Source organism: Molothrus ater, chromosome 4 (genome assembly GCF_012460135.2).
Source record: "Molothrus ater isolate BHLD 08-10-18 breed brown headed cowbird chromosome 4, BPBGC_Mater_1.1, whole genome shotgun sequence".
Taxonomy (NCBI): domain Eukaryota; kingdom Metazoa; phylum Chordata; class Aves; order Passeriformes; family Icteridae; genus Molothrus; species Molothrus ater.
Window position 1 is genome coordinate 37,979,297 of NC_050481.2, and position 144,179 is coordinate 38,123,475.

Sequence of the window (144,179 nt, forward strand, 5' to 3'; positions counted from 1 at the left end):
GCTGATTAAAAATGGATGCTATGGCAACTTGGTATTGTGTTTAATAGCAACATTAAATGAACAGTCAAGCTGTGATTTAGTTGAGTTACATTTAATAGAAAAGCATCTTCTGTTGCTGACAAGCTCTATGAACCACACTTGAGAAGAAAGAGCCCTATCCCAGTTAAATTTTGTTTCTCTTTCAAGGAGTTTATTTCAGCTACATCTCTGCAACAGTGCAAACTCCAACTTTTTTAGGATTACCTTAAGAGTCAGAGATATCCTTACACTTCAAAGGCCTTCCAGCTTTTAACTATGTCCAAGATCATTTGCTACTTATGTAAAATGGAAACTAAGACAAATGACCAGCTTGCTCTGACCCTGTCACCCTCTCCTGAGACAGAAAACCCCCTAGGCAATTGTTGCTTTATAAAATAACCTATGTGCTAATTTATAGTTAAATGCAATAAAAAGTATTCACCTTTTCTATCAAAAAGTGAGAGGTCCTGCTACATAACAGAGGTAATAAAATGTGAAAAACTGGAACATGCAAAAGATTTCTAACAATAAGGTAACACAAACCTGTAATTTCTGTTGATTGAACTGTAAAAACTGAGCACTAAATATTGATATTTTTCCAGCTAATTAAATTGGATGAATATAGGTTTCACTATTGAAGCCAGGTATTTAAATTAAATTTTAGAAGATTTCAATTATAAAGGTTGAAAGGATTTACAAAGGACGTGGTAAGAGGTCTGTTATCTAGGACTCACAATTTTCATAATAAAGACTATATCCTCAAAATAAGTTTATCTTATTTCAATGGTTACATATGTAAATATTACCAATTCAGTTTACTTACATATCATTAATAAATATTCTTGTGTCTTCTCAGAGAGCTAAAAGATCTAACCTAGATGAAGGCATCAACTGAAAAACACATAATGACCTTGGGAAAACCCCATATAATTAGTAGCTTACTAGCACCCATTTTTTTTTCCCCACTTCCTGGCTTATTTTCAGTCTGACCCTGAGCAAAATACATGAAGGCAATGCCATCAAGCTTTTTCTTTTTTTGTTATAAAGTTGCTGTTAAGGTTAAATTTTCTTGAGCTGTGCACAGCATTTCGTATTGTTAACCATTGCTAGCTTTGTATAGGTAATTTCCCTGTAAGCATAATCTTAAAGAAGCAGAAATGAATTTAACTCCCTTTGTAAGCTACCAGACAAGTTATCTTTCTGTCCTTTGGGAACCTCTGCACCATGAACATTAAATTGATACTTGCCTTCACCTATTTTCCTTCTGAAACTTGGTTCCTTTCTCTTTTTTCAGAGCTTGACTGGAAACCAAGGTGTTCCTGCAACAGCTCACACACTTTGTGGGTTTGGAGGCAGAGAAAGTGGTTGGGAAGTCTCCGAAGAGATTCTTTTAAAGCTAATTGACTGTACAAGAGAGAATAAACAGATCCTGAGAAGAGAATGAAGTGTCCACAGAAAATATTTTACATCCCCAAAAATGTACTTAATATACATGTCTCTTTCTCAGCCTTAGTCTCTACTAACAGAGACAAATGAAACTACAGCTATCAACAAGATATGAAGGAATACATACAGTCATTATCTCATTCAGTTATGCTCCAAACCCTAATTTTCATACCAGCTGCAGACTTTGATTTACAAAGACCTTTATGGTTACTATCTTGGTTTCCTTAGAAACCACCTTAGACTCACACTCCATTTTTTATCAGAAAAGGCCAAATCACCTGAGGTTTTTTGGAGCCTGGATGTTGTCTCTGAAGATACTGGTGGCAGATCTGTTTTGACAGACAGCCCTTACAGCAGGTAATTTTATTTTTTTTTCTTTCCTAGATTGATTCATTTTAATGATGGTTCAAGCATGCTTTGCCATAAGCCTGTCTCTATAATTAGGTTTTACGTAATCAGGCTATCCATAGAACTTATGAAGTTCAATTTGTTTGACAATGGCTGGGACATTGTATATATTTATATTGGTCCATTTGCCCCAGAGTAACTAATGCATATAGCAATGAAGCTTTTTTCATTTATATCTTGATGAGTCTTTATATTTTATTTCAGAATTGTTGATTCTTTTCATTAAAAAAAAAAAAAGATATTTGATAAGGCAGGGTTCAAGTGTCAAGGCCTACAATGTTTGGCATATTTGTAAATAATCTGGGGAAAAAGAAAAGTGACCAACTGTGCCAATCTAATAAACTGCAACATAAGACTCTGTGGAACTGCTGATATACTCATGATACTGAGACAACAAAATGACAGATGACATTCAGTGTCCAGAGACAAAAATGAAATCTGTGGAAATACTGTTTTAGAGAAAGGCTGTGCACCTAGAAAAGATTTTTTTTGGTTTCATTTTTCTATTCTATAGCAAGATCAATTTGTTGCTGGGTGATATTTAACAAAGCAAAAGGTAGCATTTACAAGGAGTGGGATAGAAAATGTTTTTATGGTCAAAATACTGTGCATTACTTTGCAATTACTGCCCATCTTGGACCTATAGGCATTCTGTTCCTGGAATGATAGAACTGGAAAAGATATGGAGGGAGATGATGGAGGTGAATGAAGATGCAGAGGTGTTTCATACTGTGGAGAAATATTCAAGGATCTTCAGCCTGGAAAATAAGTTACTAAATTAGGTATGATAGGAATCTATACATCATGAGCAATAGAGATATTAGAAACTATTGTTGTTTTTTTTTCTAATTTGAGAAAGAAGGGTATAAACGGAAATTATTAGACAGCAGAATCAAAGCAACATAAGGAAGTATTCAGCTCCGTGCACAGATAAGCTGCAGTGATAACCAGCTGCAAAGTGTTGCGACTCTGACACGAGACACTGCAGATGCCAAATAAATGTGTGTTTAAAACTCCAGTAAGGCCAAGTTGTTTAAGGAAAATCATTTAAGACCCTAAAAACACAAGACAGCCACATTCACCCGCAGAAATAAAGACTGCTCAAAGCTGGGAGGACATAGTGGGAAGTATCTCTGAATGTGTTCCTTGTTTCGATATTTTCTTTAGGTGTCTCTATTAGCATCAAAGAAAGGATGTATAATCTCCTGAACCTTTCATCTAAACAAAACATCCAATCTGATTGTTATACACTCATATTAATCTTATGCTCTGTTGTGTGTGACTTCAAGGCTATTTACTGTTCTTTCCTTCCCTCTTTAAAAAGCAAGTAATCTGTATGAAATTCCATAACACATTTTTAAAGAAAATGGGGTAGGTTCAATTTGTTTTGTCTAGTGTGTTTTTCTTTCTTACAACAAAGATTTTGTTTTTAAAAATTACATTTTTCTCTATGATTACTATTCAGACAGATGCTCATTTACTCTGGCAGGAAAAAAAAAGGACACATTAATGTGTCATCTATTTTGTCTAAAACCTGCTAAATTAATTGAGAACTACCACCACTGAAGCAGAAAATAAGGTTGAATTCGAGTAATGAATGATGCCTGGCTAATGATACTAAACACCATTAGAGCAAGATACTTTTTTCTCGACATAGGCTGATTGGGGAGGGGGTTGGAGTTGGCAGGAGGATGCAAGACTAAGTGAGAAGAATGTGTTATTCATTGCAGAGAGCAAACACTGAAATTTGAGAAAGAAGTTAGAAAGCAAGAGAATCAAAGGAGGTCAGAGGTAGAAAGTAAAGAAGAACAAAACTAGGTGAAAATTGAGTATTTGACACAAATCTTTGGCATTTTGTGCCAAAAACAGCATTATGCCAGCTATATTTTCTGTCTCTCAATTTTCATACTTTTAGGCGGTATGTTGACCACAAGTTCCTGGTCAAAATCCCAGTCTACAGATTGGGACAACATCAGAAACTCAATGCTAAGCATCCTTTTTTCCCCTTATCATTCACTGGATGGTGGGAAAATCTTGCATATAGTTCTCACTGAAAGTTTTGGAATAAATATAAAATAACAGGACTGACTTTTCAAGTGTCTTGTTTACCTACAGTAGGTTTTTCAGTTAGACAGAATTATTCTTTGCTGTGATGAGATACAACCTTTTTCAGATGTGGTATGACTGACATTACAAAAATGAAGTATTCTAGTTTGATTAACTTCTGTACACCATCCTTTCAATTTTTAAACTTTTAAGTCACTCATTTCAATGCTTTTCTGAATCCAAAAGGCTGATGAAAAGATGAACTGCATGTTTGACAAATTAACTCCCTTTATGGCATTATTTTTCTTCCTTTTTTGTCTGAAGAGTCTTATGTCTTTAAAAGCAGACTTGAACTGCCATATCCAGAATGAAGTGACCAAGAAGCTGATGTGAAATAAAAGAGTTTTCTTCCTAATTAGTGTCAAAAAAATGACCCAAACTTTAAAAAGTAGTCTCTGCTACTGTATTCCTCCCGACCTCTTCCCCTCAAAGAGGCACTGAAAACTCTGTGGGCTTTTATCATGTAGGACCAGTATTGTTTCCAGTACCTTGTGCATATAATGAGCTAGCCCCACAGATGTCTCTCATTTCAAACCTGATGCAGTCACAGCCTAGAAATATTTGAATATTTGCTCCCTCTTTGGCTTAAAATTAGGTGGTTATTTTTCAGTCTCATTAGTTAGCTTAGCTCTACAGAGACTGACAAGACTGCAAATTGCTACTTGGGTGACTGTAACTGAGCTGACCTTTCCCTCACTCGTGCATAGCACTGCATGTTCTGCAGTCAGAATGGTCTTTCACACTGCAGAGGAGACTCACAAGTCTCTTTCCCTGTCTTTCCCTGTGATCTCTTGATTAACTTGTCTGTTCCTTTGGGTGCAAGATGGAGATTGTGAAATGGGATAAGTAGGCTGCAGATTTATTAAGACAGCAGTCCACGACTTGTGTTGATTTGATTGAAATCCTGCTCACACTAATGGGCTAGGGAGCTGCAGCAATATTACATTAAAACTCATGTAATATTTGTGCATAGGACCTGACCAAATATAATAATTCTTCTTAGATTCTGATTGTTCTTGCTTTCAGTTAGCTAAATATTTTAAATATTGAAAACATCCAAAAATGTAAATTATTGTTTTAATATTAGAGATGTTTCTTCCATGGATTTTACTGTAGAGTTATTAAGGAAACAACTATAGAAATTACTTCTATTTTATATCTGTAAGAATAAGGAGATTAAGACAACTACCACAACTTTGACTGACATAATGTCTAAGTGCTTGACCTGCACTTCACATACTTTTCCTCCCTCATTTATAGAACAAAAATAGACCATGTAAGTGCCTAATATACTCCTTTATAAACCTCCTACAAAACAAATAAAAGGATAGCACATTTGGCATTTTGCTGAAGTAAACAGCACTAATGTGAAAATGATGTAAAGTTTGGGAACTACTTGGCTCATACATAAGGATTGATAGGAATTAAACTACCCAAAACCATTGAAACATGGCTTCACATGTATAACCTACCTTGCGTTTCCAGGGTAACAAATCTAATTATTTTTTCCTGGGGATGTTTTCACTTTAGGACAACCTTGTAGCTTTTTTGCCTTTCCTTGCTAGACAGTATCACAACAATTTTAGTTATGCTTTTGTCTCATAGTACCTTGCTAATTTCATTCAGCATAAGAGAATGGGAGAGCATTCTTGTGTATTTCTCACTTTAGTTGTTCATATTTTATTGTGAGCAGGAAAGGAGGTGTTGAAAAACACTGTTATGACGCTCAGTTATCATTCAAAACAGGAGTGTATTATTGGCTTGGGAAAGCAATCTTGGATGACAGGATGTCTGTTCTCTTTAGGTCCAAAATTAAGCTGTTGTCAAAAAGTTAATAAAGCCCATAAGAATTCAGGAAGCAGAATTGTTTATACTTTGTAAGGTCCTTTATATGCCAAATGCTCATTAAGATAAAATTATAGCACCTGCAACTCACTGAACATAATTTACATTTTTACTTCATATATTTCTTGTTTGGTTTCAGTTTTATCCTAATTAAAACATGGGCCAATATCCATGAGTATGGGCAAGAAGAGCAGTGATGCAGAGCAATGAGCCCAAGGCCACTGATGCGTGGCATGAAGCTGGGGACACCGATGTGAGACAGTTTTATGGAGTAGCCTAGAGAGGCTCCAGGGAGAAATGATATGCTAGAAAATGTTACTGAAGTCCTGTAGTCTGAAAATTACTAGAGGAAGACAGATGGATGGGATGACCGATAAAGGACAGAAATCTGTAAAATGGCTGATTTGAGGGAACTGGTAGGCTGAGTGTATCAGAAAAAAAAAAAAAAAAGCCAAAACATGGAAGCCCAGTGGAGCAAAAGGCAAGGGCTAGGAATCACTGAAGTATGGAACCAACAAGCTTTCCGAAAGCTTGATTAGCAGAGCACGGTTATGCCTTTGACTGAGAGGGTCAGCCAAAGCAAACTTTGAAACTTAAATATCACTCACGGTAGCCAAGAGGTTGAAATACGTCTCCTGTGTCAGGTCAGAAATGATAGACCATAGAGAAAGGATTGCACCCTTATTTCCATAAACAGCTATAGTGTGCTCAGCCATGGTTCTGGTGGTACAAGTGGCAGACCTCACTATGTTGCACTCAAGTGAAGGTGAACTGTGTGGCCTCACAAAGCACTCAGTGGCTGCAGAGGGAGGGTCACAGCCCGAGCAGGTCTGTGTGTGGTGTGGTGATGTCCTACCCTCTGGAGGTCCCTGTGCTGCAGAGCCCTCTGTGCCAAGTGCCCTTTGCAGTCAGCTCAGCATTGTGCCAAGAAATGGAATAAATTAGCCTGTAAGGAGCTGCATGCTGCTGCAGCTACTCTGCAGTGAGTGCCTGAACTACTTCATTTGAGCATTGGTTCACTTCCATGTAGTTCAGGCTACCTTGCACTGAAAGCTATTGCATATATTTAATTATAAAAGAATAATAGTGGCATTTTAGTTACATCCTGGTTTTTTTTTGTATGAGCCAAAACTGTATTCAGAACTCAGAAAACCGATAAGAAGTTAATATTCATTTCAGCATATTGGTACAGGCAGATTCTTAACTGAGTAACCACATGAGCTTTTTCTATTATCCTACCAATTTTCCTGTGCTTGTCACGTTATTGGAGTTTATGCTTGAAATTAGATTGTTATGCCTTAGGAAAATAGTCCTCTGTGTATTTAAAGTATTTATCAGTTTTGAGGATATTTCCCTGATGCTAATTTTTAACTCTTGTAACTACATAAAATAATCATGGGAAAAACCCCCACAAAACCCAGACTAAATAATTTGGAAAATATACTGTAAATTACTATTTGTCTTTCATTTACTGATTCTGTTCTCATAACCATATCCATTAAAATATTTTATAAAATTTACTTCATGTCAAATTTTCAATTTTGCCTTTAGATTATGATCTATATTAAAAATTTCTAGTTAGGCACATAAAATTTCTAAAAGCCAAAGGTTCCTTGTCTGTAAAAGAATGAATCAAAATTAGTGAGGAGCTTACTATTTTATATTATATGTGACTTCTCTTTCCCTCTAATGTGCGTATGCATGTTTTCTCTAATACTTGTATTTATGGTATGCTGGGAAATAAACCAGAGACCAAAGCTTTCCCCTGATTAACAGTGTTCTGGAAAGGGCTTTGAGAGAGGCTGAAATTGAATTAGGATTCAATACTATGATAATCCATAAAATAAGAAACACTATTAAATCAACAGGAAATGAAAAAGGCTGCAGTTAGCCAAGCAACCATCACTCAGAAGAGAAGCTAAGTGATCCTTGAACTGGATGAATCAATCCACACTGCCAAGGTCAGTGGTTGCCATACTCGAGGAAATATGAACACATGTAGTAGGAGCCTTGCAATAAAATGAGCCATGCTGCCATCCTTTGTTAATAGCAGCTTTATCTGATTAAAGGGCTGAAGGCAGCCCTTGTATCAGCAAATTTTCACTAACATTTGGAGAAAATTGACTGACAAGAGATGATCCAAGGAAGAATTATGAAGTAGCCATGCTGCAGTACAGTCATACACTATTAAGCTGAGCAGAGGTACTGTAGATAGTAGATTTTAGAATCTCCCTACAGCTGAAAGGGGTTTAAATAGCTGTCTTTAGTATAAAAGGGTTTTGTATGCTACATTATTTTCTAATGAGTAAGGCACAAAGCTGAGAAACAAAAACATGAACTTGGACTTTTAAATACTTTTCCAGGAGTACCTGAATAGAAATATTCTTCTTTTCACTCTAGTGCATTATCTCTCATAACTTATAGCCTCTTTTGCCTTTCAGCCTCAATCAGTTCTGTCACTCTCACATCTATTTCACAAAATAGGATTTGCATAATGAACAATTTCGCAGAGATTCAAAACATAAATTAGGTTTTTCTGACACTGCAGTGAAAGAAATTTGAAAAGATTTGATCTTTGTGACTGTCAGAGTCAGCAGGGGTGAAAGTTAAGTTGTGTAGAAAGCATAGCAATCATACTTTTCATTAAGACCTGCATATTTTCTCATTGATCATTCTCCGTACATCATGCAGATGGAAAACCTATCTCAAACATGACCCTTTATAATAATTCCCTTACATGAACATAATAATTCACTGTCTTTTCAGTTACAGTATAAGATCTTAACACTGACTTCACTCATTTCTGTAATCAAAGAAACTTAGTTACTGAAACACCTAGAAGTGATAATAAGCACTGACAGGAATGACATTAGTGCCTTTAGCCGTTAAGAACTCTCCTTCTTGATTGAAATTTTGGATTCTGGCATGGTTAAATGAAAAAGGATGGAAGAGAAGAAGAGACTGCTTGAAGGATAGTGATAAGAAATTACAAGGTTTGCTGTAATGCAGAGAAGCAGATGAAATGGAAATGGTTCCATCCTGAATGCCAGCACCTGCCATTGGTAAAAACAAAAGCACTTGCAGCACACTTCTGAGTGCTCTTTCAGAAGTGTTCTCAGACCTGAATGTGTGCATCTCTGAGGGCTAGGACAAGGAGACAAGACTTGCTAGAGATTCCAGTCAGTTAGTGAAGATTGCAGTGTGGTTCTGAGAAGAGAAAGAACTTTTGATTTTAATGCTGGATAAAAGGGAGTTGAAGTTGAGAAGAAAAATTCCTTTCTTATTGGATTCCTTTTACATTTAGGAAACTGTTTCAGGTTCTCTACAAGTAAATAGGAATGTGAAATAAATATATTGAATATTATTTTTTGCTTTGCAAAGATACAGCTTGCAAGGACTTCAGATAATAGGTGAAAAAGAGACATGTTAATTGAGGAACTTTATATTGATGAGCACTGATGAGCAAGTTCTCCTAATAAAACCAAGAGAATGTGAAACAGTACTATCTTTTTGAAGGATTTATAGTGATCCTAAACATCATGAGATCTGTTGTCCAGAGAAGTTTGTACAACATCTGAAATACTACTTTATATAGTATGGTAATACTGCTTTGTAGGCAGGGTAAACATCCCCATGGGACTTAGTTACCAGCACCAGGTAGGTAGTAGGTTAGCCTTGATAAGTTAGTAACTAAGTTAGGTGATTTCCTTGTCCAACTAGTAGGCATATTTCCATTCTTTCAAATGGAAACTCATGGCTGCATGTGCAAAAAAATTGGCAAACTTGGTGGTTCTTTTCAGGTTTCTTTTGAGATTATTAGAAATATGTAAGCTTTAGATGCCATGAGAGATTAAACACTACCTGTTTAGCAATGACCAAGAGAATCTGGGAAACCACTTATCCCAGGAGAAAAATTCGTCACCACCAGATATTTCACCAGCCCTAAATAAGTCAAGGAGAAAATCTGTACTTCAACCAAAGGTGAAACTACATTATAATTGGAGCCAAGCATTAATCTACTTTGCATGAGCAGCAATATAAATGAAGATATGATAAATGGAAAACCCTGGATGGGACTGCTGCAGAACTTTGTCAGCCGGTCAGGTTGGTGGTGGCTGTCAATGCCAGTGTGCAGATGCTAGGTGTCACCTGCATAAGCCAAGTGACTGCAGTGAAGGCATGCACAGGATGTGTTTTCCAAGTGTTTTAGCGTATGTTGGGATTAGGAGGCCTTAGTGAAAAAAGCTGTGTCTCCTTACCACTTATGCAAACAGAAAAGTGGTTCCTAAGGTATCATTTTAGCTGCATTAATAGCTTTGACAGAGGGGGTTATGTTTGTTTGGCTGAAATCTTTCTAGCTGTTTACTGATTTCTGGGCAAAATAAATTACTGTTTATTCTTTTAACTACCCTGTCTCTTTATGTTTTAAGATCTTTTTCTAACCTATGGTCTTCAGTGAGGCATTTTTAAATATTTCTTCAGACTGATACCCGTGTAGCTGCTTTGAATCTACAGGACTTAACAACATGCAGATGGTTCTAAGAATGATTAACAAATCTGTGTTGCCTCTGTAGCCCAAGTAGCAGGCAGCAACATTTGCTGAGAATATTGGCTCCAAAGGTTGGTGGTGGCCTTTTTCTGGGGCAGTTTCCTTTGTAATGAGAATGCAAAAATGAACAAAATCAACGTACTCTCTTTACATTTACAATTGAATAATGGTGGCTTTATTATTGTCAAAGAATTGTCCTTTTATCTGAAAATGGGTAGCAGCCATGTTTCTGCTTCAGTGAAAACCTTTGCATTTAATCTATTTCACCACAAACATAAAGGGATCACCTTTTGAAGATTTTGTGAAACAAGAAGCTAACTCACTCAGTCAGTTACCTTCATGTTTCTGATAGTCCTGGAGTGTCTGTCACCCCATCTGTCAAGCCCCCAGTAGCCAGCAAATAGCACAAGTTTTAGACATAGCTTTTCTACAGTGAGTTACTTGAGAAAAAATAATCTTAACCTAAAAACAATCTTAAATTTAACTTGCATAAAAGAACTAAGAAAACTCAGCAAAAGAGAGAAAGGTGCTGAATTAGACACAAAATATCCCCCAAAACAGGCTGTGTACATCACACAGAGAATTTTGTTTAGGACTGTAGACACTAAAGAAGATGTGGATAGGTAAACGGAAATATATTTATCAAGAAATTATATCTATTGTGCACAGTTAATATTTTTCTCTTGCTAACAATTTCAGAGCTGAAATCGTAATTGTATGTGCAACAAAGTGGTTTATTTGTGCTAGTCAAGCTCTTCTCCCATCTTTCTGCCAGTATCTTGAGTTTTTTGCACATCCTTAGTTCTTAAAAGCAATGTGAAAGTGGAAGAAAAATATTTACGTACTAAATTTATGGATTGTGCTTAAAATTGTAGTTTGTTTCAAATAGTCTTATCATAAAGTTCTTTGAAAGTGATCAGCATTGAGAGATTTTAGGGACAATGACTGAAAATTTAATCGAAGAAGGAAATAAAATGCTGGAAAAACAATTAAGGAGAGGATAGAAGTCACTGTTACTTTGATTGAAAAGTGAAATTTGTAGATGTTTCATGTGAATAAGACTCAGTTACCACTTTAAAATGTACAAGTCTTCACTGTCCCTGGAAAGTATTGAGCCGGCCTACTGACCATTTTCTGTTATTTAAATAAATGCCAGATATATTATATGCAAATAAAAAGGTCTGTCTGCAGACAGAAGAAATTGCCTTTTCACCATGAAAAGATGAATATGTTTGATTATGCATGGGTATGGTTAATTAATGTAGCTGTACCATCCAAAGTAGTAGTATTTTAAATACTTTTTTAAAGTCTGAAATTTGAAATATTACACAAAGTTGTCTGGAATGAAAATAGCTTTACAACACGTTTAACAGCTGATGTTTAAGATAAAGTTATTAAAATGACATGTAAATGCTAATTAATCATAACAGACCAACATAACACATTGGAATTCTTTATGCTCTCCTGGAAGATATATACGTTCATCATTGCTCTTTTTAATAATAGAAACAGGGACAAAAATAGAAAGTTACACCAACAATATTTTTGACTGCAGGCCAAGAAAATTTAAAATTACCCTAGAGATAACATGGCTGAACACAAATAAAATAGTTAAGCATGCTCATTACTGATGGAGGGCCCATAATCAAGCTTATTTATATCTGACTTAAGGCTTGTAGCTAAGCATACCCATAGCTGGCTTTTATGCCAGTGGAAATTGGATCAGGCTCTTAGACAACATTAATAGTTCTGTCCCACCAGGGTGCTTAAGGGCTGGCTCCTAATTTAAAGTTTCCTGTTTTTTTAAGAGAGGTGGAGCTGTCTTATGCCCTACTCACCTGCAAGCGCAGGGTTGTGAGGAAGCTCTCTGTGCGTGGCTGGGGATTGCTGGGCTGGGACAGACCCCACTGCAGGACAGCCCAGGCACAGGAGATGCCATCCTGACTTCTCTCTGCATCCTCCCTCCTACCCAGCCTCAGGTTTCTCATGCCCCTTCAGACAAAACCTGGAAAGCTGGAGCAAGCCACAGATTCAGGCATGAATCTGGCCCTGAAAATAAACCACTAAGACCAAAACCTTCCAAAGAAACTGGTCAAGAGAGCTACACAGATGGCCTAATTCCTCAAAAGACTAAACATTCAGCCTTCAGGTATTTGGCTGAATACACAAACTGCTTGAAAATGGGCTATATACTCTTTGAATATCAGCATTACACACTGTCATCTCAGTTTCATAAAGATTGCTTTTCAAATATCTGGCACTCAGATGCCCGTAGCTATCACAGCAGTGAGTGTTCTGTAAGCATAGTTACAAAAAAAGCTATCAATTGTATGTCTGCCTCTACCTCCTGTATTCTCAGTTCTTCTACTTTTCCTCTACAGGACGCTTTCTAATGACATTTTTACATTAATTTTTATAGCTGTTTTAATGAATATAGAAAAAAGCCTCCTATAACTGTCACTACTTTTGTCTTATACATAGAATAATAGTTATTCATCTAGCAAAAAAGCACTGCCATATTTTAAAGAGCCCTCCTGAGCATATTTGTGCCAAATATTAATTTCTAAAAAATGTAAATGTGTCATCCATGCTGTATACTCTTGTAACTTTACAGCTTGTTTCAATTTGTGTATATCCCCACTGATCACTCCTACTACATCTGCTTTAGTGAACTAATATAATAAAAAATATTATCCAAACTACTCATCTGGTCTTCTTTTCTTTGCTCCTTCCGTCTTCAGCTGGACTGATAGCTCTAACCAGTAAATTCAAATGTACATTTTATAAATTATTGCTGTGAGAGCAGGGATTCTATTGAAAATACTCCAAAGTGTTTCAAATGCATTTTGGAATTAAGATTGCAATCACTGAAGGAGTGTACAAGGAGAACGGATTTATGAAATGTTAGAGGCCTAATTAGATGGAGGGGTATTGTGAAACTCTCCTTTTCAGATGCATTAAAGCATTAGGTGATTTTCCCTGATATTTGACAGAGTGACTTTTATATTGCATCTTTCGTGAAATGCCAAATCCCATTCTCCATGGCTATGAACAGAAACTTCAAATATTCCTGGGGGTAAGACATTCCTTGGTGTGAGAAATAAGTGTAAATTCTGCAGTGCAAGTGTTAACAGCTAGGATCACCCAGGATTGCACTGGGGAGGGCCTTTTCATCACCACACACCAACCTTGCCTTTCTGCTTTATATCCTCAGTGTAAATGTGAAATCCTGCTCTTTTCCCCCTCCACCCTTTTTCAGGAGGATACTACTTTGAAATCTCTTTATGAACAGCAGAGCAAAATAGGCCTTATCTTAGAGGGGAGAAAAATTGTATTGACTTTGAAAATGGAGAGGAGCATAGTCCAGAGGAGCAAACAGCAGACTTGAGAAAATTGCAAATGCTTTCTCCCCTAATGCATATACAGATACAAAGCAATCAAACAGAAATGAGATTGTGCAGCTAATAAAATCAATCAGGCCAGGCTGGCTAGAGCCGTTTCCAGATGGCCGTGGAGAGTTCCTTATCACTGCTGAATGGTTATTGACGAATATGTACCAACACTTGATCTCTCTTGGGAAGCTATTTAATTTATCTCCAAATCATCTGGCTAACTCCCGGGTGGCTGTTTATCTTGTATCAGTATGTTTTTCCAATTGTTACAGGATTCCTTCCTTGTTTGCCTAGATTTTCCTATGTTTCCTCTTTCTTTGCAGATTGTTTATCTCCAGATTTCTCACTCTAGGGGAGCATACGTATAATTTGTTTGTCAATAATAAATAATGAACACATTTTATTACGTGTTACTAATGTTTTGGTGCAGAACAGAAGTAAAAAACCTTATAAAACTGCAAATTCACAGAATGTGTATAAATACCAGTGGGCACCTGGCCTGCATATTTCTATTTGCCTTTTTTTTTTCATTTTGTACATCAGAATTTATATTTTTATCTTCCTTTAGTTATAAGTAAATAGCATATATCTAGATAGTATGTGTGTGTGTATATATATCTATATATCTATATATACATAGTTCAGTATGTAAATTGCATGTTGAATATGTTTGAGCTGTTTCTGGGTAGAGACAAGACATATCTGGTTATTTCACAAAATCAATGAATGGCTAAAACTTTTGCCCTTAACATCAGATGCCAGTCATTTGATACACTCTAAAATTTTACTGTGTCCCTGACTCTCAGCCTGAAAAAAATAATCTTAGTCCTCTATTCATAGGTGCACTGAATACCTTCTGATTTCTTCCTTTTAAAGTCTGTCTTCAGTGATGGCTTGAACTTACCTATCTGTCTCTATTAAGTGTCTCATGGGATCAACCCCTTTTGTTCACATACTTTTGTTCACTTGTGATAGTGCCTTGCTTTCACTATGATTTCCTTGAGGTAGTTGTATGGAGTATACTGTAACCCTGGGAGTAAGTTGCAGCTCTCTTTCTGCCCAGGTCCTGTGACACAAACAGATCGAACAGGAGGATTCGGGGCTTTTTCAGTCAGACAGGGAACAGTGCAGCAAAATTTGTAACAGAAGAAAGACTGATCAATTGTCAAACACAAGAAAAGATACCAGAAACTGTCCCATGAGGTTTAGCATGAAGGTTGGAATGGTGCAAAATACCAGCGTCATCAATTATGTGATTCTGTATTAGGGACAGGAGAATCCTTCTGAAAACATGCCAAGCGCTTTCTTTTGATGTCTTACTCTTTGATCCCCCAGTTGCTTTGTAGGCTAAAAACTTTTTTCTGAGTTATGATATATGTATGCACAGGATTTTATCTCCATTTGTCCTTGTTTCAGCACTGTCCTTGTCTTTAATGTTAGTGCTTGACATTCTCTTCTTGATGCATAAAGACAAATCAGTCTTCTCCCTTTTGTTGTACATTTTGGGCTGCTGGACAAACCCAGTCTCCTAGCGTGCCTTAGTAAGACAGGCCATACAGTCCCTTAATCATTCTTATGTGTCTGTACCAATTCCAATCTGAATCCCTCTTTTGTGGTATTGGCTCTGCACAGTGTTCGCTGAACTCTTACTGGCTTTCTGCACAATAGGCTGAAGATTTCCTGAGCTTACTTGAAAACAGCTTGATGGCTGCATTTTAAACTTTCACTTTTTACAGGCACTGCATTGATGAATTATACACATAATGAGATCAAGAACAAGGACCAATTTATTTTATTCAGTCATCACAGTCCATTATCTCCAGGCTCATTGCAGAAATCAACATTATTTTATTCTCCCAGTGTGAGGCCTTGCATTCTGACTCTTTCTGTACTACTCTATTCTCATATTCTGTACCTTTCACCCCATTTTTATTTCAGCTTTAAGGTGATGCTTATGTTCTTTCTGTTCAGTCTATCCTCTGTTCATAATACCTCTCTGCTTCATTCTGTCAACAGATTTTGTTAGGACACATCTATATTTTTCAGGAAAAATTTTCTCCCAACCCTGTGATTTCAGTAGGGTCTTTCAGATTACTTCCTTACATATTTTGTCTCACCTCTGAATATAAATTCATTTCTTGTCAAAAACCTGTCTGGCAGAAAATGGTAGCTCTACTCAAAGGGAACATTGCATTGAAGGACTGCCTTAATGACACACCACAGGCAATTACAACCCAAGTCTTCCATATCAGGTTTGGTTGGGAACCTCCTCAGGACCCAGTTAGATGGGAGGTGTTTGCTTCGTCCAGCACCTACCTTCCAAGTCACTCCTTACATGAGTCAGTGCCAATATAGCAGCTTGGTCTGGCTGGTTTTTAAGCACCTCTCAAAGGGACAGCTCTCCATGACATGCCAGCAGCCATTCCATCATGTGACCTCGGCATTTAAACCAGCCGCTAGGGTTCATCTGTGTGAGTGGAGAATTAAGATCTGATTCAGTCATTTCCTTCTATCACATGGAAAGTTCTGGCTGAAAGTTCTGCCTCTCCAGGTCTCACATTTATCTGAGAGCCTGCTTGTGTTTCTCCATATCAGTGTTAGAGAGTGGAAAAAAGTTTTTTTGGATCAACTCTTTGATGATCTTAGGCAGACTTTCAATGAAATAAAATCATTTTAATTTATGCATCAGAGACAGTGTAATAACCCCACTCCTGTACTTGTGCAGAAGTAGGAAAGCATAAACTGTCACATATTCTATCATTTTTAATCTTCAGTGTTTGTGCAGTCAGAGAGTGTATAAATACACTTGTATTTTGATTGGTTGTTCCAAGTCCGAATTCTGTAGGGGTCCAAGAGTTCTGGGCTGGGCAGAAGCCTGGATTAGTTGGGTATGGATGTTGTCAGGACTTATAACCAAAGAATGACATAAAGAGGCTGCAGTAAAGCATTTTTAAAGTAGAACAGTATGTCCAAATTCTGTCCTTCTGTATTCTTTAGGGAAGGACTATATTTAGTGAAAGATACCTTGGGCAGGTGCTGGCACTTGACTCCTCATGACATGTGATACAAAAAAGCTAATCTCATTAATTAATTTTCATTCCTTTGGAATCTTTCTAAACTAGGGCTGCTTGTGGCTGTAAGAAGAATGTCTAATGGGGTTAGCTGCCTTTAACGGCATTGGTATTTGGAAAACAAACTCTTATTTCCATGATGCTCTGTTTCTGTTTGCATCTTTATCATATTTTTTCCTAACAACAACAGCAGAAAGAAATTAATCCTAAAAATCAATCCATATATTGGCCCAAAAGCAGTATTAAAAGCCAAACTAAGGGCTTAACTATGGACACCATAGAGCCTTAACAAGACGCATAACAAGGTGTGACAGCTAATCAGATTAGTAACAAACAACAGATATGCAATAGAAGTAACAGAAATGCAACAGTCTTTCAAAAATTAAAGTCTTGCTCCTCCTTAAGTGTTTTTGAAGGCCTACTTTAGATATTCCTGTTTTCTGGTACACTAAGTTTACCCCAAGCTAATTCACAGGTATTAGTACCTAATCTATCAAATTGTTTCACTCGTTAGAGACAAGAAGTGCATTGCAATATCACTTGACATCATGCACAATAGCAGCTACGTCATGGCCACAAACTTCTACATTTGTTAAACATTGCATATCCAGCTGCAGGACCAAAAACGCATCTTCGGGCATGAATTGTTCTTTGCTCAAAATCCAGCACATTACAGTTTCTCAGCAGTGGTTTGTTTTCCTGCTCTGACAGCACAAGCTCTATTAATAATCTGTGTTCATACAGCTACTGGCAAACCAGGAAAGTAAGTGATGTTGTGGCACAGTAGAAACAAGAGCTTTTAATCACACCAGCAGTGTTGTCTGGAGGGAAAAAGAGTAAGCCAGTGCTAGATGTGCAGAGGAAGTAGAGAGAAACTGGAACAAGATCATGGAGAGTTTTATAATCAAGAAGTTCCTTTTGCACTGTGTTCTGAAATTAATGAGCAGCCACTGGAGTTGCCTGACAATGGGGGTGATATGACTTAGTTTCCAGGGAAGTTATTCTGAGCCAGACACATCGAATCGTTCATTGTTTTCTCCCACTGAACAGTCTTATAATTCAAGTACTTAATCATAAAGAACAATCAAATTCTTTCTCACTGGCTTCAGCTTTTCTACCTTTCTCAGCTGGCTGATCACGCCTTAGATAATCAGACCCATCTCATCTCTGACATACACACCTGATGGTTCCCCTGTCCCTCTGTGCCTGCCTTCTCCTTCATACTATAGCTCTATCTCCTTAGTCCATAGCTGTTATTTGCTGACTTCTTTCACAGTTTTCTTGCAGTGATGGCATTGCTTAAAGAAATAAAGGCAGGAAAGCCTTATTTCTGCCCTCTCCCATGCTATTGCTGCCTTACTTGCACTGTTGGGTCCTGGCTCCTCTTTTGAACCTTGGCATACTTTTTCATTTGTGACTCATTAGCTAGAGATGACCATTTGAAGCTCAACTATCAGGACATTGCAGATTTCACTAATCACATTTCTGTTCATGGTCTTGGGTGCTTTTCAGATTGCATTTCCCTGCCACATCCCTCATCATGGCTGCACTATTGATTTGACTGAAATTCTGCCTTATGCACTCAAATGAGATTTCCTTGAAGGATAATAATAAGAGTTTTGGTCTCAAATTAGTCTGATTTGCAGCATTAACCACTGAGTATGTAACAATTACAGAATTGTACTTATCAGCTGGTAGTGCTGCCCAATTGCTAGACTCAGATATGTAAAATCATTTAAAATGGAGTGATGTAAAGTGAGGTGATAGTCATGATGGAGAACTAAAAATATCTTGGAAAAACAAACTTCAAATTTCCCTTTTTCAAGGCTAATTATTTTTCACAGTAACCAATCAAGTGCAAGGTATCGAGATATTAAAATACTTTTTTGTTTTCCTAAAGATGAAAGAAAAATAAGATTAAAAAAATTCAGAAGGCTTAGTAAGATACAAGTCACCTCAACTTATCAACAAAAACAAAAGTGCATCTCTTTAGGGTTAAGGGAAAAAAAAACCTATTCTGGCCCTACTGGGCATTAAAAATGATAAATCTTTGGCACAAGGAAAGATTTTTTAAATTAAATTAAATTTTCTTTACAACTTAAGGCTTTTTTGATTTATACTATCTAGCCCCAAGCAAGGTCTTAATTATTTTTAATTTATTTCCTTCATTCCTGGGAAAGGTCTTTCAGCTTTTCTTTATTATTTCAGTTCTTCTTCTGTAGGCATATCTATGTCTTCTAGCTCTTATTTTTGCTGCTAAGTTTTCATGTTTTATTTCCCTCTTAGGTGAAATACTCTGGTGAAAGCCTCCAGGTCTTAAACAAAACTCAGCTTGCTTTTAGAAACATAATGTAAGATTGGTGTCTTTTGATTTTAATTTCAATTTATTAATTTGTTTCCCCATGACTTCTGCTATGTTACTATAAGTCAGATATCCTGTCCCACCCTATAAAGTTATAAGTTTCCTGAGCATCCATATGACCTCTTTTTACTCTCAGATGATATTTTTAGGTAAAACATTCTATGAGAGCTTATGGACTTTTTACCCTACTGATAAAATGGGGTTTAGTAATATGTTTTCTCCTCTTTATGAGAATTTTTTTTTCACTTCCTATGTGTATAAATGGAAAAACATGTCCTGGCACACTTTCAGGATAATGATAGGAAAATGTCCATGCCCAGCAATGCTCAGTAATTAGAGCATTCTCCAGGACTGCAAAATCCTCAGTCAGATAAAGCAGTTGAACCTTTGTCTATTCAGACTCATTAAGCTGTGGCTGTTGCTGTATAACAGGGAAAAGCTGGTTTTTTCCTAGAAGGTCTGTAGGTGCTTTCTGAGTCCTGCCAGTGTGGAGATTCTCTGCCTGGCAAGAGGACTCTCTCAGGCTGAGGTGGGAGCAGTGCCTGGGGCTGCTCTACCCAAGCCTGACCAGGCAGCCCTGCCAAAATGGAGAATTGTGATGCTGAGTGCCTTACTAGGAAAAAGAAAGCACTGAGAGATTTTAGGGATTTCTCAGAGTTTGCTGAGTGTGAGTTTTCTCTTTGATATAAAATCAGGAATTTGACTTGCTGCAGTGCCCTCCATGCTAACTGCAGCTCATGTTCAAATACTCAGCAGTTGCTTTCCATCCAAATCATCAGAAGCATGAGTTTGCCTGCAATGGAGTTTGAGAAAGTCAGATTTTATATGACAGGGGCTTAGAGTGCATTAAGTCCACAGGCCAAAACCAACCACAGAATTCAATGCAGCAGTAACAGTGCACATTTAATGATTTTTTTACTTTCAACAAAAGGAAGGACTAAATTCAGAATTCAGGGCTTCCAGGCCAAGAACCCTCATGCTTCTGCCTGGAGAAAAAAAAGTGTGGATAGGCAAGGGTTGCAATATATGTGTACGAAAATAAAGGAACAGAAGGCACTGAAGTTTAGTAGGGAAAGACACTGCTTTTACATAACTAAAAGCCTTTATGTTGATATGACACACATCTACAGCCATTCTAAATTCCCTACCCGTCCAACCACCAGTGCAGAGTTGGTTCAGTTTGCTCTTAGGATCCAGTTACAAAAAGGCTATAAGAAATGCTGCTATTTGTCAAAACCAGACATAAAAACGGAAGGTAATAAATCAGAGAAGAGGGCTTTGAGTGGTCTAAATGCTGTTGTCCCCATTTCATCCCAGAACACCCTGGTGTAAACCTAGCATCCAGAACTGTTTTGTAACAGGCAAGAAATAACATAGTAAAACTGCTCCAATAATGAGATTCAAAGAGGAAGGGAATTATACACAGAATCTGAACCTTACATCCTTCCAGATGCTGTAACAAGACTTTTGTGCAGCACTGGGTGTATTTCCAAGCAGACAGCTGGAGCGTGGCTGTGGAAAGGCTCACCCTCCCTCCCATACCTCTGCTCTTTAATGTAGCAAACACAGCTATATATCAGCTATATGTCTGGAGACAGAGGGAGTTTATCTCTTTATGCCCACCAGAGCATATCTATCTATGTGCATCTAGCATCTGTACCTAGGAATGGCATGAATCCAGGGTATTCCAGCACATTCCACCACATTTTTTATGCTTATATACATATGGGATTTTACTGTGGTCACTCATGCTAACATATAGGCTTGTCAAGTGCTAAGTACAGGGCCTAGTAAAGCAGACATGGCCTGCTCAAGACCACAGATTCCTAGAATTTGATGTCTTCTGCCAGACTTCCCTTACAGAAGATCATATCTATGAAATGGAAAAATTCATAGGCAAATCAAATACAGCTGACAGGTGGGTAAGCTCTTGTTATGACAGCTGGGTACTGATCAACATGGCGTGGGAAAAGCTGGTCAGAAGTCAGGAAAATAGCAGGGTAATCAAAAGGTAGATATTGAGAGGACTCTGAGCTCACTTTAAGGTTATGCAGCCAAGAATACATAATTCATCCCATATTCTTAAAGTAATAATCCATCAGAGTGAGACATTTAGGCTAGTGGCTAAAGAAGATAAAAAGTAGCTACAGGTGAGCAAGCTCATGTTTTTTAGTAAAATGCATAAACAGAACCCCTTACACATTTCAGCATTTTTACCACAACCGAATACACAGTTCTATTGACCATGGTGAGCTATCTGTGTTGGATTACCTTTGGCTTCATCTGATTACAATTCAAAATGCCAAATCTTGCCTTAATATAACTGGCAGTGGGAATATGAAAATAATTTTTACTCAAACCAAATTTGTAGTAATGGTTACTGAGGATGTTTCATAAGCCTTGAACTTATCAAGGTTGTCAAAATGATACTTTTTTAATTCAGGAGAACTAAATGGACCCAGAAAGTCAAAAGTAATAACAGGTTTTTTGCTATGTAAAATTAAGCAGTTAAAATTGGTTCAAGATTTTAGTTTGGGGCTTCTTTACTTACTGCTATGGAAAATATAAGCAAAAGAAGTCCAAAATTGAAAAAAAATAATGTGCAGCACAAAAAAAGAGGTAAAAAAGGAAATGTAGAATTATGCAAAGCAAATTCAAGCCTGTTTGCCTCAGAGAGGTTACTTGATAAAGTTCTGTCTTTCCTAAGCAACCCATATGAGCAGGAAAGAGGTTAATTTTAACCCTGAAACAACTGCGAGCACAGCAGTTACTTTTATGTCATTCTGGTTGTCTAATTTTGATAAAATAGACAACCAGAAAGAGAAGTGTAGGTAGTATAATAAATCATAAGAAAAATTATCTCTGAATATCAGATTTTAAGATAGTTTATCAGTTACAGGTAGATACTTAGAACTAACAAGTTGCCTCTCACAGGTATTCCCCTAGGACTTGGTGCACTTCTTTTGTCTAAGGCATTTTTTGGCTGGTCTGGTTGCCCCTTCTTTGACTCATCATTCTCAGGCATTACAGAGGTAGACAGTTTGCCTGCTCATAGACAGGAATAATTTTGAAGACAAGAGTAAAAAATGGAAGAAGAAGGGAAATATGTACAGAGGAAAGTCACAGAAAAGGGGATCAAGGTGGAGGGAATCCTTGATGGTTTGGTAACAAAGGTCTAAAGCATTCTGTTGCTCTGTGCATCCTAAAGATCACCAAAACAGGGCAGCCTTTGCAAACAAACAGTAAACTAACTTCCTCCATGAGATTGCCCAGGAGTGATTTCACTTGGTTTGGCCTCAAAAGGGTAGATAGGTAGAATGGACAGTTTTCTCACTCTCTGCTCACTAAGCTAACATTTTAAAACAGAGTTCTTATCTATCCCTTTCTACTGTACCTGAGATGATCTCAGTCGATGTGGTAAGAATAAGTCACTCAGTTTGAATCCAATGGTCTTCTATTTTTTATATTTTTGGCGGCATTCATTTCTTTGCAAACTACTGTAGCGCTTATAAAAGTTTCAGCTGCTTCCTACAGAAAGGTTCAGCATCAGTAACTTTTTAAAAAAGTAGTAGGATGTTACAGTATAATTACTTGAATAGGTATGTTTGACTGGGCAGGTTGGGATCTGACTGTACCAAAGCTTCATGAGTGAAATGAGGTCACACTTGCCCTAATGACTTGCATTCAGAAATCTGAATTACACATCTTCAGGTAGAGAAGAAGAAAAAAGGTAGAAAACAATTCTGCCAATTGATTTTTTGCTATCTTGTCATCTTTCCTTATATCCACATTGGAAATCAACCTAAGAATCTCTAGAGAGCCAAGAAAAATGTTATTCACCCTCTTGCTCAAGCTCAGAAATTGCTTGGCCTAGTGAGTGACATATTATCCAAGTTAAAATTAGCATAATGTATAAATAATAGATTTTTCTCCATTAATTACTGCATTTTCTGAAAAGAAAAAAAAATTATATCTGCTTCAGGTGCTACAGTGTCTCTTTGTCCTTTCTGAAGCCTTTTTGGTGGCCTAGCAGACTTTTTTCTCCTGAAAACATAATTTTTTTCCTAAATTATTGTTTTGTGTGGTCTTCAGTGAAAAGTCATTTGAAACCTATTGAATACTTTATGTATTAAAGCAAGAGGATATATTTTGTCTTATGAAAAGGATAAAAAATAGTTCTAGAGTAATTACTTAATATTCACTTTGGAGATATTAATTCTGCCTCTATGAAACAAAGGAAGGAATGCAAAAGTTTTATGTTTTGTTCTTTCTTCTAACCTTTAAATATTGCATGATTTGTGTCAATATTTATCTCTTTTTGCTTAAAGCAGATTGAAAATCTAATTTCTTTATCTCTCTTTTTATTCTGTTTAAAATCTGCAAGGCAAAACCCTTCTGGCCATAGCTCTTACCAAGAGAAATCCTCCAGGAGCCAAAAGTTAATTGCGCTAAACGTTTTAGATGAAGAAAAGAAGGGGAAAAGAAGAACAAAAAACCAACAAGCTTATTCTGAAAAGTTTAATTTTTTATTGTATTGTATTCTTTGACATTTGTATGAATGTGTGAGGGCAGATTTCAGAAAGTCTGAAAGTGTGAGGGCAGATTTCTGAAACTGCTGAAAAATCCCAGCACCTGAAATTTGAAGTAGGCATAGCTTTGAGGACCATCTCCTTACATACCAGATAGGGAGCTATGAGGATATTGGGAGCATGGTAGATTCTAAAATGACATAAATGTTTACCTGAGAATAAATATCTATATGTAAAAGGAGCATAATATTTTCTCAGTAATAACAATAGGTTTTAACAATGTTAAAGGCAGAATAACCTCTGAGGTTGCAAAAAATGGTAATTTTATGTATTACTCCAAAAATCTTACAAGAATTCATCCTTGTTTACACAAAACAATAAACAATTCATAAAAAAACAAAAAAAAAAAACAAAAAAAAACCAAACCAAAACCCAAGAATTCATGGTTGCAAAACCAAGAATTCTTTATTCCCCAAATAACTTAATGCTGACCTCAACTCAATATGTTTCTTTTAATTATTGATCAACTAGCCTTTTACACTCAGCTGGCATAATGCTTCTCACTGTCTGCTGTCTCTACAAAATCCCAATTCTCTGAAAATCCATATACATTATCTGCTAGGCACTAATTTGATGTGAATAGCAGCAGAAGAGCTCTCTTAACTCCAAATCCATCCACCATATATTAATCACTGGAAAATTACTGACACCTCTTTTGTTTTTCTTTCTCTCACCTTCCAGACCCAGCCCCGTCTCTGTTCCACCATTTAGCCTATTTTCTCATTAATTCTTCAGTGCAAACAGTATTTACAATGGCCAGCAATTCTAACCTGATTCATCTGAACCATTTGACACAGCTCAGACAACTTACCAAAGAATTCAGCCTATGGCTGCATGAACTCTTGAAGGAATCAGAAACTATACGATATAGATAAGCATTATATACAAGTACTTGTTGTCATGGTTACACAGATAGGCTAGCTTCTGACTTTTCCCTCTGAATAGGAAATAGAGATCCAGGGAGACTCTCTAGCCCCACTCAACAGACATTCGTGCAATTTTAAATGTGTAGGTGTCTGAGAAAAAGGAAAAAAAAGAGTGGATGGGCTGTAATCCATCTACTTCATCTTTTAAAATATTTATAGATAGCACAGTGTAAGTCAACAAAAATAAAAGGAGCCTGTACAGGTTTCACTGCATTTTTCAGAGCCAAAATACTGTTTTGCTGTCAGGGAAATCAAAATAAAGTAGTTAAACAAAGTATTGCAAAGAGTAAATAGACCTGAGAACCTGTCAATGCATTATTTCAGTAGACATTTTAAGTAACCAGATCTTTTTTGAGAAATCCATGAGAAAAAATTGTATCTATGGCTCTAAGCAGAAAATAATAAAGGATAAACAAAATATATATGTTGTTGTCCTTGACAAACATGAACCCTGCACAAGTCCATAACTCAACATAACTATTGCGTGCTTTAAGCCTTAAGCTTAAGTTGTGTGATAGCAATTTCAAAACAGATAATGCAACTTCTGAGTGAGAAATTACACTCTATTGACTGAGATGTGAAGCAGGCATTTAATGCATAGTTATCTCCTTAGCTGAGATTAAATTGTTTGCTTGACTTCCTAGCTGCTGACATAAATATTTAAATTATTCACTGTTTACATATTTGCAGGTTATTGACCTTTAGCCTCCAACCACATCTGAGAGTATGGGCCAATAATCTTTATAAAATCTGGTATTTAGTCAGCAGAAAAATCACTATTTATGGGGTGGATTCAGGTATTCTCTTACAACAGGCTAATTGTTGTATCCCCTCTGTTGACCAGATGTTCTCACAGGGACTCACTGGTTTACACATGCACTGCTTTTTTCTTAAGGATGAGTAGCTGAAGGTAAAGATAATAACTGAGGAACTGAGACCTGCTCCAGCAAAACACCTAAGCACGCAATGAAGTGTGAGTAAATAAGGAGTCCTCTTATTTCCTCTTAATCACAAAGGTCTCTATTATGCAGAAGTACACAATCAAAATCAAAATTATCTGGTGACCTGTTGCATTAATTGACATATATAATACCTTCATGTTTTATCAAGCGTTATGGTAATATGTGTTCCTGTTGCCTAGTGAATGATACTTTTTTTTTAAATGCTTTTCAATGAAACCAATATGCAAATTAATTTTTTATATTAATATTAATATAATCTGAATTTGCTGATTTAATTTTGTTTCCAAGGAAACTGCCTGGGAATTTTTCCCATAGTTTTACATTTTTTAAAATTAATTTTCTTGTCCCTTATTTGGGGCAAAGGTTTATACATATTTTTTGACAGAAAAGTTTTTTCCCCAAATGAAGTTGATAGAAAGTTTCAGCTGCCTGGTTATCACTCCATAACATTATTTCTTTGGGTTTGTTTCTCTACTCTTCATACTAGTTTGATATTTGTTGGTTTTACTCTTTTTTTTAGCTTTCTTGCTTTGTGATAAGTTAACCAGCTCTTTCTGGTCTCATTCCTTTTAGCTGTGAATAAGGTAGGTCTGCAAATACTGAGGTAACTTTTGTTGTTACAGTCTGTTAAAAATTTAAAACCAAGGGAAAACAGCTAGTATGTAAACTCTAAAAAGTCAGCCAAATAGATTTTTTGAGAGTGAGGCAACAAGAAATCACTTAGCTATCCATACCAGCACAGACCAAGTAATGGCATTAAGTAATTTGAACACTACACAGGTTCACTGTGAGGATGCTCTGGGTTAAAACATTAGTAGGAATGTGATGCTGTCTGGTGAACAGAAGTGGGAGTGTTTTGCTTTCACTCACATCCTCCACGCTTTGGGCAGCAGATTATTATGGGTATGACAGCTGAGGAAAAAGCTGAACATTGGATAATAGAAAGTCACAGTGGTACAGGGAACTCCAGAGCCTGTGCTTTCAAACTCGACTTCTTTTTGTGAAATATGCCTTTTAGTTTGTTTTGAATGCTTATAGTGCCTTTTATACACTGTCTGCAGGCTATTTTAAGATATATTATTGTGACCTAGGTGACCCTCTAGGTGATTATTCTGCTTTGGTTTGCACACTTTTTCCTCTGCCTTTTTTAACTCTTCCCTTGCCTATTCTTTTATATTTTTTATCTATTTCCTGAAATACTTCTCTCATTTTATAAATAAAAGGTTTCCATTTGATGCCTCTTGCTTCACCATGCACTCAAAAAACTCTTAAATTGTAATCTCTTGCCTGTAGTCTGGGAGATGAGATTTATTCTAAATTTTGTTAGATATTTGTAATATTTTTTTTTACTGAAGATATGCTTTCTTCATAATGAAAAATAAAATGCAGACTAAATCCTCAGCTAAGCACACTCCAAAATCATATAATTTGCGGGATTTATCTTATTTTTGTGACTAGATCTAGAATAACCAAGAAGGTTAGAAGAATCAGGAATCAGAGGTCTTTTGGGTTTTTTTGTTTTTTTCTTTTTAATTCAAAAGAAAAAAAAAAGTCAGGAGGAAAATGTGGGAAAGTTCTCTTTTTTGCTCTTCAGGAATGGTGTCCTGTTGGTAAAGCAGTGTGGTAGGTTACCATGGCTGGATGCCGGGTGCCCACCAAGCTGTTCTATCTCTCCCCATCCCTTCTGGACAGGGGAGAGAAAATAAGATGGAGAAGCAATTTACAGGTTGAGATAATGCTGTTAACTACAGTGGAAGCAAATTTTGGGTGCAAACACAAAAACAATTAGGTTTACTCTCTACTTCCCATCAGCAAGCAATGTTCAGCTTTTTCCTGGGAAGCAGAGCTACAGCACACATAGACATTGCTCTGGAATGTCTTAGATTCTCAGTCAAAGTGTGGAATTGCCTTTCTGATTCATGCAAGTCTGGCCCACCTGCTTATCTCCATACCTCCAGGACACGTCAGTGCGGTGCTCCAATAAGAGACCACTCCAAAGCACTGTGGTTTTTCAGCACCATGCTTCTCACACACTAATCCAGACCACTTTTGAGCAAGGTTAGGAAAAAGGAAAGGGGTATTTAGGATGGGTCTCAGTACCCACTTAGAGTCAGCTCCCATACCCCTCTGTTGAATTCAGTTGGTGTAGGCAGATCACCGTGTTATGTCCACAACATTGAGCTCATTTGTGCGTATCATTTTGTGACAAAGCTGTTGACAAATTAGAGGAAAGGACAAAATTAGAGAAAAGGACAGTTGCATTAATTGAGGTTGCTCAAATTGAAAGAAAGTAATTATTTATGGTAGCAAATCGTGTAATAATTATGAAAAATTGAATGAAATTAAGATAAAAAATATTTAAACAGAATATTAGAAAATGTTGTCTGACAGTGAGATATATGAAGCTGCAGTTTCTAAAGAGAGGTGGTTATACTCTCATTGCCTGAAGCACTTGAAACTATACAGGAAGAGAAATGTTGAAAATCCTGGGAAGTGTCTGTGCCTGAACTGGCATGAGAACTGAGTGACCTTTTCCTTCTTTTATTCTGTGAATATTAAAAATGGGACTTTTAAAAGACTTAAATATCCATGTCAAAAATTATACCTACCTTTTCTGGTATTTTCAGGTATTTTCTTTCTTTCTTTTTTTTCCTTAATTAGTATGGAAATGTCACTGAATACATTAACTGACACACTCTTTATCTCACTATATTCCTTCTTCTCCTTGTTAATATTACATCTAGCTTATAGTGGCCATTAATTGATTTTTCTTTATCTTTCATAATTTTCCTTTCATATGCATTGCCAATAGCTCTTCCATCCCAGAATATTTTCAGTTTTGATGGTTTTCCATCTAATGAAAATTACTCTGAGAACTTCGCTACTGTGGATAACACTGTTGAGGTAACTGGTCTGGTAAATAATTTATATCACAAGGATTTAATTGTTTAGTTCTAGACCTACACCTGATTCTAAATTTTTTCAAAGTTTTTGTTTATTCTCTTGTTTTGGTTTGTTTCCTTCAGATGAAAATGTAGCCTATATATTCTGCAATATATACGATAAGAAAACAAATTTTTATCAAGTATATCTTTTATGCTGCTCAAAATTTAAATTTCCTGTAGAAACGGCATTTCCAATGCAGACTTGGAAACAATACCTGCAGATATGTTACTGCTTATCAGAACCTCAATGATCCTTTGGATCTGCAGGTACAGTTTTCCTGTTCTAAATCACTCCATTTCAGTTCTGGGCTTTTAAATGAGCAGTAAGCATCCCTCCTGTTTCCTCTGATGACTCTACCAAAGCACATGTACTTTCAGCTCCTCCTCAGTCTCTGCAGGCTGGATTTTTTTTCCCCCCCTGGGAGATGTCTGAAGCAGTTGTCCTGTGCTTGTAAATTCCATGTCAGGTTTCCCATAATTTTTCATGGTTTCTGTCCTTTAACAAGTTCAGTGACTTTTTAACTAAAAAAAAGAATAGTTAATTTTTTTTCCTTCCACTGTTACGAACTTTATCTTTTCCAAAACTAATTTTTTCTACACCTTTGTATTTAACTGGCATACTTGGTGAGATGGACTAACCCATCTCTGCAAAACATCAGTTTCACCTTAGCCACCCACCTGCTGCTGACTTACCTAGTAGTGACAGCATCCTCAGGACTCTCCTGTCTTTAAAAGGTGTGTGAGATGTTGAAAATAAAAGCTGTCCCATTTGCAGCTTGATAGTCTTGTATTGGCAAACACTGTTCTTTTGAATATTTCCCTGAGCAAGCAGCACTGGACATTTTGTCCTTTCTAAACGCCTTTCTTTGTCTCTTGCCATGGATACAGTCCAGTATAGCCCTTTCTGTCTCAGAGTCCCTCCCAAATTCTGGCTTTTACCACAAAATATGCAGACTTTTTTGGAAATAAATACTGAAATAATTGTCTTTTTAACACAAATATCCTTTTTTGAATCAGTTTAGTTTCTTCTGTGTTGGCCCTGGTGAGTCTTCATATTGTGCTATCTTTGTGATAGTTCGTGCAGGACTTCTAAGGACTCGTCCTGAGTCTTTCATAGCACCATTCCTCCAGACTTTTTCTTTTTAAAAAAAAAATATGATTTCCTAATGAAGCATCTATAACTCCTTCATTACTCCTTTGTGCCGCTTCATCATTATCATTAATGTTCTTCTGTGGTCATTTTTTTCCAAAATATCACTGAAAAAGAAATCAAATCACCTTTATACTTCATTTTCACAGGAAGCACAGCATTTTCCAGACCATTAACACGGAAGTCCATTGTTAATTTCCTCTGCCTGATTTAACTGAAAACTACTAAAACATTAAGTTGCTTCAGAAACAGCTTCTTTCAGAAATATATAGTTGTTTTTGACACTCAATTCATTGCAATTGCAGGATAAAGCAAAATTAAACCCTTTTTTCCAGTTGTACTCAACATTCCCCTGCTGCTCAGAGTAAAACACAACTGATCAGCCCTTTCTTCTGTATTGTCTCCTTAACTTCTCTGTGTGGTAGTTGTCCCTTATCTACATTCCTTCTCCTTTGGCCCTGTATTGTTTAACACAGTTTGGATTGATGTGCTATGGATGAGACAGTTTTTTCTGACATCACTGCCACACTCATAATGATGGAATGAATGATTTGCACCTCCTCAGACAATCAGTTAATAAAAATAGTGAGGTTGCCACTTCAGACTGGTGTCTAGTGAGACAGAAGACCAAAGAAGCTGTTTCCAGGAATAACTATAGTCATGAATTTGTCTGCAGTTGCCAAAGTCAGTGAGAGAAGGAAGGTTCTGAAATTAAGATATTTATTAGACAGATCCAAAAGTCCTAGGAAAGGACCAAGGTGGTGTTGTTTAAGGAATGTGACAGAACCCTATGGATGGGAATCCTAAGTGAAGCCCATCCCATCCTATCACTTACTGTCTACTGCTCCTAAAATGAATCACAGAATCATAGAATGACTTGGGATGGAAGGGACCTTAAAGGTTGTTGAGTCCAATCCCCCAAGGACCAGCCTGACCTTGAACATTTCCTGGAATGGGGCATCTACAGTCTCTGGGCCTCTTGTTCTAGTGTTTCACCAGCACTTACAGAGTTGCATTTCTCCAATTGAATCTGATTGTTTCTATTGATTTTCATCATTTTGGAAATGAAATTTATACTGATGCTTAAGCAGAAATAATTTGAGTCATAACATAATATTTGAGTTGTGATTTCTGCAAAATATTGAGCATTACCCAGCAACAATTATATAGTGTCATTGATCTTGTAAGAAAATCCTTTCAGACTTTCTGGGGGATGGGAGTTTTGTATCTTGTGAAATTCTATAAAATTTCAGTTGATTGCATTGTGTTGACAAATATATCTTTACAGTAAAGGGAAATACTTCTTAAGTTCACCTCATTTCAACTCATCTTTCCAGAACAAAGGTTTAATTCAACCCCTGTTTAGCCAACTATATATAAATGTGTTTTGGCTGGGGACTTTTTATGTGCCTCAGACATCCTTTGCTGTATAAGGAAAACATGCATGATACCTTTGGTGGCAGTACTCATTATACCTTTTATCAGATACATAAGATTAGGCAAAGAAAGGAGGTCACAGTTTTTCTGGCTGTTTTTCATATTAGCTGCAGTCATTTCCTAACAAATTAAGTGTATGTAGATTCTAAAATCCTTCTATACAGCTACAGCAGGTACTGTCAAGCTGCAATCCAGAAAAAAATATTGCGGCACTTAAAGCCATGTCACTGTTCCAGCTGACCAGTTTAACCTGAAATTCATGCTATAGCACAGAGCAAAGTAAAATATCTGCACTGGCTCTGAAGTAAAAGGAATCTGACTCCACCAGTTTGGGTTCCCAAATACTTTTTCTTTGAAACATAATGAAATCTGATTTGAAAAAAAAAAAAGAGTTTTATCCTTCTGAGGAGCTAAATGTGAACTTTTTTTTTTTTTTTTTTTGGCTCTGACTGCAATAAAAGAAACTTGCTATGTATGCTACAAGGCATTTACCTTGTACGTAATCCAAAACCCATCAGAATCAGTACAGGCAAAACTTTCCTCCTTTTCAGAAGTTAATGATTTTGTTTTCAGGCTTTTGGATTCCAGAGGAAGCCTTCTTTCAGAGACATAATCCTGTAAGTCCCAGGAAAATAATCTGGGAATTCTCAGGGTATAGCAGGGATAAGGGGAGAGTTATTTTTCAGTGAAAAGTTGAGAAAAGCATGGGTTGAAAAAAGCACCAAGATCTGAAGCAGCACCACTTGTCCAATTCTGTAGTGCAGTAAATAGTACACTGTCGCCTTTGTCTTTCCTGTTCTTTGTTATGACATTATACTTCCTAGAATAGCATTAGATCATTTTTTTAAGACATAGTAACATTTTCATCAGGCAGCTACATGATTCTTAGGTGACCTAAGATATAATACTACCTTTCAACCTGAAGAGGTAGAGCTATTTTCCTCTGTTGAGGGAAAAACTGGTACAAAGCGCATTTAACATGATGGGTGAGAAGTATGTGTAGCAATGGCTCACTTATAAAAGGTACAGCAAGAAATCTGTATTAAAAATGATGCAAAAAATGAACAAGTATTGAAAAGAAATGCAGAATGAATACTGTTTCCCATAAACTTGCTGATTGTACATATTGATTATTCAGTATTGCTTTTTTATATTAAGCAGGAATTTGTTGTTGCTGTTGTTTGACATCTGTTGTATTTCATCCTGAGCTAATTATTGCAAAAGTTTCATCAGAGTGAAAAAAAGTCCACTATCTCTCTCTTTGGAACAGCACTTCCAGCAGTCAGTCAGGTATAAGGTATACAGGAAACTAGGCTCAAATATATTGTTACCTAAGCTAGCTATGGAAGAAATGACAAGAAAAGGACATTTGTACACAACCACATTCTAAATGTTTTGATTTACAAGCATCTGCTATTCTTGTTTGTGAGTGCTTTACCATGCATCTGGACCTTGACATCTAGGAGCTTATTGAATAACTTGAATTTTCATCTCTTATCACCTTTATTGTGGAGAACTACACAGGGTAACTCTTCTAATTCTTAAAATGAAACCCTCCCAACAGAAGAAATGCCTGGTGTTTTGGAAGCCAGAAATCATCAACGTAGAAAAGAGTCCTTTAGAATGTTCAGCATAGGAGAATGTTCTACTTAAAGTGTGCTGCTGATAAAAGAACTCTCTATCTCTAGAGATACAAAGCAGAAAAAATGATGTTGTACATCAGAGAGATAAAAGATCACTGTGCTGAAAGTAATCATCAAACTATGACTTTTAAAGCTTGAAACTGCATTTTTCTAAAGTTTCCACTGTTTCTTCATTCTTTCCACATTTTCACAAAATAATACTGTTTCTTTAGAAACTATTGAAAATATCTGGAGAATATAAAAATATAAGTTTTTAAGAGACAATAAAGAAACTCTATCTGAAAGGTTTTTTTCATTTAAAGTAAAATTCTCTAAACAATCAGTCCATTAAACCAGCAATATTTTCCACTTTCCAGAGATAAAAAGAGATTTGTTTTAATATGCTGACTGTATGAAAAGACAAACTTAAAGACTGCAGAACAGTCTCCCAGGCATACAATTAATCGGAATGAAAATTTTAGTTGGTATCTTGATATAAATAAAAGATACCGTTAATTTGTTGTTGAAATTACTGAAAACGTCCCTGCCAGGAGCAGTCTGAATAAATCCAGGTTTGACTGATAGGGCATTAATGGCAAGCACTCAGACACTTAAATCAACGGCTTATTATTCTTTGTAATACTTTTCCTGTACCCAGCTTATTTTCACATTCAAGTCCTGACAGAGATTTTCCTTTTACTGGCCAACTTTCTATTGATAGACTTATATTTAGCATAATCATACCTTTTTGGCTTAAATTATTTATATAATAGCCTCTTTCAAGGCAGAACAGTAGACAAAGATACTACTCCTAAAAGATAACACTGCTAATTGTGTCAATATTTATTAAAATACTAACATTCATTCTGTAAAGACCATTAGTGGTCAGCGTGGCCCTGTTTTCACTGAAGGATCTGGTCACAAACATTTCAAGGTATTGGGTAACTCTCATGGTTCTACTGTTCCAGCAGGACATGCTCAAAAAGACTTCACTGTGAAACATCCTTCTCCTCTTCCTATGGTGTGCAAGGAAATACACCTTACACCCATTTTTTGCTGAGTGGAGTGTCTCAGGGCCACACAGCCCCCTGCAAGATTTCACAAGGTAGAAGATTGCACCAGCAAGCACCTTGGTAAAACCTATCAGTATTGGCTCTGCTACGTCCACGTGGATAGAGGCTGGGTAGTCATGTATTCTGTGCACAAGTGTCTTGGTTTGTAATGAGTTCATCAGTGGCAAATCTTAGTCTTGGAATCTGAAACTCCTTAAAAAAGAGCCTTGAGTCATTTCCCTAGGTTTTGCAACAAATCCTATTTTGTTTTCAATGGGGATGAATAATACAAACAGTGAAATCAGACTGTAAGGTACTCAATCTGAATTTACTGTATAGTACAGAAGTAATATAAACCACTATTACCTTGAGAAATACAGTGACTGCCTTCTGCAAATTGTGCTGCAAAAATAGAAGTTTCTGTGCTGAGTACTGAAGTGTGAAAGCAGCAATAGAATTCAGAAGGTATATGATTTATTTTTCAAGAGTTTATTATGGCATTATATCATACTTGTTATTTTTTGGCACAGACAGCATTGTACTGCTGTACAGTTTGTCTGGGATTGAGTTGCATCCCTTTCTGTCTGTTTAGCTCAGCATCTTAGTAATATGAGTAATAAGTGCAAAAGATTTTCTGTAGAAACTGCATCGCTCTTTCCTATCTATACTTGGTAGAACACTTTACTCTTATTCCTTGTTTCTCACAAACTCATTCCAAGCACATCAGTGAAGCATAGTGGCAGCACTTGAGTTTACAAGAAACCATTTACCTGGTAGAAGGGAACAAAATTCCCATCCAAGAATTACTGCTCAGCCCAGAATATTGAACCAGTTCTTAATGCAAAGTCAAACTAGGCACGTCCTTAGCATCAATGGTGCATTAACAAGAATCTCTTCATCCCTGCAACCAAGCCTGGAAAAATCACTGAAAAATAGTAAGCAGGCATTGAATTTTCAGTACAATTAACACTTTGAAAAATGCTGAGACTGCTAAGGAGATAAAGAAGACTCTTAATATTAGATAGAGCTACTTAAATAATGTGTTGGGAAATGTTAAATTTCAGCTTTCTTTTTGTTTACAAATTATCAGTAAATAGATGCAAATTTTAGAGAGTTAGTCTTGCTGAGTATTTTAAGAGAACATTTTTTACCCTACAGATTCTTTTGATCAAGAGCTGAGATACTTCAAAGAGAGATGTATTATGGAATCATGGAGAAAGTAAGTAGCTGCCTGCCTGACTATTTTTTATAGCCAGTAGTGTCTAGAATTCATTATGTGTTTTGTGCAATTAGTCACACAATATTGGTTCTGCGCCTAAACATTATGCAAATACATGTGAGGACTGCAGGAAAGAGTCTTTCATACCTGTACACCATAATAGCCAGGAGCAGTTCAGTGTTTCAGAGAGAGAGCAGAAGTGAATTCCACTGTACACTTTTTAACCTTTCCTTATTTTCTTTATTTTGGTTTGTTTGCTTATTTTTCTCCCTAAGGAAAACATAGTATAAATTTATATATGATGACATGGGATGTAAAAGCCTAATTCCCTTTCCATTCTAGGAATAAAAATATATAAACTATCTTGTCTCAGCTGAATATTTACAAAATATACATTCCTTTTTCTCTTGTCACAATCACCTAGAATAATTGTATTTATATGAACAGAGCACTAATTGCCAAGGATTTGCTCACTGGCCTTTGTCTCTCTTATCATATTAATTGCCTGAACGCCAGGGTTCCTGTTGGAGTGTTTAGAGTGCTGCTGTGTCTATATACTGAACACTGTTTCATCTGCTCCCCTAACATACAAACTGGAGCTGTTGCTGTCCTTAATATCATTCTGATTAGGTTATTTTACCATTCATTCCCTTGATAGGTGTGGGGCAGTGAATATTCTGATATATTACAATATAGCATTCAGAATTATTTTTGCTCATGTGCCATTTGCATTATTAAATTTCTCAGTGGAAGTGGTAAGAGAAGTATTTTTGAAAACACAGTGCAACTTTTGGACCTTCCTACAATTTATTGCAGATAATCAATGGGTGATAAATTTGGGGAAAACCTAAGTTCTTGATGAAGGATTTTGACATCTGGTAAAAAAAACATCTAAAACTGAAATTGTCTCTGGAGGAAATAGAATTCTAGAAAATAGGAGTCTTTAAACTCAAAGGGAGCTTTAACTAGAACTACCAATCAATAAAGGTAGACTGGTATTCCTAGGTGTGCTCTGTAGCTCTTCCTATTGGAACAAAACTCCAACTTCACATGGCTTCACCTGTCTTTACATTCAATGAGCATTGCAAGAGTATTTTCTCAGCCTGTATTAGTAATGATTATTTCAAGTGTAACTGAAACAGGAAATGCTGGACATGATTTTCCTTCTTAGAGGGACCATGATAGATCAGCACCAAGTTGTTCACATAACAGAAATTTAGTAATGGATTCTTTGGCTTTGAAACTATATTTTAGATCAGAGCATTCTCCAAAATTGAACGGTCTGGGTGACTTGCCAGTATGTTTTCTGTGCTTCTCGCATTGCAGAGATTGCCTGGAACTAAAGCCTGTAGGTAGGTCTGACAGGAGAAAACCTGATTATGAAATAGAGTACGCCAAATAAACCCCTGGTCCAATCAGGGTGGTTGCTGCCCAACATGATGTACCATACCCTGTTACCTAGAGCACCGGAGGCACGCAGCAGCAAGGAATACTTAACCTGCATACAGTTCCAGACCTCCTCTTCCTCAGTTCTCCATCCAAAATAAATACTTTCCTTAAGTCTTTCTGTTAATACTGCTATTATATATCAATAGAGATATTCTGTAAATTGATATATATGTCATTCTAAACTCAGGCATTTTTATCTATCTTAGCATGATTAAAAAAAACCACCGAAACACTGGGTATCTATCTTCTCTTTACTTAATGACAATTTGTGTCTGAAAAATCTCGGAAAACTGGGCTTTTAAAACTTCTGAAAATCATTATCATGTCCCACTAAGTCAGTTCTTAGAAGTACTATCAATCATTTCTGTGAATGTTGTTATGGAAATTTATGACAAACGCTCCCTCCCACTGATTGGGACTGAATCACACACTCACCAAATGTACTGTGCTCCTAACATCTGTCTCTGTATGATAAGGTCTGCACTATTCTTTTTAATTTTATGACTTTTCTTTGAACATTTTCTATTTGTCAACATTCTCCTAGAAGTACAAACTTACAAAGAAATGGCCAGAGTGTTCCAGTGGTCACAACCTGCTGAAGCAAGAGGTACTCTACTGAGGATTAGTCCTAATGAAGATGCTCCTTTTTGATTTAAAATTTGTGTGAAGCTGGCAATTCAGTAGCATCCTTAAGTCTTTGGCAAAATCAGCTGTCCGAACATGGAAACCCCTTCTATTTTCATTCTTTGTTCATTCATGAAGAACTGTATTGTTGATCATATCAAAATGTAAATTATTTTCTTGACTTTTGAGTAATATGTATTTCATAATCATAATATGATACATATGCATTATACATACTGACTATCTTTCCCAAATGCATAACAAGTATTTAAGGAAAATTTGTTTTCTTCTCCATTACCATTGAAATAAATGACATATTTATCTAGCTGCTGATCAATTTCATTGCTAGGTTCCTTTTTGATCCATATTTCCTTGAAGAAAAGCCCTTATTTTCAGTCTGATAATGATAGATTTTTCCATATCTAGTATTTTTCTTTCCACATTCCTTGTGAATTTTCCATGATTTCTAACATCATGGGTGTATTTATTGTTATTAGCTTAGCTATTGTCTAAAAACCTACCTTTTTTTCTATTCTCTAGTTAATAGCTACTTTTAAAAATCAGACATCACCCTTCTTTATGATTTCACTGCTATTTTTTATTAATCAATTTTTTTCTTCAAAGTTGTCTTAGACAAATTTCCAGTGTTGAAATTTTCACTAATTTAATATTTTTGTGTTTAAGTTTTTCTCCTCCCTGATGAACATAAGTATTTGGGAGATTTTATAGTATGCACGTAGCAGTTTGTAATATAGTAATGCATTCATTTAGTCCTGTTTATAGAACAGACATAATCAAATCATCATCATGTATCCCTGTAGAGGTCATAACCAGGTAGTATTTAGTTTGGTAAATGAAATATATTTATCTTTGTGTCATAAGGTTCCTGGTGTGTGTTAAATCTAATTTCTGCATTTCAGTGTTTTCCTCCCCTTCTACTCATACTTTATCTACAAGCACTAATATATACAGGCAGAAGCCAGTCTTTTGGATTTACAAGACCTATGTCTGTGAGTCAGTAAATGATGCAAGTTATCGATCTAAGCAGAAGCACAAGATGGGGAAATAATCTATACAGATTCAAAATCAATGGCACCAACCTATCAATGATTCAAAAATTCAAAAAAGGACCATTTTGGACAAGGACTATCTCCTATGTCTTCCCTACACTATTTTTGTAATGGCATATAACCGCTGATTTTAATATTTCCGTCATTAATCCTCCAGGTTTCTCAAATTCTGATTGAGACAAATGAGCAATTCCAAGTCTTCTTATTTGCTATTTATTCTCAGCAGTGGCATATGAATAGTTAATAAGTATCATTCCCTTGTGTTCCCTTAGTGCCTTGGCTAATTTTGTAATCAATATCTTGCTTTGGAGTTAATTGCTTGATTTGTATTCCTCTGTGCCCATCCAGCCTGTTAGTGCTCTGCAGACTGCTGTCCCACCACAACGCTTCCTTTTTTTTATCACATAAAGGCAACTCAAAAAATTGGTCTCTCACCTCAACAAAGATTCCACAAGTTTCCAAATTCCTACATAACTTATTAATCAGTGGTTCATTTCTACATTTTTACCATGTTTCCTTGTGTTTTGGACAATCCTGTTTAATGTTTTTATGGAAAAATTGCTCATCAAACTCTGAGTAATGGCATGTGTATAAAATATGATAAATATGTTTTTAATATGTGCCATCCTTTTTAGAAACGTGTCTTGTCCTCTGGTTAAAGAAAATGAATTGCAGTTGCACAGGAAAGAAAAGATATTAAATGTTTGTGTTAGTTAAGCTGGGGAAAAACGTAATTTTTAATTCTTTTTTCTTAAAGTTGTTTCATGGTCTAACATTTACTCTTTTTCTGTTCATAAATATAGTGAAATCTGGGGCCAGGTTCTGTGTATCTGTCTTTCAGGGTTTCATATATAGAAGAGTCACCTTTCTGAACTAGAAAAATGAAAAAGGAAAGAGCAAGGTGAAAGAGAAAAACTCAAAGCATTTAAAGAATATTTTTTCTTTTCTCTACAACTGATGTCCCAGTCCAACTTTCAGTATCTTGTGGTTGTATAATTTTCATGTATCATTTTCAAAGCTTTATGCTCCATGATTGTTGTATTTTCTCTCATAAAGGACCATGAACATGACATTCAGGATAAAGCAATTCTGTTTACAAATAAATGTGAGTATGTTTACAAAGATTCACTTTAGACTTAGTCAATACCAGATAAAGGACTGGAGCTGTTAGTTCATTTCTTATGACCTGTTACGATGAAGCATTTCTGCTAAGCTGTGGAGTGGAGAGATCTATAAAATTAATTGCATCTCATCAGGTATCAATGACTTTATTTCAGTGCAGCCTTCATGAAGACAGGAATACTGTCATTTCACAGGTGGCTTGATGTTTTGCCTCATTCAGGAGGTAAACCAGACTGTCTTCACGGTTCATTAATTTACAGCCTAACATGTAACACCATCCAAGAGTTCTCCAGTCCAACAGCAGAGCCAGGCACTGCTGTACTCTCTTTGATGACAGCGTGCTAATCCCGCAGAGCCTCATATTTGACTGACACTTTGAATGGCTGCTGTGGCCTCCTGTCAAATTACGATAGGTTACAGACCCAAAAATTGCCTTCCCATCAAGGGTTAAACTATATCATGTAATTGAGGCTTATTCTAAAAAATCTGCTTGCCCTGAGGTCAGGCAGAGCACTGAGCTGCAATCATTAATAAGCCATTTTGTGTTTGCCTCTGTGATCAAAGAGTCCTTGTCCAGAGCGCAGTAGCTTGTTTCCTTTGCATTTCAGCTTCAAATTTAGTTTCCAGAGAGAAGAGAGAATAAATCCTGACAATAACAATGGTGAATCTTTAATGGCACTTATTAAAGTCAATGTTTGATTTTTCAACTGTGCTACCTGAAATTCAATTTTTAGACCAAAAATGCATTTAAAAGCTTTGGGGCCTTTTGTAACAAACACCCTTTCACAAGTTATACTGATCTACTATGTTCGATGGAAGACTATTTTATGTTATTTGTTCCATTAGTTCCTTTAATTTCCTTTATAATAGCTGAACCTTTACAGCAGTTAAAAAAAAAATCTAATAGCAGCTTTGATCTTCAGATATCAGCTAGAGGGTACTCCACACTTAGATTTTAAATAATGTACTGTAGAAAGCTACCATCCAATGAAAAATCCTCAATTACTTTAAAAGCTACCCTTCACCATGCTTTTATATTTACAGGCCTTTCTCCTTTTTTTTTTTTTTTTGACATTTCTGCCTCCATATTACTGAGGTGCTTTAAGAAATTATTTATGATAACATTACCTCATACTAATTTTCTGCTCAGTGCATAAACCAGAGTTGCATCTGCTTTTTTAGAACAGGGAACATGACCTAGCTGATACATATTCTTCCTCTTCTCTGGCGTAATCGATGGAAAACTCCCCGCGGAGCCAGCAGTGCCTTTCTCTCCTCGCAAAGAATGCAGTGTTGATTTAAATATTGTTTGGTAAATACATTAAAACAAGTGACAAAAAAAAAATCCCAAAGCTGAACTCTGTACTATAAAATGCTACAATACATCTATTTTTGCACCTCTAGGACCAAAAAGTCTGGCAGATAAAGCTCTAAGCTTCATATGCTGTATGAGTTAATGTGCCTCGCTGTCTGTAACTAAATCGGCGCTATTCCATGTGCGTGTGTTTGGCTATGGATATGGATATGAGTGCCTGGCTTCATCTGCATCTGCTGTGGGCATGGCTGAACAGGGACTGCTCCACACAATACACTGCATATAAGCAAAGATGCTTTTGCCCTCTAGAGGGGAACTAGTTGGGAAAAACTCATTCATCTTTCTGGAGGAAATTTTGGTTTTGCAGGAAAAGAAAAGTGATTTGCTTGCAAACAAATCAGATGGAAGTCTTGCAGGCTGCAAAGCCTGCCAGTTTCACCTGATTACAGGTTATTAAAGGTTGGAGGTCCTAAAATGGGCATCTACACATGATGCAAGTGCAGCCACCTGTTGTGCATAAAGTGCACAGGGAATTGGATTAGATTCAGAATGGGAGTCTCAATAATCCGCTCAGCACCAGTGAAATGCAAAGGAGAGGTCTCAGTGATGACTAAACGAATGCTATTCCTTTGTATTATGAAATTCCTTCTGTCATTCAGTATCTACACCTCCTTCCAGACAGAGAAATAGCTTTTGGAATAAATATTTTTATTAATGTTCTGGTATAGGAGATACAGATTGGAATTCATGTCCTGTGTGATCAAAAATGAGGCTGGTATATTGAAACCACCAAACTGCTGGGTGGTTTCTCACTCTCTTGCTGAAACCTTTCTGCCTTGTATTAATAATTGAATAGGCTTGAAACTGTCTTGCCACAGCTCTGCTATTAACAGTGTCAACTAATCCAGTTCTTAATTCCTCCATCCCTCAAAATATTTAATTCCTGGCATGGAGTGCTGCACTCAGTCTCCCCCACCTGAGGTGACTGCTGAACACCCTTGACTGTTGGATACATGCACACATAACTTGTGCTGTCCTCAAAGTACCACCTCCCTTTACATTTCAGCTCTGCTACCAGTGTGCTAGGGTGCTTCTTATCTTGATTCCTGAGATCAGAGTATTTCTGAACCTGCCAGTCCTGCTGATCCCTGTTAGGCAATTAAGTTAGAGGCATGCCATAGCTGAGAGATGTAATAAAAGGCATTTGCTGACATTACTTATCAGATTCTGAAGCCTGCTTCCAAGAAATGGAAGACAGATGATCTCAGCCAGATCTGAAGTTGCCCTTCTCCACTCAATTGCTTGGGTGGGATTCAGGTTCAGCTGAAAGGTGAGCCAGGTGAATGGTGACAGGACTGTCACTCTTTTGTTTTAATTCTGAATGACATTTTTTAACTTTCATGAAATAGGATTTTTTGAATACTCAATATTAAAAAGCATAACAGCACTTAGGTAGTTAAATAACAATTGAAAGAAGAAAAATATTAACTCTAATTTTTCTGCCAGTTATAACAATGAGGGCAAAGCTTTTTAAGTCTGCACTGTAAATCTTCAAAATATTTTAAGGAATTATTTCTAAGAACTACATAAATGTAAATGTAACTAAAGCAAGAGACAGAGGTAACTTTCATCTTATAATTTAGTGAACATAGGTTTATCCTTTAAGATTGTCTGGAAGACAGAACTGGGGCAGACACAGCTGTTTCTGTAAAGAAATATCTTCGTACATTTCAATGTGAAATTGGCTGTAAAGCTTACATATCCTGAACTGGGGAGGAGGAGAAATCAGATAACTTACTCTTTCTTCATGGAAATATTACAAAACTCTTAAAGATCTCCTAAGCTCCAACTCACAACAAATCTAATGAAACATATAACAAATATAAAATGCACCCATGAAGTCCTTCCCTCAAGTCATTGAAGTACTTTCTGCAAATTGTTCCTCAAATCCTTGGACTGAAGAAAACAGAGATTTGTACAATGAGATTTACAATGTAGTCATATGAGATTTGCAGTTCCTTCATCAAGCTTTGTGGAACTGACAGTGCTCAACAGATTTGTGCCTTTTTTTCCCTTCCCTTCAATTTCAACTAAACAGTAAACAAAATTACCAAAAGTAGATTGATACAATAAGTTTCAATTTCTTCTCTAGAGAATCATGCTCCTTTATGTTTGGTAATTCCATTCAGAGACCTAGATTTTCCCCTTCTCTGCTTCCTCTGACACATAGTGAGTAATGGATGCCCCACACTGAAAAAAGTATGGGGAAAAATGTGTTTTCTCCTGACACTGTAATTGTTTACAGTGATATTTTGGGGCCACCTTTGGGATCAAGGTCTCTTTTACTAGTTTAGATTATAATGTAAAAAATACTCCTTACTTCAGAACAGTTATAATCTTACTGGAAATGAATGACAGATGGAAGGTAGAGGGCAGATATGTGACTTGTAGGCGCTAGCTCTTGTAAGTCAGGGTCATTCAGGTATGTCCTAATGAAAGGGTGTGAGTATTTTAGTATTGGAAGATTAGCAGTCGAGAGAAAAAACCTGAAAGACAGAAATCAAGTCCAGACTAGTGGTGGACAGGGATGGATTGGCTTCCTTTTATAGTTAACCTGGTGCACACTGAATATGTGAACAGGATTTTTCTCCCTGTTCACACACATGCTACCAAGCTTGGAGCCCTCCTCCAGGAAGTGAGTCGAGGAGGGGGGACTGAACATGAGTCGCGAGGTGGAGCAAGAAGCTGGCTCAACAAACAGCTCTGCCCCACCTTCAGAGGACCTTATTTTCCAATCACATCTTTCCTGTCATAACAGTCACAATGTTGAGACAAAAAATGCTTAGTTCTTGTCCTCCACACTTGACCTATACGTTTACAAGGTAGAGTCCCTTAGGAAGTAAGAAATGCATCATTTGAAAGGTCACATTTCATCTATTTACCTGTTATTACTGGTCTCCTTCAAGTATTAGTATTACCAATTTGGGTGTCTTGGTAGCTGGTGTAGCAGCATGACATTAATTAATGTTAATTCATGGGTTTTGTATCATACTCCTTGACTGACATGATATTTTAGCAGTGCTCACCAGTCCTGCTATGAAGAATTCCATTAGGTTGACGATATTCCATTTTTATGCAATATGTGAATCATCTCTTGGTTTTAGCGGCACAATCCATTATAGTTCTTTCCCATTTCTGCAAATTAGGTGCAGTCTTGAATTACCTAGTTTGTCACAAGTTTCTAATTCACATTAACCAATAAAGCAGATGTGGTACTCAACTTCTCGCAAAATTTTCAATTTTCATAGAAATTTTAAGAGAAATTATTGTGTTGCTGGACATTGTGTGCTCTTGTTTTTAATCTGATTTATTAATACAGAGGTCTGAAGGGTTTGGTTCTTTTTCTGACAGTAGCATCTACTTCATTCCATGCTTCATGGTTCAAGACTTCTGGAAAAGTATGAGATCAGTCTCTGCTCAATAGTTCATATGCTGGCTGTGATACCTTTCACTGCCTTCAGCTTTTCTGTCCACCAATTTTGGAGGCGCTCTGCCTGCAGAAGGCTTGCTACTCCTTCTTGTAGAGGACCCGCATACATGTTGCTCTGCTGGGGATATTTTGAGCTCTCTAGTACATCTCCAGGTATGAAACTAACCACTCTGCTCAGCTTCATCTACTGACTTCTATGCTTGGCTAACAGTAATTAGCACTGTATGAAAAATCACACTATGGAAGCCAGTGTCCAAAAAGAAGACAGAGAAGTCCTGCAAATTTATTAGAATAAAGGGAGAGAGTCCATTGGGGCACACGCCTATGGGGTTTTCTCAAGGTTTTGGAGGGTGCAGCCTCCTTTGATGCTAAACTCCTGGCTGCAAGTTGTCCTCTTCTTTCCCCACTGGCTGACATACTGGGAAGGTCCAGCCTTCCCAAACAGCCTTCCATGTGTCCCCCCTTGAACTTGTCATTTTACTCCAAAGCTTAGGAACTCAGGCTGGTGCAGATACAATTGTCCATTTCAGGAGCTAAGCTGTCTGGGCTTTGTAACAAACTTGCTGCTTGGAGTTAGAGCCATTAAGACCCATTCCCATGGAATTGCTTGTAAAGACTTTAGCACACATCTTCCCTATCAGCGCAATAATTATGGCAACAATTTCATGCTCTTTTGAAATTGCTTTATTGAAACTTAGGTAGACTTGCAAACTCCCCAAGTTCTTGTTTAATCTTCAAAGCCTCTGATCAAAAAAAAAAAAAAAAAAAAAAAAGAAGAGAAAGAAGGGAAAGAAGAGAAAGAAGAAAAAGAAGAGAAAGAAAGAAGGGAAAAAGAAAAAGAAAAATGAAAGAGAAAAAGAAAGAAGAGAAAGAGAGAAAAAGAACAAAGAGAGAAAGAAAAAGAAATAAAAAGAAAGAAAGAAACCTAAAGTTTAATTTTTATTTGGAGGAGGACTCCTCAAATTTCAGTGATAGAATTTCATAGTTAACCTCCTCAGCCCTGAATTAACTGAATATTGTTGAAACATCAAAGCTTCAAAGCCAGACACCTATTGTTCGGAATAGCTCCCTGTCTTCCTTTTCTCTAGCACCTATTGCTAAATTACCTTCCTTTTATTACCTTTTCAGCTGTTGTGAGGCTTTTAATGGCTTCATTTTTCAAGGTCTTTGCCTAATTTGCTGCAGTTCTGACTCAATTATAACTCAGAGCCAAGAGGTCTTCGTCTCAGAGTACACAAATTTTGGCTGGCATATCAGCAGTCTGGGTCTCTGCCCAGCCACCAAATCCCACTGCCTCTGGAGTCAGATATGGATCAGAGGAATACCTCTTGATAAAGTCATTGTACTGGTAGGCAGCACGTTTGCAAAGGGCAGATTACCAAGACCAAATGTTACCTTTGTTGCTGGAAGGACATTTAAGTAAATGTTAATCCTTGGTGTCTCCAGAGAACCTTTTGTTTTTGGAATGAAGATCAAGCAACCAATCACACGTAACAGAAAACCACTATGCATTTCCATTACTCAGAAAACATTCTCAGAAGGCAAATTCTCTCCAATGACTATATACATGAACGAAATCAGAGACTAATCATGGTATGGGACCTGAATGGGGGAGAGAGACATATCAAGGAAGTACAGAGAAAAATCAGAAACTGGAATTTCAGGGTGTTTGCGCCAGTCTGTTTTCTGGGAAGTTTTGTGAGTTTAAATTTCAGACTTAGCCTTTTCTCAAGATTGATTTGGATGACAGTTCCAATGTAAAATATATTTTCACCAATTCCCATTGAAAGCCCAATTTCAGACTCATTTACACTGAAATCTATGCAACTAAAGCTGGTGCTTTTGGAGTTCTTTGTATTACTCTTGTTTGCAATCAAGTCCACTATTGTAGTTCTGTAAAAGGAAAAAAAAATTGCAGCAGCCACAGTATAGGCAAACATAGGGAAAAAAACTATAAACAAATGAAATATATACATATAAAAGTGCTTTGAATTCCAAACAGGGGAAATAAAAATGATTTGTATTAAAGGTTAAATGTATCCTAAACTACAATGTTACAATTTTCATAGTAATGATCTCTCTACATCCTTGTGCAATATATCATCAATCCACAGCCAAATACCACTGACACTGTACATATTTTATTTTTACAGAAAAATATTTGGATATGACTTACCTCTGAGGCAGTTCTGGAAATTTTAAATATACTTCTTGGGAAAAAAGGAAAGAACATCAAAATGAATGGTGAAACCTACAAAATGAATTTTCAGCTGTTTTATGTAAACTGGTAGAAAGAGTAAAATTTCTTGGTCTGATTCACTGTACCCAGAGTTCTGATGATAGCAATCAGGAAAAGTTACATTACCTGACTGTGAGAATTATCTAGTTGTTACTTAGGACTGTAAATAATCACAAATAGTCTTCCTGGTGTGAGGAGGAACTATGGTAATACAAGCTTAAAGTAGCCCCATGCAAATCCATGGAACAAATTCCAGCTGGACTGGTGAAACATAGCATTTTAAAAATAACATTACTAATGCAAGAGTTCCTATTTACTTGCAAATTTGCAGTACTTCCTTTTTATCCTGGACCAAAGTTATTTTATTCTTCCTCCTGGTGAACCAGAACAACACTGGCTAGAAAGCTGATAAGAGGTTATCACAAGCTTGCATACTACCCTTCCTGATGAATCCTGTGGCTTTAGTAAGGAAGATAATCATGATCAGAAGGACTCCCTACTAGATGCTGGAGAAGACTATGTGCAGGAATCAGTAGTACAACTGTAAGTATTTTTAAAGCTGAGTATAAACAGTTAAGCAATGTTTACTGCAATCAACTACAAACTGAATCCAGTAGGAGAGCAATGCTCTCTGCTGTACAGCATACCACTAGAACATCTCTTTAATCTTCTTGTGACCTAATTTTCTCAATTCTAATATGTGCATTATGTTTCATGATACTAGCAGAGGGAAACATGAGGGAAACGCTGTCGTTGTGGCTATCATCTGGTTGAAAGGGTAGGCCTAGACAATGGTGTTCTATGGCTAATTTGTAATACTTCCATCATTGTACTATTGTGTGTATACAATGGCTGTCAGTTCATTAGACACTGAATACGCTTATAAATGTTTGATGTTAAGTTCTTTGTTAAAGAAACTTTAAGCCTTGTCTAGTCTAGTGATGTGTTTATTGTTTAAATTAAACCTTAATATTTTACTTGTTTAAATTAAACCTTAATATTGCTCTGTTTTATATGGCAATAGAATTTTACAAGGGTTTAATAGGAATAGGCTAAGCTAGCTCTACTGTCATGAAAGGTTTTCTGTCTTGTGCAATTTCTGCTCTTATTCCAGTCCCTCTCACTGATTCTGAGATTTAGTGGCTCATGTGTTCTCTTAGACATAGTCATCTATATACTATGCTGCTGTGACTATTTCATTATTCTGTTTCTTGACTTCATGCCCATGTCATCAATTCAGCAATTGGTTATTCAGTTTGTTAATGAGGGAAAAGTGCAATGACCATTCAGTCAAATTACAGAATATAGAAAAGGTCAAGGTACTAGAGTACATTATTCAAATTCATAAAATATTGTACATAAGAAGCTATATTTTCCATTCCCCAATACTTCATTTCATGGGAAAGTTATTACAAGAACATAATACAACATAAAATTAATCCACACTAAGAACAAAGCCTACAATTAAAATGCTAAATGGCATAACTTGAATCCTTTATTTTGACAATTAGTGGACTAAGAGTAAGGATTTCCTCTGGTACCAAATGAAATCATAATTTTATAGTTATCATTTGCCACAGGATACTAAGTATATTTAAAATCTACAACAAGATACAGGGGCTGAAGTGCTCCTTAACCTCTCCACCCCAAAGGTAACTCAGTACAAATCAAAATTCTGCTGTTTCATCTAATCCTAGAGACATGTGAAAAAATAGCAAAGTTTTTCATCAAGGAAAAGACAGAGATAAAGAATACAGCCAGGATTTTGTAGGCTCGTGGTTTCCAAAATCACCTGTGATAGTCAAAATCATGATGACAGTCCTTGCTGGGCAACTATGCAAACATTCACTGTAAAAACTGCTTTAAAACCACAAACTTCTTCCTGGAGCAGAATTTAAAATTTCATCTCCATTCTTACAGACAGCAGTCACAGGACAGGGGAATTCTGGTCATTTGCTCTGGTTTGGTCTGATAAATCTTCTGCTTTATGTCATACAAAATGGAAAAGCCTTGAAAAAAAGTTTTAGAAATACCTTTCCTCTTAGCTCAAACCTGGATGAGAGGGCACTTCCATGAGGTGCCAGATACAATCTTTCATGTAGAACAGAAATTAATTCCACCTCTTATCTTTCAGCAACTATTTTAACTGCTACATTTTCAGATAAAAATAAAAGGGAAGAGTAGATTTTAATGAAATAATTTTCTCTTATCTTTTAGTCCTCATTCTCCTTTTCCTGGGTATTTTCTTTCAGAAAATGCTTAGGTAGGTAATTCAAGAGACTACACATCAATGAAGGCAAGAACATCAATCCAGAAGATACAGAGTTTTAAATACATTTTTCAATTTCTTAATGGATAGCATGCTATTTTATGGATAATTGCAAAGCTTGTGAGACATTTTGTAACACCCTAAGGTTAGTTTTGCTTGGTATAGCTTTAAAGTGTGGAGCTTCTAATTGGCATTTTTTTCCACAATTTTGCTCTATATGTTAATGCTGCATGTCTACCTGCTTGTTTCTTCCATTATCCAGAACAGTTATTATTTTTATTCATACAAATACTAGACTCTCATGATGGTCATATGAATTCACATATTTCTGAAGCCTGTAATTTCCCTCTATTCTGCTTCACTAAATGGACTTACTGATATTGTGATGAATTGAGCAATTGTACTGTCTCAGTTCTTTCCTGCTATTAATTATACTCCATTCATTAATATGACAAATTGCAACGTTTCCAATTTTGTTATTCCTTTTCCTCAGTATTCGGAAAAAAATCGTTTTCATTTTAATCAATGAAAATTAGAGCCTCATAGCAGATAAAAAGTGAGAAGCTATAGTCAAATAACAGGTTGGATCAAGCCAAAACCCACACCTGACTTGGGCTCACAATTCAAATTATGAATCAAGCTGCTTTTAGTCAGCTAAGGGCTTGTTTTACATTGAGTTTTGTTTTACTCTTTCTGTCATAAGTAGAATAGGATTGCTTATGTGACCCATTAGTCTCTCTAAAATTCCATTTTACAGGCAAACAACAATTGCTTTGAGACTTTTAGGCAGCTTTTCACCTGTTTCAATAGTTCTTTTTTGTCAGTTATTTGGGGAAATAAGTATGTTTGGGTAAAAATAATATACAATTGCCATTTATTTCATATGGCTTTGAGAAAAATTTGGGAACACACTGTTTAATCTTTATTTAAAGTTATGCATTGAGAAGGAAAGAAGAACATGTACTTCAACATATAGTAAAAGATTCATAATTTTTTCTGGCACGTGTGCTGCTTGAACAATAGCTGCACCTGAACGCCATTAAACTTTATTGCCAAATCCACTATTACAGACTTGAAAATCTGAAGGACATAATTCAGATGTACATTGGAATTTGTCAAAGGATACATGTTTTCATTGACACTTGTGGCTGCAGTTTTTTCTGTAAGGGATTTAACAATGTTGAACTACAAAGGAGAAAAGGTTATGAAGACCTTTACAAAAAAAACCAGATACAAATATAAGAAAAGATCATTATTTCAATGCCGGGAAACATTTGAATGAGGACTTTCAACATTTCAAAAACCTTTCATTTCTGTCTGTTTTGACTTCCTGGTATTCTTTCATTCTGTCTTTGTGATGTTTTGCAGATTTTTTACATAATCCATTTTTTGTATATTTTTTTTAAGGAAAATAATGATGAATCATAACATAGTCACATAAACAATTTGGAATGGAAGCTTGATATATATGCATAAAAGCATTATCCAAATGTAATAATTGAAGGGCTGAAGGGATGTAGAGGACATGATCTCCAATAAACCAGCAACATTTTAGATCTGAAAATGTGACTTCTCTTACCTTTGCTGCTGTGAAGAAAAGGTTGATGATTCTCTGGAGATTCTGTGATAGCTCAAGACATGTCAATGACTCATCTGTAAATATCTATTCCCCTGAAGCTAGCAAGGAAAACTCCACAGAATGTGCTTGATAATATAAATCTCATCATGAAGCAATATACATCTTGTAATTGCCACTTCAGGGGTGAAGGCCAGATTTCCTGGCAGGTGTGAATTGGCATATGTCTGCTGAAATCACAGAACTGCTGTGTTACATCAGAGCCTGGACCTATTTCCTGAGCTATTTTTGTCATGCCCCTAAAATCAATTCCTTGAAGGCTAAGATGGTGAAGAAAGGAAATAAGTCTTTATTCTTGGGACATTGCCTACTTCATAGATTCTTGCCCTAAGACATTTGGGTTTTACTCTGTTATAAATGATAAAATGTAAAAATCTGTATAATGTGAAAAAGATACGGCAAAGGAAAGAGAAAAATCCAAAAATAACGCAAGATTTGAAATAATAATTTTGTGAATTTTCCTCTTTATTTTGGACTATTTCAGATAATCTGCAGGTATGTAAATATAACATAAAATCTATGAAGCAAATGTTTTCACTTTTTCTATATTTCACAGTAGAGTCAGAATTAGACTTACAGGATTACACACAAAGGAATACTTACATATTAAATATTTCTGAATGATCAGACTTTTCTGAATAATCAGTTATTTTTGCTTTTATATTCTGTGGATATGTTTTTATAGATTGCCTTTTTATATTTAATAGCACAAATGACATCATATTTTCTCTCATGTCTGAAAAAAATCACAGGACCCATTTAATTTTCCATGTTTCCTGCCAAACTACTTAGTCCATCTCTCATCTAGATATGCTTTCTCTTCATTGTCAGTGATATGAACCAGAATGCCTATTTACTACACTTTATATACTCTAATAGCAGTCAGCTCATCCAGTTGCAATTACATTACTTCAGGTTAAGACTTTAGTGTCACAGTCCTTTACACAAGACATATTCACATTGGAAATGGTCTGGTTTTAACCAGTGAAAAATTAAATTTACTGATAAGAACTGTGTACGTTGAGAACAGATTACTTTGTGAGTCAGTTGGAGCAAAGGACTGGAAACCTGTGTGCATAAAATATGCATGGGATTTTCAGCCTCTTGGAGGGTGTATTTGCACAGATACTTACAAAATTTTTGAAGTTGAAAACTTCAGCCTTAGCTGGAGAGTGGGTCCAGCCAGAAGTAGGTCCAGCTGCTTTAAGGAATACGCCTACCTGGCACAATGCAGAAATCCTGATCTACGTGCTTGCTTCTGTATTGGCTTTAAATGTCCAAGGTGTTGGCAGCAGAAGGGCTGCAGAAGTGGCCTCTGTGGTAAGAGACCAGGGGCAGTGCCAACAGATCCAGTGCAGCAGGAGCAGGAGCAGGAACAGGAGCAGGAGCAGGACAGGAGCAGGAGCAGGGGCAAGGCAAGGCAAGGCAAAGGCAAAGGCAAAGGCAAAGGAGGCACTTAGGTGCCACAGCAGGTATCTCTACAGCCTGTGGAGGATCCCATGCTGGAGCATGGAGAGCCCACATTGGAGCAAAGGAAGAATGTGTATAGAAAGGATCTGCAGAGAGAAACTATAGTCCCCTCCACCCTCTATCCCTTCTGTGCCACATGGGGCAGTGAGGAAAAGTCAAGAATAAAAGTGTGAAGTTGTGCTTGAGGAAGTGGAGACGAAAGGTGTTGTTTTAATGGGTGTCTTCATTTTTCACCACTCAAATCTATTTTAATTCCCTATAAATTAATTTTTTTACCCAAATTATTCTCTTTTGCCTGTTGCACTAATTTGAAAGCAATTTTCCTGTCTTTATCTGAATCAATAGGTTTTCTATTCATATTCACCTCCACCCCCTGCACCATCCCATGAAGGAGGAATGTGAGAAGCTGGATGGCCATTTGGAACTTAGCCAGGGCAAATGCAGCAGGGGTTTCTTTTTAGAGAGAAGCTAGTTTTATGTATAACATGCTTGATCTGTGTTGAGTTGTGCTATATGCACCTGTGTTGATTTCGATGCTCTTTTGCTTTCAGTATCTGTTGCAGGGGTTTTGGGGTATGTCTGCCAGGCTTTGATTGCCACAGGCATAACTGAAGTTCCAGTTTCCTCACAGGTATCTTTGAGTTGCATGGACTTATTCTTCATAAAATCCTTTGAGATCTACATATGAAACCCAGTGTATTTGAGCTGAGTTATTAATTTTTTTTTTTTGCTGTATGAGCATAGATCACATTAGAAGACGTCAGAAACTGACATGATGGTTGGGAATTTAATGGGGTATATTTTCTTCTTGATAGGCACATATATTTCCCATTAATGCTAATGGGAATTATATGTGTGCAGCAGGAGAACACACCACTTTGCATGTAAATTTCACATTTTCTTTTACAGAGGGTATGTAACCCTATTATCACCAGTGCTGGCACAAAAATTTTTATCCCAGTTCAGTGGGTTATAATCAAACATTAAAATGATCTAGCTGAACCTAATTTTATTTTACCTTTCCAACTCTTTTGTAATGAAAGTACTTTAATCCAAAGCATTTTCTGTGTCATGTGTGTGAATAAATAACCCTTTTCTAGAAGTTAAGTTGTTTTTAAACTCAAGCTAATAAAACTACTCATTTCCATTTCCATCAGAATTACAAGTACAGTTAAAAGGCTTACACAATTTATATTTGAAACCTTCTTCAGGAAGAGACTGGTAAAAGATCACATCCTTGACTTTTGAAGGTATGTTCTAAAGCTGATAGAAAATGCCAGCTTTTATAAATCCTGTATTTGATCTAGAAAGTATGTAGGGATTCTGCCATACAGTGATTTTTCAAGTAGAGAATATGCAAGGCTGTGTATTTCAAAGTCTTGTTACTGAACTTAGGGTAGCATTGACCATGAGTGATAAGCTGCATTTGAATTAGCAATCTTTCCTGTTTCTTCTTCCTTTATGATTGCTATATTATATGTATGAATGTCTTCCTTTTTTCCTTGCTAACCTGTCCAGTCATACCACAAGAAGATGCCTTTTCCCTGATATATTCAAAAGGTGTTCTCCACGTTCAGGGACATTCAATTTCAGGACTCTTGTCTGAAATTAATAGCAATTTAAAAGATGTCAGTGCACTAGAAACAAAAATGTCCCTTTGTTAAATTTTTGGAAGAGAAAAAATTCCTAAAAAGGAAAAATATTTTTTTTCCAAATTACCCATAGATAAAACTGGAAAATATTAATTCAGCTGAATTATGTTCTGCCTCACCAAGAACATAATAATCTGATAAAATAAGCTTTACATCTAGCATCATGAATTTCATTATATCATATTCACAGTAAAGTTCTAGCTGGAGATTTCTGGCATGAGTCAAGATTTTCATTGTTATCAGGCTCCATTTTCACAGCAGAAAGCCACTGGGAGGTGTTTAAATCAAAACAAACTCAGTTTTTGCAATAAGACTTTGGTTCTTAAGTAAATTCCACCCTGCTGGAACCCAAATAGAAATCCTACTGGAGTAAAAAGCAATTAAAAATTATAATTTATTTAAACTGCTGGTAAGACTCAAGTTCTTTTATTTGCTAATCAAATAAGAGGCATTGTAAAGGTAAGATGGGAGACAATAGCAATTTGGGCAATACCTAGAGAAGGTCCTTGATACTTTAAAAAAGTAAGAACTGATAATTTAGATTTCATGTATAGGTGAGAAAAAAATCCATACTAGATAATTTAAAATCACTAGGACAAGCATTTCATCCCCAAATCAGAAACCTGAAGCTAAAAAGAGATTTATCATTGACTAAGAACATAGCCTAGGAAAAAAGTAGGTTTTATTTGACACAGGTAAATACTTTGTAATTTTGATTTTCAGTTATTTCTTCTGCTATCTGAGCTCCTTTTTTTTTTGTGCAACTCCCTAACTCTGCTTTTCTTCCTCCTGGTGATACTGATTCTACTTCTTATTTCTCGATCAGATCCTTGGAAATCAATGTGGCTGGAGTTATTCCAGGAGAGGAGCTGCTTTCATTATACTATCAGTGCAAAATTACCATTCTTTAGGAAGAAGCCCTAAACTTCTCCTCTCCTGTAAAAGTGCTTGTGTACTGAAGAATCTTGATACACAAGAGTACAGCAACACAGGTTTCTACTAATATTGATGAGATCTAAAAAAATGAATAATCATCATTGTTATCCTCATCATCATCAGTAAAACTTAATTTTAGCTAGATTTTCTTACTATTTACCTTAGATACTTTAAAAAATTTGTATTTCTTCTTTCTGAATTTTGAAAACAACATGTATAAAACTCACCAGAAAATTTTTCATGCTTAGAAGCTACCATAGTACTTTAGTTCAAGAATTACCATCACTGTCCTTCCAAAGAAACCTGCACGCTTCTTATATAAGTAAAGTATATAAAGTATAAGGGTTACAAAGCTGACTGGTAGGAAAAATCAAAATTAGTCAGATTCTAAGCCCTGTCTTTTCAAAAAGACATAAATACATAGTGAGGAATGACAGCCTTTCTGCAAATATGTTAAACTGTCAAATATTGTGATGGGTGTTCAATAGTAATAAATATTCATCTTACTTTTAAACTAAAAAAGTAGAAAATGTGAAATTCTTGGATAAATTCTATTAGTTTTTGCAGATATTCCTGTAGGTCTTTGTGCAAAGGTCAGTCACATGGAAAAACCTCATTACAAGCATAGACAAAACTCATGTTTCATGCAGCTAAACTTATGCACTTATTTTGGAATAGTCTTGACTTTAGTTTTATTAAAGTAGCATGACTTTCCATCCTAGAAAATCTTTTAGAAGCTTGACTCAACTTGCTGATCCCTGTATAGAAAATAAAGGCATTGGACTGATTTCTAAGGGATTCCTGTAAGCTGTATCTCTCAGAATCCTACTGTACACTAAATTTCATGAAATTTGTCATGTGGCATTTTTGATAGAGACTAAGATGTCTAACATAGATCAGTGAAGCCTGGCAGAGGCAGCCAGCACTAGTGCTAGGAAGTTATATTCATGTAACTGAGGTTTCAAGATACAGTCAGTAAGGCTGGACATTTGAAAAATGGTGTCAAAAGATCCTTATGAAAAGAGACAGAATATCTCTACAGGGTTTAGGAAACCTTAGGACTGCAGAGGAAAATGTTAAATACATTTTAGTGGAAGAGGAAAAAATGCATTTAATTTCTTTTTTTTTTTTTCTGTCAGAAACACTAAACATATGCTAAGCAAAACCATTCAGTTTTCACAGAAGACAAAATTAATCCAAATTGTTATAAACCTCATTGAAATTCTTACTTTATAAGTGTGTTTTAAAGATAGTCTGGATTTTTTTGGTCGTACCACTCTGGTTTAGGTCATGGCTGTTCACATGGCAGGGACAGAGATAGAACAGTAAAATAAGAACCCTGATCAGAGCAGAAATTGGCCAAGATTAACTCAGTTCATTAGAGCACAGTCCTGATAACACCAAGGTTTTGCATTCCACCCCTCTATGAGCCATTCACTTAAGAGCTGGACTCAATCATCTCGCTGGGTTACCCCCAACTCAGATTATTCTGTGATTCTGTGAATTTGTAGAATACTTCAAAAGGCAAATTAACACTCAAACCAAGATGGTATCTGTTGTTTTACTCTTAAAAGTGGGTTAGACTATTTGGGTATATAAGAAAACATATAAATTGAAAACCCTGAGAATTATGCCACATTCTTGAGCTTGGACTCACCCTGTGACCTGTTTCAATCGTCCTGATTTCTGTTGAAATGAAATTTTAAAACTCATCTTCTCATATCAGTGCCTTGAAAACCAGTCATGCTTAGGATACTTGGGTCAGACTTACCATGCTGGCAGCTGGGATACTCAAGCTAAGGAATAGTGTAGAAGCATAATTTTTGACATAGTTTGGACAACCAGACTTACACATATTCAGAATTATTTGAATTCCAAATTGTACTCAACTAACTCTTAATCTCAAGACATTTTTGCACCAACATCAGAGGTGGCAGCGAGGGCACTTTATGAAAGTGGCTGACGATCTGCTAAGCTCTATTTCATCCTTGCAAAATGCAAGTTCCCACTAGTCAACAGTGTCTGGGTTGCTGAAACAGAGCAATGAAAGCCAGAGTGGGGAAAAGGATTTATCCACTTAATGCTCAAAGACCTATTAAGTAATATTTAGGGGAATATGTAACCATTCAGCATAGCCAAAATTGCTGCAAGCCAAATCCTCTGTCTGATTTGTTAATAGAACCTAATAAACCAATATGAACTTTCACAAGAGTAGGAAAGTAGCTCTGCAAACGTACCTATTCCCATGGCTTTATCATCTTGTTCTAACTAACCATTTTTCAGCTGTGGTCTAGACCCACAGCTGGGATAAGAACTTCTAGATAGTATTTGATAAATGCAAAAACGCTGTGAGCATAATTTTCTAGCACTGATTCAATTTGATAGAACCTGTCCATCTCTCTACTTGTTAAAAATAACACTTTTCAGAACCTGGAAAATTGACAGGTTAATCCAGAAGGACTAAGTGCAAACAAAATCTTGAGTGTTTTTTTTAAATGAAGGCTTGAATATTTTTCTGTGTGTCTCCTTGGATTTGTTGTGTAAGTATTTTAATCTGATTCCTCAAAACCATTCTATTTTACTAGTTTCAGTCTAAAGGGCCATAGCTTTTTTGTGGGCATTTAAATGATCAAATAGCTGTTGCCCTAGGAAACAGGGCATTTCTATACACATTAATGGCAATTAATATTAGCTAAGGTCAAGACATTTGTTTTGAAATATTTGTGTTTCCCATGTTGTAGACTGTTTCTTTTAGCTACTGGAGCAAACCTCATGTTCAGTGCTTGAGACTCATAAGGATTTGTGGTCCTTTAATGTTAATTTACTTGAAATTACAGAGAGTTCTTCAGCCTAGCTCTTTGTCAGATGAGAATTAGTAGAGAAAATATTTTAAAATGACAAGTAATGTGACAAGAGGTTCTGCTAAATCTCTCATGGTTTTAGTCTGTGTGTCAGAATGTTCCAGTCTTTCTCCACAATGAACTTTTAAGGTGTTAGATATTTATCCAAAAGAGCCTTTTTTTCTTTTTAATAATAACATCTAAAATAGTACTAGCACATTTACTGTGACACTAATATACCTCAGGGCCACCTTCTTACTGCACAATTTACCTACAGCGTTCATTAGTGGCTGAGAAAAACACACCCTGTCATGGCTTACTGCAACCTAAAAGACTTAAATTGCATCCAGAAAGCTGACAGGCCACTGCATTATTAACTGAGCCACTGAGACCCTTTAAACTGTATTGTATATAAGTTTATAGCACAGGGAGTACAGAATTTTAAGCTTGCACATTTTAATGTATTTAATTTGCCACACTCGGCAGTTTGCTTTGTGAACTGTTAATCTTTTCAACCGATACAGCAAAATGTCACTGTATTCATTTGCAGAGTATAATAGGCTTATATCCTGAAACAATAAAGTTATAATAGCCTGCCTGCTGCCTGGAGAAGTTATACAAATTCAGCATGTACAAGGTGTTGTGTGTCCTACTTACCCTCTAGATTTTAAAACTCATCTTCTCATATCAGTGCCTTGAAAACCAGTCATGCACATTACTTTGGTGAGATAAAGGCAAGTAAGTGTCATGGATCAAGCTCTGCTGAACTCTCTCTCTCTCTTTTTCTCTCTCTCATTCTCTCTGGAGTTGCTTGCAGTACTTTGATCCTAATTCATTCTTGCCATCTCCAGCCATTGCAGCTGCAAGCTGAAGTCACAGATATTCAGGTTTGTTCTGCGCCCTCTGTACACACACCAGCCTGGACCTGATGGGTGAGTCCTTCACTTATTGTAGTGGCAGCCAGGTAACCACAGATCCTAGGAAAAAAACCCTGCTACTAAGCAATAGAACCTCCAGGAAAGAGGTTCTGGATACTTGCTCAAACCTTACTGATATTCTTTGTATTTGCCTTCCATTCTTTCTCCAGACCGTTTCTGTCCAAATTGTCATCTCTTTTTCTACAAGTGTTACGAAAAAGATTATGTGATCATGGTGGTACCACAGTGTTGCTACAGAAATGAGACATCCACTGCAACAGAGAATTGTGGGTGTGAGGGTAAAGATGGGAACAGTAGTAAAGGGAATTCTGATGCTATCAGTGCCAGCACGGTGAGACCTGACTTTTTTAAAATATGTTTTCTATATTTTTTGAATGAAACTTATTAGAGAAGGAATGGATCTGTTATTTCTATAATAGGTTTTCCATTCTGAGGAGTGGAAATATGACATCTCACAAAGAATTCCTGTCAGGTGACTAAATGACACTGCATTTATTCTTAGTCAACTTTTGGTTCACCTTGTGAAGTGCTTAGTTGACTTGCAGGACATATTACAATGTGTGTCTTTTTAAAAAAGGATTGTCTCTCTGTGTAAGGTTTCTGGGGACTCTTTGTCCAAAGCAGGAATCTCATAGAGGTTAGTTGAGCTTCCACACTTAGATACTGTTAAATATTCTTTAGAAAAAAAGATTGGAAAACAAATAAACTGAAATGCAATGGAGAAAAACCACTTGTCAAATGAAGTCTTTGTTTTCTGGGCTATTTCTACTATAGTGATTACTTAAAAGTGATTACTAGTCTGAAGCAGAAGGTCATGCATCTTTGTTCACAACCAAACAAAATCTTTAAGGAAAAATCAATAAAGTGATCCCAGGCTGATTGTAATAAAAAATATCATGTAAAGAAAAATAAGATTCTGTAAACCAAATTCAATACATTAAAAAAAAAAAAGTGGTGGTGATAGAACATAACTTTCTGGATACCCTGGACTTTAGCAGTTCTAAAGGGGAGAGTGGATCTTAAAAGGCAAGATGACAGAAAGGCAGTTACAAATCTATTTTTTATATTGAAGAAAACTTTTAAATGAAACTTCACTTTTCAGTGGAATCCTATTTCTAGTGTTTGCATTGTGTGAAAGTATTAACAAAAGTAGACAACATCTTAATGAAAACTATTTCTTTCAGCAAAAGAAATTGTAACTTTACAACTGTGCCCTTTCTGCCAGGTTAATTTGACATAGAGAATTAAAAGAAAGATTAAAACCAGAGTTGTTTAATAAGGTGATGAGTTTGCCTCTTTTTAATGAGGAAATTACAACAATGGTTTAAAAATTTTCCATTAGTAATAGCATTTATCTTGGAGTGTTTTAGACCATTACTCAAGGTTACATTCTGTTTGGGGGTTTGTTTTGTTTGTTTTTTGTTTTGGTTTGGTTTGGTTTTGTGGTTTTTTGGGGTTTTTTAATAGGTAAAACCACAGATTCTCTCTGTGTCTGGAAATTCAAAATAATGAATGAAAGCATGGATCTGATTCTTTTAACGGCGCTGCTTATATAGTCTTTTAAGTCTTTTTATTTGCCTGTATAGTTTGGACATTTCTACGTCAAAGTGTGATGGATCTCAAGCAGTCAGTTAAGCCTCTATTAACTGTCAGTTAATTAAATACCATCTGGCAAGGACTGTACATGCTCCATTTTGATCTGGTGGACCATGACACACTGGCTTACAAAACTTCTTAAGCTACCAGTTTTGATTCATGGGAACATGATCATATATCTTTAAGGTCTCAGGCAGTGTAATCTTGGAAACACTCATTATTAGAAACTCATTGCCACATCTTGTATTTTGATGTCTGCTGTAACTTCTTGATTTATTCCTTTGATATTATTTCACATTCATCAATCAATGCTGGTTTTGAGGTCCTGATCATCTGAATGAATTTAGCAAACTACAAGACATGAATTACTGTAACTAAAATCTTTTCAAATTTTTACTGTGGTTGGGGTCAGGGAGAGTTCTTAAATAAAATATTTAAGAAACATCTGAATATAAGCAACCCCATGAGAATGTGGGAAAATTATATTATTTCTTAGACTATTTTAACATCAAAGGTAGCACTGGCGAGACAGATAATCATTAAAAGCTGAATTGCTGAAAGTGTCTCAATAGTGCACTTAAACACATTTCAGTTGAGTGAAATAATTTAAAATATAAAGTGTGATCCAGAATCACATGTGTCAATTATCATGTTGTCTGTGATATTAAAAATGTATGCAGCTGGAGGCTAAATTATCTGAGATCTCAAAGAGTAGAAACACTTCATGCTTTCCTTTTTTTTTTTTTTTGAGTGGGGCAATTTTAGATATTGAATGCAAATAAATCAGAGAATGAAGGGGAAAGTTTTTCTATCTTTTGACATTCTTGGAAGCCAGAATAACATGAGAGATTTGCAAAAACTAACTTTAAAAAATTTTTCTGCGGATGAATTCCATTACCTGCTGCTGACGTTGCTTGACTGAATGTAATGGATTTTTCAAATGGAACAAAGCCTTTTACACAAAGAAATATTTAAAAATATGACATCTACTGTATTTGCATGTCTGCATGACTAACAAATTTTTCTATGAAACTGACACACAAAATTTTGTGTGTCATTTTCATTTTTCCATAAAATTGATTTTTTTTCTTTTACTATCCTAAGTCATGGAAAAACCCCCCTTGAACATAATAGTTCTAAAGTTAATTTGCTCTTCACTGCTCTATTGTCTCAGTTTTATGTCCTCCATATCACCATTATTAAGGGTAGGACTGATCACTGCAAAGTGCAACAGATTCATAATAACAAGACACTTATTTTTTCCTTAAGTTATGACAAAAGCCAAGGTCAGAAGAGATACTTTGCCTACTTGCCTATAAGTTGGGGTAATAAGAAAACTCTTTCTTGGTCTTATGAAGACCAAGGTGCAGTTCATAGAACTCTAAAATGATTTTGATTATGGGTTTGAAGGGACCCACAAGAAACACCAAAATCCAGCTCCTGCTCAAGACACTTTCAAGAATAACTCTGTCATGGTATTGTCCAAATGCTTATCAAACTCTGTCAGTCTGGTGCTGTCACCACTTCCCTGGGAGCCTGTCCCAGTGCCCAACAACACTCAGGGGGAAAATTTTTTTCTAGCATCCAGCTTTAACCTCTACTGATGCAACTTCAGGGCATTCTCCCAGGTCTTGTCACTGGTCACCAGAGATCAGTACCTGCCCCTCCTCTTCCTCTCACGAGGTAGTTGCAGACCACAATGATGTTTCCCCTCGGCCTCCTCTTCTCCAGGCTGAACAGACCAAGTGACCTCAGATGCTCCTCATGCAGCTTGTCCTCAAGGCCCTTCACCATCTTTGTTGTTCTCCTTTGGATGCTCTCCAACAGTTTAATATCTTCCTTAAGTTGTGGTGCCCAAAACTACGCACAGCTGAGGGGATTCTTGCAGAATACACCTCAATCACAAAGCTTAGCGGTCTGGGAAGTGAATACATAAGTATGAACAGGGAAATCTTGTCTTCTAATAGTTCTCAGGAACATCTAAGACAATTTTTTAAGCTTTTTTTTATTTTAATAGGCAATTACATATGGTCCTTGGCCTTTTGTTATTTGCTGTAAGATTTTGCAAATGAGGTATCAGAGAGTCAGACAGAAGTTCAGGATATGTGGTTTGTCCAATAAATTAGAAGAGATTTTCTTATCAGAGAATCAGCATTTCTGCTGGCAAGCCACCTGCTCAAAGATTTATCTGCAGATTCCATTTTGAGGAAAGTTAAAGTTTCATGGAGATATTTACAGATATTAGTTAACAATATTTCAGTATTCAATATTTGAAATTCACTTTTCAGGAGTCCATTATGATCAACCACACAAATGATCCAAGGATTTGGTTCAATTAGATGTTTGTTCAAGTAAAATACGAAAAATGTAAAAGTACAGTAAAATACAACTGCCCTAGTTCCAAAATGAAAGGAAAAGACTTGTGAAACTGTAGCCTTTATTTAGCCAAAGTCCAAAATTGTTTATTCGGTTCATTTAGTCCACTGTTTTGTTGACCAAGACTATTTCCTAAGAAAAAAATTGCAATGAAAATTATTTTATTTCCCATCCTGTTAATAGACTTAACTTGGAACACTGTTTTGCATTTTCTTTTGAAAGTAGACTTTTTTAAAAGTATCATCACATGTCAAAGAGTGAGGCCTTCCAACTCAAAATATTCTGCGATTCTGTGGCTTCTTGATTTATTTATTTATTTAGTTAGTTAGTTTAAAAAAAGCATTTGGACTGGCCAATGATCCTGGACACTCATATTCCTGAGTCTTGTTTTGTAACTTACAGGATGACATTCCTTCAGAGGCTACTGGAAATCCATTGGTGGTCAGAGGATTGAATGTCATCTGAAAATGATACCTTCCTTTTGTGATCTGAATCAGAGCTTGTTTTATTTTAGTTTGCATGAAAAGTCCCTTGATTGACTAAAACTATAACAACTGAGAAAATGTACCAATTTTCAAACTGAAACAGTTTGTTCATTTGCTTTAATTCCTGTATTTTAAGCAAAGTTTGGAAGGCCTGTCTTTTTTGAAACTACATGGCGCAGTAATTCAAATGGAAACTGTAGTTCATACATCAACATTAATTTGAATTTGCTTGTTAAAACACTTGTGATAGGTTACATGTACTGTAGTATCACTGTTGTGATTGCTTTTACTTTTATTATTCTTCTGGAAAAGGATACGCTATCAATGCTGAATAGTCAGACATATTTCTGGCTCATTTCACAGCACTGTGTGGGAAATTTGATCATATGGTCCTTCTTGCAAGTGTTGTGGAAACAGTTTATCCAGAATTAAAAAAGGTTTTATTCAAAACCTTAAGTGCTTCTCCATCCTTTTCAAAGTTTGAACTTCACCAACATCTCTCCTGGGTCATAAATCTGTGTAAGAAGAGTTCATATGGAGAATATGTGCTGATTTTTACCTTATTACTGCAACTGTGTATGTTGTATTATTTATGTTTATCCCAGGCAAAGGTTAGCTGAGATAGGTGATGGTTATTTTATTTGAAATTTATATTGTTGGTGGGCCAAAAGGCAAACTACTGTGTTAGGCACTTTACAAATAGAAAGGCAATGACAGCTCCTGTCCTAAATAATTTAAAATTTGCCTATGATTTGTGACAATTTAGAGAACTGCCTGTAAAATAGCAAAATGAAAGACCAATTAATAATGACAGCCCTTTTCCAACAGAATGCAAATACAATTCAACAAAATCCTTCAACAACTCTAACCATAAATATGGATTTTTGAGCTCCAGAGTGTCAGAATATGCATGACTGCAAAATGTGCATCTCTGGCCACGTTATTTCATTGTCCACTGAATCACATGGCCCTCAGCACTTGGTAAAATACCACTGTGCTACTGATCCGAACTTATTTTGGAAGAGACAAGGACTCTGGCACTCTGCAGCTGAAGGCAATTGCTGAGTCCACAGAGCAATCTTTTAAAATACGTTCATCCTTCTAGAACCAGCAGCCACTGTTATGATGACAGGTGACCTAAGAAACTTGAACTTCTGCCAGCACAGTCTTGAGTCCCATTATAGCACCATATAGGTATTTTTCACCTGATATAGGATCTTTGGTATGACCTTCTCTAAAATTTACTGACTTTATTGTAAGTGGTATCTTTCTAATACTGGCAACACCTTCATACATTTTAATGAGCTGCCCTGAAAATAATAGACTTTTGTCATCATGTTCAAAATATCTCAGCTCTGAAAGGAGTATTTCGCATTGGCATCAATTCTTAGAGTCCTATTCCCAGCACCTATTCCTTTACATCCTGGAGGAAAAAGACAGCTTGTTTTCATTTTAATGGGGCAAGGGACATAGTTATGTTGAAGGTCTGTTTATCCACATCTTGGAATTACTTTGTCTATTAAACTAACTCATTATTTTTTTTATTATTATTTATTGTGTGCTGCAGATATAGTCTACGTTACTATGCTTCTACCTCTGGCTCTGTTTCAAGTAAGTCTGTAAAACAAATGTAGGCCCATGATAGTCTGGTGAAGTGCTAGTACTTGCTTAACAAGTAGTAGGTTTCCAGATTTTAGTGGGTTACTTCATAGAAGACAAGCTCTAAAAAACCTAAAAAACCCCAAAAAAACATTAACCTCAGCAGTGATTCCTGTACATTGATCACTACCCCAACATTTGTATATAAATGAAGCATCTGGTGCGGTAAAGAGTGACAAGGAATGTAAAACAAAGCTTGGTTAGGGGAACCCATGTTTAATACTGCCTTTTATTTTCTTTTTTGAAACATATAGTTTGTAACCAATAGTAAGACATATTAAAGTATGGTAGGTACTAAACAATGTTATATCATATTTTTAGTTTTCTTAGCCAAGTTCTAGTCAAGCCAAGTCTAGTTTTCCAAGCCAAGTTCTAGAAAAAATCATCTTACCCTTCTACTGATACACAATAACGAAATTAGATAGAAAACCTGAACTTACCATGAACTGCAACAAATACCCAAAGAAATCCTGAAAGACAGGAATTACTGTTCTTTTTCAAGACAAGATCATTGAAAGCATCAACTGATTTCCTTAAACAATGTTAATGTGGCAACCGACTTATATATTTATTATATAACATTATTAGATTTACTTCTATTTTAATAATTTACATTAATATTATTTATAATATGTTATAAATTTTATATGTTTTACTATACTAAGCGAATATATATGGAAAAATCTTATCTATATGTACAGTGGCCCTAATTTAGCTAAACTCTTACTCTTATTAACTTAGAGTTAAGCACATAGTAAAGCACTCTCAGTATCTTCAAGCAAACAATGAATATTCATGAAGTTAGGCATTTATTTAGAGGGCCTACTGAATTGAGAAATTAATCATTTGTTGTTTTTGAGACCCCACTGAAAAACTGAGTTTAGTGGAGAATAAGCTGCTACTGAAAGAAACTCTGAAACATCCTCTAGAATACTGCAGTAGGAATATGTTTTCTATTAAAGTGCCTGGGACCTTTCCACAGATGAAAAGTTGAGTTTATATAATTCCATCTGGGGAAAAAAAATAATCCAATAAAGGAGCAAGCCCTCAGCTTGGGGAAGCTAAAGTCAATAGCAATGGCATTTTTAGAAACTTTGCACATGCTGAAAACACACTTTTTATAGGATTTTAATGCAACACTCAATATTACCAGCATTAGACAAAGTGTCTGAGACAACATTATCAGCACAAGAAAATGTTTCATATGCACATATATTGACATAACTGAATTTTTTGTGGGTTTTTTTCTGTCTCCTCTTTTGAAAATATTTCTCCATGCTTTCAATGACTTTCTCTGTAATATATGAGAAATACTATGCTTTAAAAAAAGAACAAACAAAAAAGAATACCTGACTAAAGCATCTGGAATTTTTATTCGAAATATTTTCATGTACATAAGTTTTGTTCTGGCAAGAAATGCAGTGTCTGATTTTTAGTTAATATAACTGTTTTTCAGTGAGACACACACAGGCTGTCTCACCGTACATAGCACTCAGACGTGCTAAAGAGGATCACAACAGCTGCTTTAGTCTTTAAGGCAGTCAGCTGAACCAAAAATTCACGGAAGGAGATAGAAATGAGAAGGTCTCCTAAGGTCTCCTAAATAGCTGCTGCTTTTCCTGTTCTTCCTGCTGTGTTTTCGTGCTGTGCAGTTGTGGTGCAGAAGAAAGGCTTCATGACCCAGCCAGAAGCCCCTGCTCACTGTAGCCCTGTGCTCAGGGTGATCTCACAGCATAGTGACAAAAAATTTGGTTCCAAGCATCCAAAAAACAAATTGAAAATTTTACTTGAAATTCTCTGCTGGTCTAAACAAATGCAGCACTACCAGAGTCAGTAAAGCTTTGCCTGTTTACACCAGTGGAGAAATTATTCCTCTCTATAGAGAGATCTTGGAGTTCAGCTATCATGGAAGACTGATTTCCTGTCAATAATAAATGTCCTCAGTATCCTACACAAGTCTTCAGTTTATTGCCTCTGGACATTTTTTAATAGCTGCAAGTCTCAAGATGGAAGGAGATTTTTATGCTTTATTTTGAAGGGTAAGGATTGTTCAGAAAAGATACTTCCTGAGCTGCCCAGGGAAAAGACTATTATAACACTGCTGTGGTTCAACCTATCAGCCTAACTTGCGTAAGAAAAGAAACTTATTTCTTTATAACTTGTCTTTCATTTTCACATCCATTTGTTCAAAGACGTCTGAAAGTCCCTGAGCACTGACCTGAATAAAATGAAGAAGGAGGCTAATAGAGTGTTCACCTACAGTATTGTTTCCTCTCTTGTTATTAGATGGATATGACCCTGTCTTTGATCTTCCTACAGATGGTACAGCCAAGGGTGCCTAGAATAAAGAGTGTCACACTCCTCCTAGGAGGAAAGAAAGAAAGAGGAGTAGAGCGGGAATATGCACAAGCAAGGAAATGGCCACTCTGGTAATTACAAGTGACAAAGATAAATGAGTAAGAATGCGTGAACATGGTCCTCAGTGGGTCCTTAAATAGGTAGAAAATGTAAAAATGCAGCATGGGAGTTGATGAAAGCAAGGTGAAATGATACTGAAATAAAACCAGGACTTTCTCTTTGATTCAGTAAACCCTGTAAGGGAAGTGATTAAAGAAATGAAATATTTTAAGGGTTTTTCTCTCTCTTGGTGGTTCTTTATATACTAGCACACTGTTTATTTTTCAAGGGTATACCTCCTTATTTCTGCTTGCTTGTCAAACACTGAGCTTATGTCTATTGTCAAATTACAGTGAAATGGTTGCTGTTAATAGAGACACATAATAAGGACTCTGATGTGTGAGTAAGAGCTTCACCGGGAAGGACAAGGTTATGTTCTTTTATGTGTTTATCCCAGTGTCTCTTTGTTCATTGCTCAGGTATTTAGCTTTGGACTGTGCAATGAAGAATTTGAATGAAAGAAATATTATTGTCTCCTCTCCTTGACATTAGAGAGAAGTAATGTTACTATGGATCCTTTCCCCAGTGCCCTCTCTCCCCTAAAGAAAACCAAACCAAAACCAAAACAAACAAGAAACCCCCCCCGCCTCCAAAAACTGAAAAAAATTATGCTTACCATTTTCATCTGTGATTCAAGAGACAATAGAAAAAGGAAGGACTAATTTACTCTTATTGATACTTTCCACTATTACTGTGTATAAGTACTGAAGAGGTACATCAGCATTTTAGGCTGACAGCCACAGGACACTATCCCATGGCTCACACAGCCCTAGGTGCAGCAACGTTTCTCTTACCACATACTTGTGATGCCAGGCTGTAATTGACACTGGAAGAAGGAGATCTTGAGATTTCATATCTTGTCTTCAGAATTTTTTTTAAAATACATTATTAAGAACCACAATTAAATACTGGATCCAGGTATTTAACTCTGTCCTTAACTCTGCTCCTGGCTTAGTTTGTGACATAGCTTGCATCACTTAATCTCTATCTACATGGTTCATGTAGCCTTTTACACTCTCTGTTTCAAGAACAAAAGATTAGTATTTCTACACACACGTACACATATACAGAAGATCTGTGATATTCAAAATTTTTTGAGTTCTTCAGGTAAAAATTGCTTTCCACAAAATTCAGGAGAGCATTTCTACACATCTTCAACTGAATATATTTAGGATGGCATTTGCTTTGGCATAATTTATAATTTACAGTATTTCTTTATTGTTTTTAAGGTAAATATATCAAAATCATATGGACCCAAATAAGACCTCTGGTGGTGAGTGTGATTAAAAACTGAAATATGAACCTATTCACTCATACCATCTGTTTTGTTAACCCTCCAGAAGGGAGGAACAGTTCTATGTGGTGATTAAAGTGTATGACAGAAAATTTTACCTGCATATTTTCTGATTGATTGAAAAGTAGGAAAATATATAATAAAGTAGTTAGGAAGTATATTTGCTTCTAAAAATAAACTGTCAGGAACATGAGAATGATTTTGAAACAGCAGAAGTTTTTGAAACCTGAAATGTCTTGATTATCCCCCAGCATGTTGATTCTTCCACTTGGAGAACATAAAGGTTTATATTATAAACATGCACCTCTCATAAGAGAATCTTAAAAGCCTATCTTCCATATGGCAGGGAGTAAGGGGGAAAATGTCAATGCTTTTTCTTTAAGCAACAAATAATCATGGCACTAAATGAAACAAAGGTAACTTAGCAACAAGGTATTCTGTTTCTCATCTAGCATTTTCTGAAGAATTCCTACTGAGGCCAACCCATGAGCCTTGTGCTGTTTATCTGCTTACTTGCATTGGAAGCATTCCACTTCTTTTTAGCAATGCCGTCTGTGAAAAGCCAACCAAATATGAACAGTGATTATAAACTTGAAGTGCAAAGGGAAGACCTTGAAATAGTGTTAACTCCAGTATTTCAGTACTCTACAGATATAGCTTTTCTAAAGCTGGATGAATCACTTGTAGCAAGTGAGCTTTTTCACTAAATATAGTCTTCTACATGTTTATGAAGTGTCACTGAACAAGCTGCATTTGAAATTAATGTGCAAATTTTAAAGTGTTTGAGAAAGGCCTTATCCAAAGACTAAAGAATGGATGGAAACACTCCTATTGACTTCTCTTGACAGAGGCCAAATACAGTGTGCAAACATATTTTATTTGATGGATTGTCCACTAGCTGTTTACTGCGAGTATTGTTTAGGAATATAATTAGTGCCATTCAATAGGGGTTTATAGCAAGTAAGCCTTGTCAAACCAACCTTTTACAAATTTCCCTCTAAAAGGTAACTATATATTTGAGTTATTACTGAGGCATTTAGCATGTATGAATGAGGCATTAATGTATGAATGTATAATTTTAATGTATTTAATAACTAAAAATCTGACAAAAAGATTAATGCTGTAAGATATCAAAGAGAAGCATGCAGCTAAATCAAAACTTAATTAACATGCTGATGAAAAAATAACCCATAAATGGGAAATTGTTGTTAAAGAGGTTTTGCTAAGGGAGTTGCTGCAAGCTTTTGGTATTGAATCTAAAGTTATTCAATACCTCTTTCAACAGTTTCATGTTAAATGAATAGGTAGGTAGATATATAGAGTGATAGATAGATAGATAGATAGATAGATAGATAGATAGATAGATATTGATTTGGTAGAATTTATATAGGATATAAAGTATGGCAGTAAGTTCAAAAGATTAATCATTTAAATTTTGGTCTCTCCTAACATGACAAGGCAGCTTAAAAAGACATTTTAAATAATGCAGACAAAATTTTGGATAAAGAATAAAACACAACAAAACACTGAATGAGAACTAGATCTACAGAATGGGAAATAAGTCTACTGAAAACAATTGCAGGAGTCAGTGGTCAGTGGATGTGAGTGAAGACAAGTAGGGAAAGCAGGGAGTTTGCCTGTATGTTCAGTGCTGCTGCAATCAAGCTATTTCTCCATACAGATGTGGGGTTCACTTGCAAAAATGAAGAGAGTAGAAAGCAGGGCCACAAAGATAGATACTAGATACTGCACAAAAATGGCTTGCTATGCAAGTGGCAATGGCATCTGTTTAGAATGGCAAAAGTAAGACTGACAGGTGACCTGAATGAAGTATGTTAGCAGTGCCATTGGATATCAGCTTATTTTCATTAGAAGTAATTCATAAGAAGAACCTGTAACAGGAAACTGAAGGAAGATAAATTCAAGCAAGAACTCGGTCACCTTTTACGATATTTTACTTTTATTTTCAACAATGCAAATTACGAGCCACTGGAACAAAGCCACCAGTGGAAACAATGAGTACACCAGGGTGGGTACTGGCCAAACCCATCTGCTGTCTGTGGCAGGAAGGAAAAAAGAAAATGATATGGTTTAATAAGGCAGTGGCTTCATTAGCTTAACTCAGCTGGAATCTATATCAGCAACAATTCACACAGTGAAGCTCATGAGACTATTTTGAGTTGTTTCTGCTTGTCAAAGCCTCTGTTTGCATTTGATCGTCAAGGCAGTGCTGCTGATGCCAGGCTGAACTTCTGCCAGAATGAGAAGGAAGCTGGAAGAAGGAGTGCTGTTTTCTCTCTGCTCTGAGTAGTAAATCTCCCTGAATCTTGTTTCATAGGATACAGAAATAATTCCATGAAATTTGGATTACCTTCAAGGGAGGTGCTAGCAATTAGGTTGGTCAACTTGCCCCTGTGTAGAGTCAGTAGCCAAAGAGAGATAACATTACCATTTTTAGTGAAAAGCTGAAGCATTTTCACTCTGGTCTATATAAGTGAGATATAATGACTTGTCATATACTGAAGATCAGATTAGACGATTTGAGGATTCCTTCTGGCCTCAGGTTTTATGAGTCCTTCACAATCCTCTTTGTGTGCTGCCTCATTGGTCCTGTGAATCACATGCCACTGCTCCCATTCCCTGTTTTTTATGACTGTGACCTTTATAAAGAGGAGTTCTTGAATAATTTAATGGAAAGGGGGAAAAGTGTGAAAGCAATCTAAAGAAAGGTAAATGAACAAGAGATAAGAAAGCCTCAGAAATGTTAGGACATTTTAAACCTATTTACAGAGCATAATAGTCTGCCTGCATATAGAGACACCAGATTTTAAGCATGTTTTCTTTCCTGAAGGAAAGGTATCAGTGGAATGGAGTCATATCACTCATAATGCAGCATCTTTTAGGACATTTTTACTCTTGCTTTAATATTCTAGTTTCCTAAAATCCCAGACCCATAGATATGATTTCACACAGCTCTTGGAATTCTTAAATTATGTTTAGTTGTTAATGCCTTTGAGTAAACAGAATCTTTTGGGCTTTTTCTGTTATATGAAATGATAGTGTGTTCTCAGAATACTTCCTAAATATCCCTGGTTGTTCTGAAAATAATTTGCTACAGCTCTTTAAGGGGTGTGACACTTTTCCCCAGGTACAATAAATTAACTCTTATGTGTGTGATTGTAAGAGTTTCTGTTCGGTTTGCTGTTTCCACAAAGTTTCCCCTGAATGGGAATGCTACTGAAAAAAAGTCTGTGCATGTCTGTTCTGCAACTGAGTTGTTATGTTTGCTTATGTTACTGTGCAAATGGAGAGGCTTCCTCTTGTGCTTCAAGTGGCTGTGGAAGTGCCATCCATGAGGTGGCCTTCAACTTGAGTGTTTTTATACTTTTTAAAATTTATTTATTTATTTATTTTTTCACCAAGCATGTTAGCATTGGAAAAATTCAGTTTTGAGATAGATACCTTTATTTTACTTTCCAGAGCTCTCTCATCTTTTTACTCCTTCTTCAGAACATTTTGAATCAATGCTATCTCTGAATAGCTACACTATCTGATGAGTTTTTAATTTTTTCTGAAAGCGGAGATGACTTACTTCTGTGGAGAAACCTTTTGTATCTTAACGAATCTCAAAATCAGTTTTTTCCCAGATGAGTATATGAATTACATTGTTTCACTTTCTACATTTTGGTCAGTTATAACCATACAATTTCCTTATGTGAATACAGCAATTTAAGGACTGTGAACAAAAATGAAATGGCAGTTTCTCCAAAGAATTGTGTCATAGTGCAAATGCCTCTATGGTAGTAAGTCAAAAGGTGTGTAAACACAAATCTTTAGAAAAAAATAAGTGCTTAAGTCTGATTTCAGTGACACATAGATGCCTTAATGATATTTAAAGTCTGCGATATTACTACTTTGATTTTTGCCATTAAATAAAATAGCAGATCAAGAGTAATTTCTTCTTGTCTGAATAAAAGAATAAATAAGAAAACAATCCCTGATAGATTGCCATTGGTTTTCTGATGTAGAGACATCAAGGGTGATTAAATCTTTACAATATGTTTTGTTAGTTTCGGTAATAATGTAATAATAATATACCAGGACATTTATTTAGATAAAATGTGAACTACTGAGGAAGCTATAATTGTTTCCTTTTTATATATCTGCAATGCAAATCTATGAAATATGTAAATACAGTTAAACATCTTAAATGTAAATATGCCCTTGTAGCTACACTATGGAAGGGAATAGGCATGCTTTTAATGTAGTTTGGCTTCAGGGTATTGAAAATATCTTTAGAAATATTTATAAGAAGCTTGAATACATTTTCATATCATATGGACTTTACATTGACTCAAGATTTAAGTTTAGCAAGATACACTACAACCATTGTGTCATACAGTGTTACTTGTGTTAGCAAATACTTTACTTTCAGTGAACGTAAAGTGGGTTAGATGATGAATCAAAATTTGTGCTGCTACTGTTCTTGAAAACCTTCTGGTAATTATTTAATTTATAAATACATGCAATTTCTGTCATGCCAAGATTAGATATCAAATGAAATAGAGGGCTGCTGAAGCAATTGTATTAAAAAAACCCAAAAACTTTTAATGAGATTTTAAAAAGTAATGTAATTAAAATTCAATATGTAAAACTTGACCAAAATGACATATTTTCTTAATCAATGTGAGACAGATAATTGGCTCTGTCCAGGTTATTCTATCATATAATAGAATGTCTTCATCAAAAAATAAATAATCAAAATAGAGTTGACTATTCACCTTCTCCTCTATTACCTAGGGGAAGAAAATAAGAGGTGAGATAAGGAGCTTTTAAAATGAAGAGTGAAAATGGGTAAGGGGTAACAAAAAGTTAAAAAAAATCAATTCCACATGACCGATTAACAAGTTTCTAATTTTTTTTTAATCATTTGGAAACAAATTAATCAAGAACAAAATTCTATTAACTTTGAACCATGGAAATCGAAGGCTTATTTTCAAAGTAAGCTGTTATTCACTTTTTTACAAAAGATGGTAGAATCAAGTCTGAGGACTGCCTTTGAAGAGTAGAGAATACCTATAGGAAAATCATTGCATTAAGGAGTAGACCTGCCATTTTCACAGTGTTTTCTCTAACACACTTATTAAGCATCCCGTCAAAACCCATTCTGCTCATCTTTCCATCTGGTGACAAAATGATATCTCTCCCTCTTTCACTTCCACTTTAGCATTACAGTAAACTGCAGTGTGGCTTCAGACACTAAGATGTCAAACTGCTGGGCTGTGAATGAAGATGAATGCATGTCTCAGCAGAAGGGTCAGGCATAAGAGACAAATTAGAGATTGTTTTTCCTTTTCCTGGCAGCAGAATCTGCCCTCTGTTTTCACAAGGGATGTTAGAGATAGAATTTAGTGACAAAAAACTAGGGAAATTTGGTAAATCAAGCCCATGGAGTACCATCTCACTTTTCCTCACATTGAGGGTCACTTGTACAGGGTAACTTCAGTGAACTCAGTAAGGAAGGCACATTCTGGTCTTTAATATCTATGAATACTTACTGTAGGCATAGGAATCCATATGTGATGTGGACTGGACATGTTATGAAGAAGATCAGAATTACAGACAAATGGAACTATTGTGAATTTATAACTCAATGTGCTTGAACAAATTGCTATGACAAAATAATCTGTACCCTCAGGGAGTAGGGAAGTAGGGGTGGGAAGAAAACTGAGTATAGATTTTCCTAATAAGTGAAGCATCACATTTTTCACAAAACAATTTAGAAACTTCAGTGTAGATTTTGACACCTATCCTGTTATTCTGCAGTAAAGTAGTGAATAGGGAAGACAGTAATTATGTATGTAGACTTTCTGCTTAAAAAACATGGGGTTTGTCACTAATGCACCATTGTTACAGAGAACTTTGTACATGTTTTGAACTGCTTTTGCTATGGAAAAAAATTTACTTAATGTTTGAAAAAAAGGAAATAAAAAGAAATACAAGAGGAGAATTTTTCCTTGCTTTTGTTAAGATGAGAGATAATTTACATTTGACTCAAGTCACAAAATTTTTACTTTACTCAATTTAAAGAGTGATTGAAGAACAGACATCTTTGTAAATGATCTCTGAGGTTCCCTCATCCAATGCTGTTTCATCCCTTGGAAGCCTTTGAGAGTATTTCCAATTGTGATTTGATTTCCAGTTGTGCCATCTATTTTACATAACAATTGTTTTTTGTCATTCAGTACTAGTGATGATGTTTAGGTTTTAGAATCAATTCAGAGCAAATATTTAGGAGAACTTGGGAAACAGGATATAAATGCGTGACAACAAAACTGATTAATGATCTATCTGTATTTCTTTCCTTTAATCTCTGTGTATTTCTTTCCCTTAGATAATTCTGCCTTACAGATGCATTTGTATGATCTAATCAATTTCTAAACCTATGTTTAATATTTCAAAAGATGTGTGAATGTTTTTACTGCCTCTCTTAAATGTAGGTCTGCAGACAACCATTACTACTCAAAATTAAAATTCTATCTGTCAATACATTAAGTAAAATAATCACAAAATATGATTGAAATACAGAATTATTTTCTCTCTTGTTACATTTTGTCATGATTTAGTGTATCAATTTAATAATTTCCCTGTATTTAGTTACATATATGAAATTTGCACTGCACTGATGATGATGATGAATTGACCAGATTTCCATATTGTCTTAATTGCTTATAAATTGAATCTTTATATGGGAAGTGGGAAGATACATTGTTGTAACCAAGGAATGAACTCTTTTTCTTTTGGTGTACGCTTACAGCACTGGGAAGGTAAAAGAGGACAATATTTCTGTCACGGAAAAGTATTCATGTTGATCAGTATAGCTTCTGTGTGCTGTCCTGTATTTCTGCATTTGCCCATTGTTTTTTGGGTTATGTTATACAACCATGTTTTAAAGTATTTTGTACCTGGAAAGAAAACAAATTATTCCATGGATGCATTAGAAGTACATTGTTACATGATGCTCTAGCTTTGAATAAATAACTATTTATGTATTAAAATGGTATAACATTTGGTATTTCACTGGCTGTTGTCCAGATATTAAACCACAAAATTTTGGCATCTGGCCTTTATTACAAAAGATTCTGGTTGGATAAAATCTCTGTGTTTTGAGGTACATGGACTATGATAGCTAAATGTATGGATGAGGTAGAAATACTTAGTAGGATCTGAAGATTATTTTGTGTGTCATAACCCAAACATATATTTTTTTGCTACTGAGCACTGGCTTGTTTTATAAATATGTTAGTGATAATTATCTTGAGAACAAGCTAGTGAATTATTTATAGTACCAGGATATGTGGGGGGTTTTTTGGTTGTTTTGAGTCATCTTTATTTTTTTTTTACGTTGAACAATTGAGAAGACAGTGATGTGGTTTTAATTCACAGGTTAGGTGAGCTGGAAAGTTTTCTGGTTTGTTAGGAATATACATGGCAATGTATCTATTTGGTGGTGACCAGGCAGAATATTGGGTATACAGGACAGTTCCTTAGCCAGAGCCTGTAACAGGCTTATAAATCTCTGTAAACAGACAGGCCACAAAGGATAGGCAGAGACCTGCACTTTATTCATATAGTTCATAAATATATACAGTAGAGATGGAAAGCATGAGCTAACATGAAAAGCTAGAATAAAGACTTAAAGTTTTAGTGGAGATTGAGAAGTTATCAAGGTCACATGCATGGTTATAACTTAGAACCTCAAGGGACTATGTAGGTACTATGTAGGAATAATATGCAGATATAAGAAGTCAACCCAATCTATGTAGAGTGAAACTGAAAAAGAAACTGGGAAAGACAAAAAAAAGGATTTTAAAATAACTAGGTTTTCATTTAAAACAAAACAAGAAATGGGTGATATTGTACTAGAAAACTACTTTGATCATTTAAGGTCTAAACCTGGAATATGCCTCACTGGTTATGAACAAAATAAGAGATTTAAGACAAGGAGTGAATTAAATATCATGAAGTACCAAAATAAAAACCATCCATGATTTGTTTCAGCGCCAGTGTTTCAGTTCACCATCTAGTTTATACAATGAAATTCAGAGTGGTGGGGTGATAGAAAGAGGTTAAGTATTTTTCTTCTTCTTTCCTTTTCCCCTCATGGGATAGTCCTTTTTCATTATTATATGTTCTTGATGTAAGAGGCATCTCCTGGGGAATTCCATTTTTTACTTGTGATGACAAAATGGACGAGATACGCCTGGAAGAACTGGACTCCACAGAAGAAATATATGCATCTAAGTATAATAGTATTGAAAAATAAATCAATAATTATAATTTTCACAGCATGGAGATCAGTCAGGACAAGGAACGTAGTCAGCTAATTAACGTCCTCTTCAGTTCGCATCACTCCACTACAGTGGGATTCTGGATTGGCATAGCACACCTGCGATCACCTTGAATTGCCACTGGATGTCACTGATGATCCACACAAAATCAGCTTAACCCTTTAAGCATAATCTTCTAATGCGTGGAAGAGTCAGCAAAGAGGTCACTTACTCCCATGAACGTGGGGATGTGAATTGTCTATCACCAACATCTGCAATGGCAGATAAATAAGAAAATCTCAAAAGAAACAGATATGGTCAACTGCAAGGCACACCATGAGTCAGGATACTTCAAAGTACCATTTGAATGTGAGATGATGGCTACTTATGGCTCTTGAAAATGTGCTATCAAGCCTTCTTGTATGTTCCAATACATAACAAATTAAGTGGGAGGACATCTTTTTTTTAGTATTGGACTATTCTTTTCACAGTACATAAAAACTGACTGGAAATTTTGTTTTCTTATTTAAACGTTTCAACAACTCTGGGATTTTTCTGGAAGGACTGCAGGAATTCTTTCCCTTATCTGGGGATTCTAAATTGCCTTAGTTTGATGAGAAATAAATAATTTTCCAGCATTTTCTTTCTCTCTGAAAGATAAAATTCTCAATGGCAATCCAAAAGAGAGAAGTAGATAGTTACCTGCCATAGCAAGAAATGTACAGGAATGAGAACAGCATCAAAACCAAAGCATTTATATTCACAAACACATTCTCTTATAATTGGCAAATTCATGGAAGGGATGAGCTGGTTCCTTCTGTACTTTACTACTGAGTATATTAAGTGAAGAGTAGTGAGAAGTGTACTTGTCTATTACAGAAATGAGGTTCAAAAGAAGAGTTTACAATGTTTGGGGGCCATTGCATTCTATCTGGATTTAAGTGGCTTTCTTTTTTATCCTCATGAAGATTTCTTTTCCTTCGAGCAGAAGCTATCATCTTGAGAAATCCATGTATCAATTAACTAGTTTTTTTCCTCTAACATTTCAACTTAATTCTTTGCTTGCTGCTTGATGCCAATGTATCCTTTTGTTCGAGGATGGTATGGAGATAGTGATCAGAGCTTTTAAATACTCATTTACAGATAGGGTAAGACACAGCACAATGAGCTCTTTTCACTGATACACTTTTAGATAGCTCATTAACTATATACTGTGAAGCCAATTGAATCTTTAAAGAAACGACAGTATATTCTTCAGTTAAAAGTCTATTTATTTGCCCAGTTGAAACTGAAAAATTATGTAAAATGTTGCAATATGATAGTAATTGTCTGTAAAAGCAATGCAGAAGCAACCACATAATGATCTATGAATAAGAATCTTAGCTGGGATGTGAATAAAAATTATTTTGTTTTAAATATTCTTTCTTTTCACATTGTGTTTCTCCGACAGCTTCATTATCTTATCTCTGACTTTAGACAACATCTATGGAATGAGAAAAGGCAGCTTTCAACCTTGCTCCAGTATAGAGTGTAACAAGGAGCCCAAGAGCCACGTTTCAGTCCACATTGAAGTATTCTGGCCTCCATGGAGAAAGCTTATTCTTCAAAAGATATGATTTCACAATATTAATGTTGTTTAACTAATTAAATAAATTACTACAACTGATTATAAAATTAGCTTGCCTTAAAAATAAAAAGTCATCAGGATTATTTCCAGCAGGTGCTTTCTGTGCAGTGCATTCTGCCAGATAACTGCATACAGTATAACAAGATGTGAAACCTCCATTTATCTTGAGATGAATAATTTAATTATTTGTTCATGAGTGTAATAGTGTAGATTCATCTGTTTTGAGAGGATTTCTTTTGTCAGGTCTTGTATTTAAACACCACTTTCCCATCTATTGCTGTAAAATCTGATGTAGAATGAGTGGGACTTGGCAATGATTGGACATACACGTGCTTCAACAAGCCTCCAATATTTGAGTTAGTTGCTTCAGATGACTCATTCATTTGTCTTCAGAGGAGAAAGAAGGGCTTTTGTAGAGGAGATTCAGAGATTCATAATTCCATGTCCCTCTATAAAGCACTGCAGCACAGTAAGGGTGTTAAAAGAGTGAGTGGGGTAGTCCTGGTGTTCACAATGGAAGTTTAACACAGAGTTTTGTTTAGGCATGGTTTTGCTTCACACCTGCTCTAGCCTTTGGTCCTGCATTAATAACTGAAACACACAAGTTTATTTTCTTTGGTACATCCCATCACCTGACTTCCTTTAACAGGAATTGAGTGCTCAGAGGCAGCTCCATGAGGGCTACACACTTGAAGATGTGCTCATAAACTAAACTGAGAAGTAAATGGAGACCCACTGTAAGGGTACAATAAACCTTTAAAGAGATTGTCCACTTAGTGTATATGCCTTATTATGTCCATTTTAATTTATCAAAAATAAAAATTGCTACATGCATTTAGAATACTCAAAAAAGGTATATGCTGTTATATATGCTTTTTTTTTGTTTGTTGTTTTTTTGTTTTTCAGATTCAGTAACTAGATTCACAGGATCTCATTTACATCCTGACACTGACTCATTTAATGATGGCAAGTAGGAAATTTAGAAAAGCAGACAGTGGATATGAGAATTTTGTTTTGCCTTCTGGGAAGCACTCCAAGAAGTCAAATCCTTTTCCCCTGTAACCTGCTTTGTAGGCTTTGATGTTGCAAGATACTATCAAACCCATGACATTATATTGGAAAGCAAATAGGATTTTGAAAAACAGTGAAAGAGATCCCTGTGCATACCTAAAGAAAAGAAAAGCAAGAAAAAATCCTTCTGAAAGGAAACATATATTCTTCATAATTTTTTCCCAGAGAAAATATTTGTAGATTAACTGCCAGTGTACATTTGTCAAAAGATTACTATACATGTGTGGAAAGAACATGAATAGAGAGAATGAAACTACAGGAATAGAATGAACACTTACAAACTGTGGTGACAGATTTACTAACTGAGACCAGAGAAGGAAAAATGAGTACATTTAAAAACATCTGTGTAATTGGTGATTCTTTTCAGATGCTGTTTAGTGCAGAATGGACAATATACAAAACCAGAAAATGTAAATGCAGCAGGAAGTATAACTTGGACCTTTGCTTCTCAGAGAGGCCTTTATGCAGACAGTGGCACTTGCTTTGTGCTCATTCACCACTAACCTGCTTCAAACTACGAAAAAATATTCATGTATTCTTCCAGACTGAACCAAAATTATCTGAAAGTGTCTCCTTCACACCAGGATAGCCTGTGCAGGGGTGAGGTGAGGTCTTAGACTTCTCAGACAGTGGAAGAGGCTGAATTCATTAGTCCCTGACTCCACACACTAACCACTGAACTATCACATGTCAGGGAAGGACGCTGCACTGTCACCACCTTCTTAGAAGGAAGAATCACTTTCACTAGTTTTGGTGCTAGCTTCCACAAGATGAAAGGCTGTCTTGCAAGGGCTTGTAATAAAGGAAGGAAGCCCCAGAGATGAGCTGGATTTAAGAAGTGCCCTTTCATCTAAGTTCCCTTCATTTTAGTATAGATGTCTCTACACACCTGTCCCGGTGGTTGTAGATATAATTTTGAGAGACCTAGCACCCTCAATGCAATGTTTGGGAACAGAGTTCTCTAAACTTGTGAAGTGAGCTCTACTACTGGTGGTCAGCTATCTTACCTACTGCATAGGTTCACTCCATTACCTTAAATGTAGAAAATAAGGACTAAATTGTAGAGTAAAAGTTAATGCATTTTTTGTCATTTCAGCTCTTTGGTTATATTCAAATTTGTTGCTTGTTGTTCAAAATGCAGGTTTTTATGGAATACTTAATTTTGCATGGGGTTTGAATCTAATATATTCAGAGGCAAGAGATCAGATTTGTAAAAGCTATCTGGTGGGATTTTAGTCGTAAAATTTCTAATGACTTCATCTGGTGAAGAATTAGCAGAACACTGAGACCCTTTTTAAAAATCTCACCCTGAGAGTAAAGCAAGGCTCTGCAGTCTTTAATACTGTACAGTGGATTGTGTTGGATTGTCCAGCATCAGAAATTTGAACCAACTCAGAATTGAACTTAGAATTGTTTCGACAGATTACTCAAAGGACATGAAACTCAGTGTTTGCCATTTTTATGCTTTTATATCAAGTTTATTGTTGCTGTGGGAAGGCAGAAGTCCTATGATCCAGCAAAAAGCCTGCCAGCATGTACCCAAGTGTTTTGAACTATGAGATGACAAAGTGAGTTTATACTCACATAGCTGACAATGTGAGGGAGAAGTGTTTTCTCTCATGTGACTGCAGCATTTTTTATCTGGTATTAGCTACCGGAGAGATGAATTGGCTACATCATTCAATTGCCATCTGAGTCTCTCAGGCTCTGCCAACACGATGTTTGTGAGGCAGATACAGGCTTTGACTGTGCGAGCTCAGTGTGGATCAAATGGGTGCCAGCTGTAACCTTGCAATTGTACAGACCCTGCTGGCCTGGTGTTGGTTGTGAACTCTCAGATCCTGTTAGGAATTTATGTTGGTTTAGGCTCAGGCCCATGTGAACAGGCTGCATGTTGTCTGGCCAGATTGCAATATTGCAGAATGAGCTTATATTTGCTTGGAGGGGGAAAAAAAGGGTAAGCTTGCATGTCACTGTAAAATACTGCCCAGGCACACATTTAGACAAAATCCAAAATGTACTCAAAAATATCTTTTTGTGAGTCATCTGTCTGAGAGAAGGGCAAAACCCCAGACCCCAGAGCTCTGCCCTGTGTAAGTTTTGAGCATTGACATCTGCTTGCACTAGTGACAAAATATATATATATATGTGCCAAAGCCTACTCGGGTGATCAAAAACTACTTTATCTATCTATTTGCATGTGACATTTTGCACTTGCACACAAAGGAAAACAGGACTGAGTTCTCTTTGAAAGAGTAACTCTTTGTGGTTGCAAACCAGGTCTAAAATGAGTGCTAAAGTGAGTGCAAATCAATAGCCCTAGTATGTTAACTTATGAATGCAACACAGGTGGCTTTCCTTGGTTTACAGTCAGAACCCCAGTGGTCTCTGTTGTAGGCTACTGCATTCCCTGCTTGTTCTGACCTGTTCACAGCGCCACTCTATGTACCCCTGACAGAGATGAACCTCCTAGTGACAGTGGTTCCCTTCTGCACAGTCCAAAAATGAGTGCTTTATAGATGGGAAGCTAAGAGAGGAATATTGGAAAGAAAGATAGAATCAGAATTTCTCCTTCAAATGATGCTTACTGGTTTGTTTCATCTTGAGTTTTTAAAAGTGTTTTTTGCAAAACAAGTTTGTTGCTGTCATGGAAAGCAGCATCTTAGTGGTGAAATAATTCCCTGCCATCCAGTAGCTAGATCTCTTTCCATATTCTTTTATCTCACTTCAAGCTATTGTTTGATCAATAACAGCTTAGAAAGCAAGTGTATCTCAGCTCAGGGGTTTTTGGTGTTACTCTTAGGAAGTTTTCTACATCCATCTATATGTTGTGCACAGGTGCAAGGAACATTTAATGAGGACATACAGGTGAAAGACCAACAGCATTACAGAATACATTTAAATTTCACAACAGCACGGGGGGCAGCATTCAAAAGCCCAGACATTTTAGGATGCATTTAGAGATACCATAGGATCAAACTTGATGAAATACTACAGAGAGATCATCTGAAGTCTCCCACGGTGAGGGACAATAACTATAGGAACTGTTAAACTTGGGATGCTTGTCCTTCAAGATTTGAGGTCCTTTTTTTTTCTAAATGAAATTTTCTAATAGTTTTGACAAGATTTGGAAAAATGTTCAAGAACATTTGAGTTCTAGTATTTTTAAAATAAAGTATTCCAGGGGCAACTCCATAAAATATTAATGAAGAAAAAGGAGGTGAAATATCAAGGAGACACAAAACTATTTTGTTAAACATTTATTTTTCTTCTTAGGCAAATAAAAATGTCTTCATTTTTTTCTGAAAATTTTTAATTTTTCTTTACAGAAGTAATGTGCTTATATGACCAGAAAAATGAAAATTAGTTATTCTCAGAATTATAATCTTAGTAGTTCCATTTAATTTGAGGCAATTGCCATTACCAAGGCCATTTGCACAGCATGAGTAATTTACTTACAATGCCTTTATCATTAATAAGCACAGATGGACAATAAACTGGTCCATAATATGTCCCTATCCACCACAGCTTTGAACCAAAATGGCTTCAGACAAGGCAGGCTAATCTGGTTTACCTGAGCAGCCCATTGCGTAGGCAAGAACTGGAAGAACTCAATCTGATTTTACTTTTTGTGCTTTCTGTAATAGTAAGTGATTAGCTGTGAATCCATATTGTATGTCAGTCATAAAACCAATTTTGGAAGTTTTACAGTTTTGCAGTCCTGAGCAATGTTGAATCTTTCATGCTGTGCAGTTGCCAGGAAGAATTTAAGCATCAGCATATCTCCAATAAGAGAATAGTGCCTTGGAAATACAATTGGAAAGTTCACAATTTTTTTCTGCCTTTTTATACCTTTTCTGCCTTTTAAACTTCTTGTCAGTTACTATTTCAGGTGATTATGTCTGTAGACAGATAGTGCTGGCATACCTCTCTAGCTATATAAATAATTCCTATAATTGTAAAAGATTGAGAAACTAAATAGCTCTTAAACATTCTACTGGATTAACTTGGATATGCTATTCTAAATCTTCTGCTAACTTTTATATAAGTTTCTTTTTTACCTGATAACGTTTACACTTAATATTCGTGATAAATTTTACACATTTCCATCCCTGATACTCTGCTTTTTTATTACACTTCTAACAATTAAAATTGTATAAATTACCCACTTTTTTGATGATTTTTGTTTCTTGAAAACTTTTGCTCCCTTCTTATTTCACAATTTCTTCACTACTACTCTTGATTTATATCAAGACAAAGTAACTTGCCTTCTTGTAGCATTGTGTGTTTTATACGGGTTTTATTGTAAAGTTGGTTATTTTTTATAAGCTAAGATTATGGTTTGGCCCTCGGTTCCCCCCATGTTCTCCCTCATAATGGTTTGTTCCTCCTGCCAGTCACCTGTCCATCATTGTAACCACCCCCCCTTTATTTCCAGAATTTTCGATGTCAATCATCCCTTACTTAGGATATGATTTGTCTCCTGAGCCTTTTCCCTCCCCTGGGCCATTCCTATTGGTTCAGTTGTGTCCCTCGCTCCTCCCCTGGGCTTCGTTCATTGGTCCCTCATGTCTCCTCACGTCACGCCCTTCCCCTTTATCAGTGCCTCCCCAACTGTTTTTCTCTGATGCCGTTACTGGCCCTGGCTGGGTCAGTGAAGCGCCTTGGCACCCACACATGTGTCCACTCCTTCCTTCCTTCGCTCAGGGCTTCGCAGTCCCTGCTCCCGCCTGCGTCACCACGCTGCAGACGGAGCCACTACTACTCAGGGGTTCTCACAGAGCACCTGGGAGTGGTGGGATTCGTGGTCTCCACTGGTCGCTCTGGGAGCGGCTAGCCAGCACCCGTCAGCTCCAGTGGCTGCTGGAGGAGACTGCACCTTCTCTTGTCTCTTTTATGTTCATAAAATACAAGTAAAATGTTCTGAAGGTAAATCTTAGCTGTATATATGATTTAAAAATAAATGAGCTCAGTTCAAAACTCAGGGAAGGTGCAGGAAAAATGCCAAGATGTCTTCAGACTCCAACCCATCCTATATTTACAGGATAACAACAGTAGTGGAGAATTTCTTCCTCTAAGTCCTTGAAAATAGTGCTTTATCCTACTATTCAGGGTAACTTTCCCCACATTTATTAAATCTTTTTCATCTCAGGTAGGGTTTGTAACAGAGTTACTGCTGGTGGTGTTATTTACTGTGGAAACTCATGAATCAGCAACGTGACTGAGACCACCAACTTCTTGGCATGGTATCCCTCCACTTTTATTAATCTGTTGCGTTATGCTTTCATCAAGAGTTAATAATTTAACGTGCAGGTCTTGTATTGGCTTTAACTCCATGAACACTGTGCTGCAAATTACAGGCTGAAAATATTATGGCAAAATATCACAGGCTGGGTTGAACACTAGAGTAGGATCTACTATCATGGAACAGCATTTCACTGCTGAAACAAAAGCTCTCTGTGTTTGGTATGCTCAGTAAAGTAGTTGATATCCACACTTACCTTAAATTTTCAGGAATATACCCACATCTTTTATAACCACAACAGAATAATAATGTAATAAATCAGTTTTATGCATCCTGTCTCTATTAAATCATGGGAATAGTAATTAAATTGTGCAATGAAGACACTGAATTCAATTTCAGCAAAAAATCATCCTCCTCTCCTCTTTCAAGAAAAATATAAAGTTTAGAGCTGGGAAGTAAATGGAGTGCGATAAAAAGGAAAGGTGTTCCTCACAGTTTTCAACTGTATTTTTCACTATTTGGCATAGAAGTATATTTACAGTGCTGAAAGGAGAATATACATGGGTAAATGAAAAGCAGTATTTGTAATCTAGAACCTGTAGAAATAGAAACCTAAGCTTTGGTAATTAACTGTAGGGTAGTAACAACCATGACAGGTGCTTATCATAGACATCCTTGTGGGTCACCACTAGCTGAGCTGCTGACATTTAAAAGAAGGCACTTGCATTCCATTAAGCTTCTCTCTCCATCCTTGTTAAACACATTTCTTCCATGGCAGCCCCAAGCCTCCTAGAGAAGTAGGCAAGTCACGTGCAAGCACTGCCAAAAAGGCACAAATTGGTGCCCCAACTGGCAGTCTCAGAAGAGAACAGGCCAAGGAAGGAGACTAAAATACTTTGCAGGTCAGCTCAAAAGCATTTTGTGGCAAATGTGGAAAATTCACAAAACTCTTGCCTGTATTTACATCTCTTCCGGCACAGCCAGATCAATGCTTTTAATAAGTGCTAATTATTCCCTTCTAAATAACAGTTTTAACAAAGAACACCAAGTTTATTTACTATGTTAGCTGTGGTTCTCACTGGAACTAGAATCTTTTGCATGTATTTACATGGATAAATCTATCTCCTGCTCTATCTTGTGTGCAGGTCAAGTAGACCTTTATAGTAAAAGAAAATAAATTTAACTTTAGAAGTGTTTGTCAGTAAACCTGGCCTATGTAGGCACTGATCCTGCTACTTGTGAAAGTTTGAAAGTATGAAATCTTTATTACATAGATTCATATATATTTCATGTTCAGAGCTAGAATTTCAGTTCCAAGAACAATCATTTTTCTAGAAATAGATATTTTGAATAAATATTGTGCTTTTGTTTAATTTCAGGTATATGTTCTTATTTTAGGTATATGATAGGTATATGTTCTTTATTATGGTATTGCTACTTCTTCAGCTATACCTGCATGATTAGTTCATTTCAGCACAGGGATACTAAGCAGAAGTCTGACCACTTATTCACCTGGAATTAGGGATTTTCTTTAGTCTGAAGGCAACAAACAGTAGTTCTCTTCACCTCATATCACAGGGCTATATGTCAGTTTTATTTGCTTCTGAAATGAGTTTTACTCATTTTTCAGAGTGACTTCTGACATTCATTGTGGTCTGTATAAACAATAGAGAATAACTGTTTACACAGAAAATTTTTAATACCTCATCCTTCTGATCCAAATTCATTAAAATGACTTTAAAAAAGCCAGTAGTCTCAAGTGTTATTTTATTGTAGCTCCATCACAACAGTGATTTATTCTGGGTTGTTTTTCCATTCATGTATTTGTCTGTATGTGTGTGTGGCTCTTAAACCCCTCACTATGGTTTTGGGGTTTTTTCAGTATTAGAATTTTTGCCACCCAATGATCCTCCTTAATCAGTGTATTGATTCTGGCTGAAACGGAATTTATTTTCCTCATAGCAGCCCTCACAGTGCTTTGCTTTTCTAGGAAAGTATTGACAGCACACCATTGTTTTGGGTACTACTGAGCAGTGCTGGCACAGCATCAGCACTGTCTCACCGAAACTGCTTCCCCCTAAGCAGCTGAGGCCTGGCAAGATCGTGAGAAGAGACATGGCCTGAGCAGCTGATCTAACCTGACCAAAGGATATTTCCTACCATATGGGATCTAGTTAACAATAAAAGCTAAGAAAGAAGAAGGAGGATGTCATGGTTCTGACCCAGATCAGCAGGAGGGGCATGGCCAAGACATTATGATTCCACATTACATCATTGCTGGGGGGGAAAAAGAGACTCTCTCTTCCAGGAAGGAGAGACATCTCCTTTTGATGGAACAAAGTGTGGCAGGGTGAGGAACCTGCCCACTGTTCATTGTCTTGGAGTCTCCTGTGAGCATTTTTGCATATGAATAATTCTCATTTTTTTGAATAATTTTAATGCTTGAGATCCCAAATTTCTTAGCTATTTTCACCAGCATACTGAAATTGAATTGGACAGATGTATAGAGAGTTGTCCAAAAATTTGTTGTAACAGACACAAGCTCTAAATCTCTCTTTCATTGCAGGCAGGCACTTCATGGGAATTCATACACAGGCTTCAACCTACTCTTTTTGAAGTGTGTGATTGTGAAGCTGCCTAAATCGAGTTACAAATGCTATAGTAGATGAGTGTTCATATGCTAAAACACCAGGGTAAAGCACTTTTTGGATGAATTTCTGCAGACCCTACAACACTGGCATTTATGAAGGGGAGAACTGCATTTGAGACCATCAGAATACTCTTTCTTCTAATATGAAGGTTCTAAATCAAAGGGTTGTTACCTCAGCTAGCTCATCTTAGAAGATAAAACTAATGCAAGCACAGCTGCAGAGATGAAACTCCCAACCAGCATGAGTCATGAGCTCAGGATGTGAAATAAAGGGAAAATTGCATTACTAAGGACACAAAAAACTCAGTCTGTAATAGAAAAGAAAGCCTGATTTTACTTTAATTGCTACAAAATGTTTGGACACCACTGTAGAACAGGGGCTGAAAATGACCACTTGATTTCTGTCTGGTTTTTTTTTTTTTTTTTACAAGACTGGTGTGGGGAGAGTGAGCTGATGACATTAGAGCATTTTAAGATCATACTACAAATGTGGGATCAAAGAGTTAAAGCCATCCTGTTAGGTATTTTGAGAAAGGTATCAGTAGATGTTTGTGCTAAGAGTGTTGAACTTACTATGATTTTAGCACAAAATAGAATAGTACAATGCGTGATTGTGGTGATTTTGTTATAATTTAGACAGAATTAGTTCAGACTAGAACTGGATAATTCCACTCTCTTCCTATTTAAATCCACTGAAGAAAACCCACTTTTTTAGGTATTTTGTTGAGACAGGCAATTTATTATTTGCTATTTGAAAACTAGGTATGGGTGTTCTTAAGGAATCTGTGTTTATCAGAAATGTTACTATGCATCATGAGTTCCAAAAGCATTTTGATCACCTTTGAGATAACAGCCAAAAAAGAATGAGACAAAAAGTCAAGAAGTCCTCTAAAGTGAAGAGTAGTGGTGGTCATTGGTAGCTTCCAAGAACTCCGTAGCAGTATGATGTTTGAAGGCCTTATGTCAGTGTCTATTATGAAACTACAGCTGTTGTGAAGTAGACTGTGTTATCTCATAAAAGTTCTATTAAAAAAATCTATTATATAGAATTACAGAATGGTCAAAAATTTTATCTCTTCAGTGTAGCTTCCTCTTCTTTTGATAGAACTGCAAGCCTTTTGGGTACAACTTAGACCTGAAATGACTTTCCTGGAAAAGTGAAAAAAGGAAATAGGAATTTTTAATGTTTGAAGTCATTGATTGTTTTTTTTTTTTGGAAATCTTTTCAAATGTCTTTTTGTTTTACAAATGACAAACACTTTTAAGATGTTTTAGCAGAAAGAGGCAATTTGAGGCTTAAGCTTTAAGTTCTACTTAAGGATGTTTTTTTCTCAACAGAAGAGAAAAAAGTCTTACTCTTGCTATAATGAAAGCAGTACAGCTATTCAAATTTTCTCTTTTCAGTACAATTGTCATCAGTGCAGTGTTAAGGATCCATTTTCATTCCAATAGGGGCAAGGAATGAGAATGAATCTTCTTTTCTCCCACTACAGGGTAAACCTCAGTCTCCTCTGGTTCCAGATTTCCAGCTTTTCACTTAAAATGTATGACCAAGGGAGAAAGAGAAGAGAATGGTTTGTTAACCATGGTAATTATGGGACTCATTCATTCCTGATTACTTCAGTTCTCTCTCTCATTTATCCCAAGTGTTGGGCACAGTTTTCCTCATCACTTGTCTTTCAGGAGTTGATGTAAAGTACATCTCAATTTCTGTTTTGTTCTATGGGCTACCCTGCTGCTCCTTTCTGGTTCAGCACTTACTTGAACATGCCAATTTCTACCTCCTGTTTAGGGTGAGTGACAAAAGAGAAGTGCTTTATTTACTCAACACCTTTGTTATTCTCCTGCTTCAAACCTTCTAATTCCTCATTCATTGAAAAGAAACAATGCGTTTGACAAGTCACACAATACAAATAAGAAATAGTGAATGATGAACGGCAAATAGAGGTAGCACTTTTGTATCATTTACCTTAAGGCCTCTATTCACCACTCTGGCATTACAAAAGGATCTCAAAGTCATAGAAAGCACTTATTTTGAGGTTCCTTTCAGGTGACAGATGGGTGGAAGGGAATTCATTATAAATAAGTGTAAACAAACAACCTCAGAAGAAAAATAATTCAATCCATTTACAAATATGTATGAATAATATCTGAGCAACTTGAGCTCACTTTTGGAAAACAGATTAAACAATTGTATTACATGTCGCATTTGTCACTAGTAATTTCTTCCACACAAAATGATCTAATTTATGACAAAGTTTGAAACTAAAAATGATGAGACATTGTGAAGTAAATAAGCTGCATGTCATTTGGAGACGGCACTTTTATAATTACTGTAGACACTGATATCTGTGAAGTGATTTGCTGGCAGCTGTATACATAGAAAAAGAGACAATCTAGTACATTCTTTTACTGGTTCTGAGGTCAAAGCCTGTGATGTGCCAAATTTCTGCTTAGTCAGGGACAGTGCAGGTGCAGGCTTAAGGAAATTATTGGGAATGTCATATAGACCTAGGGTTCAGTAACTGAGTTGGCTGTTTCTTTAATGTGGGATCAGTGAAAATGAGCCCCAAGAACTACCTCTCAGCTGAAGACTGCCATAGCATGGCAGACTGTACTCTCAATTTACACCTCCTATATTTGAAAAGGCAAAACCACGTTCAACACTGTTGCTTTGAAAGTGGTGGGAGAGCAATGCCTGCTTCCAATCTTCAAAACCGAATCACTCTCATTCCCAAGAATTTTCTTATAAAACACATCTGATAGTTCGGTTGTTTCATGTGCTCTGGGTAAAACACCCTACAATCCTTCTCTCTGCTCCCCTTCCCAAATGCTTTGTGATTCCAGCCTATTTGATGGAAAACTCAGCATGTAAAAAAGAGCCTGTTTTCCTGAGTCAAGGGCCACTTACACATCAGTATGTTCAAAACACACATTTCCTTCATTCATTAAGTCTTTGCATAAGTCAGTAGCCACTAAGTATCATAAAGGACTTCATCAGCCTTAGTATATTATATTTATAGTATATTATAGTATATTTATTATATTTATTTATAGTATATATAGTATATTTATTACTGCCATTAGGCAGTAATAAAATCAAAGAAAAGGAATGAGAGCCCTTTGTTTGTTCTGCCAGGACAGGGCTACCCAGCTGTTAGCTCTGCTCAGCTGAGGGGGAAGAGGAGGGAAGAATGGAGGTGAGTGCAGGAACAGCACAACTCATCACCCAGCACAACTGTCTGGGTACCCGACTGACACAGGCAAAAATGGCCATGGCAAATGAAAGCTCTTTGTGGTTTCCATCAGGATGCAACAAAGAGCATCTGAGGGAAATATTTCTTGAGTTAGAATCAGAAACAGGAATTAAGAATTTCTCTTTTTGAATGGCTTTAATATAACAGAAATGACAGCTCTAATATTCTCTAACAGGGACAACAAGTTTGAATTTCTTTACTGTTTGAATTATAAAGATTCAAAACATTTTATCTCATCCATCATATTCCATCCCACTGACCATGTTTACAGCTAGCTCAGAGATTGTAAAAAGTGATATATATTACCACATGGAACACAGTTATGACTGTACAGTTTGAATTCCCCTTTCAAAGTGAACTCTATCAATTAATAACCCAGATCAGGTTTTTATCTTCATTCTAAATCAATGAATTCTATTAAATGATTATTTGTATGTGTGTGTGCGTGTGTGTGTGAGTGTGTGTGTGTGTTTATGGTTCACACTTTATGCTTCAAAAAGGATATTTGAAATTTCTATTATAATGTACCTGCCATCAGCAGTCCTGGAAAAGACAAGGAGCACCTAGCAAGCCATAGCCGTTTGTGTGAATGGAACCTCTGTCTTCACTGGGCAGGGTTCAGTCCAGCCCTTCATCACCAGAGCACAGTCTCACTGTCACTGGTGTCATTTGAAGAATCTACTGTAAGACTCTGCCAGCAGCACAGTACATTTGAAGAGAAAATTATTGCAATGATCCGGTGGTTTTTAATGGCTCCTGTAGAGAGTTGATCCTCAAATAGCAGTTTTTCCTCACACGAACCTCACATATAAATGGAATATTATCTAGCATAAGAATGTAACAGCATTCTGATATGTTTCTGATGTTTTAGCTTTGAGTTCGCTCTTTGTGTTTTCTGGATCAAGTTGTGAAGGAAAATGATAATAAGAGTTCTGGTTGAGCGGTTTAATTACTTTTTAGATGAGTCCCCTGTAGTGAAAACACTCCAGTTTCTTCTGTCATGAGACTTTCTTCTTGACATGAGACTCATCTGGGCACTGAAGGAGGCTAGAGGAGGAGGGGGGAGAGAGGAAAGCGAATCCTCCCAAGTAATCCTAAACCGAATAAGAACTACAGTGTGTCTGCTTTCTCTCCCACTTTGTGTCACAGAACACTCGCCTCTGTTTCCATTGTGAAACATGCCAATTCAAATTGGTACTTATCATCTCTCTTGGCAAGTTGAACATCATCAGTGATAATGTTTTTAATTGAAACTGATTCATACCATCCCAGCAGAGTTCCTGTGGAAGTCAGTCTTGCACAAGGGAGCGAGAAGGATGAACTCAATGAAACAAGGAGCAAACCAACTACAGAGGTCAAACTGAACAACAAATCCACTGTAAACTAAATTCTTCTAAGTTAAAATATTTATTGCTCAGACTCTGTCAGTACAACATATTCTGCTTCTTATATTCTATTCTTATAGATTCACCTCCTGCTAGACCATGCCAGGGACACCACCGTGGTCTTTTATTCTGACCTGGTAATGCAGCTCTAGTTTTTTTGAAGACTGACCACTGGCAGAGCTTCATTGTTCTAATATCCTAAGTCAGATAAGACTAAATTAGTTCTTCACTACTTTTAAAAAGTTTCCTTTGTTTTGTTTTGTAGTACTGTGAAGCAAAAGCATCAAACTATTGCTTAAAAAAAAATCAAACGAGACCTGCAGCTGAGGCAAGGACAAATTATTTCAATAGGCAAGGGATTGTTTGAGTCTGTATTTCTGTTTTGAAATCTCAGTCCTTTTGCTTTAGATCTTGACAAGCAGCCACACTATTTTCCAAAGGATTTGAACAGTCATACAATTACATACACAGCCTGCATGTGTGCACACATCAGCCCCCCAGTGGTGATTTTCAGTTGGATATTTTATTCTTTGTACTTGTATTTTTTGAGTATGAATTAAAACAAATTCTTATTTTGTGCTTTGTTTTCAAAAGCTTGCCTACAGTTTTTCTTGGCTTTTGTCTTCTCCTTTTATCATTTGAGCAATGGGACATAAAATGAAGAAAAGAGAGATCAAGAAAATGATAGAAGGTTTGGAAAGAAAGATCCGTGAGGGGAGAAAAAGGTTAATAAGATAAGCTGGCTGTTCAGTCTAAAGAAAAGAAGACTTAAGAAAAGTGTGATAGCTCTCTACAGATATGTGAAGGGACAAGGGAAATTATTCTCATTAGTCACCCAAGACAGAGTAATAAATTTGAGCTGTTGCAAGGAAAATGTAGGTTAAATAGTATAAGAATCTTTGAAACTATCAAAACCAGATGGGAAATGAAACAAACTGCCAAAGGGTTTTAGGGAGTCACTGCCTCCAGAAGTATTCAAGGTGAAATAGCTACTCATGTACTGGAGGTGATTTTGGACCAAGCAAATTAAAAGGAGTAACATGACACAGGAAGGACAAAATGGATATTTGACAGCAAAAGTTCTTTCAGACTCAACTTATTCTGGGGATGAAAAACAATGTTTGAAAGACTGTTAAACACAGTAAGGCATGAAGGAGAGTGCATATAAAGTGGCAAAAAGAAAAATGGAGAGAAGACTTTTAAAAGGTTATAGTGTCTAATAGCACAAGAATTTAAAAGGTTAGGTTTTAGATACTAAAAAGGCAAAAAAAAAAAAAAAACAACACTGCCATTAAGCCTAACTCTTACCAATAGCTTCAAATATTTGAAAGTTGTACACCTGGTTGATCTTTCTACAGTCATCTATGGAGGAACATGAAAACACTCCGAATGTAATCCAGACCTTGTATAACCTTGCATTTACCATCTTTTGGTATGTGCATCCAGGTTGTTGATGGAGAGGATAGAGGGCTCCTAGATAATAATAGGAGGTATTATGATTATTGTCCAAAACCCAATGAAATAATTTTTATTCTTCTTCATTTTGAGTCATAGCTTTTTCTCCATATAGCAATAATAATTTCAGTATAGCCACTTGAAAATGAAGATACCATACATTATGAGGAAGAATGGTGCAATCTGGACTCCTATCATGTGTAATAACTATAACTATTTATTAAGGATGAGGATCATTTATGACTTCATATTTCTCATTCTACTGAGAGAAAAGATTAACATACATTTCCTATACACTTTGGCTTGATAATGAAATTCCAGTCTGAATTCATTATGAATAGTGACATTCATCCAAAGAGAAATACCAAATAAGGAGACATTGCTTGCCCCTGGTATCTTCTTCTTCAATACTTTCATTTACATAAAAAAACATCGATATGGTTGTATCTGGGGACACATGCAATGTCACTGCACTCTACTTCCATGCTGATCAGGGTGAAGAGTGAGAGAGGTGCCAGATTGCTATTATGTGGAATTGAGTGTGTGTCAGCTCTGAGGCCTTTGCTCCACCTTACTCATTGAGAAAAGTGAATGAGTGTTTCATTGTTGTAGGACCACAGATCAGAAGATTATTTTCTTCAGGATATGTATTTGCACATTTAAAAGAAGCCCAGACTCCAAGGCTCTTCACATAGCAACTGCATGGCAAAGCTACACCCAAGTAGCTCATCTGGTAATTTTATGACATTTTAGACCTGAGAAATTGTTGGGTTTACTTACTTCTACAGTAATTTTAAAAATATTTTTTCACTGTTTCTTTGGGTTTATGGTAATTTGCTCTACATCTTTCAGTCTGTCACAACACCTTTCTATTCTATCGTTTTTCTAGTGGACTGTTCATAGTCCAGTAGTTATGATTGTATGCCATAAAATTCACCTGCCTCCAGCCTGGGCTTTGCCTAATAGTGTGGTGAACCAATTTAAGCCTTTGTCCAATGTAATTCTTAGCTAAACAGGTTTATATTTATGGACAGGACTGAGGAACAAGCAAACCAAACTCTAGTTAGCTCCTTAACATCAGTACTTGCATAATATCTCAGACTATTGTATATTATTTCAGCTATTTTATATATTGTATCAATCATACTTCCTAACTTACTCTTTTTTTTATTTGACTCACTTCATAGCCTGTTGTGGCTCTTGATTCTTTCAGTTAAGGATCATGCTAATGTACTCATACCATAAAAATCTTCAAATACTGATAACCATGATATAATTAGCATTTGCATATTGGATAAATGGATATTATTGAAATATAATGAAGAAACATCCAGCCAAACTGTTATCTGGCATTTCTGTTTAGCCAAGTACATCCACCTAAACATAAGTTCAGAAATTAAATAGTTCCTCTGGGTAATTCTTTATGATTAGTCTCTGGTTAATCATATATTTTCCATACATGTGAGGCCAGAAAAAGATGTCAGTAAACCGCAGTTGTTCAAAGTACCATGACAATCTTACACCGTCTTCTGTCCAAAGTGTTCTATACTAGCATTAATTCCATTTAATGTGGAATTAAATAACACAAAAATTATTTTTGGTTGCTGTGACTATGTATAAAATATTTCTTTCTTTTTTATTGCTTGATTAATCCAAGACCTAAAATTTGAGGAGATGAAATAAAACTAAGGCTTTTTAAGGAGTCTGAAGATTGTAATGTAGAGAGGTAACATGCATTTTAAAGAATGTTTTTTGATATCAATTAGGCATCAAATATTTTTTCTTTTTTTGTTCTTTCACTTTGGTCTGTCTTCTGTTCAGTCATACTTCACACAATAAAGTTTCAGTGCTTTATAATGGAGATTTTCCTGCAATGAATTTACTGCAGTATTATTGGTTGATACTCAAAGGAGATAATACATTAATTTTTGACTGTTAGATTTTTCATATTATTAATAAAAATAATTTATAAATATTTTTTCTGGAAAAGCATAATTGAAATATTTAATGCACTTTATGCCTTTGGAATTCAATCTTGTAAAAAATTTGCAACCAATTCCCACTTCCCAACTAAAATAATTAAAATAAGACTGGAGGAGGGCCCTGTTAGAAGGCCACTGTGGCATTCTTTTCAGCCAAGTGTATTCATGAAAAATGAGTGTATTTATGAAAACAAAATATGTTTTATTGGTTCTTTTCATATATATATATAATTTTTAATATGTTAATCTAATTCCGAATACTTTTGCTCTGAGGCTTCTGAGTACATCCATTACCACAAAAGATTGTGAAAATATAATTATTTGTGCCAAGTTAACTGAGTCCATAGTAATTTCTTTGTTTTATTTTTCTGTTTTTGTAAACTGTTGCTCTAGACTCTAAAAAACCGGCTAGTTTGGTTTTTAGATTTCATTTCAAGGCTAATTTGATAACTGTTTTTTAAGTCTAGTTATATTTTATCTAATCTTATGTATCTGAAAATATACATAGCAGTCTTCTAAAAGAGTGAAGGTGATACAAAACCCCAAAGACAGGTGTAATGAACCAAGGACCTTCTAGACCTCAATTTACATAGCCAAATCCTTTCCTCTCAACCTTAAGTCCTGAAAACACAATTTATTTAATCCCTGCTGTAGTCAAACACACTGAGCGTGTGTAACAATACATCAAAATCATTAGCACAAAACCTTAAAATAGTGTATTGAATTTGTATAAAACAGCCAAATCCTTTGAGAACTTTGGTGTCACATCTAGATTTTCTAAGGAAACACTGTTTTAAAAGTTGGTACCAAAATGGTATTGCTTGTTCTGTTGTCCAAGCACTATAACATAATGTGTTTTCAGCAATAATTTGTCAATAATAAGAAGGGGACACTAGAAAACTCCCAGAGGCGATACTGGAGAATATTTCTTTTCATCTCTAAGATGCTGGCCATGCTGTAGTTGTAGATGTGAGTTACACTTCTATGTTCAAGGCAATGAAACTTTATAGTATATTCAAACTACTCCAATTATGGGTTACATTGTAGCTGCAGATCCAGTACTGCACAGGGTCTGGAGTGGTTTACTGCACCTCTCCAGATCTATTAAAATACTGGTTTAACTTTTGTGAGACAACAGGCACACTTCTGTTTTGGAATGGTGGAAGTCAGCTTGTGTATGAATGCTTAAAATGCAATGTAAAAATAACAAAGGTAGTTAGATCAAATTTAGCTGAAAGGTCTGCTGATGGTTTAATTGCCTGAATGAAGGGAGTGGAAATGAAATTAAATTCTTCAAGTCCAAATCTTGAGAAAGACTGTCCATCTACAACCCCATATTCACATGAATCACTTGATTGTGGAGTGGGATAATACTGCATGCCTTGTATGCTGATCCCTGAAGCTAATTTATTCATGTTACAAATTGAAGGCTCTTGCTCTCCTACTGAGTTTCTGTCTCTAGGACAGTAATTTTTTTACTATGGTAAAACTTTCTGAAACACTCTATTATCTCTATCAGATAACACTCTAGCACAAAAGACCCTAAACCCCAAACTTTTAGGCTCTTGAATCGTTTTTGTATCATCTTTGAAAATGGATTTGGAAGTCTAATTTTTACCAAAATACTTTGGTAAGTGCTTCTCCTGAGCCCTGTTTGGTTTGTTCGCTTGGAATAATGAGTTTTTAAAGTTACCTCTGAATTTAACATTTTGGCCAAAAAGAGAATCAGAGAGTAGTTTAATTACAGTATTAACTGTTATTCAGCCTCAGTAAAAGGGGTACCATGTAGTAAACTCAGTAACAATGAATCTGCATTTAAACTGAATTGGTGATCCAGGCAATCTAAAAAAACAAAAATTTAGAGGATTTTGCATGCTGGGAAGGTTTGAAGCTTGTTCCTTTACCTATTACTTCCTTGTTATCTTTACCTACTTTTTTATGAAAATTGAGGCTGTTTCATCATTGTGTTATTCTAATTTTATGCTGGCATATGCTCATTTTCTATAATAGAATTTCTCTGATATAAAGCAGGAGTGATACAGTACTGAAGCAAAAGCTACATTTTTAAACTGGTACAGTCAAAACCACCAAACCTGATATATTTTTTTCAGTGATAAATTGTAGCTACTAATTCCAGTCAAAAGGAGGTAGGTACTGGTGCAGTAAGCATTATGTTGGCCATACTATTAGGGAAAGATATTTTTCTCCCCTGGTTGAATCTGAGCCGTTATGTGACAGTAATGCAAGATTCAGTGCAGCAGAATGGGCAATACCTACTGCAACTGTGACTGCAGCTGCTCCTTGTGATTCTGTATTGTGTGAGAAGGAACCCATTTTGTTTTCAATCAAATGACAGTTGCCTATAAATTGAATAAAGAGCCTTGGGGAAAAAAGAAAAAGCTGATACATCAAAAGTTCTCTTTCCTTTTTTAAGATATGTTTCCTTTTGTCACAATGGATTGTTCCACCTCCCACTGCACCAATCTTCTCTTTCAAGAGTAACTTAACCTACAGCTTGGACAGTGAAGAGACTGAAATTACTGCTTCCCAGGAGTATATTGCAACCAGCAGGTTAGCACTTAGTGGGAACCTACCTAGTAAGTAGACAACTGTATGATTTACAAGAGATTTGTGCCAAACCAAGGCACTTCACATCTGAAATTGTAAACTCTAAGAAGTCTTTCATAAGAACTAGGGACACACCCCATGAATTTAAGTTGTTGCTGAAGTTGTTGGATCACAGCTTTTGATTTGACAGCTTCAAGACAGCCCAGAGCTCTTATTTCAGAATCTGCTTCTACCTTTACCCCTCCAATATGATAGCTGGAGTTGGCTAACAGCTAGACTCTGTGAGAAAGTATTCCTTGCTTATAGATGTGTCTTTTGTCTGTCTGAAGATTTCCAGAGAAAAAAGAAAAGGATGAGTTTAACAGAGAAGAAATATGGTCTGATCTGCTTTTAGCAAGTGCAGTGACTAAGACACTTTTCATTTTTCTATCTCTAAAAATAATTAAATGAACAAACACAGAGGTACCACTTCATAGGACCCAGAGCTCAGGTAATTGATGCTGAGATAAGAAAAAAAAATCCTGTTTTTTGAAAAGTTTATAAACATTTTCATCTTGCATCATATGGAATAATTAGAAAATTATATATGCAGCAACTATTCAAATAGACTGGCATTCCCTCATTTATGCCAAGGCAAGTGAATTCTGCTTTTAAGAAAACACAGTATTTTCCTAGTTTCATGTGGCAGCCACTCAACTCACTTCATTTTTTTGCAAAATACAAACTTCAGCATTTCATTTTTTATCTTTTATCATTAAACTCCTACAGCTTGAAAATGATTTTCCCCCTAGAAAATGCAAATCTATTCCTTTGTAGTGAAAACTATATTATACATGCAGCATGTAACTTTCAAAACTTTAGTTAGAAGCAGCAAAGCAAGCTGTCAGACATTTCAGTAATTGAATTTCCTTGAGAACTGCCTTGGTTTGTCAGTTCTGACTTTGCTGTCAAAAGAAAAGAAAATAGCCAGGGAATTAATCTAAGATAACACGGGGGGTATTTTGATAATATCAAGACACAAACATTAAGTGTTTTCTCTGGCAGTGTTTTGAGGTAAGGTTCCCCACCCTAATCCAGGCAGGTTCATTCTAGCCTTGAGCCATTATTATCTTGTGCAGAGTTCTGAGAATTAACTAATGACCTATCAAACTGCAGTACCAAGGATCCTTTCTTCCTGTATTAAGATGCACAATATCATTGCTTAAAAGGCCCAATATACCCTTTGTCAATTACTTCATAAGTGCAATTCATCTTTTACTGCTTCCGCACTTGGATTGCTTGTAAAATGTTTAGTGGTTAATTAGCCTGGAAGGAAGTCCAACTTATGAAAAACCAAGCAGTGGGAAAAAATAGCCATAAAATTAATGGCTTACTCTCTGGTCCTTATTTTATGAGAGAATGTTAATCAGACTCTGTTGGAACTGTACCTTTGACTAGCACTCAGCCTCCTTTATAATCAGCTTCAGAAGTATTCCTTTCTGGGTTTCCCCTTTGGCCTGTGCTTTCCTCTGAAGGACTTGAATGTATTAGGAAGAGATTGACAGCTCTCCTGACAATTGCAACCATTGCTCTAGCTGAAGGGAAACATGGGGCTAGTACTTTTACTCTATGGGAACCCACCTGGAGTTATATTTAAGGTATAAATCTGTTATCTAAAAAATGAAACTAATAAAATACATACTGCTGTAGCTAAAAGAAAATAGCCAATATTTGAGCAGTGAGACCTTCATTAGACAATGGATAAAACTGGAAAAGGAGAGAATTGTACAGGGAGCAAATGACTGTATTTACAACTAGGTCTTTATACCTGTAGAGAAGATTATAAAATAATCAGGTCCCAGGGACAATTTAACAACTGAACATTTTGGGTCAGTCATAAGGATGCTTAGTGGGGGAAAAAAAGTTATGCCCTTTCAGTGGTGAAATTGATAGAATGTTTATGCAAATTTTCCACATAATATAGCAATTGGTCTGCGATTCTTGCATTGCAAAAAATAGGGCTTTGTTTTGTATTTATGAAAAAGGAATTTATTTATGAAAACCAAATATGTTTTAATGGTTTGGGTTTTTTTCCATTTTGCAAGTAATTTGCCCTTCTTTTTAGAGCAGGTCACAAATAGAGCATCACTTTTTAATATATGGTAAATACTGTATATCATGACAGTGTTGGTTAACCCTGCATGTTGGGTCTTATACAGCACTGAAAGTAAGTAGACCTAGCATATCCGTGTTGTAACTTAATTTGATCAAAAACTTCAAAATTCCAGCTACTACATTAAGCCTATCTAATCTTTGTCTTTTTTGTCCAGAGATCTGTAGTGGCAATAGTTTTCCTTTCAGAAAATAAGTGTGTTTGTATAACTTTTCACATATAGTTGATTCATAAACAGAATTCTGGGTGCTTTTCCTTGAGTATGTAACAGAAAAATATTTAATTCTGGTCACTGATGCATCTGTCTTTGATAAAATATACAGTTGCTCATGAGCCTCATGCAACAATATCCTAAACCAGCTTACCAGCTTTTCAGTTTCTCTTAGAAAAGTTACTGCATGTGGCTGAGGATGCCATCAATTTTATATTCAGTAAACATCTAGTGCTCTGGGTGCTTGTAAACATCCTTGAAAGAGAAATTCCTCTTTAAGCATTTGCTCCTCAATTAGGTTGACTATGTAAGGACATCCAAGTTCCGCAGTGGTGCCTCAGAGCATAACATGTGGGCTCCAGCTGTTCTTCCACCATAACACTAGTCTCATGTCAGTCCTCTATCATATCACACACACAGCAAATCAGGGTGTCCTAAGTGATACCAGACTAAATGTGAGGTCCAGGCAACTGATCTTATGTTTTAGAGGAAGTCATCCCAGTGCCATGATCTTTAATAACATATTTTCCCTGCCAATACATGATAGAATACTTTAACCAATGTTGATATATCACATGACATATTGTGTTTGTAAGCAGTCCAACAGCTCAGCTGGGGTTCAGTTAGCTCTTGGAAGATTTTTCCTCAGACCTGCAGAGCTCTCCTGATGTGCTGGCACTATCACCATTATATCACTGTAAGAATGCATTTGTTCTGCTTGTCCCTGCCCCTGGGCTTCTCTGTCTCAATGTTCGGACCCTGTTAAACTGGATCATCTTTCTCACTCATTTCTTTGTGATGTCTATATCAGGCAAATTCATATAAGAGCTTGTGACATGACTGCTGTTTACTGCCATCATTTTTTATCATATGATTCAACACTAATTTTTTATAGAGGTGGCAGATCCCAAAAATTATGGCTTTGCTTATCTTACCTACAAGCTGATACATTAGGAAGGTCAAGAGATTGTGACATCGGCGCCTTATATTGGCAGAATCTTTTTTTTCCATTTTTCCATTTAATAAAATGCTTTCAGGTATAAAATCATGTCCAGCCGATGCTCTTTGTGTATATAACAACAATAGAGGGGTATCAGAAAAAGGCTGTCCAGTTCTTTTTTTCAGGGATACTGCTATTCTTACACGATTTCTTTCCAAGCTGTTGAACAGAGATGATGGGAGCTAGCCGCTCCATGTCTAAACTATACTTAACTGTAAATGACTTAAGCTCATTCCCTTGAGGAGGACTTACTGTCATATATTACTCTGTAAATTATAATGTCTAGTAAAAATAGGATATATGCATCATCAATTTAGTTCTTACCTGTTCCTGTAAAAACTGTCTGCAGAAAGTGAGAAAAAAGGGCTGGAACAGGATGCAACTTTGAAGAAAGAAGGTATAAACTAAACTACACTTTCAAATTGTGCTTTTTACTGTGATATCAGCAGGAGATTTTTCTTGATGCGGCCTATATTTTTGCATATGTGACAACTCTTAAAATCTTTCCTTATGCAACTGTTCATTCAGGGTAATATAACACATAAGTGAATCTTACCTTAGGGGTTTTTTTACAGTCCCTAAAATCCCTTCATATATCTTTTTTTTTTTTAACTCCTCATGCCAGAATACATAAAGAGTCATCATCCTGTTTTTTTTATATCTGAGTTCATACTTAATTTTTCTCATGTAATCATTAGCAGTTGTAGGGAGTACAGTGTCAGAGACACCTATGCTTAATTACTGTCTTCAGGGTCTTAATTTCAGGAATAGTTCTGTCAGCCAAAGTTTATTCTTTCTTTATCCAGCACCAAACAAAATTTTTATGTTTATTAGAGGGTTTTGGGTGGGTGTTTTTTTTTTCTGTTTTGGTTTCAGGGGGATATTTTTTTTACATCATATATTTCAGGATGGAGTTGATTTTTCCAATGTTTTTTCTTTAACATATTAGATATCAGTGTTTTGAAATCCAGTGGCAATTTGGAAATCATATTTTTTTAGCTAAAAGAATCACACTTTACTGTTTACAGGGTATTTGTCTGGCCACTTTTGAAAGTGACAATAAATGGCTCACATTCAGGTTTTTTTATTGCTGACTTATAAAGACATGACTTTTTTTATGCTTAAAACATTTGCATAAAATTTACACTGTTACCATCCTACAGTCAAATTTGAGGAGAAGCCAGAGCTGGGCATTGCGAAAAGTTGCTCTCTCAGTGCACTTTGTTTTTCAGCCATGCAGTGAAGTGCTGTTGGAACTTGCATGAGTTGTCTTCCGCAATTTGGTGGAGCTTTCAACTCCTCGTTTTCTCTGAGGCATGCTCTTAGAGGGTGTTTAAATGACAGCCAAAGGTTTGACAGCAGCTCAGGTAGACGTCCCTAATCAGCTGGTGCTGCTAACAGGGCAGCTGCCACAGCATGGAGCGCCGCGTGGCTGGCTGCCAGCCTATCTGCTAAGCTTCCCAGAATAATCTGAGCTCTACCTGGGTTTCACAGAGCACTGTAGCACCCTGAGTGAAAATGTCAGCTGACAGACCTTGCTATAATTAATGGAAATTCAAATTCCGTTCACCGAAATAATGTTGTTCGACCAGAAGAAAGAAAAATCCACCTTGCAGTTAGTGATGTGCATAAATGAATAAAGAACATTTAATGGCCACGTCCATGCACAAAACTTTCTAAGATGTCCTACTGAGTTCCTCTGTAGTTGACTGCAATATTTGCTTTGAAAGATGAAAACTTGCAGATATCCCTGTATATTCTAATATTCCAGTATGTCAGTAGAATAAACCCGCAGAATTAACTACATATCAATATTTTTGTGTCTCTTTTACCACATATTTTTATCTCTGAGACTAATCAGTTTTCTGGGTTGTCTCAGAAAATTACAACATGCAAGGTAATTTTTAGGCATGTGTATATATGTAATACTGTCAAATATTTTAAAAATAAAATAATTTTCATTTTATCTCCTTAGGAAGGATGTATCTACAAGGAAGTATCTCCAACAGTCATGTGACAAAGTGGCATGGTCAATTCTAGTTTTACAAGTCTGTACAACAGAACATCTAGACAGACCAGTCTTGGAAGCAGTTGCTTAAATAAGTTTAAAAAACCCAAACAAATATACAAACTTTAAAACATTTACTTCCTTACCTTTCTAACTGTCATAGTTCCTTAGCACATATTTTTCTTGCATCACAACATAACAGGCTACCAGAAACTTGGCTTGCTGTTTTTTTCACCCTTAGTCATTTAAGTACTCTGCGAAGTTTCTAGTATCACCTCAAGAAAATTTTGCTGGGGAAAAGTTTCCACATTATTTCTCAAAAGGTTCTTTAATACTAAGGCTTTGTTGGTTAGTCTTTTTTAGACAACAGCCCTTAATGTATCGTAACAATGCTTAGGTATGATACACCTCTATAATTAGGTTTGGTTTTGTTTTACATAAAATATAGCCTTCCTGTGAATTTATATTGTTAAACCACTCCAGAATAATTATGATGTGATATACTTTTCCGTTATGTTATGTTTTTCTTTCATACTTTCCTGATTGAAATAAACAGGAAAGAATTAAAACTTAATTTACTTTAATGGAAGAGAAACATTGACCTTCATGTTTTTTCTTTCAGTTCTATTGATAGTTTCTAAAATTTAGTAATCTGCAAAGTGACTCCCAATGAATAGTATAAATTAAAAAACTTTTTGTGTTCAGGCCTGCAAAGAAGTACAGGTTTTATTCTGGAATTCCTAGACTCATCCTGAGAATCTTTCTTGGCCAAACTCAGGGTATTAAGGTGGTTCTTATTTTAGTTCTTTCACAGGATGAGTTTAAGCCATGTGTATATTACTGGATTGGCTACTCCATCCGCTGGTTTTCACTGAACTCTTAGATGAACACAGTCTGGTCCTTTTGATTGATTTCAGTTGTGTTTCTGAAGTTGTTCCATCAACTCTTTTTGATCCCTTTATCTCTGTAGTGGTTTTACTCTCATTACCTGTAAAGACTAATCTGAGAGTAGTAATGTCCTCTTTGGTACAGATCCATGCCAATAAATCATTAACTTTTCATACAGACTTTTGATGTTCTTTGATTGCACTCTGGTGGCCTAAAAGATTCAGAGTCTGGCTTATGAGATTTGTTTGATATATTTGAAGAGTTTTTGATATGTTTGGTCTGTTTGTTCTTAAATCTTACCAAGTTTTTTTAAAACTCATGTGTCAAGCACTGTGTTTCAGAGATAGTATAAAGCAAGGGATAAAATATACAGGTAACATACTACCTAGTAATAAGGCAGCTCATCTCCCCTCTTTTACATGTCAGTATTTACATAAAGTTCTCTGTGTTTCTATTTTCTTTTATCTCAGTGTCCCTAGGAACAAAGGTACATGCAGAACTATTTCAGACAGGAGAAATTGCTGTTTCCTCAGTATAAGGGAAATTATTAAGAACAAAGGAAAGTCTTACCAGAGGAAAACACTAAAATACTGGCTTAGGTAAAACAGAATTTTGGGATGGGACAATGACTCTTGTGGTGAAATTGCACTAGGAGTGCCTGCAGATGAATATGGACTAGTTCTTTTCTGGGAAAGACACAATATTCTATTCCAAATGCAGTCTTTTCAGTTAAAGTAAACACAGAAAATTAAAAAAAAAATCCTTTGGAAGCAAAAGTTCTGAAAGTCTCATCTATAAATCTGTCAGAGTAGAGATGGAGTGAAAGGGAGATGTTACTCTTTAATCACAGACTGCAGTGAGGGGCTGCAGAGGCAGCATCTTTGCTCTACATCCTTGCTTCCAAGATATAAGGGAAGGAAATATTCTGGGTGAGAACAGAGTAAGATACTCACTCCATGCTACAGAAATTGAACCTGGTGAGAAAAAGTGGTTCTGAATCACATCCCCTTCAGCAGTAAACCCTCAAAGAAGGTTTGAAGCATAAAAAATTTGTCTAAAATATGTGCTAAAATATTTATTGGCTGCTATGTAATATCGAGTATGGGAAGTAGCTTTTAATCACCATGTAAGTAATTTTGTTCTCTTGTAAAAAAATAACAAAATAATCTTTTACCTATTCGAATTTAAGAAAAGCAGAGAACTGAATATCTCTATTTTACCATAAACACTGGAGAGTAAACACTGCAGGTCTGCAGCATGTAGAAAATAGTCTTGTATTATGGCTTTAAACCAGAGATTTTGGTTTAGAATTGATATAAATATGTCATTCACATATATATGAGGAACAAAAATGATTTTGAATGTAGAATAAGTATAAAAGTAAGTGATAAATGAGTTCTGCAAAAAGGGAAATATTTATTTATTAGTGACACCTTCAAATGAATTCTAAGCAAGTGAAGAATTTTGAATGAAATTGCAAAAAAATACCTTGAGGGCACATGCTAAGAAGTGAGAAGGAAAAGAATCGCTAAAGGAGTTTAAAAAAAAACCCAGCAAATAAACCAATAAACAAACACAAACCCTCAAACCTGTAACATTGTCATGGCATAGTAAAAGAGGAAATAATGGTTTTATTCTACTGACCTAGGGAACCTCAGCTGAGGTAAATTACCATAGCTCATTTTCAACTAAGCTACGTCCATTTCCAGGAGATGGAGCTTGGTCTCACTGGCTTACAAAAATAATTTCTGGGAAAACATGAGTTGAAAATATACATTTCAGTAATAAACTTTTATATAATGACATCTTTGTTCCTGTTGTTGCTCTCAGTTGCTGTTTTGTTGAATACTTCATGATAAATATGGTAAAATGAGTGCACTTTGTAAAAAAAAAATAATTTAAGTATTAGGGTGATTTAAATCTCCCACAAATATTTTGCTTTCAAAAATTTAGCAAATGTTCTGTTCCTTTTAACTCTTTCCAGGGTTCATAAATAGATAACTTCTCTCTCTCTCCCATAAACTAATACCCACCCCCACCTTTTCATTTTGGAAATATTTTTGGTCTCTGACTCCAAAAGCACTTTATCTTAAGTGGGCTTAAAGTAAATATTTTACTTTTGTTTTAAAAAAACCCCACCTGTTTCTTAAACAGGTATTATCTTTTGAATAGTACCATTTTCAATCCAGCAGATCTGATGAATTTTATTCCACTAATAGACACTGCAGTATTCAAAATAGTATCAGTGAAGTTCTCATATCTATACCTCTGACCAATTTCTTTCCCAATTTTGTTAAAACTTTATCTAAAATATATCCATGCTTTCAAAATCTCTGATCGGAATGAATAGCCACTACTCCCACTTAAATCTCCAGGATTTGAACATTTTTCATTCCTTTGTGCCAAGTAGACTTGTTTTAAATTCAGTTTGTATATATCTTGTATGTGTTTACAGCAATGGGGAGGAATGGCATTTGTTACTCAATTGTTGTGTGCTTCATCTAACCCAAGCCCCTACATAGCTGAGTATTAAGAAGCAATTGTTGGGTTTTATAGCTTTAGAAATATGCTTTACAGCAAGAGAAGCCCTGTCTTGGGGAATAAGATTAATGTTATATGGTGTATTCTAAGCTCAGGTGCTGGCAAATGGAAATTTCTGGTCACACTTCAGGTTTGGTGTGTTTTACTTGAAATATGCTTTGAGGAAATGGAGGTATTATTATTATTATTATTATTATTATTATTATTATTATTATTAGATTGTGTCCAGATTTCTTGATGGCAACATTTCATGTTGGGGAGCAGTTGAACCTCTACCCTTCCAAGCGGGAGTTATTTGTCAAGCTATGTATTGTATTTTCAAAAAATTGCTCAGTTGATGTATGTAGTCAAAATTAAATTAATTAGTGCAGTTTTGATGCATATAAAAGGCAATCACATGATTATGATATTCTATACTCTTCTGCAAAAAAAATAGATCACTTTTTTTACGGTTGTAGATTAGCCATCATACATTTGTGATAATGGGAAATAATCTATATATTCCGGTGAAACAAATAACATTACAGTAATTTGTGTGAGAGGAATTTTGTAAAGTGTACTGTTGCAGTGTCTCGCAGAGAATATATAATGTTGGAATTACCAAGTTGGTAATAACTAGCCTTCCCTGTGAAATTTCACAGGAACAAAATGGGAAACAAATGCTCAAGACTCTATGTCTGAAACTGCTAGGGTACATTTTCTTGCCTAGTTTCTTAAGGAGTACCTATGTTTAAGAAAACAATGGGAAAAAATAGAAAATAAATGATCAGTAAACAGTAAATTGATAAGAATTTAACTAAATCTAAATACTTTCACAAACTCTATGACTTTTCCCTAAAGTCAATCCAGAATACTGATGCAATTATTTTTTGTTTGTCCAGCTAGTCTTTTTTTTTAACATAGAAACACAGAGTCAGATATTTTTAAAGCCCAAAACAATGATTTCTCAGATGTATATTCATCCTGCGCAAATTTAGGTCATAAATTTCAGTAGAGATGCTGAAGTCATTTAGGATCCTAATGAAGAGCAAGTATTCCCTGCTTAACCTTGCCAGATGCAAAAATTTTCTGGTTTTCACATTACCGGCAAGAAGTCCTCAGCAAAATAAACCCCAGAGACTCAACTACCATGCTCAAAATAAATCATAATTACAAGTGTACTTTGTTTTTCATAGTCTATACCTCAAGGATAAGGTGAACATTTCTTTCTGTTTTAATGTAGCTGCAATGGTGTATTGCATTTGTATGTTTTTTTCTCAATGTAGGCTGGCTAGGCAGACAAATATCAATCATTTTGAGTAGTTTCATTTGCTAATGCCTCTTTGAAAAACTTTTTATACTCATGCTTCTGGAAGAGGTACCTTCACTTTTTACTTCTCAAAAGATGGGGGATTTTTTTTTTGTCAAAGGAAGCAGGGGATAAAGAGATAGAGAAACAAATGAGGGTTCTTTATGTTATAAAATATTTGTGCATCTTTAATTTGCTGTCTAAGTAGAAAACAAGCTACCTAAACTGAGGTGTTTAATATTCAGTGTTAAAGTGTCTCAGTTACTGGCCCCCATTGCTATTGCAAAAACAAATACAAAATTTTCATTTTTTTATAACATCACAAGCCCACTGAGACTGGTAGAAAAATCCCATTGTCTTCTATGAATCTTGGATCAGGTCCTAAGTCGGTAGTTCTGCTGGCCCTGGAAAGATGGTTGTTTTTGCATGACTTGGTGCAACATTCTCTGAAAGAATGTGCACAAGCATACTGGAAAATCTCTTCCATTCTTCACTGACTCCTGAATAATATTGGAAATGCAGTCTATTGCAAAAGCTTCTTCACTGCCTGAGCATAAAAAGGTTGTTGAGTGAACAATCTAAAAAAAAAATATTATTGATTCAATGGTATTTGGTATTTGAAATTTGTGACTTTAAAAAATATAGTTACAAAAATTACTTTATGGAAAAAAAAATCAACATTTAGGAAGAACATAACTAATGAGAAAAAAATTTGGTGAATGCAATAATTTACATATTAGAAGCATCTTGTGTGCGATGTTTAGGTGAAGAGGGAGCATAAAAAAAAAGGAAAAACTTTCAGCTCAATAGAGAAAATATGGATTTTGGGATTTTGGATTTTGGTTAACAGGTTAGCTGTCTTGGTGATTTAATTAGCTATATCTACCTTTAAAATCTAAGATTTATGAAGACCTTTTTTCTATCAAAACATGATATTTGAAATGAGAGGTTCAGTGAAACACCTAGAGAAAAATATGAAAGAGCTTTCTAATTTCAAATAATATATATAACTCTGGTCACCTGCAAGGATTGCATCTTTTTATTCCAGATTTCATTGACATAGGACTTGAACTTGCTTCTTATTTATACTGGGGGTTTAAATGTTTGTGTATTCCTGGAGTTAGTAGGAAAGGCATGTTTTCTTTCCTCTCAATTGCAGCCAGATTTTGCACTATGAGGTTCATGAAATTTTTTGTTTATGAATGGCACGCCAGTGACACATTAAAGAGCAGCTGCTGAAGCAAGTGTAGATGTAATATACCCTACTGACTGCGGCAGAGCCGAGAAAACAGTCCAACCAGCAAATCCTGCAGAATCCAAGCACAAAGGAGTGACTTTATCCAATTTCCCCTTTTACTATTTTATCTTTTGAATTATATGTGAGAGCAGAGTCTGTCACAGACTACCAGTGTGTTCCAGAGAACTCAGGACTTAAGAACTCATCAGAAAACAAAGGAATACAGGAGCAATTATTAGAGCCAAGGACAAGAACGACCCAAGAAAATGTTTTACTTTTTTTCAATTGGCTGTACTTTAAAGTATTGCACATGGTAAAATCTATGTCTGCTAGAGATGTACTAATATCAGTAATCATCAGAAAGATGATTTTCTTTCACTTAATTTAATGAATGCCTACTCAACCATTTTATGAAGGAGGAAAAATTTTCAGGGGTGTTGCAAAAGTGAAAATATAATCTATACTTTAAAGGAGATATTTAAATAAAAGGGCTGAAAAGGGACACCAGGCAAACATATTTTTATGTTTTTCTCAAAGATAATAACTGTACATACATATTAACTTCACCAAAGCTGACATTACCAATATTTTTAAATAATATAACTGGAGGATAACAATACTACTAAGGATCCTTGATATACATTCTGTATTTGAGTTTTGCTTTTTCTGAGGACAGTAACTCTTAAAAATTGGAGTGCAAAGGTGTAGGAGGCTGGGAGGATAGATATGCTACTATTCTTGGAGTCAATTTCATAAAATCAGGTTCCTTATGGCTTGCTCTACAATAATAAAAGTGACATATGAATAATAAATACATTCAGAATCTTGATTCTTGTAATCATCTTCATAGCCTAGATCCAGAAGTATTCCCATCACACATCCAGGGATAAAGAACCAACAAGTTCAAACATACAGTGATCTTAACACAAAAGATCTACCATTTGATGTTGTTTTACCTCCTGGATGAAGGCAAAACTTTAAATAACAGGGGCACTAGAAAATACTTCCTACATAGACAGAAAAGTGTCCATGATTCGATTTCAGTAAAAAAAAAAAAAAAGTTGCTACGTATCAACAACGTAAACATGAAAAAGAGAGGTAGGCTTTATGGAAGGTAGATAAGAGCATCTAAATTACTTGTGGCATTTACCATCTAATATAACAACTTCTTAGGATGAAAAGAGTGACAATGTTGCACACATTTAGGCAATACCAATAAACGCAGGGAATTCATGTTGTCATTTTCATATGCTCATACTCTTGCACTTCTAACACACCTGTAAAAAAAAAGTGCATACGAGCTGACAAGATTTCCAATAAGTAACACTTATTTCCGTAATTAATTTTTTTTTCCTTTCATCATTTTGCACCATTACTTGCATTAGTTTTTTTAGAAGTCTTTAATCTTCTTCAGCTGTATTCATGTGTTGCTGACTTCAACAATAAGACACTTGATAATATCCTATGGTGACACAAACTCATTTCTCCTGTTATCCCAGTCAATAAGAAGTTGCTGGGAACACAGAGTGATTAATAGCACTCTATCTTTAGAGATTTCAACTGTTCATAACACTAATTTAATTGAGTAGTCATAATGCCAGGTTTTGTGGTGTGATAGTAACCATCACAACAGGCATTTCATGACCTTTTTGAACTGGAAGATAGCATGACTAACATGTACTCCCTTGAAAAGTATAATATTCACCTACAAACACATTCTTCTTATAAGTAATTGAAATAAGTTGGAGCTGTTCTAGAAGAAAATACATGGTCAGAATGTAAGAGAAAATTTTTTCCTGAGCTGAATCCTCCTTATGAGCAGGATTGTATGGGCAGAACTGCTTCATAGACCAGAAAATACATGTAATAGTTTTGCGTACTGGCAGCTTGAGACTATTAATTGTTTAAAGAAATACGTGAGTGGTCACTTAAAATGAGACTGAAATCTAATGCCAAGTCGAATATGGATCTTTTAAACTTCAAAAGTACATCTGAGTTATCCATAGTGAAAAATTGGAAAGAAAAATGCAATTGTTTGCATAGCATTTTTTCTAATAAAGATTCTTTTCACTCCTGCAAAATAAGTTTACTAGAAACTTTGGCATATGGTTGTCATGGTTTGAGCAAACCTTCAACAGTAATTCAAAATTGTTCAAATTAAAAAGCTGTTGAACCTTTCTTAAAGTTTTTAACAAGCTGTCAACATCTGCAGGGTTGTATTTATGTGCCTTTTCACTCTGAACCACATCAGTGATATTCCTTCACAGTGAAAGATAAATTGTAAAACAATCCACAGAGGGCAAAAGAATTGTAAAGACCTCATATGAGAAAATGAATGATTTCTGAGATGGGGAAAGGTACATAAAAATTTTGGCAATGTATTTTGCTACCTGAAGATCTTATGTGGGTGGTCCAGATACTGATGTACAAGGATAGATACTGCTGTGCTATAACACCACCACATTATCTAAAATGTGTACCTTATAGATGGAGTATGAAAAGCAGAAGTATTTTTTAAATTGTAGAGTCCCTTTGATGATGAGGAATGTAAATCAAGTACCAAGATGTTTTACTCAATCTATGGCATGTCCATACAACAGAGCCAAATAATTTCAGGGTTGGGTTTTTTTTCCTACTTAATTCCAGTCAATTAGATGATTTAATTAAGAATTCATTCCACAATTTAAGATGTATTCTTAAGATTTTCTGATGTTAGTATATATATTACTGAAGAACATATGAAAACTCTGTCTTTTCATGGGCAGTTTTAACACAGTTAAAATAGTCTCTTAGCAGTAATGATACGTGTCTGACTCTTCTTTTTTGGGATTTTCCTTTGTTTTTGACACATAAGAATTATTATGGCTGTAATGGTATTGGCATATAGGAAGTATTAGCAGAAAACCTATTTCAAAATTATAATTAAAGGTTTTATGCACAGTACTTAAATTTACTGCTGATCTCAGAATGCTTAAAAACTATTTCCTCTTCTCTGACAACTTTTATTATGTGTACATCGAAAATAATGTATCTTTATCTTCTCTTTCACTTTTAGAAAGGCAGTGTAATATGAGTACAATAGTCAGATGATGCACAGTAACTGGTTTCCTAGGGCTCCTGCAGCCAAATAGGAAATGTAATATAAATTTAAGATCATTTCACACCCTTGAAAATCCCTAAAGAAACATACCTGACAAACAAGCCTACCTTATATGTGTGACAGTCTTACCTTTGCCCCTTCAAATGCCCCCACAGCCAAGACTGAATTTAATTTAATGTGGATTGCATTTTAATTTTTTCACACAATCCACATTAAAATCATAAAGTCAGTTTTATTATTCTTCTTTTCTAACCTGCTCTGGGTGCTATACCAGGGATTATTGCTTCAAAATTCTCAAGGGATAATTTCTTCCTTCTTCATAAAAAGTCACCACCTTCACACTGTTGCTATCAAGTCTTATGGGATTTTTGACACTAGCAAACTGTATGTAATATGCGATTAGGATGTAATAGTAAGACACAAGCTGTGTTTCAGACTGATATGTCCCTATTTATTGTTCCCTGCCTTTCACTTCATGCCAATATTTGTCACTGCCTTACAGTACATACACCCACATGGCCTCTCATTTCCTCTATTGTGCATATGGTGTGAAACAGCTATCCTTTTTATTTAGAGTACTGTAAATTATTCTTAACTGCATTACAGATTCCAGAAGCGATTCATTTATATTAAAATGGGTAATGGGCTGTGGATAAACAGGGATTTTGTTCAGAAGTCACCAAAACATTCTCAGTGAATTTTACATATGTATATATATGTCTATATCTATATATGTAAAATATATAGATATGTATATATATGAATGTATTTCAAAGCTTCTCTTTCTAGCTGTCAATGCAAATAATGCTTAGTTTACAAGTGACTTTAAAATGCTGAACCATTTGGTTTTGGTTGTCTATGTGAAGCAGATTTGTGTAGCAGCCTGCTTATGTTAGAAAGCAGATCATAGATCATATTGAGTGCAACTAGCACTAATTGGCAAACTTGGCAGGTTGATCAGAAAGGCTAAAAACTAAGTGGGCAACAGAACTGACCTTCTTTTATAAGTTAACACCAAAACACTCTGCTGAGAAATCTGCTAGTGCAGAGAAATCTGTTGACCCTATCACTTTTCTGTGTAGGGTTTTCTTCTCTGGGGCTGTCAATCCAATCTTTTTCAGTAGCACTAAAACTACTAAGAAATAAATGTAGAAATACATTGCAAAAGAGTAGAAATGTCCACATTCCCAGAATTACTTAGAAGGTGAGATTCTAAATATATATATCTAAAATGTATATGATAGAATAGTCTGGTATGGTAATGCAATTGTCATCTATCTTCAGTGAACCTTTGTTGAGTAAAGTCTGTCCTGTGAGTTATATTTGGAAGGGGGAGATGGAGATAAGAGATATTTTTCTTCAGAATTTCGTGTCATTTCTGAGGGGGAACTTCAGAGTATACTGAGTTGTAAAATAATTAATCAGTATCTTGATATTGCTAAATCTCCACAATGCTTTTTCAAGCTCCTTAGGTGGGAAATACACTACATTAATACTGTATTACTCCTTCTTACTAGGAAAAAGAGAGCTTCTGCCTCACCAAAGTCCTTTGTCCACAGCAGCTGTTTCCCAGTTATGGCACAGACATATTTCAGTGGAAAACTTTCGTGGCTGTGTACATTATGTCTCAGTAACTATGTTTGTATCTTGTATTTTAGCACACAGAACTGAAGCTGATAATTTTTTTTGGTATTTGGTTTGCAGATTCAGTTGTCCTTGAGTATTTCCAGATCAGTCTTTCTAGCTTGTTATCGTATATTTATTCAGTGGTTTTGTAGTACCTCTGGTGAGAAGATGCAAATACATCTGTATTCCTAAATATCATAATACTTCATCTGTTCTTCTTTACTCTCCATAGGCATTATTAGCCCTAGAATTGCTGTGCCTTGTTGTTTGGGAAATCACCCTGGGAATGCAATCTCTTCAGATGAGTGACAGGCCGTTATCACCTCCTCCACCCCCTACAATTTTCCAGGGTACTTAAGGGACAACAGAATTTCTGCTTCAATGGATGGCAAATACCTTTTCAGCACTTGCACAATGTCCTTGTTTAGAGAAGGAATACAGGTGAAATTTGAAGATATGGATCTGATGATTTTACTTTCTGAATACGTTAATGATGTGTTTTCCTGCACATGTGAATGAAAAGAGGAGAAAATGAAAGTGAAAATCTTTATTTTGCGGAAGTCAGACCCCAAATCTAAGAAAACATCATGTGTAAATTATGGAGATTCAGGCCATGCCCTTCTCAAACACAATCAGCAAAAATTCTTTTCCATCATAGAAGAAAAAGATGGATGCAAAAAACATCAGCCAATGTGCTGTTTGTAGTCCTTTGAACAGCCATTTCTCTGTAAAGTTTATTGGTTATACATTCAGTTTTATCTAGGAAAATGTTTTGCTTTTGATTTCAGTTTTGGCCTTTTTTTTTCCCTAGTGAATGTGAGCAATATTAGTTTTTGATTTGCTAATTCATTTGTTCAGATTTATACACATACTCTAGTTAGTTTGAAGGCCTTTACTTGGGCCTGCAGTTTATGCTGTTTTCTATCCTTTTAAATTTAGATAATATTTACTGTTAATGATAATATAATTTAGATAATATTTAGATAAGATAATTTAATTTAGGTAATATTTACTGCTGAATAACAAACTACCTTACCTCAGTATAAATTCCAATTCTATTAGACTACAACAGGTAGGTATCTGGCCCAAGAATTTAATGTCAAACAGTATAATGTGGCTGCTTCCTTGGGCTTAAAGTGCTATATATTTTTAGAAGAGTAGGATTTTTCTGCACTAACCCTCCTCATTTCTGTGTTGCATTTCCTGTAAAATTCTTTGAGTTTCACTGAATGTTACAGTCCAAGTAAACTTTGGTTCATTGACTTCAAAGCTACAAGGAAAGATTATTTACCAGAATTTGCTATTTTAACCATTACAGATCAATATTTGTGCACATATCCTATATTATAATATCATCATATCTGAAATATGTACAAAAAGTCATCTGTACACAAACTGCACTTTATGGATTGCAAAATTAGAAACATTGCACAAAACCACAGGGCAAGCCAGGCCATATTCCAAGATATTTATACAACCTTTCTCTGTCTCAAAATCCTCTGACACATGGTATTACAGGAAGAATTTTGGTCACACTTTAAAGGACCTGTGTCTGTCCATGGGAAATATATAATATTGGAAATATTGTCTCATCTGTGAAGATGACATTTGGGATTTTTATTTGCCTCAAGGCATCTGTTGGCCTTTTACAACATTTTCTTTTTATTGGTGTCCCTAATCGAATATAAGTGCATATTGAAAAGAAAGTTTTATTACATCAACATTGCCTCCTTTATTTAGAGTAGTTAATTTATATATTTAATCTGTCACCCTCTCATCTTTTTTGCTGCTCTGCAGAGTCTCTTATTTTGAGTTTCTTATCTCTTGCTGGCCATAGAAACCTTCTTTGCACATCCTCGTGATCATCATGCTAAACTTTCTTATAGGTAATTAGTGATCAAAACTGTTATTAGTATTGAAGTGTTCTTAGCTTATTGAAAGAAAGAAAGAAAGAAAGAAAGAAAGAAAGAAAGAAAGAAAGAAAGAAAGAAAGAAAGAAAGAAAGAAAGAAAGAAAGAAAGAAAGAAAGGAAGAAAGAAAGAAAGAAAAAAAAAGAGGAAAGACATCAGATTTTAAGATGGAGGGGAAAATAAAAAATAATCTTTAAATTAGAAATTAATATATACTATAATTATGTAATTAATATATATAATCACATATAACACAATAATATAAATAAATATTATAATAAATTTTAATTATATTGTATAATATTTCTAATATATTATTAATATGTATTTGTATATATGTACTGGGGACCTCCATCCTCCTCAGGCTGTTGGTGCTGTTTGTGCCCATTTGAGTGCTCTGTCTGTCTGGGATCTGCGTGGCTGGGTGAATACATATGTAGTGCACATAGGCAGGTACTTGTGTGTTTGTGCCTGCTGGGAACACACCCCCAGTGCTGGCTGGACCAGGGACACCTCTGGAGCTGTTGAGTGCAGTGTGGTACATTTTCTTCTGACTGTGTTGCAAATTATGACAATGATAATGATAATACCAAAAAGGATAGCAATAATAAATGTTATAGAAGACATGTTTCTATCTTTGTGCTTAGTTCAGCTGATGTGTGTTTCAAACAAACTGGTCCAAGATCCTTTGAGTTTAGGAAGAAGTATGATGAAGTCCATGCTCTTCTTTCACTGCTATGAACACCTTGATTAAAGGTACCCCAGGTATATCTGTGAGGCAACTAGACAACTACTTTTGAAGCAATACCCTAACTGCAGTAGCCTAAGGTATGTAAGTGGAGCGAATTTTTCAAGAAGTAATAGATTTATTGGATGTAGCTGGAATATGTAAGCAAGCCTTTGGACATATTTTGCTCCCTCATCAAGCTGCAGCTTAGCAAATTTATTCAGGCTAATGCTTCCTGGTCAAACAGATTGAGCAATGAGAAAGGATACTTTTGGGCAGCATCTATGCTGTCAGAGAGCTGAAAGCTCTTGAATATCTCCCACCTTTCTGTTACCTGCCTAGCTCTGCAGTAGCACTTGCTAAGTAATTAAAGCTGTGTGAAGGACCTGAGATGGTTGTCTTTTAGGACCTCTGAGGGCTCAGAATTCAGAGTTCTTTTTAGCATTTGCCTCTGTTCTGTGTTTGCATACCCAGCTCTTTATTGTTGGACTACTATTGTTTTAGTATAAGGCCAAAAAATGGACCACACTTCCAAAAAGTACTGCAATAATAGTTTCATGTTGTATGTATGAATTTGGATGTTATAGACATAGACTATATAGCTCACTGGAGACTTTTGTATATATAATAAAAACTTATTTTTCCCAATCCTAGCTGAACTTTAAGAAGTAATTGCTTTAAATTTCTCAATATTTAAGGAACAGTTTAATCTACTTTCTCCAAAAACCGAATATTGTAATAATTGCTAGTTTTGATACAAAAAGTTCTAGGAAGTTAAACCGTCCTTGTTATTTTTAAAAAAACCTTTAAATTTACTTCTCATCATTTAAACTCTGGACTGATCAAATCAGTTTTTAGACAACTGTTATGTTCAAAACTGTTGGTCATAAAATACTATGATGAAGACTGATTTGTGTATAAATCCAGTGCAAATTACATCTGAAGTCGAAAAGATTTTGGTCTACCAAGGGCAGTAGTATTTACAGAAGGGTTAGTCTGATATATCAAGAATCCCTTCCTTTTCTTTTCAAAGATCAGGAATTATACTTGTTTGACTGTTTGCCTGTTTGCCTATCAAAAATGTGTATTATAAAATTATAACTGTTTCTGTTTGTCCTCCTGCCTATTTTCCATGGTTAGCCTAAGGTTTTGCCGAGAAGAAATTCAATTAGTAGTATTTAAAATAAATAATAATTTAAATTATTTTGCTGGGGTTTTTTTTTACTCACAAATGAAAGGAATACCAATTGCTGCATTTTTCAGTGTATGTAATTAAGGAATATAGAATTCAAATGCTTTTTAATTTTCTCATGCTTAGATTATATTGCATACTAAACAAAAAACATGGTTTTAGAGGCAGAGCATACTGTGAGCTTTGAGTGCACTGGTGAGTTAATTAATTGAGAGAGTAGCAGTATGATAAATGGGATATGAGTTGCAACTCCAACAGGATTTGATCTGCAAAGAACTCTATCCTGTCTAATCAGAAAAGGAAGCTATCACTCAGTTTTGAATATGCTGGGAGACATGCAGTATCACACAATGATAAAAGAGCCTTCACTCTCATGAAATCATGATAGAGTCATCTAAATTTAACATTATATTATATAGTTATTGTCCCATTACACAGTGAACTGAACTTGCGTTAGCCAGTCACTCCTACCCCACAGCAGGATTTAAAATTGTAAACTAAGTATGGTAAACCTGAAGCCTTGTAATCCATCTGTGGATTGATGGGGTGAATGCTGTTCTTCGATCTTGTCTTTGTGTGTATTTCCAGAACTCAGCCAGGTTATCCAATCTTTATATAAGGAAGAAGGGAATTCAGTAAAATGAATAAGACAAATGGATATTACCACTTCTCCAGAAATTTACATCTTTATAAGGCCCCCTCAGAGTACAAAGGTATCTTGAGTTTTGCTACATGAAACATAAATCAAACAGCTGATTTCAATTCTGTTATCAAAATTCTACTGATAATTATATATATATATATATATATATATATATATATATATATATATGAATTGTGTTAAAATAATATTTTCTTCTATGTTCTCGTAGAATATCTTAAGGATAAGTTAAACTGGCAGCAATCAAATATTCCCTGAATACCTGAGCAGATTGTAAGTATTTGCAAGGTGTTGCATTGCATTATGTCCTAGGAACACAGTAATGTTCTCATGGAATTTTGATGAACTTTATGCTATTGTTCTTCCAAATTCTTTATGTACCTGTCTTGAAGAAATGCTAAGAGATTCAAGCTTAGCATCTTGCCTTTTCTGCTTTGATTGAATTTCCTACTGAATTTTATCTTTTGCATTTCTAATAGAATCATGATGGTCATTAATAACTTCACATTTTTTCAAAACTGTCACCGCACAGAGAGGTTAATTATCCTTGGTGAAAATGAAAAGGTATAAAAAGAACAAGGTTGCCAACATGGCTGAATCTAAAAAAAGACTGACAGGACACCTTTGTTAAAACTTCACTACTCCACAATATATGTTCTATAAAATTTTAATGCTAATACGTATACTTTAGACAGAGACTTAAATGCAGTCCAGTGAAGACTCTTTAGGACATGCATATCAGATGCTCAGCAAAATATCTGAGGCTAAAAATTAATGACACTGACTGGATTGAAAGAGAGGTGAGAAGGACAGGTGAAGGTAAGTTTTATTTTCATCTTGCCTGACTTTGTCTTTAAACAATATCAGTTGCTTTCTCTTTTTTATTTTTTAATATTGTTAACTATCCTGTTCTTAATTCTCTATCCACATGTCATTCATTTTTTTCTGCCTTTTTTTTCTCTTTTTACAGGATCTCTTAATTTGGTCATCAGAATTCCTCTATTTTCTGGGTCAGCATCTCCAATAAAAATAACAAACAAGATAATCCCAGTTTATGCTTTAAAAAAATCTATTGATCTTGCCAAAGCTATACAATTTTCCTAACATAATAACCATTACCAGGTTCTCCTTACTGTGTGCTGTAATTTATGAGTGGCACCTGGTAATTCAGTGCTCTCTTCCCCTCACAGGCTCACTCACTGCCCTTCCTGCTCTGGTGGGAGATGCAAAAGGCAGAGATTGCACATTGAGATAAAAACAATTTACTGGAAACAGCTATGAGATAAGTAAAGATGAATAGTAACAGCAACAATATTAATAACCAAAGTGTACAAAAGAGGGTGATTTATATGCTAAATGCTCACTCAGTCCAACCCAAAGCACTGAGACTGCAGCAAGAACCACCCTCTAGTCTCTCCACCGTGTTTTTTCCCATATGGAAAGGATGCCACTTTTTTCTTGGAAATGCATAGTCCCTTCTTGCTGGGCCCTGGCCATGAGGAAGGATGGTCTTGAATAAATTCTTGGACATGCCCACAGCCACGGCCCCTCAGTTACTGCAAAAATCAACTCTGTCCTGGCCAACACAGGACATGGGACTTGTTACACATCTTGTTAAATTCCTTTGTTCTTGAATTGCAGCTAACAGAATCATGTACATACTATAACTAAGTTTATAAGATCTAGGCAGCCAAAGGCTTTCAGTCAGACCATTTAATTCTACAAATTTACTAAAAAATATAGCACTAAAGAAATATAATTAAATTGTTTTTTAAAGATATTTGGGCTTAGATGTAGCTTTCAAACAACACATGACAAATTCCTTCACTAATGTTAGAACTTCAGGGTATATATTATTTTCAACAATAGGAATTAGAGATTTAGGTTGAAACTTTGACTTAATTGTAATTAACATCAGCATTCCCGGTAATGTCAGTAGGAACAGTTTTTTTACCCTTATTCTTATTTATTTCAGAAGAAAAACGCATTTTTCTTATTATATTAAGAAGAAAGAACTTCTTGGAAGCTTGGAAGCTTCCAAGCTTACTTCTTGTATCCTTGGAAGCTCATGAGGGAGGAATAGGTTAAAGCATATGTAATATAACTGTGGCTCTGCACTTTTTTTTCAATTTTAAGTTTATTGATTTGAAGTACGCAAGGCCAGAAGGCATCGTTGCATCAGCTAGTCTGTTGTATTATATATCACAGGCCATTACATTTCAGACAACCTCCACTGAACTTGATAATCTGCATTTGGATATGGATCATTGGCTAATACTTGTCTTCCAAGAAGTGTAATCTTCACTAAAAGACACCAGAAGATGGAGAATCTATCACTTTGTTGCTTGTTACCAAGGTTAATAATGCTATTAAAATATATTGTGCTTTACTTCTAATTTCAATTTTTCTCACTTCAACATTGATTCTTGTTATACCTTTATGTTACAAGCAAAGAAGCCCTATAATAGCTACTCTTTTCTCCATAAAAATTGGTAACTCCCTTCTTTTTTGTAGGTATTCAATGTCTTCATCTGAAGTTGGGATGAATGCATACCTGCCAAAATCAGCCCAAAATGCCGTTGTGCAAATCTGTTTTTCTTTGTCCTTTCAGCAGACTACTGGTTCACAGTGGATTTTTGAAAAGCCTGTAACTATTTTTTATGTCTTTTAAGTTGTGTTAGCTTGTAATAGGCCCATGATGAGAAAGACATACTCCAATCTCTTCCCCTGTCCCCCCAAAGTTTGACATATTAATTCCTCATTCTCCAATCCCAGGGTGGTGTTTTGAGCTGTTCTTCCAGAATCTTATAAATTTCCCTCACAGAGAGAGCAGAAGAATGATTTCTAGGTAAGAACATAACTTGATTTTGAAAGTGAATGAGGTATATATATTATTAAAGCCTCTTGAGCCAGTAATGTTAGTGCCTTGAAATAACCCATATAAATAATGAATCAAAGAAGGGATGTACAAGCTCTTTCAGCAGGTACTTACACAGGAATAAACTACTGGGGGTTTTTACCTGAAAGTCTGATTATATTGATTTTAGAGGTGGGAAACTCTGTTCCACAGCAGAACATCTTCAACATTTTACTGTACAGGACAGCTGCACCAGTCTGAAGCAAAAAAAGGCATCTATAGTTATTAACTATTCATGCATATAACATTAGTTACAATTTTCTCAATATGTTCTATTTTACATGATTTTTATTTTTTTCATCTCTGCTGATGCCTAGATTTTTAACTTTTTCATATATTTGTAGCCTTGTAGATTTTTAATATAGTTTCTAGTGCTTTTCCTGTCCTTTCTCACATTTTAGAACAATAAGCTAACCCTTTCTAACACTTTCTGTTTAGTCTTATTCCCAAGAAGAGAATTTCTAACAAAGACATCTTGTTTTTCACCAGAATTTGAAAGACATAACAAGATATAGGACAAAGAATCCCTTGGACTAGCTCCAAAGGGCTGACCCAAGGGTGTGTTGCTGGGGCAACCGATATCTTATTGGATGTACCTGCTAGATATACAAATTAATTTACCTTATAAAAACTATAGAAATCCTATATCATGTGTGTGCATAGCACTATTTGTTCATCTGAAAGCTTTCATTAAATAATTGCTTTTTATCTTACCACCCAATGTTTTTTGGAAAGTTTTTGTCTTTTGAATCTAGGCAGCACTGCAAAGATCAGAAGAGTCAAAGTAAACAATTAAAACTTGTAAGCAACTTTTATGACTTTTCTCACAGGGCGACAATTAAAAAAAAAATCAGGAAAAGATCCTACTCATCTGGTATTTTTCTATTCAGCATCCCTATGGCCATTTAAGTTTGGGCTGACTTGAGGGGTCAGGCCTGAGGTATATACTCCATGTGTGTTTTTCTCTACTCTGGCTTTTCAGCCAGGGCATTCCTCTGATTGAGAGAAACAGTGATTTGCCTTGGCAGGGAAATTAATGTTTAGCTGATCAGCTACAGACACCTTGGCTAAACTAAACTGCCCAGCTTTGACAACTTGAGGTGTGAATCAAGGATCTGTGCTCATAAGAGCAGTCAAGATGTAACTACGAAATGAACCAGGAAGAAGGGCAGCAAAATTTTGGGAGTCATAGGTAGTATTGCATTCATTGAAGGTGTCTGTGACTAGGAGTATGGAAAGTCAGATGTGTTTTACTGTGAAGGTTTAAGAGTTTATGTAAAACAGCAGGCTAATTAATTCTGAAAGTTAATTGTTAGCTAAAGCTTTGCAAAACAGAGCCTCAGATATTGTGGCTACTCTAAGTTTTAAAAGTCCAGAAACACTAGCAGAAATATTTATCAGCTATTAATTACTCTTTTATAATCACTTCACTTGAAAATTGAATTTATCTAGTTATTATAAATTTAATCAAAAATGTCTTGGAGGAGCAAGACCTTGGAACAACAAATTATAAATACAGAGACAAACTTCCTTTTCAATAGCTGCTATATAATTATATTGATTCAAAATAAGTTAAATAGGGTAGACAAAATTATCAAACGTTGTGGAACTGTTTAACAATTACTGTTCTATATAGTCAACCTATAAGAGTGAAAATTTGACATTGTGCCACACTTCTAACAAGGTTGTATGCAGTTTTCCTCTATTTGTCAATGTTTTTTCCAGTTAGTTTGCCCACACTCAATTCAAGTATCATTACTTCAATTCCAAGTGAAGTGGAAATAATTTTTAAATTACAGGGTATGAAGACACAAACTTCTTTCATGTGTTAACTTTCTGAACATGTGTTCTAACATGTTTTCACCCACTGCAGCATAAAACTTGTTTTATGAATTTCCAATATTTTTCAGGCTAAAGCATATGAGATTTAAAAAAAAAAAATCAATTTATTTTCTCTTCTTGGTTGCATTATGTGAATGTGATAACTGAATGAATTCTCACATTGGAAAAGTCTTGCTGAAAGAAATGTTTACTGCCTTAAGTGGCAGTGCAGCAAACAGGTGGAGAGTCAGCTTCTGGTGACAATCCAGGTCTGCATGAGCCTTAAACAAACATTCTTTGAATTCCATTAGGAAAAAGGTGACATAAAGCATTTGGGAAGGGATCTACCTTACAAGTCCAGCATTACATTCTAATGTTTAGAGGTACTGTAGAAGGGTACAATAAAGGGTTCCCTTTGCTCTAACTTGTAGTCCTGGTGCTGGAGAAGGGTACTCTAGTATTAGATATCTTTTTATTTCCACTTGTTGTATTGCCTTCTGTCACTGCCACTGTTCTGTCTGCTGCCCTACTAGCTGGAGCTCCAATTGGAAGGGAGAATTTTATTTGAATTCTTCACATGAGATCTCCTTTCATATCTTAAGTTTTAGCATCTAAAATAAAAACAAATGATACAAATTAATTTGCTGGGGAAATATAACCTGCAGGAGAGAAAAATAAATTAAAATATTCAGAAATAGTTTTTCTTATTTTGATATAAAGTGACAGAAATGCCTAATCTGCCCCATTATTAACACAATATGGCTCATTGACCTCAAAATACTTTACAAAAACAAGAACAATTGTCAGTAGGACACACCATGTCTGAAATCTGATGAATGATATGTACTACCCAGGAAAGTAAACTCAGAATGATTGTGGCAATTGTTTTGAGAGCCAGGGCTAAATTAAGAGGCATTTAAAGTTGACTAAATGAATGGAGAGTATAGAGATACAGAAGAACTTGATAATTTCCTTCCACTAATGAATATTTTCCAACAAACCTCATTAATCAGTGAGTAGTGTCTCACAATAAGCACAATGGTCAGTAAGTTCAAAGCTGCAAAACAGCTACATTTGCACATTACAAAACTGCCCATTTCTCTTTTCATCCAGTAGTCAGGCAAAGTCAAGCACCGAATGCGCTCAGAAGGACATTTTTCTTTGATATTGGACTTCAGCATGCACACTGCTCTTCTGCAGATCTCTTTATTCAAAAATGTTTGTAGTTCAGAGTTGTTTGCTCTTATAACCTCACCCTTTTAGACCTCTTTACTTTTTTTTTTTCAATTTTCATTTTCAGAGAGCTATTTCATCTTTTCTATCACTCCTTTCAGTGGAGTATTCTAGCAATTGAAAGTAACTTTAGACCTTAAAAAAAATTGAAAAACTTAGTATTCTGTCTCAGCAGTCACTGAATACAAGATGATAAAACAAATTCGAAAGTACACTAAATGTTATTCCCCAGTATAGAGTACAGAAATCATAAAAAGTGGTAGCACTGAAATGATACAGCTGATGTCACAAGCTGTACCATGTTTTTTTCTATATTAGTAGAAAATGGATTAACCTTATATTCCTAGCAAATGTGTTCTAAATCAAAATATTCTGTTAGATATTTTCTAAATCAGAAATAAAAAGCTATTTAAAATAGCTATACTATTTTCTCACCATCTGGAATTTTTGAAAATTTATGCTAAATCACGGCAGTGAGAGTTTCCTACAGAGATTACAATTCACTTCTACGTGCTCACAAAACCACCTACACTTCAAAGAATGCTCCAAACACTGAGTTTTGTGACTAGATGCTTGCAAGGATCTTGCAGCTCAGAGGCAGTCAGAGTAGGGTGATTTATTTATCTCTATTTTTAACCTATAATGCTAAATTTACTATCTGTGATGAGTTTCACTTTAAACCACTTCACTAAAAAGTGGGGTTTTTTTTATTTTCTAGATATGCTGCATGATTTATGTCTTCGATTGAAAATCCTTTGTGAATTAGAAGAATGTAAAACAAAGTATGTTTGGTTTTTATTTATTGTTGCATAATATGACTGTTTTCTGTTTCTGTGGGATTTCTGTAAAACTTCACAATATCTCATGCAGTGCATAATACAGTTAAGTAGTGGAGTGTTTTAAATTTTGGTTATTTTTCAACTTTCTGATAAGTTGAAAGAGGTTTTAATTGCATTTTCTCTTCTAAGATACAGAAATAAAACAATAAAATATGACCGCCTTCTGTATGGCTATCAGATGAAAATGGAGCTACAAGGAGAGAACACATGCCAAAGTTTTTCCCTTAGAATTTTTTTGTGTCTCTTATTTATTTTCTATTAAAGGTTTCTGAAAGGAAGCTCATACCTGAACAGCAAGGATTTTCAAGGATCTGTACATCTGTAAAGAAAGATAAGTAGAATTTGTGTGTGCTTTTGCCAAGGCTTTGAACCTTTTATGTTTGAGACCAAGTTCTTAACAATGTAGGTTCAGAAAAGCTGTTGTGAGCATGACATAATTTCTAATATCCTGCAAAAATATTCTGGATTGGCACATAAACTACCTGTAACAGCTATGCCTCCAGTCAGTACCTGAAGATGTTGTCTGATTTTCTAGAGCAGAACTCCTGTTTGTGCTCTAATTAAACAATCTGGCATTCCATGAACAGAATATAACTTAAACTAGAAAAACAGATATTTCAATTAAGGTAGCATTGAAGATGTAGAGGATTACATAAAAGCTAGTAACGCTTTTAAGATACTTATTATACTATTTAGGAGTGGTACTAAATACTGTCTATTATTATTACTAAACACATAAAATATAGAACTAATAAAATAAATGTACTAAAGAATGTAAAAATATGAAAGAAATTACAAAATAAAGTATAATATAAAAACATAATATAGAATATATAATGATATATAAAAAACCTACTTGACTTGAGCTTTTTATGAGAGATTTAATTTAGAAAATACCTGTAACTCAGATTTCATCTAAGACTGCATAATCTCTCATACACTAACATTGTGATTGGAACAACACTTTGCAATGAAAAAATATTCTGACAAACACCTCTAAAATATTCAGAAAAAACCTGAAATAGTCTGAAAAATATTCTGACAAACAGCTCTAAGCATGATTTCATCACCACTTTTCTCCTTCAATTTGTTATGCTCACCTACAGCTTTGTGATTTAAATTGGATTGTAAACTTTTCATTGAAGAGACTGTGCCTACTGGTCTTGTGCAAAGCAACCCTGAGGTTCCCTCCTGAACGGAGTCCCTGGCCAGGCTCTGTCATGCTTATGTTGAACACATTAACTTTGCACAACTCACCTAAAATTCATGGCTTTTATAACTGGAATCTGTACGATTGCAATTGAAATTATCTTGACAAAGGCTGAAATTAAAGAACATTACTCACACACTGGGAAAAAAAACCTCCCATATTTGTTCTAAGTGCAATGTCTCATTCAGACTGGAATTTTCTTTCTGTCTGAGAATTTGCATGATAAAAGCAAATGATGAATGGACATGGGACTGAAATGTTTGGGAGAGGAGCCTGTGACAGTTCCTTTGAAGCTTTAAGAGTTTATAATGTAAATAAGTGTTTAGGGGATTATTAACATTCACATATTTTACCCCAAAGGCTTTCTGTAAGGTCAACTTTTAAGCAGTTGAAGTATGCAGAAAGAATTGTAAAATATATGTGGAACATTTTCGAAGGCGTTAGAGAGTCTGTGCTGCAGAATGTTTTCATTTGACTTTTAATATGCTATTATATATGCTATTATATATATATAATATATATTACATAGTGTATATAATTAGTCATCATCAGATATATATATAACAAAGGCCTTGGGAGTTTTGGAAATCAAGGAATGCTAGCAGTTTTTTACATGAAGATATTTTTGTTCCAGAATATCACCAAAAGAGCAGACAAGGAAAACAGTTTTCAAATGAGCTTTGACAAACAGGGGACTAATTTATTATGACTGCAAAGAAGGTATCTTATTTCTCAGAAATATAGCTTCACACAGCTGTTTTCTGAAACATGTCTGGAAAGCAGTGTGCTTCTTTATATGTCCAAATGCATTTCATATCCTGAAGCATACATTTTAAATTCACAAGCTGAGGAAAATGACCAGTGCAACTCTAATTTCCAGCTAAGTTATTAACTATTAACTATTATTACTATGATATAAGGGTTTCACATCGTGAAATATATATCATAGTAATAATAATTCTGAGAGAATTACTGACTGTTTTTATTTATTGAACATACTGTTGAGGGCCTGAAAAAGCCTTGTTTTTCTCATTCAAATAAAAATAAATCATGTGAAAATCTAAGCATAAAAAAATTATTCTCACCTTTTTTATTGCATATACCAATGTTACCTGAAATATCACTTTGCAGAAAATAAGTCAATCTATTAAAAATATTTTTGGACATGTACTGAATTCCAGGTCTCTCTGTTACACTGTATCACTGAAATTCCATGAAGGATGATATAACCATAGCTTATATGGAATGCTATAATTTCAACCTGAACTTTGACTACTTGGCAAGCATAAATGTCGACCTTAGTTAATGAATTTGGTAATATAATATCCATTCATATATTACTGGTATACTCATACAGTATGCTTAAGCTACAAAAACTGTCAAAAGCTGCTTGCCATCCCTAATCAACATTTGCTATTTCCCCTAGAAATCTAATTCAATTACAACTGTCAAGAATAAAACAAGAATAACTTCTGCAAACTGAATATTCCTTTGTTTCACTCACTGTGCCTTGAGGAGTTTTTATCTCTCTTTTGTCTACATTTCAACAATTTGTTTCATAAGGAAGAATTGACAAAGGGCATATCAGGAAAGGTAAAGAAAAAATGTTGGATAGCACTCCTTCTTGAGATAAGTTAGTTGAAAAAGCTGAATTATTCATACACCAATAAAGTCACACCTAGGGAAGTGCAAAGTTGCTTATCACAAGGAGAAAGAAGGAAATAATCCAATCTGTTTACTAACATGTATAATGCAGCCATTCACTTAATTCTGCAAACATTTTCTTATCAAATTGCTTCTTAGAAAATGAGAAATAAATTGCTTGACTGTATTCATACATTGCTTATATAGCAATTTTCCTTTAGTATTTGTCAAATAGTCCAAATAGCCATAAATTCACTCTGTCTGTCTTGGTTCTGCAGTGAAACAACAGTACTGCAGTCATATGGTTCCTCAGAGTTTTTAAATAATAAGGTTAGAAATAAAAGTTGGCATTTTTGTTCTAATCTGCTGGATAGTCTCATCCAATTAAAATGCAAACATGGAGATATGAAGAAAATTCTGAATTTGAAATGCCAAAATTATAATATTAAAAAAATCCTATTGACATATAATAAGAAAAGACGGTTTTCATTATCTAAAAAAAGTAACCTCTCCAGGAAGCTGAAATTAGAAATTAATCTTGAACTGCTGCTTCAAAGACTCTGCTACAATTCTCAAAAACTTTTATTTGAAAATTTAAATATATAAATAACTTTTGTATATATACATCAATTAAGTTAAAAGGCCACAGTCAAGATGAATAATTTTCTTTCACCAAAACTTTTTTTTGGGTACTGGGAAAATGTGCAAGAGAGGAAACGCCTTGAGTTCAAAGGAGAGGATATCAGTCATATATGTTACTAAGAATTATTCATTCAAGGAGTTGATAATTGCATAGAAATTGTTATGATTGCTCCATACAAATACTTATGAGTAAACCTATATAAATATTAATTTAAGATAAGAAAAATGAGTGTTTTCTCTGTTTCAAAAGTCATTGAAATGCTTTTAAATGAAGGAAGAATGCAGCAGAAAAAGAGAACCTCTCTCCAGAAAGGGAGAACCTGGATGGTTGAGAGCTTCATTCTACTTTTCATTGCCCTACACTTCAAGACACAGATTTCTAAAACCTATGGAAGAGATGGCTTAGAGCATCTTGGATGACACTGGGCATGTGTTGAAACAAGACTCCATTGCTTACAGTAGCTAAAACCTCAGTACCCTGTGTGTTCAGTATGTGTTTTCTAGGGGCATGAGATCATGGTTTTCCTGTGAACACTATGTCAAACCTGTGTGCATGGCTTGAGTAATCTGAAGGCTCTTAGACAATATTGACATCAGTCTGTTGGGCTGTTTTGGGTAGTGCACAGCTATATATTTAGCACAGAGACAGAAAACTACCTGTATGGACTTAATAAACTGTCTTAATCAGTAAACGGAATACATACCCTATGTATGTTTTATTTAAATATATATATTTTAAAATATATATATTTTAAAAATATATATTTTAAAACATATATTTTAAATATTATATATATAAATATATAAATATTATATATAGCCTATATGTAATATTCTCTATATAACAGACATTTTTCTTGGCATTAAAGATAGAAACATGACTTTGTAAACTTTTCAAGTAAAGTTATCTTGATTGTTCATCCTTGAATAAATTTCATCAAACTGAAGGAGAGACCTGATTAGGCAGATAAAAGGAGATCACTTTTGAAAAGTGCCCTGCTAGAGCTCAGAAACAACAATTAACTAGTGAATTTGGTCTATGAATTTGAAAATATATGTAACTGACATAGACTATCAAATTGCTCTGTTGAAGAGGGTGACTGACTGTAACTGCTAATTTACAGGACCTGGCAAGAAAACCTCTGCTCGTGAAAGAGGAATTCAGTTCATCTTTCAAATACTGGATATAGTTCAAAGATCAAACTAAAATATTAATTGAAACAAGAAAACTCATAAGTGGCAAGTTCCTTACTAAAAAAATTGTTAGCTTTGACATAAGTAAAACACATTAAGTTTTATCTTCATATGACCATAGAACCACAGAATGGTTAAGGTAGGGAGAGGACTGCCGGAGGGTGTCCGGTCCAGCCTTTTGATCAAGCAGGGGGCACTTAAAGCTGAAGACACATATATAAACAGCTATTTTGTATATTTCCAGATATGGAGACTCCAAAACATGCAGCTAAATTATGAATTAAGACATCTCTATGTAACAAATGGAAGAATACAAATCAGAAGCTAGAAATTTGAAAGAAAATTAGGATTACACAAGGAGAAATGTAGCTAATACAAGGCTAAAAATGAGGTTTTGTGTCTGTCAGAAACAATTATAATTATAAGTTTTATCCATTAATAATCACATTTATGTTTTCCTGTTCTTAAGAAAATATCAGATGTTGTGTATAGATTACTTGAAAAAAGGTATACTCTTTCTTCCTTGATTATTGGATTAATGTTGCACTGCCTGTGCTCATATTTAATGGGTTTTAATCAGAGAGTTTATTAACTTGCTGCCAAATATCTGACCAATGAATATTCTGCGCTATTAACATTGATTTTCTGTAAGTTTTGGAACACTGGGGCAGTTCTCCAGAGATTGAAAGAAAGATGATATTGTGATAACATTCAAGAAAGGTGAGTTGGATGACCTGGGTGATGTTAGGCCTGTCAGTCTGACATTGATCTTAGACAAAGTAATGGAAAGAGGCTGAGAGAAACACTTGATTAATAAAGAGATAAAGGAGGTAAATATAATTAATGCCAGTCAAAATGGGTTTATGGAAAATAAATCTCATCAAACTGACTTGATCGTTTTTTCAACACTACAATCTTCGTTGACAATTAAAATGGGATTGATGGAATACACCCATTGCACCACATGTTTTTCTCTTGATATTATACCAAACACTAATAAAAAAATGAGGGCACAAAATCAGTGTCACACACAGTAAATAGATGTAAAACTGTCTAGGTAGAAAGATTCAACTGAGAGTTGAAAAATTTTAGTAGTTAAGTTTCTAGCAGAACCCTACCAGATTTGATTTTTTTTGTGTGTTTTGCTGTTATTTGTTACCTATGCTATGTCTGGTAGGGAAGCATTACTCCTCATTGAGCATACTAAGAGAAATATGGTTGAAATAGTTGAATGAAACCAGTTTCTGATATTATGAAGTCTGACTTTCAATGAGCTTTGGTCTGACCAATGAAAAAAGTTAACTACATCTAAACATACAGTAAAAATAGACAAAAGAAAAATAAGGCTTTATTTGCAGCAGGGTGCCCACTATCACGAAAAGCATAGGTCTGAGAAATACTTTGAGTAATTTGAATAATTAGTTGAGAATACACATTGACTGTTATGCTGTAACTCCTAGGATTAATGTAATCTGTGAATTCATAAATATAATTATTCTGGTCTAGTGTTTCTGGAAAATCTCCAAATTTTCTTAGACTGCTGTAATTTTATCTTAGTAACACCTAATTTTGGAGTTCTCAGCAAAGATGTCTTAAATGGAACAGATTAAAAGAAGAACAGCAGAAATAGAGAACAAAGTGGAGAATTAATTTTGTTAGCAGCTAGATTTTATAATGAAAGGGGACACTTGACTGGCAAGAGAATTTTCTTCTATCAGAAAAATTATGTAATAATTTTTGTTATAATCAGATGGCTTGTAGTTGAAACTAGATACATTCAAGTTATAAATAAAATAGTTTTAAGAGTAGCATGAGACATATTTTAATCAGGTGATAAGCATTTGTTATTTTTAAATTCTTAAATGCAGGTTGGCTCCCCCACTCTGACCAACTCAAGCAGGAATTAATTTGGAGTCTTACGTTACACAAAAAAAATATGCTGGATGATTAAATGGACTTTTATGGCTGCAGCCCATGAATCTATAGCAACAGGGAGAGCTGACTTCTTTGCTCTACTTGCCAATAAAATGAATTAAGTCTGATCTATATGGAAAATGTTCACTAGCAGAATAATAATTGGATACTATGTGCTTTTTTGATTAAATAATTACACTGCTAAAATCTCCAGTGTAAATTCACCTATACACAGGACAGCTTAGTCTGTTTCTTAAACCAAACATGCTGATTTATGTTGGAATTACTGGACATTCATGAGAGATTTTAAGCTCAAAATGAAATAATTTTACAGTTATGCTGTGCTTAAAATTTATAATAAATAATGGACTGACTAAACCTTGATGCGATATCTTGACCAAGTTAATATTTTGAGTAAGAGGAAAAATATGTTTTGACCAGCTTGATGAGAAAATGTTCTGTAACAGTTTGTTCCTAATACCCAAACTATTCTGTGTGTCATCACAGGGAAAATTCTTCAATGGATTAAAGTACATTTCTAGTCTATTATACTTGTGCGTCAATGTTTTTGTAGCAGGCTTGTCTCTAGGGGTGACTTCTGGGGGAAGCTGCCAGAAGCTTCCCCCATGTCCAACAGAGACAATGCCAGCTGACTCTGACACTGCTGGCCAAGGGCGAGTCATTCAGAGAAGACACTAGGATAACATGTTTAAGAAGAAAAACAAAGTTATTGCCCAGAAGTTATTGCAGACAGAAAAGACGAGTGAGCATATATGAGAGGAGCAGCTGTATCTGTGTATGCCAGCTTATGTCTGACACTGCAGTCAGTGAGGGAGGGGCAGGAGATTCTCCAGGCACGGGAGCTGAGATTCCCTGCAGCCTGTGGTGCAGCCCATGGACAGGCAGCTGTGCCCCTGCAGCCCATGGAGGAGCATGGGGATGCAGAGATCCACCAGGAGCCTGTGGGGCAGGCTCACACTGAGCAGGCTCCTGGCAAGGACCTCTGGACTTGTATACTACAGCAGGTTTCCTGATGGGATTTGTCACCTTGTAAGCGACCCACACTGAGGCAGGCTGTATTTGAAGGACTGCAGCCCATGGAAAGGGACATACGTTGTGACCCTAGGGGGTACTTATGCTGGAGCTCTTTGATCCTGAAGACCCACACCCCATTGAAGGGACACATGCTGGAAGTATCTTGTGAATAAGTGCAGCCTGTGGGAAGGAGAGGTTTGTGGAAGACTAACTTCCATGGGAGGGACCCCACAATGTAGCAGGGAAAGAGTGTGAGGAGTCCTTCCACTGAGGAGCAAGGAGTGTCAGAACATGTGATAGCAGGGGTCCAGATAAGAGAAAACAAAGCTAGCATGTAGAGAGACGGCTTTTGTTTGGATCTTGCTTACAAGTGGCAAGCTGAATGTGAAAATCTGAGGCTAGGTTTTAAACTTTAATTTAACAATTCCTCATAGCTACCTTAAACTCAAATTCACTTTTCATTGAGGGATTTAACCACACAGGTAAATCAGAGATGGGGACAAGAGCTTTTAACTTACTCTTTTTAAATTTAATAAATTACACCCCACAACCACTTCAGAGGTAGGTGGATGAGAAAGAGCTTTAACCTTTGCATGTGAAACTAATGATCAAAATGCTTGTCCATTAAACAGATGATGGAATTTGTATGATGAACAAGTAATAAGATCATATATCTAGTGTACCCCAGAACAGTAGCCACATCATGAAATGCAGTCTGCATATACATGCACACACTTGAACACCTTCATAAACACTCATTGGTATATTAATGGAAAAGAGGGGATTGGGAATTTCTCATTTATATTTGTCCATCCAGAAATGAAAAACAGAAAAGAAATAATTATTTAGCTTTGAGATGAGAATGAGAGCAAATCTGGAATGCATCAACACTTTGGATCATACGCAAAAATAGACACAGTCCTTTCCTTTCCTTCAGATATCTGGCAAAAAGCATTAGGAAAGAAGTGCTTTTAGCACAAGCAAAGAAAGAAACTTAAAAAGGGATACACAATTCAAACTGCTGCTCAACAGTGAAAGTTCAATAGGCAGAAGATATGTTATATATTCTTCTCTGTTAGACATTCCATATTTATTTGAGACATCTTATTCCAAGTGTGCAGGGTAATGTGAAAGCTATTCTTAGATATTTGACTTTGGTCATTCAATAAATGCACATTTTAAACACCCACTCTAATATGCTTACTCTCATTTGCAGAATTGATTATAATGCAAGTTAACCACCTGTGTTGGTCCAATATTATTTTTTCTTTGTTAATGGGCAACATGTTTCTGTATGGGTTTATTTCTTTATCTGGGTTTTATAATAGTGGACTATTTTGCATGTTTGGGTTGGGGGGGTTGACAGTTTAGGTAAATATCTATTTTGATTTAAAACTGTTTCTAAAAGTAGAATTACAAGATATAGCAGGAGAATATTTTCTGACTGGGATCCCAAACAATAAGACCTACTCTAACAATAATCACTTTAGGAATCAGATTCAATACTGGTACTACTTGCACAGAAACTTGATTGACCCACCAAAAATAATAAAATAATTGTCCTGGATTGGGACAAATTTGGGACGAAACTTCCAAAGGCGTCTCTCTAGAAAGCATATTCCAGCAGTCCCTCCCCCAGGTGGATCAGGAAAATATTTCCTTGGAGAAAAGTGGAAAAAACCTTTTTATTTAACAAGCAAAGTATTCAGAAGCGTAAAAAATCAATAATATTAAACAATGAAACCTCTCACTGTTCTGAAGAGATGGCAAATTCAGAAAGTCCTTGTCGTGGGTTCTAGCTCAGCTCACTCAGTCTCTTATCAGTCCCTTTGGCAATGGGAAATGCTGTAGGCCACAGGTGTGAGCAGCTGCTGCTCTTCTGGGTTTTCGGTCCAGAACCGGGCCGACCAGTTTCAAGAAAAATTAAAAAACACAGTCTGGGGAACTTCTCTGCCTCAGCTAGCTAAAAAACTAACTAAAAGCAAAGGAGAGCGCTCTCCCGCTGTCCCTGCTGCAGACAACACAGTCTGTGAAAGAGAGAGCTGAAGCTTTTATCTCTATACTTTTGAATACAGCCGCCTCAGTTATTCCACTGCTTCTCCTTCTCCCCCCGCTTCATTCTCAGACCTAGTTTTGAAGGTGCACAACCTATTTCTCGGCTAAACAGATGAATGGGGATACAATCAGCATCATAAAGTCACCTCAGCACAATACGTCAATACTTCACACACATATTAAGTAAAAAATTGAAGTGTAGCTAAAGGTCTGGAAACTGAAGTGATTCACTGGTAGGTACATCTTTCTTAATGCTTTATTCTGTGGAGAAGACTCAGAGGCACTAATCACCAAAATAATTGTTCATTTTCTCACATTATGTATAATAGACAAGTAGACAAAAGCAGAAGACCCAAAAAGAAAAAAAAATAACATCTTGGAAAACAGCTTTTACTGAACAGCTATATCTACAGAGAAATGGAGAAGAGGATTATGACAATACTCAGTAAACAAGCTTATAAGGGACTGAAATTGTAACCAGATGATTCTGAGGTTGTTGTGCACAAATTTGCCCTATATGTCTGTCTAAATGAAATTTGGCAGACTCTGCTAACTATTATATTGTGCTAATTGTAGCAGATCTACTTTTGTCAGTCAGGGAGATATTTGTGTTGGATCTGCACTCTCCATCAGCCTTACCGACTTTCCAAATTTTCTTAAGTATGGTAGCTGTTATCAGCATTTTATTTATCGACATAATTTCTCTGAACCTAGCATAGTTCAGTAGTCTGATCAAATATTTAGATCTGGAATCCAAATTCTGAATTCTGTAAACTGCTATGTAGGTGTTGGAAATACATGAAAGTACAGGTTGAACACCAGCAACAGCGTTACCATGGACAAAAGAATTTCTACTTTATATAACCTGGCAACAGTCTATATATTCTTTAGGCTTTAAGAGTTTCCATCCTTTATGGGCAAATTTCTCTCATGATAGTAATAATGAAGACAGCTGTATAAACAAAATGTTTGCAGCCATCAATGCTAAACATACTAAAACTCATCTTAGTTAAAAATTTAAAATATAAAAGCCGGTTTGATCAGTTCTGGCTCTAAAATGATGACTTGAAGTTGAGATAAAAAACCCAAGGCTTGTGAGAAGCTAGTTGTATTATCACAACCTCAAGGGAGAGAATGGGCAGTCAGGCTTTTTCCAGGTAAACCCAAACTTCTCAGCATGTAACTCTAGCCTCTTGTTATGATCAATGAAGATTTTTTTCCTACAGCTGTGCCTGCCTTTCTCCTTCCATGTTATTGATGGGGAACTGATCCCTGTCAGAAAAACGAACATGCAGGGGATCATAAGAAAAAAAATAGTAAACATATAAAAATCCCATTGTGACACAAAAATAAAATGATTGAAACTGCTTCAGTTAGACCCTTATATAAGTAATAAAAACTGTAAGCATAAAATAAGGGCTAAGAAAAATAGATTTTTGGTACTACTTAACCTCTCATCATAGTTTTAAAAAGCCCTATTAAACAGAAAGGAACTAAAGGTATGATGCTTTCTAACACATCAAAACTCCTTGGAACTCATACCTCCTGATGGAACTGAGAAGCTATATGTTAGACATGTTTTTTAAATTGCTAAATAGTTTGGAAAATGTGAATATGATTTCTGTGCACCCTCTAAAGACAAATATATGATTGTTATTGAAAAACGTGCGCTTTTTTAGGCAACTTCAGGAAATTTTGAGAAGTAGCTTTTTAATCAATCCACTTCTCACATTAATACCCAGAAGGTAGGAATGCTATTTTTCCTAAAAGATTGAAGGTTGAGTATATCCCAATAAGAGTGGGATTTGGTAAGAGAGAACCTTAGCATTCTCAGACATAACTTACTAGGTGCAATAAAATTATATTCCTTTATCTATGCACCGATATCTCTTAAACCTTGAGCAATTTTCTCTCTGTTAAAGCAAAAATCAAGTTCAAGTATAATTTTATGTAGTACATATAAGAAGTTGCACAAAATTGTCTGCTTAATTGCAGTACTGTTGTCTTATCTGTAGAAAAATTAATGTAAAAGACATTTGGAAAAGGAGGCATCAAAGGGCCACAGAATTTTTGACATTTTAACAATGATAGGAAATATTGTTTTCGTGAAGTATATATATTCTGTCCTAACACAGAACAGAAATAAGTGGCTACTCTTGGTGAGTTCTGTCATCTCAGCTGAGCCTATACTTCCATGGAGAAGCCATTGATATTTGTGTTCTTGTTGTTGTTTTCTTGGTTAATTAGCATCTGCTACATCCTTCCATTTTGTGACTGCAGGTTATTGGAAACAAATATAACCATGAAAAATCATTCCTACTTTCATATTTTATTTCCAAACCCCCAGATCTTTGTTTTTTAATTTCATCACCCACATTGACATATATCTACATTATTTGGCAGATTAATTTTGAAGAAAATGGCATTAAAATTTAACAGACAGCTAAATGGACAACTGTTAACTTATTTATGTCAAAAATAGCCTTTTGAGAAAGTATATGCATGCTTTATATGAAATCTTAACTGCATTTTTTGTGAACTGTTTATAGGGAAAAAACCCCCAATATTTAATTTGAACTGGTGGCATTGCTCTCCTCCTCTCATGAAAAAATATGTTTACATGGTTTTAGTGCCAGATCATATCTTGAAGTAACTTCTGCTAAATCCATGCATTTGGGCTTATTCTTGTCTAGAGCCTGATGCACTTATTCTTTGAGATGCTTGCTTTCTTAAATATTAAACCTAAGGCATTTATTCACCACTGGCACCTTCAGGGATTTTTTTTAAGAATCTCTGTAAAGAACACCTTGTAATTGGTATTTAATTCTTTGGCAAGTGTCTCTGGAGGCTACAGATGTGTGACATTTATTGTATATATTGATTTCTTAACTTAGTATGCTTATTAGACAACATCTGCAAAAGACAGCAAAGCCCCTGATGGTTTGATTTAAAACTAAATTATATAAAAAAATACAAAACTTAAAAAATCAGTGGGCTTCAAAGACTAGAAGAGCCCAAAATCTAGTCCCAGTAATTCTCAAGAAAATAAGAAGTGGCTTTATCCTAACAATTGAAGACATACTATTTGACATACTGTTATTATAGCATCCAAGTCTTTACCTAAACCTGTAAAATTATCCACTGCAAATAGCACATAATATTGCAATTAGTATTGTTTGAGTATATCAGCAAGTTATTACTAAAACTGATTAATTTTGAAATGACAGTCAAGTAAAAAAATTGAAAATCCACATATTTTGTCATGAAAGGATGAGAATTCAGGCACTTAAGTATAAAAACTTGACGGCTTCAGATTAAAAAGAGCATGTGTGAAAAAAATCTTTCTAATATGCAGTAATGATAGAGGTAGAAGTCATAAGTTACCTGATTTGTAAGAAAATTAATGATTTCAGGTTTTCTACTAACTGTTTCAAACCTGATTTCGGTAAATGTGCTTGAGTTTAGGTTTCTATTCTCAAGCAAAATTTTGTATCAGTAGGACCCAATGTTCATATGACTGCTCCCAATCACACCCATACCAGCCCTCAGCAGGAAATACCTAGGACTTGCCAAACATACCCACATCCTTTGCTGCTCACACTAATTAGTGAATATGCTTGGCCTTATTCATTAAGGCTGCTAGATAAGCCTACAGCATGATATCTGTGAGTAGAAGGCATTGTTCTCTGAGTATCCACACAGAAACTATGTCTGCAGTAGTTGTTGGGACAGGCAGTGACTAAGAAAGGTGCTTTAGTCTGTTTTCTCTTAACTGGAGGCAGAGCTGCCACCATGATACTGGCCCTAATGCCAAACACATACAGCACTAGGAGCACATACTTCTTCTGATGCAGTCTAACAAGTCTTTCCAGGATTAAGAAGATACCAGGGTGCAAATATGTATTATATATTGTACCTCACACATTTTCTTCTCTTGCCTCATGCATCCCAATCTGAGCAATGGACCTCACAAGCTAGTTGTCACATTATTTCAGGATAATAAGAAGCTCAGAGGATTAAATCTCATACATGGTTTTGTACTGGAAATGTTTATTAGAGTATTTTGGTGTGTTTACTGAGGACACCAGAAAGGTGTTCCACTGGGACAAGGAATTTTAGATGTTGGTTGCCACAGGGGTGTTTCAGCAGCTTGAACTTCAGGTGAATGGGCTGCTTCTAATTTGCAATCACATATGCCAGCTTGTCAAACTGCATCACATACCAAATTGCTATATCTAGGGGGCATGGCCAGAAAGATGTTCTCTCCAGTAAATTTGTAATTTGCTCTGCCTTCCTTTACATACAGAATAGATCACGCCCCCCTTTTTACTTCTTTCAAGCAGTGGTCTCTCTGATTCCCTTTCACGACCTATTTCACCCAGCTTCAGCCTGTGGGCAAACATCAAGCCATGTTATCCAATGAAGTAAATCCTAAAATCCAGGTTATTATACAGTGGTCTTTGGCTGACTCTCAAAATAATGTTTCACACTTCTAATAGCCCTCACATGTGCTCTCCCTCTTTCTTGGCACAGAAGATATCCATTGAATCTTGAAATGCCACAGATATCACCTCTAAAATCTCCCTGTTCCAGACTTTACCTCACAGGAATGTTCATCAAACTATCAGACAAGGAAAATGAAAACTCAAATACTTTCAAAGAAGTTTGAATAGTATGAATTCTTCAAAAGACCAAACACATCTGTTTTTTCATCAGCATTTGCACATATGTCCAGCAATAAGCATAAAGGAAATGTATGCTGACAAGGGCATTCCATGACTGAATGAAACTGAAAAGTCAGCAAATATAAAGCTACTTTACTCCCTCAGGAGTTCCTGAGAAAGATTTTCTGGGATCATTTTTATGCCAACATGTGGCCTTCTGTAGTCAAAGAATTCCATATTTTTTATCTAATTGTAAGGAGTCATTCAGGCTTTGAAAAGACTAGGTTTCTACAGTTATAAGGTTTCTACAGTTAAAAAAGGTTTCTTAAAAAAGTCTTTTAAATAGACTATTTAAAATAAAATACATAAATAAGTTCCTTTTTGCCCTGCTCAATGTAGTGTTGTGGCCTGATTGTCTGCCAAAGTCTAAACAAATTGGGGAAGTAATTTCATCTTTTATGTTCAATTCATTCATAAAAAAATATTTATGGGGGAAACAGTGACATCATTCACCCTATTTACACATTGGTCTTCAAACTCTTACCCTCAGCTGATGTTTTGTCTTTTTAGCCTTTTTGCCAAAAGGTAAGTCAGTAGCAGAAGATAATTTCTATGTGTTTACCCTACCTTATGGACTGGTTTTGCTTCCCCTTGCTTCTTTAAAAAAGCAGGAAAGAAATCAAGAGGAAATACACTTGCCTGAGACATCAGTAACAGGAATGAGTTTGATAAGTTACAGTTGTTGCTTAGCCATTGATTTGGGCCCAGGGCTGAGAATCCCTCTGAGGATCTATATGTCTGGCTTGATGTTCTCCTTCAAATATGTCAGCAGAAAAAAAAAGAGTAAGGAAGATATATTAGCCTTCCCAGTTTTATGAAGTTATAAAATATGATTCACTTTTAGCCAGCTACAGTCTGCTGACATCCTAACCCATGGCTGTATTTGTAACTTGCTATCTGTATATTCTGGCAGATTCATCCCTTTGCAGACCTTTTCTCAGGAAGACGGGTGAACAGCTCTGGGGAGAGCAGCAGAGCACTCTAGCAGGTGTTAGGAATGTTCTCACACGAAGACAAAGGCATTGAAGATTATCATTTTGGCTCTTCACAGATGCAGGATTGCAGTTCAGGGCCTTGTCCCCCATAATGGGTCATGAGACAGGAAGACAACCCAGTAAAACAATGTGCAGTGAAAACACCTATTTTGATGTGAATAAAAAAATCTTCCCACTCAGTTTTCACACAGAAATAATACTTAACTGTTTATTTTATTTTTTTTTTCTAATTAGAGTCACTTTTACATTATGGATTTGCATCCATAATGCAGTGACTGCATTTCAAGCATCTGTTTAGGGCCTGGAATCTTTCTGATTAAAGGTTGTTGGAAAAATTACTGTGTATCACAAGAACATGTTGTAGAACATGAAAACATTAGCTTCAACAAAATCTTTTAAGAAGATAGTTAGTTTGCTTTCACTGAGTTTTTTCAATTTTAAAAAGTTTATTTGCTGTGGACTATTATGAATTTCCTGCCCAACAGCTAAATAAGAAAGAATCAAGTGTAGATGAATGTGAAATAAACACTTGCAAGGTATCTCTGCTATGACTTTAGGAAAAGTCTATTTTGCAATTACACAGTGATTAACAATTGTATTTGTATTTTCTTATCTCGGTGTCATAAACATCCCCCGTTTTGAAGTTGGCATTAATATGAGCTTTGAAAAAGAATACCGATAGCTCTTTTGAATGTTAACAATATTTTCTTTGAGGATTATGGAAATTAGTTTGAAAGTCTCATTAAATGATAATTTTTAAACCAACTCTAAAACAAAACTCTAAAAATTCTTAGCTAAAATTCAGATCAATGGAGCATGAAGTTGGTAGGTAACACAATTTGTTAGATACAGTGTTCAAATGTCTATATTCTATTGTTAGATACAGTGTTCATATGTCTATATTCTGTAAATATTTTATTTGCATCCAATATTTTCAATGTACTAATCGTCTGATATGTCCCTCAATTATTTTCATAATATATTTATGAACCTATTTATATATTCTTGATCTTAAATACAATTCTCACTTTTTTTTGGCAAATTAGACTATGCATCAAGAGAACATTTAGTCTGATAGCCAGATACTGACAGGAATATAAGTAATTGGTTTTTAAGATAATGTAATAGTATTTAAAAGATACTTAACTATAAATTGCATTCTTTAATGATCCAATCACTGCTTACAATCCTAGTACTGTAAGAACACTGTGTTTTTCATACAGACCAAATTTCAACTGTCCATAAGCTTCTTCTGTTATTATGTGATATGTTAAACATGTCAATTGACTATGTCAAAATGTGTGTCAAATTAAACAGCCACTAAACAGGTTTATTTTAAAGCCATTTAAAATATCTTTTAAAGGAACCAGGAGGGAACTGTGGAAATACTTGATAAATCATAGTAATATTAAAGAATGTCAGAAGTAAGCTTGTGGGGATTTGAGTTTGAGTGTCTACTCACTTATTATCAAAACACATGAAATTTCCTGCCACATCTGAGAGGGAGAGAAATTGCACTAGTCAGTGCATGTATTAAAGAAAATAAGAAAGCAGCAGCCCCCAAAAGGCAAATAAAACCAAGAAAGAAGTTGAAAGATGAAGATAACACACTATTCCCAGATGAATCCTGCAATATTTGTTTTCCATTCATTTTTATTTATAGACAATTGGGTTCCTTCATAAATATAGAAACAAAATTACACATAAATGAAGAAAAAAAGATAAATAACCTTGGACACTTTGTAGATTGTTTACAACAATCTGTTTCAACTGACTACTAAATCAAAAGCTGCTTTATTTAATGTCAACAGATTTCAGAACTTGTGCTTCAGTCTAGAATTTATTAACTATGTAAATATTGTTAATTGTAAATACATTATTAAATAGAAACACTAAACAAATCTTCCTATGTTCACATTTCATTCTTCTTTGAAGATCTCCTTATTGTTTGCCAGGAATTACTTTTATACTTTGGAATATTTCAGTGATGAGTGAACCTTTCAAAAAGAGCACCAGTGATTTGATTTATTTTGAAGGCATTCTCATTAAATCGGGTACTGCTATATTGAAATACATGATTACTCTAAAAGTGCTGACACAAATATTTTTTCATATTACTCTTTAAGTTTGTTGATTTTCTGTGAATGTTAAATCAAGGACATGAACATACACTTCATCTGCATAGAGATGAAGATGCTTCATATATTCATTATTTCTTCCTCTGCTGTCATTTTTATGTATATAGATTTTTAAAAATAAATGTACTAAGCAAGTTCTTAATAAAGCTACCAGTTTTATAAATCTACAGCACTGTAATTTTTTTTAAACTTCAATTAGAGCAATAAACATCTCTATTAGCAATAACTGTACTAATAGACTTCCCAGTAAATATTTCCGCACAATTGAATAAACTAACACGAACATTTATTTTTAGCCTTGATGTGCCTAACTTTTAGTTGACAGTTTTTTTCTAATTTAGCACCTGCTTAAGGCATTTGTAATTTTCTGTGAAATAGCTGGAACAAAGTCTTTTCGGCTTGTTCTCAATATAAATTATTCCTTTTTTTTTTTTTCTAGATGGTATTTTTCAGATGAATATGAACTATACAAAAAGGACTTTCTGTGACTATAAAAGATTTTGGAGTGTGTTAGAAGCATGCAGACTGATTTAAAATACATTTTAACAGAGGTTTGTTAAGATGTTTGTCAGTTAATGTTTCTAAAGCCAGATACTGTATGTACTCATGGTTTACATGGCTGATTACACACTGATCTGCTACTAGTGACTGAATAACATTTGTTTAACTGGAGTACCACATCCTGAGGGTGTAAATGAGGTTGGACCTTATCATGAATATTCTGGTCTTTGTGTCTGATTTTGAACATTTGCACACATGAAATTATCAGGAAAGTTAGGAAGAAAGTAATACTAATATTCTAAAAAGTCATATTGTTATTTAACATATTTTATCTTTCAATCTGTAACCAAAAAATTGTATCAGTTAACATATGTGGTGAAAAAATTTAAATGCCAACATAGCAATTAGCTTTAGTACTATGATTTCTCCAGTAGCTTTTGATTTCTTCACATGCTGCAGAACCTATAAACAGGGAATTTTGGCAAGTTTATTCTGTTTTTAACTTCTGAGTTCTCCATGCTCTGATAATGTCATGAGGATTTAGGCACTTTTCCAAATTTTCTGAATTTTTTGTATATCCTTCATCAGTATCATAAAAGTTATCTGGTTATTTGTTAGACGTTTAATGGGTTTTTTTTTTTTTTGTCTCTATTTCTGGTTTTGGTTTGTTTGTTTTTTTGGTATTTTTTGTAAAGTAAACCAATTTTCTTTTCATTCTTCAGTTATCACTACTTCTTGAATCTCACCTGACAATCTGGGAGGTAAATCAGCATAGTTCTTTGGGTGTCATTAATGAAGACAGTTTTAGTGAGCACTGAATTTTCTTCTAAGTTGTATAGTGCTAATTACATATGCTCACTAAGCTTTTTATTTTAACTGGAAAGCAATATTGTTTTGCTTATCCTCTAAAGATGGTTTAAGCCTTTGCCAGCCACAACAATGCAGAAGATTTCACAGCGCCACTGATTTCTACAAATAAGACTAATCATTCTTTCGACTTCCTTCTGCAATATATGACTTGCTCAAATATTTTGGGAAATGTACAAAAACAACAATACTATCTATCAAGTTTTTATATTTGAATTCCTTAACTTATCTCAAGATTATTTCTTCATTTATTTCTTTGTGGTAACACAGGCCTTTACTTCTTGAATAATACAGTTTTGGAGAAAAAAAAATCTCTCCTTTAG

The 144,179-nt window shown here is 35.5% G+C and overlaps 1 long non-coding RNA gene across 1 annotated transcript; it reads left to right on the forward strand.

The window, feature by feature from the left end:
* Positions 1–1,698: 1,698 nt before the first annotated feature.
* Positions 1,699–118,387, forward strand: LOC129046653 (uncharacterized). Its single transcript, XR_008508298.1, has 3 exons — positions 1,699–1,821; positions 35,039–35,099; positions 118,339–118,387. It is a non-coding gene; the product is annotated as an uncharacterized LOC129046653 (long non-coding RNA).
* The last annotated feature ends 25,792 nt before the right edge of the window (positions 118,388–144,179 follow it).